At 41.6% G+C, this 144,179-nt stretch overlaps 2 long non-coding RNA genes and 1 pseudogene across 2 annotated transcripts in view; all 3 read left to right on the forward strand.

Moving 5' to 3' along the window:
* Nucleotides 1–38,288: 38,288 nt before the first annotated feature.
* On the forward strand, nucleotides 38,289–102,987 carry LINC03007 (long intergenic non-protein coding RNA 3007). The gene is made up of 3 exons (XR_013415903.1): nucleotides 38,289–38,463; nucleotides 73,065–73,205; nucleotides 100,438–102,987. It is a non-coding gene; the product is annotated as a long intergenic non-protein coding RNA 3007 (long non-coding RNA).
* On the forward strand, nucleotides 72,308–72,694 carry LOC708161 (ubiquitin-ribosomal protein eL40 fusion protein pseudogene; annotated as a pseudogene).
* A 38,153-nt stretch (nucleotides 102,988–141,140) lies between the features above and the next one.
* The window catches only part of LOC106997485 (uncharacterized), a 21,223-nt gene continuing 18,184 nt past the window's right edge, over nucleotides 141,141–144,179 (forward strand). The window contains exon 1 of the long non-coding RNA XR_001443677.3: nucleotides 141,141–141,432. This is a non-coding gene — a long non-coding RNA (uncharacterized LOC106997485). The remainder of the gene's footprint in view (nucleotides 141,433–144,179) is intronic.

Below are 144,179 nucleotides of genomic sequence, written 5' to 3' on the forward strand. Positions count from 1 at the left end.
TCTGTAGTTGGCGTTTAGTTTTACAAGAGCACTTGTTAATCCCACATGCTCAGGACAGTTATAAGGGTTTCATTTCCTCCCTAGACCTTAATGCCTCCCGGGTGTGTGGAATAGAACACTTTATTTGAGCCTGGAATCGTGAATGTACTCGCTATAAGAAGATAACTTCATGATATTGATATCACCAGTAGGGGTTTATTTACCTTGAAGTTAGGAACCATGACCTACACAGCTCTTTGCACAGAGCTTTTTACACAGTGTGTATTCTACAAACATGTATTAAATGAATGAATGATTGCTGTATCTCCAGCACTGGGCACAGTATTTAGCAACATGGAAAGCACTCAATAAATGATTGCCACATAAATAAATAAATAAAAGAATTGTGCAAATCACAGTGTCAGCAGGTATTTCTATCTTCAATACTCTTGCATGTCAGAGATAGGCAGTATTGAGGTCTTTTTGGTGGCTTACTGTTATTATTTGAAAATTTCAGTGTTGAGGCCGGGCGCGGTGGCTCAAGCCTGTAATCCCAGCACTTTGGGAGGCTGAGACGGGCGGATCACGAGGTCAGCAGATCGAGACCATCCGGGCTAACACGGTGAAACCCCGTCTCTACTAAAAATACAAAAAACTAGCCGGGCGAGGTGGTGGGCGCCTGTAGTCCCAGCTACTCGGGAGGCTGAGGCAGGAGAATGGCGTGAACCCGGGAGGCGGAGCTTGCAGTGAGCTGAGATCCGGCCACTGTACTCCAGCCTGGGTGACAGAGCGAGACTCTGTCTCAAAAAAAAAAAATAAAAAAATAAAAAAAATTCAGTGTTGAAAGGTACTGAGATAAGACTGTGGAAGGGGTGGGAGGATGAATGACTAGAGAGAGAGAAAAAAGAGCAAAATTAAATACCAACCTTCCTTCCTTCCTTCCTTCCTTCCTTCCTTCCTTCCTTCCTTCCTTCCTTCCTCTCTCTCTCTCTCTCTCTCTCTTTCTTTCTTTCTTTCTTTCTTTCTTTCTTTCTTTCTTTCTTTCTTTCTTTCTTTCTTTCTTTCTCTCTCTCTCTCTCTTTCCCTTCCCTTCCTTCCCCTCCCCTCTCCTCCCCTCCCCTACCCTCCCCTCCCTTCCCCTTCCATTCCCTCCCTCTGTCTCCTCTCTCCCTCCCTCCCTCCTTCTTTCTTTCCATCCATCCACAAACACATGTGTAAAACTAGCTGTTAAAATTCATTAATTAGGCCAGGTGCAGTGGCTCACACCTATAATCCCAGCACTTTGAGAGGCTGAGGTGGGCGCTGGAAGGCTGAGGCAGGCGGATAACGAGGTCAGGAGTTTCAGACCAGCTTGACCAACATGGTGAAACCCCATCTCTACTAAAAACACAAAAATTAACTGGGTGTGGTGGCACGTGCCTGTAGTCCCAGCTACTCGGGAGGCTGAGGCAAGAGAATCGCTTGAACCCGGGAGGCAGAGGTTGCAGTGAGCTGAGATCACGCCATTGTACTCCAACCTGGAAGACAGAGCGAGACTCCGTCTCAAAAAAAAAAAAAAAAAAAAATTCACTAATTAATGTGGAAAGCTATTAAATCTACCTCCCTATCTGTCTCTATCTTTATCTATGTGTGTCTGGACCCTTCTCCTGAAGCAAGACCCCACAGTTCAAGTACTGTTGGCCATTTCCACTTGTATGTCCACAGACAGCCTAATCTCTGTCATTTGTCTTTGAGAGCTGAGCAGTTGGTTTGTGATTTAAGTTAATGGTTTGTTTCCATCTCAGGATCCACCTTGGACAAGGACTTCTCTATTTCAATGACCCTCCCTGGCCCCTGTTTTATATAAAATTTTTGGTGGGATCCTTCCCAGGCATGTTGTAGAGGTTATCTATGTAAAACTTCTTCCCACCAGTTCTTTTGCTCAAAAACTTTCAATAGCTTCTCATTATTTATAGGTTAAAATTCAAATACTCCAGCCTGGTTTTAAGACCCTGTGTAACCTCCCTTTGGAACTGTCTTTACTCTATTGTCAAGCCCCCTTCCACTAGCTTTGCGCTCGCTCACCCCAGAGGCCGCTGTTCTTTCCGTTTTCCCCCAGAGACACTCACTGAACATCCTGCTACATGCCAAGCTCTGATATAGGATCTTATTTGTTCTTCCCCTGTTTACTAGATGCAGGAATGCCACCCACCTCCTTCTCAGCTAAGCTAAATCTTAATCATCCTTTAAGGCCCATCTCAAATCTTTCCTTCTCTGAGAAGGCTGCCTTGACAATTCTAGTCTATGGTCCTTCCTTCTTTATTTGAGCTTATCTCTTCCAATATTGTATTAACCTATTTTTTAACGTTTCTCTTTTCTCCAAATTGCACTATCTGTTTCCATGGGGGAAGAATTCTGTCACAGCCTTTTAATGCTTTTTTAGTGTTGATTGCTCGGTGAAGTCACTTATTAACTGTGGGCTAATTGATTGTGTAAATACTTTTAACAGTTTGAACCTCATTGTTTGCTAAATTTGTATCATTTAACAATCAGAAAAATGTGCCACCAAGGCACAAATTATCTCTCATACTAAAAATTTAATTATCAGGATCCATGCAGACATTTTTGCACGTGGCCATTTAAAACATACATTCACCCTTTTCACTCTCTTTACTCTTTTATTTCTAGAATGTTGGTAAAAAGACATATCATGAAAATTAGTCTACTTTGGAGGCTTGAAAAAGATTGAAGAAAAGTCTGCCCAGGACTAAATCTTTCTCTTGTCTTTTGTGAAATAGTGGAAGGCTCTTAACGCAAGATCCTGTTTCTCAGGAGGCTAGTCACTTCTCTCCATTGACTAACTGTGCAGGCTTGGATAAATCTCCCAGCTGCTTGTGGTTCGTTGTCCTTTGTTCTCATCTTTAAAAAGGGGACAATACCACTAGCTGGGCCTGAGATCATGTAATGCTCAGGAAAATGTTTTCTAATTTTTTTTTTTTAATTTTTTTATTTTTAGAAAAAGGGTGTTACTCTGTTGCCCACGTTGGTCTTGAACTCCTGGCCTCAAGTGATCCTCCTGCCTCAGCCTCTCAGAGTGCTGGGATTACAGGTGTGAACCACCATGTTGTCTCAGGAAAATGTTCAAAAACTGTAAAGTACAATTTTTATGTTAGGTTTTATTGTGGCCACTGCCAAATTACCATCTCCCTCACCTTACCACCTTTGTCACCATCTGCTTTCAACCCAGTCCTCAAGATGAGAAATGTCCATTGGAGCTGATGACCTTTTATAGGAGCCAACAGTATGGCATTTGCCAAGTGTAAATGGTTCATATGCCATATCTTTTTATTTTGGTAAGTTGCAACTTCTGAGAAATTGAGTGGAGCTGATCATTTCTCTCTCTCTTGCTGTACTGCGATCCCTTCTGGTTTTGTGGCTCCAGCTCCCACTGCTGCAGTGGGCTTTTGGATGATAGAAATGTCTCTTTGGAATGATTAGAGAGTTTTAGTTTAACAATGTGAACAGCTGGTCCTGATGTACCATATTTTGTTGAACCTACAATACCATCAATTGTAAAACACACCATCATTTCGTAAATCACCAGGAAAGGCAAAAGTGCTGCCAACTTTAAAGCATGACACACCACTGATTACAAGATGCATCCCTATTTCAGAGTGATTAAAATGTGAAAAATGAGTGTCTGAGAATTGGTCAAATTACAGCAAGATTATTGTTGCAAGCATCTGCTTTGAGTCCTCTGAGCCTGGTCATGGCAGATCCTGGAGTCTACCTGCCCTTGCCTCAGCCTCCACTGTAGCCATAGCACTGCTGAGCACCCCTATGCTGAGTTGCAACTGACTGGCCTCTTGCTTCTCCCAGGTCTTTTATCCTGTGAGGGCAGTGGTGGAGTTGCTGGTGGAGACTAATCAGAGATGTGCAAAGAATGCAAAGCCCAGGAGATGGTATGCTTTCTATTATGACCTGCAATACCTCCTTCAGTCTCCTTGTTTCTATGGTAAATCAGTATGGTAGGAAGTTGCCCCAGAGGCAGTCGCTTCCAGCTCCAAGGAGGCATGTCGCCTGGCTTATATGTTCTGTTATCCAGAGGTGCTAGAAGGTCAGATGCCCATTTGAATTTTTTCCCAGGCCTGAGGAGTTCTTATATGGTAAGAGTTCATCCTGTAATTACAGATGGGAGGCTGAGAAGCCTCCTTATTTAGTACACCTACGGGTCATTTTAATTTGAGTTTTACTTCAGGCAAAATAAGAGTTCATCTTAGGTTACTTTCAAAGTGACAAATAACCCGATGCCCTGGCCTTGGGCCTAAGAGCAACGTGGTTTTCTTTTTTCTCCGAGATAGAATCAGGGCTGGAGGGGGCCAGAAGGTTCAAAGCTATTTGAAGCAAAAGGCATGATCCCTGCCCTTGTATGTAGGGAGGTGGGATCACCCAGGTTCTCAGGTGTCACCATCAACTGCAGATATTTCAGCACCTCTTTTCCTCCAAATGTCTTGGGTTTCAGACAGGGAGGTAACCAGACCCTTCACATTTGCTACAGTAATGCTGTTTCAGGCCCTGTTCCTTGACCTTAGAAGTCACCTGCTCCTCTTGAGGTATTATCACCCTCTGGGGTGAGACATCTACTATCCAGATTTTGCTCACAATATTGGGAATAATTTCTAGCTCAAACTCGTCATTGTTTTGTGTGGATCTTGCTTTGGGTAGCAAAGCATGTCATTCTATTGTGGCTGTAGTATTATTGACTTAACTCTTTTCATTCACATGATGGATTAGGAGGTCCTGTTGGCATGGTAAGAAGTTGCCCCACAAGCAGACCCTTCCAGCTCCACGGAGGCAAGTTGTTGGGCTTATGTGTCCTCTTATGCTAGAAGATCAGGTGCCCACTTGAAGTCTTTCCCAGCCCTGAGTAGCTCCTATTTGGTAAGGGTTCATCTGTGACATGTGAAGTTAGGAGGCTGAAGATAAGAGGTTTTAATCTCTTCACAGTCTTTCTGTCCACTGTGTGTCTCTGTTCTCTAACCACTTAAGAATGGGGGACTTTCAGAGGCTTTCCAGTCCTATATCAATCAACTGAACTCTTTAGCATAACACTGACAGCTGTACTAGTCAGGACCTTTTTTTAGCTCAAACTAGCTCAAGGCAAAAGGGCATTGAATGACTCATGTAACTGAAAAGTCCAGGGAAAGATCTGAAGCTTCAGGCACAGGTGGATCGAGGGAATCACATAATACTCTCAGGGCTCTCTCTGTCTTTTGCTGTATCTTAGTTCCTGGTTCTTCATTGTCATAGCTTCATTTTACAGACAGTATCTTTCTAGATAATAGGAAAGATGACTGCTAACATCTCAAATTTATATCCTTTCAACCTCAGATAAAAGAGCCATTTCCTTTTTCTGATATCCTTACATTAATCCAGAAAGCCCTGATTGACCCTGCTCGGATCTTGTTTTAACCCCTGAAGCAGTCATTAATGTCTGTTCTAATGATCTTCATCATTAACACCTGTTCTAATGATCTTCATCTGAGCCACGTGCTCACCCCCATGACTGTGGGTGTCTGGACACAGCGATGATATCCTCGCTGGGACCGCACACAGTGAAGGAACAGCTCTCTAGAGACGGTATGGCTGGTAGACAGACAAACAGCAGGTCTATCAAGGTCTTTTACTCCTTGGCTCTTTCTGCTTGCCCAGCTCCTCCCAGGACTTCCCTAGACTCATACCCACCAAATACTCTGGACTACTTCATGCCTCCATCTTAACATCTTTTTTCTTTACTTTGTATGCTGTTTGGATTTTTTTTGTTTTTGTTTTTGTTTTTGTTTTGAGATGGAGTCTCACTTGGTTGCCCAGGCCGGAGTGCAGTGGTGTGATCTCGGCTCACTGCAAGCTCCGCCTTCCGGGTTCACGCCATTCTCCTGCCTCAGCCTCCTGAGTAGCTGGGACTACAGGCGCCCGCCACCACGCCTGGCTAATATTTTGTATTTTTAGTAGAGACGGGGTTTCACCACATTAGCCAGGATGGTCTTGATCTCCTGACCTCGTGATTTGCCCGCCTCAGCCTTCCAAAGTGCTGGGATTACAGGCGTGAGCCACTGCAACAGCCTTGGATTTTTTTTTCTTACCCTTCTATACTTATGCAAATTTTTCTCAGTCTTCGAGGCTTAATCAAAATGCTGCTTCCTTCAAAACTCTTACCTATACTCCAAGTTCTTCCACTTTGCCACCAAAGGATTTGGCTGACAGACCAAAGGATTTGGCTGACAGAACTTTTGGAGAGTTTGTTTAATCTTCCCTCTATTTGGAGTTACTTGTTTACATGTCTACAATGTCAAGATTACTCTAAGCATCTAGCATTCTTCCAGTGTCACATAGGAGACAGGCAATACACATATGTTGGTTGGAGAAGCATTCTTTCAAGGTCTTTTTTTTTTTTTTTTGAGAGGATTCAATGTATTAAATCTACCCAAATGCGTGCGTGCACGTGCACGCGCGCACACACACACACACACACACACACACAGGCTCCATATATATAATACCTGCTTCATGATACATACACAGGATTTTTGAATATTCCCAGCAATACACTGGAAATAACACTGTTAGCTTAGTTACAAGCACATTGTCTTATCTGATGACTTTTTAATCTCTGGGTTAGGGAGGATGACGAGTTGCGAATGGGGTTGTGAGAGAAAATCTGTCAAGTGAAAAACCTGGGTGTGCTGTAGGAACGAATGTAGGACCGACATGCGTCCTCCCTGGAGAAAGAGCGAGAGCTAGGGGAAGGAAGTTGAGCATAAAGGCAAGAATGCAGCCTCCAGGATAGAAGTTGGGTTCTGCTGCTTGTTAGCTATATGATCTTGGGCAAGTTGACTAACATCTCTGTGCCTCAGTCTCTTCTTTGTAAAGCAGTGATACTAAAGCATTTATGTCATAGGACTATTGTGAGAATAAAACAAGATAATGCATGTGGAATACCTGACACATTACCTGGCTTCTAATAGGGGCTCACGTAGGAGTTTGGCTCCCCCAGCCTCAAAGTCTAGGTACAAGTAAGGTACCTGGTTTTTTTTTTTTCAGGGTAGTCAGGTCAGCCTCACTGTCTAATGACCAGAATGATGGATGCACTGAAAGGGTGGAATACGTGGATGGTTAGAGGTCAGTTATCTCTGTTGATAGCAACACTGGCAGCAGCAGTTTTTATTTCCACTGCATCTGAAATGTGCAGTCAACTTGAAGAGAGAAGGGCAGAAGCCCCCTTTGACCACATGACACCCAGTGTGTGGAGGATCCCCTGTCCCTGGTTGAAGGTCTACCTGTTGAGGGGAGGAAACCAAACCATTTTATGAATGAACTCTGTACCTATTTATAATAGCATAACTGTAGACACTACAGGAAAGGAATCCCAGAATAGAGTCCACTGCTAGATGAGACAACTCCAGGAACTCTGCTTTTTATTACTCCTTTTATGATGCCCTGTATTCAAATGCTTTTCATGTTTGTATAGAACAGCTACAATGCTTCACCCAGACCAATGCACATCCCATGGAGAGGAAGACACATATGTGATTCATTTTCTTCAGGGTGAAGTTTAAGGATTTACCTAAGGACCCAAGAATGTCATGAGGTAATTTTTCAAAGTGCAACAGGTGGTGTGGTGATTATCAATTGGCGGGCTCACCTCGTCTTCCACTAATTGGCTATGGGTTTGCATTTCCAACCAGTGACCTACCATGTTAATAATGTGTCGGAATCTTTAAGGAGACAGAGGAAGCAGCACTGCTTCACTAGTAAACAGATGGCCTGAACATGCTTATTACCGGTGCAGCACTTCTGGATACCGGGAGAGTCGTCCTAACGAGCCAAGGCTTCCCTGAATCATAGAATGTGGGCATGGGGTCAGGTTGGGGGGCACTTTAATTGTTATCTAGGCAGGTGAGCCATTTTGCTAGTGAAGAACCAAAGAAGCAACACTGACTGTCCACAATTCCCAAAGCACTTTATTTTTCTTTTCACATTAAGATTTATCACATTGCATTGTGATATCTAGCCCTCTGTATCAGGTCAGAGTCTTTCTGCTGCAAGTGACCGAAAACTCAGCTCGAATTACTTTCATCACAAAAAAAAGGACTTCATTGACTCAGTAACCAAAAAGTTTAGCTGGCTCCAGTCTCTCCATTTCTCAGTCTCACCTTCCTTCACACTGGCTCCATTGTTCTGGCATGCTTTAACTGGTGAGGACAAGTGGCTACCACTAGCCTAGACATAGATCGTCACAGCTCCAAATCCAGAGGGGAAAAAGAGGCCCTTCTCTCTGCCAGACTGGTTCAGATGGGCTCAGAAGCACTCCTGAACCAATCTTGTAGCTCTGATTGGCCAGGCCTAGGCTACCCTATGAAGCTGTGCATGGAGTCTGTCCAATCTAAACTGCAATGACTGAGACTAGGAGGAGGATAGGTCCTCAAATGATACTTGGGGAACCATTATTAGAAGAAGGAAGAATAGATGTTGGGTAATGCAGAAAAAAAATCCCATTGCCCTCCCTGCCTAGAACTTACTATAGAAAGACAATGTCTGAAGCTGGACATGGTGGCTCATGCCTGTAATCCCAGCACTTTGGGAGGCCGAGGTGGGTGGATCACGAGGTCAGGAATTTGAGACAAGCCTGGCCAAGATGGTGAAACCCCGTCTCTACTTAAAATAATAATAAAAAAAATAGCCAGGTGTGGTGGTGCATGCCTGTAATCCCAGCTACTTGGGAGGCTGAGGCAGGAGAATCACTTGAACCTGAAAGGAGCTGGGCACATTCCTCAGCCCCGGGCTCAAAACTCCCTGAGCCTAGTACAAACACATCCCATCCTCCCATCCCACCACATACCACCATATATCTCTCCAACTCCCTGAGCCCAGTACAAACACCACCTGGAAAGTCTCCGATAAAGGGACAGCCGTTCAAGGTTACTGAAAGCGCGGGAGCCAAAAGAATTTCTTTGTTCCCCTGCAACTTTCGGGCTATAAAAAGCAAACGCTCGCATCGTTCGGGGCCCTCTTGTATACTGTGGAATGGAGGGACCAGGTTCGAACTTGTAGTAAAGATCCTTGCCGCTTGGCTTTGACACTGGACTCTGGTGATCTTCTTTGGGAAACAAACGGTCTGGGCATAACAAACCCTGGAGGCAGAGGCTGCAGTGAGCTGAGATCGCGCCACTGCACTCCAGCCTGGGCAATGGAGTGAGACTCTGTCTCCAAAAAAGAAAAACAACAAAAACAAAACAAAACAAACAAACAAACAAAAAACAACTGCCTGGTGCTCATGCCCAGAAATGGATATCCTAACATTAATCCAGAAAGCCCTGACTGACCCTGCTCGGATCTTGTGTTCACCCCCGGACCAGTCGTTAATGTCTTTTCTAATGATCTTCATCATTAACACTTGTTCTAATGATCTTCGTCTGAGCCATGTGCTCACCCCCACTACTGTGGGTGTCTGGACACAGCGATGATATCCTCGCTGGGACTGCACACAGTGAAGGAGCAGCTCTCTAAAGACGGTATGGCTGGTAGACAGACAAACAGCAGGTCTATCAAGGTCTTTTACTCCTTGGCTCTTTCTGCTTGCCCAGCTCGTCCTAGGACTTCCCTAGACTCATACCCACCAAGCACAACGGACTACTTCATGCGATGAAAACCTGCCTTCATCTTAACACCTTATTTTCTTTACTTTTTATGCTGTTTGGATTTTTTTTTTTTTTTTTTTTTGAGAGGAAGTCTCACTCTGTCACCCAGGCTGGAGTGCAGTGGTGCGATCTGGGCTCACTGCAAGCTCTGCCTCCTGGGTTCATGCCGTTCCCCTGCCTCAGCCTCCCAAGTAGCTGGGACTACAGGCACCTGCCACCACGCCCCGTTAATATTTTGTATTTTTAGTAGAGTTGCGGTTTCACCGTGTTAGCCAGGATGGTCTCGATCTCCTGACCTTGTGATCTGTTTGCCTTGGCCTCCCAAAGTGCTGGTATTACAGGCAAGCCCGGCTGGCTCATGATCTTCTCAAGTAGGCCCCTGTGTGTGTTGTTCCCCTCTTTATGTCCTTGTTTTCTCATCATTTAGTTCCCACTTATAAGTGAGAACATGCGGTATTTGGTTTTCTGTTCCTGTGTTAGTTTGTTAAGGATAAGGTGGGCTGAATTCTCAGTCTCTTTCATGCTGTCTCCTATTAATGACGTAGTTGTCCTAGAAAGGTTGGGGATCGTCTATGTTTTTAGCATTTTGTCCCTTCCATTTAAATCATTTATTTAGAGAAAATATTCTAACTTTGCTGTTCAAAGTCAGAAATTTGAAAGTTTTTGGTTTGGACCAGTGGACTTAGGCAAATTGATTGGCACTTTGGTAACTCTTGGGTAACTTATGGATATACCAAATCTGTAGTTATAACAGAGAACTCCTAACCAATTGGCTCACCACGTGTGCATCGTATGCCTCTCATGAGCCTCCTCAGCTTCTCTCAGCTCTGTCCCCAGGCTCTCAGCTCTGTCCCCAGGCTCTCAGCTCCTCACCCCACTCAGCTCCTGCTGTGTTGAAACTCTGTGGGGACCCATGTCTTTCTGCAGCCTGATGCCATTTGGTTAACACACCTGAGCTCCCAGGTTCTCCCACCTTCTCCCAAACTTGATGAAATGACACTCGGCAGGGCATCGGCTCTGTCAGAGGGGCCAGATGCTGCAACTGGAAGTGTAGGGACATAATTCCCTGTGGTATGTGCTTTGATCAGTGGCAAACAGGAGATGGGAGGGAACCTGGAGGACCAATTCCTTCTCCTTCCTTCCTCTGTGGACTCCTGCATCTCTTTAGGCCTATTGTGAAGTAATGGCCAACATATTCACGCATCACTTTGCATTGCTTTTTATCCTTCCCTGCCTTACTTCTCTTTCTTTCACTTTCATTGCTCTGGGATTGCACCTTCCAGAGAAAGCACTGGGATGGAATTCCTGCTTCAGCTCTGTTTTCTAGGAGAACTGGGCTAACATAGGATTATTTGGTTTTCATATGACATTTTCTCTAAAAGTTGCTGAAAAAAATTTTAAGTTCAATCATCTTGGTTTGCTCTGATAAAATGGCATTTCTATTTCTCTGTAAGATGGATAAACTGAGGCACATAGAGGATGCAACTTGTTCAAAATTACAGGCTTAATCATGGATCCACTGAAACACAGAATCCAGGTTTTCTGTCTTCCCATCAGATACTCTACACCCAATCACATTTTAGGTCTGGGTCTGCACACACAAAGTACAGAGAATAATTGGGACAATTATCCTAATCATTTAAGTTAAGCAACCAAACCTAAAATAGCTGCATAATTGAATTCAATGTTTCCATTTCACATTGGACCTCTGAAAACAGCCAAAGACAAGTTACTAGAATCTTGCCATTATATTGTTATAAATGCTACTGGTGTTAGCAGGCATGTATTTTTAAGCAGTTGATTCCATGTCTTGAAATATTTTGTCTTCTGTGCCACATTCCTTTGCTTTTTAACTAATGGAGATGAAAATAAAGTTATAGTAAAGATAATACACTTTTCAGGGGGAAATGCCATAATTATAAATAAAACCTTTTAGATTTGCCCAGAAGTATACTATAAACATGAAGGTAAGGTTAATTAGCAAGTGGACATTTTTGTACCTCGGTGTCATAATGATTTCAAAGTAACTCCTTGCTATTGGTTTGTGTTTGTTTCAAATGAGTTTTTTATTTTTTATTTTTTTAAATTTGAAATGAAATTGAAATTAATTTGAAATTATACCCTAATAGGTATAGAAAACCGGTAATAAAGAGGACTGTAACACAAAACAAATTTTGGTGCTGGGATATGTTCTAAACCAAACCTAAAAGGAAAGCTTTATTTGTTTCTGGTCTTTTCCGTGTGTGGCAGTTGATAGTTACGGTCGGGGTAGAGTAGGGGCTTGCATTCTTCTGTTATATGTAAGATCCTACTCTCAAGTATTTTTAAAGCACCACTGAGGAACTGACACTCAGGTTACAATGGTTTAATCATGTTACTGTTGTCGGATGTCACAAAGTACATTTGTCTAGAAAAGGCAATGCATCAACCTAGCATAGAAGCCGCTTCTGCACATTAGCCACCGGAACTGGAAATGTCAAACCAACATTAACGGCACACTATGTTTTTTGAACTCATTATAAAAGTACACGAGCGGTGAACCGTTACAGAAAAATAGCCAATTAGATAAGCATTTAAAGTAGAAAAATCTCAGTTTTGGTGAAATGTACATCTAAAAGAACTGAAGAAAAAATTTAATTTACTTGATGTTTACAAACATGTCAGAATGGAGAAGCTGGTTTTAGGTTCTTGGTTGGCTCCCATCTTGGATTTTGATTTTCCCTGTGGCCTAAATCATAGAAGAAACAGGAAGAAAGACGAAGGCTTCATGGAAGATCATTCCCAGGAACCCAGCAATAGGCTACGAATACATTTTATCATATGGCAAAACTGAGATGAAATATTATTCATGTTATATGGATGGAAATTGGAGATGACAGTGACTTGGCCACGGTGTCCAAGACTGTTAGGAAGAAAGGAGTGGCATCTTTCAGTGTCATGAGTTTGTGGCTTACACCATTACCACCGCTCACCATTCACAGTGAGAATCCCACATTCACATATTCAACTACCAAGACTAGGAAACGGGTCAGGTATTAATCAATTCTTATGGAAAACTGGGCATTTAAAATATTCTCAAGTTGTGTGGAACAAATGAAAACCAGAATGAGCTAGCTTCTCTCTTAGTTCTTTATCTCCAGAGTCTTTGAAGAAACTTGGATATTTCAAAAAGCATCTTTCCCAGGAAAGATGAGGAGGGTCTGGAAAGGAGTAAGAATTGCAAATTTAGCATCCGTAGATAAGGAAATGAATGCCTGCAGTGCAAGAAAACTGAGGTTTGGACTTTGGAGCAACCTTCCAAAACAAAGCTCTTCTGCCAAAGATTCTTAACGCCCACTCCTGTTAAAGTGATAATAAAAGATACCAGGAAATTCAGTGAAATGCATTCATTTTCAACACACAAACTGCGCCAGACTTTCAGTCCTGATTAAAGGCCTGTTTTCCTAGGACAGCGGAAGTCATTGTGTCGAGTGAGAATTTGCTTTTTCACAAAAGGCTAACCACATTTTAGTATAAATGATGTCAGTTTCTAAATGCATAAAAGGCAATAAAGGTTCAAAGTTAGAAAAAAAGATTATGAAACAGAATTTGTTTGACAATTCGTTCCTTTAGGCTGTGGAGGCAACATACCAATTTCATTTGTGAAAAAGTTAAAACTTTTTCTCATTGCTTTGTTTAAGCATTAATCAGATGTCAACAACTTGAGAAAAGTCATCTGTGGCTGGCTCAGCACTCATTGAGTGCTTCTCTGACCCACCTTTGGGCTTGGTGGCTTTCTCAACCCAGTGGATGAATGGACCTTTCAGAGATGATCCTTATTAACCTGAGGGACAGGCATAACCATCTTTATTTCTCACCTTTTCCTTTGTTCTCTACGTTTTTTCCTTTGATTCCTTCTCCTTCTATATTTAAGAACAACACAAGTATTTGGAGGTTAAAGGGCACAATCTTTTGTAAACCAGCCAGTCATATAAAAGAAACAAGGTACATCATAAATATTTGGATTAGATTTATAAGTCTCCACTGCTATTAAGAGGGCATGGGGTACTCCACAGTCCTAACCAGAGGTAACTTCACCTTTAGCTTGGTTTCTCTTAGCTGAGTTCCTTTTTAAAAAGCCAGTCTTCTCCTGTATAGTGATTATTCTTGTAAAGTCATGATATTATAATCCATGGGATTTAGGAAAGTAAAGTGAAGATTAAAGTGCCTGGGTATCTTTGATCACAAGTCTGAGATCATTGCTGAGGATCAAAGTCTTAACTTGGGAAAATTTAGCCTCATTACTGTTTTGAGGTCTGACAGCTGTCTCTGTGCTTTTAATAGATCAATTCCATTCATCTATTCAAATGAGCTCTTCTAAATGCTTCCTTGATGTGCCAAGAACACACTTCTCATACGTGTCGTTCTGTTATTTATGGATGATATACTGGATTTTTTCAGTCAATCAAATTGGTTATTCTGACACTTTCTGTATACCATGTCCTTCAAAGTTTTTTTTTTTTTTTTTAATCAAGAGATTTCTTCGTGTGGCTAATAGAAAATGGTGGATATTTGTAACAATAATGAAGTTTTATATATCTTTGCACATGGGTATATATGACATTTTAGAAATTCATAACATTCTGGGGAACACGTTGACGCCATCCTCATAGGATTTGTGTCCCTGGGGATGCTGGGTGATCATTCAAGTCCTTACTATCTCATTCTGGAGATGGACTAAAAGTTGTAACATACCAACACCAAGTGGCATGTTACGTATTTATATTAGTGAATTAGAATTTTCCTGAGTTGGGGAGGTGGGGGGAAGACTTTAGGTACGTTCATGACAAGCATGTCTTGCTTGGCCTCATAGTTTGTGTGAATGAAATGAAAAGATGGAAGGGTGGTGCTTATGATGGATTTTATTGCTATAATCAGAACCTGAGTAAGGTTAATTAAGATTAATTAGGAGTAAGCTAATTTACAGTGGGGGGGAATCTGCTCACAGAAATTGTCTAAACTTACGTATAAATACTAAATAGTAGGAACTATTTATTCAGCTAAAATTAAACTATAACGGGTTTGGTTGAAGATTACCCACAACATAACCAGTCAAGGGGAAATACTGTAAGGATAAAAATTCAACTAAGATGCTACACAATGAATACTATACACATCACTGTCTTGAGGGCTCAAAGGACACTTTGATTCTTGCCTAGCACAATGGAAAGAAAAACAGGAAAGGCACGGTACCTAATATAATAGATGTTGGAACACAAGGCCAGAGAGAACTATGTAGAATCTCAGGTGGCATAAACAGCCAGGAATTGCTTGAGAAAGTGGTAAACAAAGACAGTTGTCTTTCTAGCGAAGGCAATTCAATACTCAGATCTTAGACTATTGGGCCTTCAATTGAGAAGCTTTTGAAAACCACTAACTATGGTAAGGCCAGAAGTGTGAGCATCACATCGTACAGGATCTGAAGTCTTTGTGGAAGATACAGAGGGAATGGACGGGGTTACCAGACATTGGATGGTGGCATGGAGCCCCAGGATGGGAATCTGTGCCACCACTCAGCATCCAGGAGCTCCAAAGCATCTGCTCATTTGAGACTACTCCAGGTGGTGTTTTCAAGATAATTCATCCTGAGTGAAATGTTCCCAATAGCCTTTGATCCAGCTACTAATGTCTCTTTTTGGTGATGCCCCAGGAGGTGAGAGTACTTTGGGTATATCCCTGATGGCCTGCCCAATCCCTTAGGTTGGTTTCTTCTCTGTTTCAGTAATGAAAATGTGCAGCAATAACCAAAGGCCTGCAAAGCAATGTGGAAATATTCACTCATTAGTGAACTATCAGTGCCTCCCATGACTGCTGCCATTTCTATCCATGCAGATGGCAAAGGGCTGGCTTCTGAGTGTGTCTTCCTGAGGCTGTAGAGCAGGGAGATGACAATCACATTAACCTCTCTCTCCCTCGCATCATCCTGTCCATTTGCTCCTCTCTGCATATACTCCCAGGGCCAAAAATCTGGTTAATTCTGAATTTCCCCAGGCAGAGTCTTCATTTAGGTAGTGCATATACAAGGCCCAGCATCTGGGTGTCTAAAATCAGTGTAGTACTGTGTAGACAGATTTCAGCCACCCTAGATGGAGTTTATGCTCAGGAAGTGGTGGACCTTAGCAGAGCTTTCAGACTTACGGAAGAAAAAAGATAGACTTTACCACCTTGGCAGCAGGGAAGACAGCTTTATGTACATGTTCTTACAGGGTTTGGCTAAACATTTTGTACGGTTCGGGTGGAACATGGGAAGAACTGTAACAGAAGCAGAAGCGTTGCAACACGATGGCCCGACCGTGGGGGCTTGGCAGCAGCTTGCTCCAGCTCTCAGTTTGGTACAAAGTGCTATCATTACTATTTGGAAGCAGCTCCCTGTAATGTAAAAAGACTTCCAGAGGAACGCCAGGAATCACAAACCCAGCCATCACAGAACGCAGAGACAACTACGTATCTTTGCAGTTGCCACTGGTGGCCCGGATCTGCCTCCCCAAGTCTTAGGCAGAATCCGGAGTGGACAGGAGGGAGTTGAGGGCAGGGAGGGGTAAAGCTATTTTCTCCAGTCCAGCCAGAAAGCTTGGGTAAACGGGCCCTTCCTTTGTAGTCTTGGGTCTTCTGAGTGATCAGCTGAGGCTGAGGAATCTTTGGGACAAACTCAAGGCAGCTGTGTGAGTCTGGCCTTGGGGAAAGCGGGGAGCAAGGCAGAAAAACAGAGCAGTGGGAAGTGGTTGCTTGGTGCTGAGTTTGGCTTAGAGTGTTGAGCTCCGCTTGAGCCTTCAAGCTCCAAGCAAAACTCCAGGGGAATGAAACCCACAGCAACCCAAACAAGGTTAAGGCTGGGCAGGAGGCCGTCTGCGGGGCCACACTGCCGTTCACACGCGGCCTGTGCAGGCCTTTCGGTGGATCGAGACGTTTCGCTGCAAATGGGGTTTCTTTGGACTCATCAGAGCCAGAGTCGTTGAATGTGTTCAGTCACGACTCGGTTTTTCCCAGAAGCAGAACCCCCTTCTCACACCCAAGACCATGTCTTTGGCTGGCAAGTTATTATTTACCTCGTCGCCGAGCCAGGCAAGGAAGTCGGGGGTTGTTTTTGTGGAGAAATTCACACAGGGATTGAGATGTGGGGGTGGGTTGTAAAAGGAAAATATGAACAGAGATTTGGAGCCGAGACTCTGAGACTCTGTTGGGGTGAACTGCCCCCTCCATAAGAGTCCTAGAAAAACAGAGGCGATGTCGTCATAGCAGCTGCTGATGGCCTGACAGACAGTTTCCGCAGCGCTACATGAGGCCCTTTGGTGTCTCTGTCAGGAGATTGGCAGTTGAATGACACCAATGAGGCCGGGCCTGTATTCCCTCTGGGAATGCCGCCCTAATTGACAGACAGAAGGCAAAGAAGAGGATTGTTTTTGAACCTGAAAAGAATCCCCTTTTTTTCTCTGGAAAGCTCATGCCCCCACTCCCCACAGCTCTATTTTCACTCCCCCCCTACACTTTTTTTGGAAGGTGTTTTGTTCCAGGGCAGTTACAGAGCTTAATGGAACTGAATGACTTTTACCCTTCACAATCTGTCAGTCAAAGCCCGACTCCAGCACTGTTAAATAAAGTCCTTTCAGAGGCAGACAGGAGAGGAATGTGTCAGTCAGGCAACAGACCCTGTTGTGTTTTAATCTGTCAGAGGGCTGATGAGGAGAGCAGCGGGCCCCAGGCAGGGCACATTCCCAGCAGCCCGAAGAGGCCTTGACAAACCCAGGTGTGGAGCCAGAAAGTCCCCCGACTCCAGCATTCTTGAGGTGTGGACTCAGAGCCCCCAGGCACTCGGGTGTGCAATCAACTGTGAGATGTTTGGGCAAATTTTCAGCACAGGTTTCATACTAAGCATTTTTCACATAAAACCAACCACTAAGTGCCGGGTGTCCGTACGAGGCATGGCTTTCAAATTAATACACCGCTTAGCTGAAAATACTGCAGACAGTAATGCTCTGGCTGAGGGGCCTTCAGGTAGACTCCAATTCCAAACCAATTTTGTCGAGCCACTTTCATTTTTTTCTAATACTTTCCCTTCACATTATATGACAATCCATTAATCTTGCCCATTAACTTAAAATTGCTGGGCAATTTTTTTTTGCAGAGTTCTCAACAGTTGCTTTTGTTCGCTGTAGATGCAGAGCTTTACATAAAAAATGTCTACCATTAGACATACTAATGACCAATTCCTTATGTTTGGGTGACATTTCCTTTAAGGGGTTTCAAAAAAAAAATTGGAAAAGGATGAGGGTAGAGTGGAAATAGGGCAGAGGGAGTGGGAAACTTGATTTTTAAACAAATGGGGTTTGTTTTTATCAGCGTGCAGGAGAAAAAGCTACGAAATACCAATACAGATATTTTTACCCAGGGCTGAAGGCCTGGGTGCTCAGCCAGGAAAGGCATCCCCTTGCCGCAGACAAGTGGCCGTGGGTCTGGCAGGGAAGGAGGTCTGCAGAGCCTCAGCCCTGAGGGTTGTTTGGGCTCAGGATAAACTTGAGTATGTTATTTATTACTTGCCTGTTTTCTTGCCTCTCCTCAGGAGATTTTGTGTAAAACAAGAGCAATCTTCCCCACTTCCCCCTACTCCTGCAGTTTTCTTTTTTTTGACATGCCTACCTTCTATCTCTCACCACACTTCCCAAATTAGTCAGTTAGCAAAATTTTGTCTCTTTACTTTTTTCTTTTTCATCCCCTGCTCAGGTCTAGGTATTGGGGTGTCCATCTTCCAGCAGCTCCTGGGACCACTCACGTTACTTAGTGTGTGTGCACTGGTCTATTAGGCAATGAAAAATTCCCCGTCCTCTCTCCTTCCATCCCTCTCTAGACAAAAGTGTAGACTTTGTGTTTTTTTCTAACCACGGACATGGGCCCCTAGGGATAAACCTGTTTTAGACAGACTAAACTGAAATTTGAAAGGCCTCTGGCGTAGGCCGATAAACTTTGTCAAGCTGAAGTAGGTCTAAAAATGTTAAAATAAATATGGCACACTCGCTGTTACTGAAGCTAAACAATTTCCAAAGAAATGAATTTTCAGCATTTTACCCCAATCTATGAAATTAGAGAATCAAAACGGACTAAATGGGAAGGGATTAACAACAAAACAAAAGCACGATAACTTATTTCAATATTGAGGTGGAGAAAGAAAGTCTTTTCTCAGATGATAATCAGGTTCTGTGAGCCATCTTAGAGCCGACAGTGCCTCAAGTTGTTTAGAAGGGACTATCGGTTAGACTTTATGTGCATAGAAAACTTCATGGGAACAATATTCTTCTAGACTATTAATGAAGTCTTCAACTTCATTCCAAAAATATGTGCTCTGGGGCTTCCTGAGTCCATCCTTCACTGGTTATTAACGATCTGGCACACTTAAAAAAAAAAGCTGTTTCTCGGTTCACTTTCTGCCTGCCTGCCATTCCTTCTCTCAGCCTAAAACAAACATCCTATTCGGGCACTGCTGGGAAACACTGAAGCCTTCTAAACAAGGGAAACATTTTTTTTCTCTTATCCCTGAGACTTAAAATGGATGCCATGGCTTCTGTTTTTAACATTAATAGCTACACAAACACTTGCAAGCAAAAGCGTGCAGCTGATAGAAATACTTCTTAAAATAGCAGTGTGTTCTCTAGTGGGTGAGAAAACCCTTCAGATAAAGCTCTCATTCCTCCAATTTCTTCACAGGTGACACTCAAAAAATTGCTCTGGTTAAAAAGCAAATGAACATACACACAAACCAAAAGATACAAATAAACCAAAATCCTACGTGTTGCGCTGGCAGCTCCCAAATTCAGTCCATAAAAGCACGGTTAGGAGCAAACAGCTTTTCATTTTCCCTGTGTCCTTTCCTATGGCTGTGGTTGGAGAGACGTAGACAGAGGCCGCTGTGAAGTCACAATCCAGCCACACAGCGTTGATCCTGTCATGGCTGGTGTGGTTGTCCCACATGTGACCTGAACATCCTTCCCACTCAGTACCAAATACAGTTCATTCTGTGGCTTGATGGTGCGTGGACATAACATTCAGATGTTGGCCATAGTAAGTTTCTCAGCCTTCATACTTAAATGATGCCTGTAAAACATGTGTCCTGCTGGGCTTTCATTAGGATGGCTGGAAAATCTTTTGTCTTAGATGGATGCTCTGAGAAACACAATTTCCTTTCTGGAGTTGCACGCAGAAACAACTGAAAATTGCATCTGAAAGTCTGCTTGATAATGCTTAAATTCTTTCTATTTTTTGGACTAAGATTTGAAATTCCTTTTTCAAGTCTAATTTAATATTAAGAAACTTAAGTGTCAGTTACACAACAGCACACTCTTGGAGTTTTGGCTGAAGATCTCCAAACCAGATTACCCAAAGACTTGAGGTGCTGTCTCTACAGGAAGATCCAGGGGAAAACTAAACCCAAGTTTGTAAACTAGCAAATCAGTAACCCAGGGTTGAAAACAAGGTCAGAGCCTCGGCCTGCCCGTCCATTTCCTTCATTATTAGTTCTTGTGTGATTTTTTAGTCAAATTAGATCATCTTTGACATTAATTATTTGTAATAATAATAATTCTGGTAATAAAAATTATTAATGATAATATAATGTATTGATTATATATTATGTTATTTGTATGATAATAATAACATGTGTTATGTGCATTCCTCGTGCATTCCATATATTATTTAAAAGACAAAAGCCCCCTCTTTGAAACAGTTGAAACAATGTTTACGGTGGTTAAGAGCCTGGCCTTGGGTGACAACTGCTCCCTGCCTGTGATGCTTAGCTATCACATTGGGGTAATAATAGCGTGGACTCCACAAGTTGGTTGTGAACTAAATGAGTTAGTATTTGGAAAGCCCAGGGAAGTATTCCTGGTCCACCATAGGTGCCGTATAAGTGTTATTACTATTATTACTGTTTTGTTCTACTGTGTAGCTTACCTGAATAATGTGAGGGTAGCTTCCACCAATTAGGAACAGCGTTCTTCATCAACGGCAATAAGCCCTTTCCTTCCTCTCACTACCAAGCATCCTCCAAATAGTGGTTGTGTTGGCATATAAAAACTTGCAACGGTGAATTTCTGGTGAGTGAATTGTTTAAAAAAAACTTTCCTGGGAAAGTTCCCTTGTGAGCAGCCAACCCTACAGGGAGGCATTTAGCCCAGGGCAACACTGAATTCGTCCTAGTGCAGTTTAGACTTCCATAGATGTGGCCAAGACTTCTAAGGTCCCTGGGGGTGGCATCTCACTCTCTGGGCACCTGTCTGTTCTTGCTGGGCAGTCTCTGAAGGGCTGTGCCCAGCCTTGAAGGCCATATTCGTCTAAGATGTTTGACCTTTGTCTTGTTAAACTTGTTGTGACTCTCCCTTACGTCCATATAGAGCTAATACATGATATTCAAGTGGTCCCTCTGTTAAGAAAATAGCCTAGAAACTAGAGAAGACCTCAGCAGGGTACATAGGCAGGAGGCAGGGCATCCCTGTGCAGTGAGGCTATTCTTGATAACCAGGTCCCCTCCTTTGGCCACCTTTGTGTTTTCCAGACCATCTCACATAGTGGATGCAGTCCTACCCCTTGGGCTTCAACCACAGCCAAATCCTGCCGGGACATTGCACCCGCTGCTTCCTAATTGCTACCAGATTTGTCACTTTTCCTTTGGGAAGATAGCTAAGTCTAGCAGTCATAGCATGCTTTCCTATTTAACTGGAAGGACAAACAACCCTAAATTTAATCCAGTTTAGTGCAATAAATATTTGTTAAACACCTAAAGATGTCTTTAATCACTTGTTTTATTTCTTATCAATAAATTCCTGTATAAATATTGTAAGAATGTAAGAAAATCCACAGACTATTTTAACTACATTTTCTGATAACCTTTGCCCTGCCTAAATTAATTCCCAAATACCTGTAATGTTGTTCTCATTTTAGAAAGGCAGCACAGTGCTCCCTCTGGTTCTCACCTCTTACAGGCTTGCACTGATGCCCACACACACCTTTGTTTGGTTAATATGGTAAAATAAGAGGCACCTAATTCAGAAACCCTTCAGCAGGTCTGACCTGGCCCCAGTATAGTCTGTAGACATGATACAGCTCAGGTGTAGCTCAGAACTAACTGGCTCACAGGGACACCAAATCCATTTGGCTCAGCTAAAGTGTGTACTAATTCCTATAGTGCCTTGGCCCTGACAAGAAGCAAGCGACAGATACATCCTGTGGTTGGGGATGAAAAAGTTGGGGTCATCCAAATTGGAGTAGGTGGTGATTTGGTCTTTCAGTCGCCAACTCTGTGATGCAGACATAGTTCATGAGTCAGCAAATAAATAGTTTTAGAGCTCTCAGGCAGGACAGCAACATGCAGGGATGAATCGACAAGGTGATATTGGCCATCTGTGGTGTTTTCTTTTTATTTGTGCAAATTTATGGGGTACAGGAGAAATTTTGTTACATGTATATAATATGTAGTGATCAACTCAGGGTATTCAGGCTGTCCATCACCTGAGTGCAATATATTTTTGTTAAGTAGCGTCACCCTACTCTGCTATCAAACAATGAATTTATTCCTTCTATCTTACTGTATGTTTGTACCCTTTAATCTCTTTGTCTTCATCTTCCCCCTGCACTCGCCTTTCCTAGTCCTTATCTACTTTTCCACTCTCTATCTCCTTGTGTCCAAAGTTTTAGCCCCCACATATAAGTGAGAACATGAGATATTTGCCTTTTTGTGCAGGGCTTATTTCACTTAAGATAATGACCTCTAGTTCCATCCATGCTGCTGCAAATGACATGATTTCATTGCTTCTTATGGCTGAATAGTATTCCATTGTGTATATATGCCACATTTTCTTTACCTGTTCTCCACTGATGGACACTTAGGTTGATTCCACGTCTTTGCAATTGTGAATAGTGCTGCAATAAACATGCAAGTGCAGGCATTCCTTTGGTATATTGGACATCTGTGGTTTTGCCTGCCATTCCCTCTCTTTCTATCCCTGATGGTTCTGGTGACTTGTTAATTACAGAGCCTCATCCCTGGCCCTGGGTGGTAGGCTCATGGTCTAGGCCTGGCCAACTTCAATCTTGCTCTCCATAAGGATTGGGCCAGGGCATATGGCCCAAGTAGGGTCAGTTATGGCCTTCTATAAAAGCCAGTGTGTGGGCACCGGGACAGATTTGAGATACTTCTGGATGGCAAGCTGTATATAGAGAAAGCCTATGCAAGAGAGAATGAGGTCAACATACAAAAGAAGAGAGAACAGTACAACAGAGAGATGGAGAGAGAAAGATAGAGGGAAGAAGAATTTTCCTATTACTTGAGCACTGTGCTTAAAAAAATTTCCACCCTAAACCCACTTTTCTGCTTACATTTGTTTATATTGGGTTTAGGAACTAATACACAAGATTTCTCTATTCTTTGGGTAACTACTTGGCTTTGGCAATCTCTTAGCTAATCTATGTATCTCTTTCCTCACTTGTAAAGTAGGATTTGTTCTAGCTGCAGTGGCAGACACACAGTACCTCTTAGGGAATGTTTGTGAAATGAATGAAGTAGCTAACAGTATAAGGGTAGTTAGTAAGTATTGGGTTTAACTATGTGAAATCACCACCATTTGACCATTTTTGACTACAGAAGAAGCAATTTCACATGTTTAAACTAATAATATTTTCAGCTACTGAGAAAGTAGCCACACCATCAGTTAACATTTGTTGAGAACCTACTATGTATGGATATTGTGTTAAGTGCTGTGAGAGAGTTTTGGATGGAGAACACAAGGTCCCTCTTCTCAGGGAGGTCACAGTCAAGTGAGGGACCAAGAACTTACTGAGAAACCACTGATGACAGTGTTGGCCTCACTCCCTAAACTAATGAAACGATTAGTATTTTTTTAAAAAAATTTATTTATCAATGAAATGTCATTTGTACAGTTTGAGAAGGATCTTTTTATAGTGTCAAATTTGAAGAAGAGTTCTGTTACTACTTCCTAGAACTCCTTTGCCTGCAACCTCTGTCTTCTTTGAATCCTTTAGAAACTGTTACACTGCAGCCCCGAAAGTCAAGAATCAAGGAAAATACAGAACATAATACAATATGCCTTTTCGTTTGATCTCTGTACTGATTCACCCCACCTGCATGAGAATTTTCTCCTTCCTTCCTTCCTTCCTTCCTTCCTTCCTTCCTTCCTTCTTCTCTCTTTCTCTCTTTCTCTTTCTCCTTCCTTCCCTTCCCTCCCTCCCTCTCTCTCTCTTTCTCTCTTTTCTTTCCTTCTTCCTTTCTTTCCTTTCTTTCCTTTTTCTTTCCTTTCTCTCCTTCCTTTCTCTCCTTCCTTTCCTTCCTTTCCTTCCCTCCCTCCCTCCCACCCTACCTACCTCTTTCTTTCTTTCTTTCTTTCTTTCTTTCTTTCTTTCTTTCTTTCTTTCTTTCTTTCTTTCTTTCCTTCCTTCCTTCCTTCCTTCCTTCCTTCCTTCCTTCCTTCCTTCCTTCCTTCCTTCCTTCCTTCCTTCCTTCCTTCCTTCTTTCTTTCTTTCTTTCTTTCTTTTCTTTCTTTTCTTTCTTTCGATGGAGTTTTGCCCTTGTCCAGGCTGGAGTGCAGTGGCATGATCCTGGCTCACTGCAACCTCCGCCTCCTGGGTTCAAGCGATTCTCCTGTCGCAGCCTCCCAAGTAACTCGGATTACAGGCATGCACCACCATGCCCAACTAATTTTTTTGTATTTAGTAGAAACGGGGTTTCACCATGTTAGTCAGGCTGGTCGTGAACTCCTGACCTCAGGTGATTCACCTGCCTCAGCCCCCAAAGTGCTGGGATTACAGGCTTATGCCACCACGTCCAGCACTGAATTTTCTCCTTTCATCCCTTTTGTCTGGGAAAGAACCAACTCAAAATCTTATCTGTGCTGCATCAAATCTCCAATTCACACAAGCAGAGAGTGAAGAATAATAATGGGGCATAGCAGAAGAATTACAGAAATTTTACTGTGACTTCAGTTTATGCATAACTGGGTTCTCCAACTAGATGGCATTTGAGATGACCTTCTATGCTTCCTCTGTCCATATTTCTTGATTTAGATTTCCAGACATGGTGCAGCAGTGATCAAGCAGTGATGATTTATTCTAAATATCTAATTTCAGGGTGTTTGCCCATGAATTCTCTTCCACATGTGTACCTAAAAACGGAGACGAATTGCCCAAATCAGGCCAGTTTTTATCTCATGTAGAAAAAGAATTCCCCGTAGGGAGAATATATTTATTAACCTTCCTTGAGTGGTCGTTTGCTTAGTCATCCAGTTGAGGACTCATTGGAGCTTACAAACTGCTTCCCAGAAAGGAATACTTCTCAGCTTTAAAGAAATGGGTGGTTTCTTCCTTTCTTGTTTATGTTAAGTGAGGCCTCCATTTACCCTGCTCACCTCTTTCACTTAAAGAGAAAACCACCTTCATGTGGAATAACTTGCTTCTTTGCCAAATCTATCCATCAAAATAAGAAACCTTGGGAACGTTCTAATGGACCTATAGAATAAGTGCTCTAATTTATGAAAAATGGACTTGAAGAGCCAAAAATGCATGTAGTAGAGGCCATGGTCACTTGCACACAACCCTGATGTTCTGCAAGCAAGAGAGATGTTTTTTCTTCTAGGGGGACATAAATACAGTAGTTGAATGCAATCTAAACTGTGATGTCGAGCTGCAGAGCTCCTCCAGTGTTGCCAAATCCTCGTACTTGTGTACACACATTTTATAAGGGGCACTCTTGTTGCTAAAGGAACTCAGGCCACTTTTGTGTGAATGCCCTGTGATTGGCAGGAATGCTGGCTGTTGTAAGTATCATATTGTTTGGTGGTGGAGAATATATTTTATTGCTAGTTCAATAGCATTTCACAGTTATTAAACCAGAGTCATTGTTCCTGGGGGCTCCCAAAGGCTTAGAAACTTTGGGGAACAAAGGAGAAAAATACACAGGCACAAAACCTGTCAGTTATCCTCATTGTTCCAATGCGGCTGTTACACTCTTGGCTTTTAAGTTATTTTGGGAGAAATGTTGAGAAAGTGGCTTTTCAAACATATTTATGGGCAACTTGTTTTCATAAATAAGAATTTATGGGACCGAATTCAGTCATAAAAATTATTTTGAATTTTTTAAAATTGGAAACTTTCATGGAGTGACACACCTATATTATTACAACTGCACATCAAAGCACATTGATTAAAGACATGTTCACGGTATTAGCAGATATGGCCAAATACCCCATAAACTCCAAGATAAATGCCTGCCTGAAATCATTAATAGGGCCCAAGTAAAATGCTCCAAGGAGATGAATGGGTATGATTAGGGGGGGAGCACATATATTTCTCTGCAAGTAAGAGCTCCCCCAGCTCATTTGGCAGATAATGAAAATATCCTGCAAAGTGAGTGGGGTGAATGACCTTATACAGCTGGCTGGTGTTAGTGACAGTTGAGGACTTGCTGGGAGAAAAAAGGCAGCCTAGTGGACATTTTCCCCCTTTGATAAACCTCAGTTTTAGGATGAGGACCAGAGTGCAGGGCGCTAGGCTGTTTCTGCAGGGCTAACAGGGGACCAGCTCGGTGTACTTATATGGGTTGCCTGAAGTAGGAAACACTTCGGGTCTTTTGCAAACACTCAACTTTCTGGGAATTTGACTACTTTTTTTGTTATTTCTCCTGAGAGCACCAAGCCAGGTCCTGATGATTTTGCTCTCCTCAGCTGATTGTGTACTTTGTGTATTGCTTTCTTTTGCTTCTTTCGAGCAGTTTGTCAGGCCCCGAGGACCACACTGACACTTAAGTCAGTGGATGCACCATTAATCTTCTGCTGAAAGAAAAATGTATTCTTACTTCTCTTCAAGTGTGGGTGGCAATCACTGGGCGTGGGCAGGAACTTGTGTGTACCTAAACAGAAACAGAAGATGTACGACCTCTGAGCACTTCTGTGGCTTAGCTCTTCCACCAGGCTAGGGCTGAATTCTGAGATTCTTCTGTTTTTCTAGAAGAATTACAACTTTAGAGGAATATACCCCATGGGTGATATTGTGGCTGATGTGTTGATGGTGGTTGCATTGGTCCTCATGTTTGGTCATAGTTTTCTCCTTCTCTTTCTAAAAGGGGAAATCTACCCCAAATTCTCCTTCTCTTTCTAAAAGGGGAAATCTACCCCAAATTCTTGGATTTTCCTCCATTTATACTTTCTTCTCCGTGCCTGTCTTCTCCACCCCAATTCCTGTCATTTCATTTTCCACCAAGGGAAGTTAAGGTTCCTTAACTGAAGATTTGGAAGGCTGACTTCTCCCTGTGGTAACTGTGAGAAATCATTTTCTCCTGAAGGTGGAATAACTCTTCCCCACATCCATTATACACATGCTATACAATTAATCTATACATTTCTGGTCCATATCTTATCTTTTTTCTCCAAACTCTCCTGCATCATTCAAAAGGAGTTTGCCAGTCTCTGCCTTCTGTTTTAATATTCAAAAATAGAGAAAACTTTAAGGCTACTTCTAGGCTGAATCAATTAAACTACTTTTTAATAAAGAACTTATTTGCTGGGGTTTTCTCATTGGCTATACAATCTCAGTTTTGTCAATGTCTAATCCCCTCTTCCTGTTTGTATATGCTCAAGGAGCATTTTGTGAACATTTTTGATTAAAATGGATTAGTATCTCATCTTAAAACAACAGCAACGGTGGCTCACGCCTGTAATCCCAACACTTTGGGAGGCCGAGGCAGGTGGATCATTTGAGGTCAAGAGTTCGAGACCAGCCTGGCCAACATGGTGAAACTTCGTCTCTACTAAAAATACCAAAAAAAAAAAAAAAAAAAAAAAAACCCCAAACATTAACCAGCAGTAGTGGCTCATGCCTGTAATCCCAGCTACTTGGGAGGCTGAGGCAGGAGAATCATTTGAGCCTGGGAGGCGGAGGTTGCAATGAGCCAAGATCACGCCACTGCACTCTAGTCTGGGCGACAGAGTGAGACCCTGTCTCAAAAAAACAAAACAAAACAAACAAACAAACAAACACAGCAACATCTTCTCATTGAAAAAAATCTGGAAGGATAGGAATCAAAATGGTAGCATGGTTTTTCTTTGGGGAATTTGGGTCATTTCCCCCCTTTTTAATACCTTTCTTTATAGTGCAAATTTGTACTTACACTCGGACAAAAAGAGGTATTTTACTAACACCCCTCTTCACAAGTCATTCAGCGTTATGTTAATTTCTTAAGGAGTTATTTGTAAGGAGATGTGCCTCCAAAGAGGGTCTGAGGGTTGTCTTCTATCTATATCAGTGACTCACTTTGAACAACTCATTGGGTTAAGGCCTCAGATTTTCTTGTGTACAAAATCAGAATAACAGCCTCTTGCAGGAATTATTAGAAGCTAATGAGGATACATGTAAAGTGGATACATGGATACACGCAAAGTGCTACCTCTATAGTAGGAATAGCAATAGTAATCATTTGCTCAGCGGAAATCAGTGAGGCAAACTTAGGCCAAGGAATCTAAGACAATGGAATATCAGAGACACATGATACAGGCATTTTACTTTTGTTAGCATGGACAGAGGAATCCTTTCTTGGAGCCTTCAAGTTTGTGCAAGCATTTTAATATTCTTAATAGCAGTTCTAGCACTGTTTTGTGAATTGTGTGTGTGTGTGTGGGGGGGCGGTGTACATAGTGGCAACCAAAGTACCTCAAATGCAATATACAACAACATCAAATTACATGTAAAAGTAATTGCCATAGCACCCATACAACCTCACCAGCCGACTGGTTCATGGGTTTTAAAACACTGGTTTATGTGATGCCAGGTGTTTGTTACAGAAAGGTAAAATTACTAAAAACAGAAACAGAAAACGGAAATAATAGTCTCTCACAGAACACCCAGTGAACTCACTAGTTAAAACAGCTATTCTGGGAACAGAAGCTGCGGTGGAGTTTTCCCACAACACAGCAGTGGAGATGATGAAGTGGCTGCCTGGAAACAGAAGCAGGTAGAAAAGAGAAGTGAACATGGGAGGAGGGATACAGTCATGTGCTGCATAGCTGTGTTCCGGTCAACCACAGACCACACATATGACGGTGTGCCGATAAAATTATAATGGAGCTGGAAAATTCTATTGCCTAATGATATCAAAGCTGCCATAAGGTCCTAGCACAAAATGCATTACCTTTTCTGTGTTTGGATATGTTTAGATACACAAATCCTTACCACTGTGTTACAATCGCCTACAGTATTCAGTAGAGTACTATGCTATACAGGTTTGTAGCCTAGGAGCACTAGGCTACAGCATATAGGCTGGGTGTGTCGTAGGCTCTACCATCTAGGTCTGTGTAAGTACACTCTACGATGTTCGCACGATGAAAATCACCTAACAATGCATTTCCCAGAAGATGTCCCTGTCATTAAGCCATGCCTCATTGTACCTTGAAAATCTCTGAACACACTGAATGTCCCTGGGTCCTGGTGAAGATGCCCTGTCTGCTTGGACTTAGAACCATTTTCAACTCATCTCAAATGCCAGGAGGAGCTGCTTATCTTGTAGATCTGGGCTGTTCAGCAGTGAAGGGGTTCTGTGTAAGGGTGATCAAAGATTTAAACTGTCATGTTGACAGTAAGCCGGGGACAGGCTGTGCAGGGGCCTTAATAAATCTGCCCTTGACTTATGGCCGAACCTCATTCAGCAGAAAATTATTTCTGCAGCATGTTGAATGCTCTGCCCTGATGGAGACAGAAATAAAAAGAAAGGTGGAAATGGGGAGAAGAGAATGGAAATTCAATCCACATGTGGTGGGGAGGACTCTTCAGTAAATTCTTTCTCAGATGAAATAAGAAACAGAATGTGTAGGACTCTTGGAACAGGGTACATTCCTTTGATTACTAAAATGTCTTAGGGGAAGAAAACGGACAAGCAGTGATTCTCAGAAAAGATCGATCTGGAGGGTGGGAGTGGGGAAGGAGGTGGCAAACCTCTCCCTTAGTGATTTAGACATGATTGCTCATTTATTTGTTCGTTTAGTCAATTAGGCTTTATTGAATGTTTACCTACTGTGGACATTGAGATGAGCAAGACATCTTGAGGAGTTTGCAGCAACTGAGTTAGAGCCACATGTTCACTGAGCATCTAAAATGTCAGGCACCAGCTCAGTGCAATACAGCATAATGGATACATACCTCTGGAACCTTCTCTGAGTCAAATGTGAGACTATGTAGTAGGGTTCCAGGTATCAGAGAAGGATCAGCAACTTTTTCACAAGACCTTTTCCCAATTCAGTATAAGGAATAGGGGCTTCATTAATTGGAAAGGTCAATTTTGGGAAAAAAACCAGTCCCTTTCTCAGACAATGTGGGATTTAAATCTCTTAATGCTTTTCCTTAGGATATTTTAGAAAGAGAAGAAAGGGTTAAGATTGGGGGCTTCTGTATTTTTCAGTCCAGTTTATCAAAGAATGAAGGATCCTTCCAATCCCAGACCAGAGATAATTTGAATTCAAGAGATAATTTAGGAGACAGAACTCCTTCTCTTTCCACCAGTTCTGAAACTATTGGGAAAAGCTTAAGAAAACGCAAGAAAATAATGAAAACGTTTCCTCTTCTAAATAATTTATTCACTGTTTTTTTTTTCTTCCTATACTTTCATTCCCAGAGCTGTAATGAGTTTTAGGAACATAAGGTGTCAGATACTGACTTTTTGTTGTTGTTGAGTTCTCTAAATTCATGACCCCTCTGGGCATTCTAGGCATAGATAATTCAAAAAAGAGATCTGCAGCTTTCATCTTCTCTTTCTTGTAAGTTTTGGAGCTTTTTGTTCAAAGGGTGATCTGTTCTGCTGCAGTACAACCAGCCCTGTTTCCAAAAATTTTGGCAAAGGACATGGTGCCCTGTGGTATGTTAAAGCTTTGGCAGACTCTCCCTGACTGGGCTCCATGCTTCCATGAGCTGGAAGTGTGGATTTGTCCTGTCCTGTCCAAGGTTGGCTCTGCTGTTGATCTGCACCAAAAACAAAGGAAGGAGAGAGAGCAAGACAGAACCAGCTAACTGTCTTAGGGAAAGGGTTGAGGCAAAGGCCCAGGCCATGTGTGCAAATGAAGATTTTCATCTGCAAATGAGTGGTGGTTGGATGAATTGGGGTAAGGAAGTGCAGGGGTTAGACGGGGGAATTTTGCGGAAGATAATCTCTCAACCTTCAAGGAACAAAGAGACAATTAGCCCAGAGATGGCTCCACAAAGGAACAGTTCACAGAGCAGGGCTAACCACTCCAACATGAAGTATTCCAGAAAGGTTTGTCTCTGAGTGGGTGGTGTGTCTGGGTGTCCTTGATGGGTAACCAATTCATAGATGCTTCTGTGACCTTTCTCCAGCTCTATCTCTTGAGATGTTGCTATTGCTCTTTCCGAGAAAGGAAAGTTGAACACTGAACTGCCTGAAGAGGATGGGGGCTGTGGTTATCTCCCCAGGTAAACCTTGGGAGAACCTTGGGGTTTCAGAACTGAAGAGATTGATGAAACTGACTATGGCCAAGAAGACTGACTACCATTAATCAGCTCCTCTCCTCGTGTAAATATTTAATAATGTATTACTGAAATATATTATTCATAAGCTCAATATGCATATATATTTAGTTTTTATTTTTCCTCTCTCCTTCCTTTATATAGTTACTATTTAACTATATAAATAAATTTCATCCTAACAAGGTATTCTGGCAAAGCGTATGGTAATATAGATGCAGAGAACCTTGTGATTACTTATGTCACGCTGGGTAAATTATGTCATCACTCTATTCCTGGCTTTCCCCATTTGTGCAAAAAGAGAACACACCTTTTTTACTTTTCTCAGTGTAAAGACTAAGATGATCTAGTGTGGTAGGAGTTACTAAGAAATTATTTTAGGCAGATAGAGAGGAAAAAAAGGGTCCTTGCAAGATTTTTCGCAGCTTTTGTCTAGCATGAAAGAAGATCCTGACTCTTAGACCCCAGCCGGCAACCTTTGATATGCAAATGAAAACCGTTAGAAACTGGATCCACCCAACATGGCCGGCCTGCAACCTTTAATATGCAAATGCAAGGCGTTAGAAACGGGGTCCACCCAACATGGCGATTCCCACCATTGCCCTCTTACCCTTACCCCCACATGTGCCTAGCAGCATGGCTGCCCCCACATATCCCCAGGTGTGTGGAACATCATGGCGCCCTATATTTGCATATTAAAAGACTAGGGTGGGAGAGCCAATTTTTAACACGGTCTATATGAATGACATGCCTTGTCAAACCAATCCCCTGAGCCCTGTGCAAATCAGACACTGCCTCCTCCAGCCATCCAATATAGCTAGCTAATAGCAGAGTTCCCTCTCAGGTTTGAAGCCCTCCCTCCCTCTGTCTCTGTACAGGGAAGCTGCTTCTTTCTTTCTTCCCCCTTCTTTCTTGCCTATTAAACTCTCTGCTCCTTAAAACTACTCCATGTGTGTCCGTTTCATTTTTTCTAACTCTACTTGAGATGAAGAACCTGGTATTCTCCACTCATCAGAGCCCTACCACTAGCTCCTCACCCCATCCCCACTAAGACTTGAAGTTCTTCGAGAAGCTTGTACGGAAGTAAACATAAGGATGATTTTCTTTCATTTTAAGACCATCAGTTGGCTACTTTCATTTAGAACTGGAAAAAATCTGTAGATACTTGATGGTTTCACGAATAGTTTAAGCATTATGATTTATTTGGATTCCTAACTGAGGAATAAGTTCACCTTGTCTCTCTAGGAGCCCACATAGCTCTTTGTGCCCCATCCTGCCGTCCATGTGCCCAGATGAGTTTTTCAAGGACTTTTCTTGCTGTCCTTGAGAGGTAACTGTTAGGAAGCGTCTGGCCAGCGATCGCTGTAACTGATACCCCTTTCTTTTCCCTTTACCCTGGATGGTCTCCCCTTTCCTTACCTAAGCCAGATTTCCTTTCTTCACGCTTGAATCCAGAGTTCACACTGGAGAAAAGGGTTGGAGAAATCAGAGGAAACCTTTGACAAATGCCTTGGGGTGAGGGGTGAGTAGGAGGAGGGAGAAGCTAAAGAAGAAAACAACAAAAAACCTTAGGCTAAGAATGAGGAGGAGGAGGCAGCGGTGACCTGGAGGAGGCTTTAGATATCAGTTGCTTTTAATGTTGCTGATTTGACCTGAAACAAAGGAGACCTGAAGCATTTAAAAGAAAAGAAAACCATGGAACTGAAACAAAGCTGATCAATTATAAGGGAGGGTGTTATATCAATATTCACCATGTCAGGTTATTCCACCCTGGGAGGTGTAATGAAAGCCCCTGATTGACTCGATTAAAACTCAGAAGAAGATGAAGAGAAAGGAATGTGTCTGAGTACAACTGTTCAAAATGCAAACTTGTTTTTTAGCTTGGTATATCTAAGATTGAAACATCGCCAAATAATTGCTGGGAAAGTATTTGGTTAGGTTTCAAAAGACTGTTTAAAGAAACAGACTAGCTGTAAAAACGGAATATTCGGAATGGCTGTCTGGGAAAAATAAAATTAAGAACTGGCAAGATGTGCTCCGTAGGCATAAGGGAACAAAAAAAATGTAGAGGAGGAGATGGTATTTTGTATTTTTAAGGATGAGAGTGAGGGTGTCTGAGCAAGAGTTAATTTGCCAAGTTTTGAGTTGTGAATTTTTTCTTTGCTGTAGTTTCCAGGAAGGATTAGGACTTTAGTCTTTATGCAAAGTGGCATCTTATTATAGAACAAAAGGTGATAGCATCGAGTTACTGTATCCGAAATCTGGAATTCTGCTTCAGGCATTCATCTCACATCTAGTTAACTGTAGAAATAAAATCAGAGGGAATTTGGCCTTCAGGTTATAGGGCTGGAAAATGCTTTGAGAGGCCTTCTAGTTGGATTACTTCTAAACTCGCCCTGACAGATGAAAATTTATCTTATTTTTAAATGTTCCCCAGAGGAAGAGTGTCCACAGACTTCCTTAGTAACTCATTCTAGTTTTTAATGACCTCCACATTCAGGAAATTCCTTCTTCTGTCTTACCTAAACCACTCGGCTACAGTTTAAGTCCATTTTCTTTTGATCTGCCCCAGTAGAGATGGAAAAAAGTGGGTCACCTTTTTGCACAAACATCCTTTCACATAACTGAAGATTAATTTTTAAAATCCAAAAAGTTCTCTGTCTCCTCTTCTTTATCTCATTGAATCTCCCCACTTCCTTTAGCCTTCTTTCCTTTAGTAGTTCCATCTTCCAACCTCTTATCCACCTTTGCCGTTGCCTCTGACACTTCTTCTGTCATCTGAAGCCCTTGTTGTGGACTGGGAGAGACGGGAGAACGTGGCAATGTACACCTCTCCTTATTTCTTTGGGCTGCCTGCGCTGGAACTCATATAACAGGCTATATATGGCCCTGATAATGTTTAAAGATTTTAGTATTTTTCTTGCCCACATTATAATTGTTTTCAAAGTCAAATTTTGCTCACACAGTTCTGTGGGCATTTACAGAGGCATATATTATATCTTTAGTTTCAGAATGGCAAAACCAAATTATGGCAATACATTAATGTAATATACTAAGAATTACTCAGTGTAGGCTGGGCGCGGTGGCTCATGCCTGTAATCCCAGCACTTTGGGAGGCTGAGGTGGGTGGATCATGAGGTCAAGAGATCGAGACCATCCTGGTCAACATGGCGAAACCCTGTCTCTACTAAAACTACAAAAATTAGCTGGGCATGGTGTCATGTACCTGTAGTCCCAGTTACTCGGGAGGCTGAGGCAGGAGAATCGCTTGAACTCAGGAGGTGGAGGTTGCAGTGAGTTGAGATCATGCTACTGCATTTCAGCTTGGCGACAGAGCAAGATTCTGTCTCACAAAAAAAAAAAAAAAAAAGAAAAGAATTATTCAGTATAATGCAAGAGTAAATTCAATAGTGGTTCCTAGATTAGAAAAGAAACATTTTTGCCCAGGAGGTCTTTTCACTAGGTATGAGCATTTTAGTAAATAACTTCTCAGCATTGCCCAACTGTTATTTGATATTTTCAATGAACTGGTTTCTGGTCCTTGAGTTGAACTCCTGATCCTGCCCTAGTTCTTGGTGATGAGACCCTAGAATCTAATTAGATACCACATTCGCCAGCACTTTACCCAAATGCTTCCAGGGCAGGGCAAAGTCTTGATGTGTTTTCTTGGGAATCAAAGCTGTTGGCTAAACAAAGTAATGGATTTTTTAATAATTTACCTTTGCTTTAAATGAGGTCCTGTTATTATCTGTTTGCACAGTTTCCAACAGGTTAGATATTTGGGGATCAGAGAATCACTGACATGGACATGACTTTACAACTGACATTAAAAAAAATTTCTAAAGAACTCTAAAAAGAATTTGAGACAGTTTCAGATTTCCCCATAGTTTTCAAAACATGGTTGTGAAGGTGTTAAATGGGAATCAGGTGTTTTTAAAAATCAATTGATATTTTGATGAGTCATGTGTTTACTTGTACTTGTGTCTTAGCAAAAAACCATGGAGAAAATAAAAACATAGAGAAAGCAGGCTACTTGTCAATCATTCTGTAGAATGAGTTCATAGCAAACCAGGGGACAGTGCTACATTGGAAGCTGGAGTCCTGGAGGCCACATGTTCCTCTGATCTTATTCATTAGAGGACACCTATCAAAGACTAGACACTAGTCTAAGCACCAAGGATACTGCAGAGAATAAAAAGAGACAAAAGTCTCTGCTCTCAGAGAACTTACATTTAGTTTTGGTTTTATACATTTATCTTCTCCAGGATCTATTAGAATTGGAAATTTTGGTTTTAAAAAAATTTAAAAAAGAACTTTACCTTTAAAAATGCATTTCTTATTTTGCAGCCATTAAAATTATTATTTATGAAAAGTGTATGGTAATGTGGAGAATGCTTGGTGGGTTACCATACTAAATGACAAGAAGGATAAAAGTTGTATATGCAATTTTTCCTAAGTCAAAACTAAAATCAACAATGTATCATCCCCGTGTAAACACACACACACACACACACACGTAAAGGCTACAAAAAATATGCGTGCCAAAAATACAACAAAATTTTAATGGTGCTTGTGTTTCAGTAGCAGAATGATGGACAATTCTTTTGCTTTTTGCTTTTCTGCATTTTTTCATTTTTTGTAGTAATCGTATATTACTTTAATAATAGAATGGCACATGTTCATTGATAGCAAATAATCCCCTTCAATCTTTAAAGTCTTTAAAGTTTTTCAGAGTCTCTCATTAAAATACACCTGGGATGAATCAATCCTTAAGCCATCATCAGTAAAGACTTGAAAGATACACACCTGGGGAAGACAGACAGCTCCAAGAGGGAGGAGCCTGGAAGGAAGCAAAATCAGATTTCAGTCCCATTGCACTTTTCCCTGTCCTGGGCAGCTACCTTGCAGCAATTTCATGTTGTTCTTTCAATTAGGGATAGAATGAAGACATGATCATTTGGTAAATGCATTAGGCATTGTATATTGCATTCCATTTAACAAGTGAGGAAATGGCTCGGTGGCACTATGGAGTTGCTTAAAGAAAGTAAGAAGTATAGTGAGGATTCACAGCCAGGTCTGGAGAGAGGCGATGAACTGTCTTCCCCTAGCTTCCAGAGATGCCTCTTAGACTTCAGGACAGCTTTCTGAAGGTTCTGGGGAGGGTTGAGGTTTGGCAACCATGTGCCTGGAGTGGTCAAAGCAGTCCTGACTTAAAAGAAATGACCCCAAGAAGGGTCAATTGTTAAGTATGTAATCTAATATGACTATAATTTTGATAGCTTTGTCAGAGGATTTTCCATCAATTCATTTATAAATTGGAAAAATACCTTTTCCAGACCACATGCCTCATTTTGATTGAGAAAATTGAGTCACACTGCAGATGATTCTTTTTATTTTTAACTTTTCACAGAGTCAGGATCTCCCTATGTTGCCCAGGCCTGTCTTGAACTCCTGGCCTCAAGCAATCCTCCCACCTCGGTCTCCCAAAGTGCTAGGATTACAGGCGTGAGCCACCATGCCCGGCCAATAGGGTCACATTGGATTGCAAAAGCAGAGAGGAGAATGTGGGGGTCTAAGACATTTTCTCAAGGCAGAAGGCATTATTAATGTGTATGTATATATTTATTTTTTTTTGTGTGTGTGTATATATATATATTTTTTTATTTTTATTTTTTCCAGCTTGAGTTCAAGATTTTTGCTGAAGTCTCTTAGTTCCTGCAACCTTAATATAGTCAGAGTCTCTAGGACTTGCTGGGTTGTGGGTTTAATCAGAATTCTAGGAAACATGAGAAGTATTTTCTAAGGTTTGTCTTAGAAGGACCAGAGGCTATACAGTGACCCAGCTAGCATTTTGTTTACTATTTTCTTTCTTAACCTAGAGGTCTGGGAGGTAACTGGCCACTATATTGGAGATTCTCTTATTTGCTGCTCTACAGGAGGTAAAGTCACAGAAGATTGAATCAATTGGTTCAGCTTTCAAACATCCAGAGGTCACTGCACAGCTTGCGGTGGTCGGTAAACTATATACTTTTTATTTTTGGGACCTAAATAAAATAGCTGTTTAGCACACTTAATGCTGGCCAGTCTGGAAGCCAGGGCTCAAGAACTTTCGAATTCCCAATGTCAGAATATATGAAAGCATCTTAGCACCAAACACATGGATAATAAGAGTTAAAGAGAAAGCAAAAGCTTCATGGGTGAATTTTTCTTCTTTTTTTAAATAAGGGGGACACTCAGTGAAATTTTTGCATGAAAATAGGATAAAGTTTATTGTTCATCTTTTAATGATAGCATGGAATTCTAAGTAAACATGGATGAAATACAGCTTGTCAGCACAAAAATACTGCCTGTCATAGTCATTTGTGTATAAAATATGACCCGCAGGTTTGAACCATATGGTTACATGAGTTCTAATTTACGTGGCATCTTCTTAAGTCAGCAGAATGCGTCCTGGCCTGCCTGGGGGAGGTGGAGTCAGCACCTCACCCAGTGAAGTGAAAAGGGATTCCCTGGGGTGAGGCCAGTTACGGCTGTTGCAGTGGAGATCAGAGAATTGCAAGGCTAAATGGAGCCCTCCCCAAGACAACCAGAGCCCTTGCACGCAGTGGCATGGCTGATCAGGCTGTCCCTACAATCAGCTTTCAGAGCTGGACATGTGAAATTGAAAAATATTAAACATCACAGCTTGTGACTTAGCTGTTCCTTCTGTTCCCACTGTGGGGGAAAAAGTAACACAATCTTCCCTAGACGCGATTGTGAGAGCAGACATTTGGATGCCATTTTAAAGCAATGTTTAATGAAGTGAGAAAATACATTTGTGGTGGTGTGCTCTGTGGCACATGTACGCAAGCCCAGAAGTGCACAATGGACACATTTTGTGATTTAGACATGAACTAGAAAAGCCAAGGAAATGCCATCGAAATAAAGATCAGACTTGAAAGTCTAAGCTGAGCCAGAAACAGATGTACTTTCTGCTACTTAAAAAAGAAATTCTTCTGTCCTCTCCTCTCTTCCCCCCACAAGCTGTGCCCTGTCACTATCTTAAGATGACCTTTCCACCGGGTCTTTCTGAGATGCTTTTAGAGAACGGGTTGGGACATGTGACTCTTGACCTTTCTGCAAATTCTGCGAGGAGCCCCAGGGTTCTCCAGCTGCCCTCTGGGTGGTCCCCACAGACGGGGCTGCAGATGTCTGCTCCTGATAAGTCCAGAGACCAGGGACTGAAGACCCAACAAGGACTCCTCTGGAGGGTGAGGTAGGCAGCAGCCTGGCCTGGAGAGCTAAGGGCTCAGCCCAGAGCAGCTGCTCACGCTGGGAGGCGAGGGCTGCAGGCTTTGGTGTTTTGTTTCTTGGGCAGGTGTGGGGGAGGTTACTCTTGCTTTTTAAGGATTTTTCTACCCTGCTGCCATCAGCTGACAATGAAATCTTCCTAGAGTTGACATCCAGCTAAAGGATACTATCATCACTAAGACCAAAAATAAAGCTCAGATATTCTTTCTAAGTAAGTCTAAAAGTGGGGATTGAAATTGACATTGTTTTGGAAGAATAAACAGGGCAGCCTTCTTAGGTAGGAACATATGTTTGGTAGCGTGCAAGGGGAATGACTGATGAAGCACAAATAGAGAAAATCAGTCTAGAAACTATTGTTTCAGTTGCTAATAAATGAATTATCAATACAGAGAAGAGAAGCGATCTTAAGGCTTATTGAGTACACACTAAGTACCAGGTATTGACCCAGGTACTCTCCACATGTGGACTCATCTAGTCTTTACCACAGCACTGTGAAAGTGGCACTACTGTTTCTGTTTCAAAGATGAAGACACTGACGTTCTCTGAGATTCAAGTATGTGACTTTGTGCATAAAAATAATAAACGGTTGAGCCACATGACTCAGGATCGTCTGAATCAAAATTCTGTGCTCTTTTCTGCATACTATCATTTTAACAGCTGGTCTAAATGAATATCAGGTTGTTGTTTAAAATTAAGACTGTATTTTCTTCATTTCCAGTAACAAGTTGGAATTTTTGTGGTTTGAAACAGGGCCTCCTACATGGGTGAGTTTTCAGTAAAAAGTTTATCCCTTTTGGTCCCATTTGTCCACATAGAGTCATGCTCATGTTGTGTAAAAGTCACAGTTTTAGTAATTTTTTGTTCCAGAATCCATCTAGCCCACCTTTTGATTGTCTGCGCTGCGACTTTTTGCTTTCAGATCTCTTGGTTCTTCAACTTCTCCCTCGGTTTGTGTGGATTCTGTGTCTTGGCTGGTGTTCTGTCACCTCTGGTCCCAACAACCTGATTTGGACTTCCTCTGCTGGCAATGATCGGGTGTCCTCGCAGGCACAGCTCCTGGTGTCTGCTTTTCCTTCTCATGCATGGCCATGATGGGCAAGTGGTGTTTGAGCAGCCTTTCTCCCTTGGTTCCCTTATCGGTGGCAGGCATATGGGCTGCCCCTTCTCTGCATCATAGCTTTAGTGCAATGACTTCTTATTTATATAGGAACAGCCTGACAACGTAATACGTTTCTGCTTTCTCGAGTAGTGATATTTAGCATTATTATAATATGGTAAAGTTGTCAAGCCATTGAGAAGGTCAAGACCAAAAGTTTCTTGTCAGTTCAGCTAGATAAATATATTTTTAACCTCTGTATCTGACCTTTGCAGTTAGTTTTGCTTCTTTCTGCCATTGGTGTAGCTTTTTACATGCAATTGCCTTGGTCAAACCTGAAAGTGCTTCTATGACACCTAAGATATGAAGGATATGGGCTTTTTGATAAGTCTTTGTTTTTTAAGATGTCCTTTGCTTACTTATCTTTCTTCTTCTCTATGTTCTAGATGATTAAAATTGCCTAAAGGGGGTGGTATGTTGCCAATTAAAAGCCCTACTTGAGGAATAGATCAATGATTGTCAACCTTTTTGCCACCAAAACCACTTTCTTATTTTCTTTTCTCAAAGATTCAGATTAGGTCCAAATACTAAATTTCTTTTTCCTATTTTTTTTTTAAATTTCCCAAAGACAAGCAATTATGAAGTGGCAGAGTGAGATTTGAACCCAGGTCTATCAACTAAAACCTGAAATCTTGGCTCCTCTGCTACAGGTCAAATTGAGGCAATATTAGGTTGAACCATATGAAATTGCCGGTGTTTGACTATTTTTGACCTACAAAAATGAAAACTGCTTGTGGCTCTGCCAAATAATATTGTTGACTGAATTAATTTAATTTCAGACAGAATGAATGCTTTATATGTAAATCAGCCTAGGTTAGATTCATCGTGGAAAACATACTAGTTCTGGGAAAACTTTTGTAATAGTAGCAATAACTGTAATACCACATTCCTTGACACTCCCTTCCTTTCTTCCACCTGCCCTGCTCTGGCCAACCCTTACACTTCCACAGGCTCCTTGGGGTTAGGGGCATTTCCTTGGGAACCACAAAATTAGGTGGATAACATGAATTCTGTCTGATATTTATATTTATAATATAAATATATATTATAAATTTAAATAAATTTAAATACAAATATATTTATAATATATAACACATATTTAATATGTATGTTATAAAAATATATATATTCATAATATAAATATATATATCATATTTATATGATATATATATATTTTAAGCTTAGTAGTCACACAAAATTTGTGTTCAGATGGAATTCTGGGATCTTTTCCTTTTACATTGTCTAGGTCTTTGTTCCCAGCATGAAGTGAAGGAAAACCTTTCAAGAAGAAAGAGGGAGCATACAGTTGGAGGAAAACCCTCACAACTTGGGATCATGCAAACTTTGAGTAAAGGCTAACAGTGCTTATCAATCCTAACCATCAGAAGACTTCCTATATGGAAATCATTAATCATCATTGTCGCAATCATTGTTAGCACTATTCTCATCCTCATCCAAATAGCTAACATTTATTTGTCTTATAGCTTACAAACAACTCTTGCATACGTTGGATTCTCCTAACATTCCTGTGAGATAGGTATTATTAATTTCCTAATTTTGCAGATGAGTAAATTAAGTGAAGTTCAAGTTCATGTAGTGAGATCCTTGACTCTGAAGCAGCGTTGTCCAATAGAAGCTTCTGCAATGATAGAAATATTCTATATCTATGCTCATCAATACAGCAGCCAGGTCACATGTGGCAGTTGAGCAATGGAAATGTGGTGATATAAATGGATTCTAAATTTTATTACTTTTTACCAACTTTACTCACTCGAATTTAAGTTGAAATAGCCACATGTAGCTAGGGCTACCATATTAGATAGTAGCTCGAGAACCTGTATTCTTTTCTTTGCCATGTTTTCTGTCTTTGGTGAGGGATTCTGGAGACTGAAAGAAAGGGAATGATCATAAACTCTAGCATCTTATTTTGATGGATACAAACGTTCCCCTCTGCCGCCACCTGAAAGGGATTCCAAGGGGTTACATGAACCTTGCACAATCTGCCTGTAAAGGCTGTTAGACTATGAGATACTCTGATTTTTCTGGCTGTTTAACTACATTGTCCCAAAAAATACCCTCCAAGACAGGCTAAACCAAACTCACCCAGTTTCTTTCTAGCCATATGGTCTTATGACAAACATGACTAATTCCTGCTCTGTTTGGTTTGAATCTTGTTAATCTGCCAGTTGGTTAGCACCCATTACAAAGCAGCTTTTATCTGGAGATTCTCATTAGCATGTGAAATTAGTCTAAGTCTAAACTTCATTTTGCCAAATCCTCCCTCAGTCTGTTCTTGAAATAGAGTCTGTTCACAATAGAGGTTTTGTTCCTTGACTGTCAATAAGGTCAGATAATTAGCTTAAAAATTTTTTAAATCAGATATTTAGCTTTTTTTTTTTTTTTTTTTTTTTTTTTTTTGCTACAGTCTAAGCTTTGGCAAAGCTAGTTTTTTAAAGTTTCACTTCTGCAATACAGAAAAATGTCTGTTGCCCAGTAAACAAATGATTTCTTATTGTATCAATTTGGTTTCATCAAAATAATTTTAAAATATTCTTTTGCTAAATTTCACTTGACCCGCTGCTGCTTCTAATTATTCTCTCACCTCTAACATTTTTCAACATTGCCAAAAAACCTTCTTGACATTGCTTTTCTACATTTTCCCACCAGTAATGGAAGGTAACACAAAGAATCAGAAACGGCTGCATTAAAATTTTTAAAAAAAGAAAATTATACTCAGGAGGACAAGTATGCATATGTGGTTCCCTTAATTATTTATGGTTTATCTGTTTTAAAGTAACTTTTTATTAGTTTTTCAAAAACAAAACATGTTATTCAGAAAACAGAGAAAAATCAGAAGCAATTACCCCAAGACTTTCTAGAATAAGTAAAATTTTAAAAAGAGTCTTTTGAAAAACTGACATTAGGTGACCAACTCCTTATTTGATCAAGTAAGGACAATGAAAAGACAGAGAACGAAAAGGAACAGCTTCTCTCATCATCACTTCTACGGAGAAAGGATATTAGTATACTAAAAAAAAATTTTAGCATAAAGAATAACCAGTTAGACTAAACATATTTAGTTTTATAAAAAGCATGATCATTGCAGTGTCCTCTTTTTCTCAGTTTTGACCCAGACCTGGGGAAAATGTCATGCTGGAAAGCATGTGTGGACAATAGGTATAGAGAAAACATAAAAGTCCCCCTGAGTCCCACTTTGCATGGCTGTTCTATTACTTCATTACACTTTACTGGAATAATGATAACTGTGTCTGTGAAAGAAGGGACTTGCATTTTCCTTGGCATTTCCTGCTATTCTGTGTCTTGTCTACCTCTCTTTGTAGAGTGTTTGCAAAGCCTGCCTGAAGGTAAAATAACTGCAAGTGAAACATGAAGGTCTTTTTCCATCTTGTTGCCTCTCCTTTTAAAATATTTAATAGTGCAACCAAAACAAGATGGGAGATAACCTGAGCAGGAAATGTGTGTCACTCAAAGCCCATCATTTTCTCTGTCCTGGCCATGAATAGTTATTAAGTGGTAGGAGACATTATGGTACACTAGTTAAGAGCTTGGGCTTTGGAACCTGCTGATCTTAGCACAGCTACTCACCAGCTTGGAAAGAATCTGAGTCTCAGCTTTACCATCTGTAAAATGGGGATACCTAAGTCTTCCCACCTATTGACATTCTTGTGAAGAGTAAATGTCAGTTGGTCAGCACAAGATCTGAATCATAGTAAGGGCACATTGAATGGCAGCTATTGTTTGTTTCATCTGTAAGACACCGGGCACTGGGTCGAAGGAAGGTAAAGGAGCTTTTGTGTTTCTCATTGTGTGTGGTGCATTGTCATTGCTCACTAAGTATCAATACTAATCATCATAGAGAGTGGGTGGACGCTCTTTGGAAAGGGCATGAAGGGTCTGTGCAGGGCAAAAGTCAGACGCTTTTGATGTGCTGCTGGGTCATAGCCGGCTTCTTAGAATCTCCAAAGGACTCAAATTCGCCTCCTGCCAAATGTCGATGTTCTCTGAGGCGCAGGATCCAGAAAGGAGAAGCTGAGAGAAAGCTCAAGTGTGGGTGGGACTCCCTGGAGAAAAGCCGCCCGAGGAATGCAGGGACCTGGGTCCCGCATCATCAATCGCCTATTGAGAAGGTGTCCCAGATCTAAGATGCTCTCTGGGAGGGCTTGGCTTTCAGAAAAGACAAGTTCTAGAAAGAGATTTGATTGTTGTTTGAGGGAAGGTAAAGATATTTTAATTTTTTAAAATTTCTATCCCAATTTTGTCTTTGCTGAGGGGCAGAGGTGACAGGGAGCGATGGAGCTGGTCACCGAAGGACTGCAAATCCCAAACTACAAGTGTTCTGGGATGTAGTGCTTCTCGTGTCTCATGTTCTAAATGAGTATCATTTTATTGTTTTTTTCTTTTTGTCCATTAAAACTGGCTTGGTTTCCTGTTGGAAAGTTTTTGGTTAAAAGATCATTTTGCTGCAGATAACACTCTCTTCTCCTTCCTTAGCTAGGAAAGAATAGCTGGCAGCCTGCGGTGCCCCAGATAGTATTGTTTGAATCTGGGAACAAAGATTGATGAAAACATTTGAGCCATAATTTTGACAAATTATTGAACTCCCTTAAGCTTCAGTTTTCCTATCTTTAAAATGGGGATAATAGTAACACCCAGCTTATAAGGGATTTGGGAGGAACAAAGGTGACAGTGCTGGCCAGATGTGGAGTGCAGTGGCTGAGCAGAGACAGCCCGGAGTGGACATTAGTTGATAATAGGACAAGACAAGTAGAACCAGGCTCAATGTCCCACGATTTATGTCGCTGGTTTCTGCTCTTCAGACAGCACCAGGGCATTTCCTTCAGTCACAATTTTCTTCCCTTAGGAACTCTGGGGGGCATATGCTCCCCTCCCAATGCCCGCCTCCCAGTCAGAAACAAAACTGGGGTTTTCAAAGAAACAACTGCTTTCCCTAAGCACAATCTTCAAAAAGTGGTGCCTTCTCAACAAATTTTAGGATATGTTGACTTGAGATTTGTTATATTTACGGTGAGAAGATATTAAAGAAAGCCCTGAGAAATATGTCAATGGAACACAGTCAAGGTAGTCAAAGGATGGAAACTTTCTTTTTCTTTCTTTCTTTTTTTTTCTTTTTTGAGATGAAGTCTCACTCTGTTGCCCAGGCTGGAGTGTAGTGGCACGATCTCAGCTCACTGCAACTTCCATCTCCCGGGTTCAAGCGATTCTCCTGCCTCAGTCTCTGGAGTAGCTGGGATCACAGGCACCTGCCACCACGCCTGGTCAATTTTTGTATTTTTAGTAGAGATGAGATTTCACCATGTTGGCCAGGCTAGTCTCGAACTCCTGACCTCAGGTGATCCACCTGCCTCCACCTCCCAAAGTACTGGGATTACAGGCATGAGCCACTGCCCCCCGCCAGGGTGGAAACTTTCTATGTGTGCATTCCCTTGCCTGTACCTGGTGTGGGCCCTGCCCTCTGGCCGACCTCGCCCTCAGCTCATCCCCATTGCTATTCAAACACTGCCATCCTCCTTGCCTTCTTGTGCTGGGGACTCATTTTCTTTTTAGGGTTGAGTCATGCCTCATTTGGAACCTGGGACTACGTAAGCCCTCTCTCCCATAGTTGTAGGAACTGAAGGCAAAATGAGCAAACATGCTAGAAATAATAAAGTGCAAGAAAATGATGCCTGTTAGTAAGTGGCGTCTTTTTTGAGTTTTCTACGCATGGTGATTGATTGTGTTGCACCTTTCGCGTTTCCACCATTGTGATCAGCACTCATGGAATGGGGGCGTCAGGCTCTGAGATGCATTCTGTGGCTATGCACCAGCATCTGTGTTTTGGTTTGTTTTTACTTTTCTTGTTAAAAGCAAACTATTCCACTATGCAGACAGAGTGTGTAGATCTGGTGAACATTTGATCTGGTGAATATGCTGTTTTCCAAGTGCCTCCCAAATCGGGCTGTGTATTAGAAAAAATCGGAGGCACTGATTTTCAAACAATTCTGGATCTTGTCCTTGAGGATAATTCTGTGGGTCTGGGCTGGGAACTAGGAATGCCTGTTTTTATCACTCATCCTGGGAGATTCTGACAGGGCCAATTCACGGACCAGCCTTTAGGAACTGCTCCATCGGTGACAGCCACACACACACACACACACACACACACACACACACGCACACACACACACACACACACTCACTCCTCTGCAGCAGATAATAAATCCCTCCATGGGATCAGAAGCTCAGGGCCTCCATTTTCCAAAGGAGGCCGCCTGCAAGAAGATTTTGATGAAAAACAAGCCAAGCCTGGTTCAATTCCCAGGCATGGAGTTTAACAGTGACTGATCACTCATCATCTGCTATTTGAGTGTCATAATAAAGACAAATGGGAACTTGGGAAAAGATCTCTCTATAACTCACCTATAGTAGTCAGTGCACTGCACTGTAGACCACAGGGTAGGATGCTGAGCCCAGAGAAGGGCAGTTATTAGTTAATAGGTACGCACTGAGCTTATAAAATGTTTTATTAAACAACAAAATCCTAAACATTATACAGGGTCCTGTTTTGTGGTCCGTATGCTGACTAAAATTCCCAGGTGACTTTAATGAGCAAATGGCAGCCCATTAAAATTACAGTAGTTTTGCAAAGAAAATAGGTCTCCAGGGGAGGACGAGAAAACGCACCAGGCTGCTACTGTGTTGATAGTTGTCCCAGGAGCTCCCTTCTCTTCCCCAAAGGTTGCTGGTGGAGGAAAACCTGCTGTTCTGAAAAATGTTTACCCCCGTCTGGCCTGTCCTCCTGTGTCTGAGGACACCGCTTGCTTTTGCTAATCAGTTCCTAGGCTTGCTGACCTTGAAACAATGAAGAAAACAATACTTGGTGGGTATTTTGCTTCATAAAGCAAACATTTATAGTTAACCCCTGGGAAAGAATGAACTTGTTTTTCCATATTAGTATAGCAACCTCAGCTTTCTTTCCAAGAGACTATATTGTAAAGCAATAACCATGTACCTCTATGAAGTTATCAAATTATAACTTGTAATTTATATTTTCATTATATAAGTTATAAGCCTCTTCTTTATATTAGAGGTCACTAGGAATTTTGCTTTGTTTTGCTCTCAGAAAAGGTACTGTTTCATGCAGACCAGAGGGGCGGTTTCTGATCTTCTTTCCCCGGATATACTATGAACATGGTTCCCACTGTCTTAGAATTTGTTCCCCAGAGATGGCATCTTGAATATTTCTTTCCAATGCACATCACCATGCAAGCATCCTTCATACTGAGGTGTGGGAAGAGTTTTTCACAGCATGTGAGATGATAAACCTTCTATTTCAGCGTTTGTATGTAATTTGCACTAAATATGATGTTCTATAACCCTTACCATTACTGGTCCCTAAGTGGACCTCAGCATTCAATGGATGAATGCTGAGAGGCAGCAAAGCTGCATGGACCAAAAAGGGACCAAGAAGGGCAAGGGTCAAGGAAGACCTAGATTCCTCATTTTTGCCCAGTCTTCATCTGACTGAAAACACACCCCTATGTGCAAGTTTTCTCTTTAAATCACCATAACCCTCTTCCTCTCCTCTTTTGGTACTTTTTTGGTGAAGTCTGTCATTATTTAGTTACCCTTTAAAACATCATCTCCTTCTGAGGCTTTCTCTAGCCAGCTACTATCACTCCTGTTGCCCCTGCCAATCACTCTTGATTTAATCACTGTCTATTGTATCACCTTTTTATATTTCTGCCCTAATACTTGCTACTCGGTGATATGATCATGTTGGTTTATTTCCTTGACTATTGTTTGTCTCTCCCCATCCCTGTCCTTAGAATGTAGGAGCTGGGCCTTACATATCTTGTTCTTCATTGCATCTCTAGCACCTCAAACAGTGCTCAGCACAGGGTGACAGACAACAGCATTTGTGGAGTGAATAATCTGTGGAAATTCTTTTTTTTTTTTTTTTTTTTTTGAGATGGAGTCTTGCTCTGTCACCCAGGCTGGAATTCAGTGGCACGATTTCGGCTCACTGCAACCTTTGCCCCCCGAGTTCAAGCGATTTTCCTGCCTCAGCCTCCTAAGTAGCTGGGATTATATGCACCTGCTACCACGCCCAGCTAATTTTTGTATTTTTAGTAGAGACAGGGTTTCACCATCTTGGCCAGACTGGTCTTGACCTCCTGACCTCGTGATCCACCCACCTCGGCCTCCCAAAATGCTGGGATGACAGGTGTGAGCCACCTCGCCCGGCCAGGAAATTCTTTATACCACCATCACATTTGATCTGACAGTATGCTTCCTTTAACCAGTTATAACAACTTGAGTACAACCAACAATAGAATTCTTTAAATTTGGTGAATGCTTTAGAGTTCTCCATTATTTCATTTATTCCCTAAAAAACCAACGGACAAGAGGCGTATAAGCATTTTTGTAGCTGAGAGCATGGTGGTTGTCACAGGCTGCCTTAGTTGACCCTTGATACCATAGACCTGTGGTCTCTTGTATAGTTAAATTTTGATGATGCTATATTTTGATTGGCAAGGTGTTGATAACTTTCACATTAAGACTTTTCTAAAATCCAATTCAGTAGACTCTCTGGAGAAGGGCACTTACTAAAGACTTGAAAAAAGAAATGGTTTCCTACTCCTCCTGCCTCATCTAAACTGCACACTCCAAAGTGGAGCTAACTCTTAAGTCCTCAAGTTCCTCAATCTCCATCCCAGCCCTCTAAGCCTGCTCCAAAGTTTTATTTTTTGGCATTCCCCTTTCTTATTGTTGATATTCCACTTTTTGAGTTACAGAAATGGCCTCCCATTAAATTTTCTTCTGTAACCCTTGGCGACATATTCTTTTTAGGTGAAGGAACCTCTGCCAGTAGCTTTGAAGTTTTTTTTTTTTTTTTTTTTTTTTTTAGTGAGATGGAGTTTCATTCTTGCCCAGGCTGGAGTGCAATGGTGCGATCTTGGCTCACCACAACCCCCACCTCCTGGCTTCAAGCAGTTCTCCTGCCTCAGCCTCCCGAGTAGCTAAGATTACAGGCATGTACCACCACTCCTGGTTGATTTTGTATTTTTGTTAGAAATGGGGTTTCTCCACATTGGTCAGGCTGCTCGAACTCCCGACCTCAGGCGATCTGCCTGCCTTGGCTTCCTATAGAGCTGGGATTACAGGCACGAGCCACCGTGCCTGGCCACTTTGAAGTATTATTTGTATTTTGTATTTTTGGACTTGGTGCAACCCAGTGGGAAGTCAGATCATTAAGACCGATGGTGATAACATATTTTGGCCAAGTTAAGTAGCAAAACCATGGGATTGGGAGAAAGGTACCTTTTCTTTGATGCCACATCACTGTTCCTTATGAGATTCCCAGGAAGGAAGGCATGGGAGGTGCAGGCTGGGTGTGGTGACTCAGCACTGAGTCCTGCTGAGGGCTTTCGAGGCTCAGTGGGTAAAGTAGGTCAGGGGAGGAATTTGTGGGCTCTAAGTCTGACTCTGCCTCTTAGCTTATACTTTATGTGTAGATAGTGGCATGGAGAATGGAAGCCTGGGATAGAAAGTCCACACTGGTGATTCCTTGGAGGCTGTAAGAGATGATGGCCCTATGGCTGAGAGGGTTTAGTAAGTGGTGAGAAGTGTGCCAGGTGTGCAGAGCCTGGCCATGGTCCCAGATGCAGGTTCTGCCTAAACTGACTTTACTATAAAATGTCTTCAATGGGTCCAGGGTGGACAAGTTCTCAAAATGCTTTCTAAAATAGTGGCAGCCAGAAAATGGCCTACCAATATGCCCGGTAGCTATGCTATTCTAAGCTATGTTTGGCATGTGGCTGCATGAGCAATTAATTCTGCAAGCCATAAATGACACCGGTCTTGTTACTAGATGGTCATTTCTTACTGAGGACACAATTATTATTTCCTTTGTGTCTTGGAGATGGTTATGGTGATTTAAAGGGAAAGCTTATACATACAGGTCTGTTTTCAGTCAGATGAAGGCTGCGCAAAAACAAGGAAGCTTCCTTGATTCTTGCCCATCCTGGTCCTTTCTTTGGTTCATGCATAATGACCTTTAGGAGCATATAAGTATAAGAAACCTTCCGTCCGAGGAATGCCTTCATGCTCTTGATGCCCATGTGTTCTTTGCTCCTGAGGCCATCACCTCTACCCACCATGATTCTAGGTGACCGTAGATCATGAGACAGATTTGGGAGAATGACATCAGGAACTAAAATCTTGCCTTCTTATTTGATGAGTGAAATTAACTTTCTGAAGAATGAGTAGAGGAGAATGATTTTTTTTTCCTCTTAGATAACCTGACCTTGAAGGTTGCCTCCACCTCTTATGCTTTAAGCCTCAGTTTCCTTCTCTGTAAAATGAGAATAATGTCTATCTGGACTTTTGTACAAATTAAATGAGATAATATAAAGGTGGGGTGTGAGAGCCAGGATAAATTCAGTTCCCAGCCATTTACGAGGAGCTATCTGTCATGTGCAGGACACAGCAGACATGCTAGGAGCCCATTGATAAGTAGAGTATTGTAAGTAACTAAGTCACATGTCTGTATAAAGTTCTTTTAGAGGAAGGGCATCTGACTTAACTTGGGAAGTATTTGGGAGTGAGTGAGCCTGGCCTGGGGATAATGTCAGGCAAGGGGAGGTGGGAATGCAGATGTAAGTCTTTAAAAAGAAGGAGAGGAAGACACAAGTAGGGGGAGAGCGACTCTAAGCAAGGAGTACAGTACCTCAAGGTGAGTGAGCTCAGAGTGGTTCTAAGTGACTGGGCTGGAAAGCACAAAGTTGGGGTGGATGAAGAAGAAGGTGATGTTATCAGAATGGCCAGACTTGCTGAAGAAACAAACATAGCAGCAAGGTGGGAGGTCTCAAACTGGTTGGAGATCTGCAAAACAATTCTGCTGGTAACTAGCTCACTGATAGAGGTTGAAAACAAGATGTATGTCACATATATCAAGCTCTTTCAGACATGTGTTGGGGGAACTGAGAGACTTAAGAGAGTCAAGCCCAAGCAATATTATTAATATTCTCCATCATCAAATGTTGGAGCCAGGCCAGAGAGGGTTTTCTGTAATAAATTTTTTTCCTTGGATATTATCCTGTGAGATACATAAAGTTTAAGGCTGTCAGTGGAGAAGCATTCTATAAACCAGGAACAACTGACATTTTGGTCTTTAGAAGCTAAGTAGATATGGCTCCAATCTGAGAGGGGTGGAAATTATTTTTATTCAGCAAAGTGTCTTTGTTGGAGAAATCATAGAGCATGCTACAATCATTAAGTCGTTGAGCCTTCCTCTTTGCATAAAACATTTGCTCAATTGGCCCATGTATAAATCTATTTTTTTTTTGTTCAAAATGGCAGAAAAGCATTGATATGGGAATTGAGCTTAATAGGTTTGGAAAGAAGCATCAGTCATGCACCAGACACTAAAAGACTGGCCTGCAAAGAACTGTCCTCTTTAACACACCAGGGGTTATCCAGCCTGCAGTAGTCATTCAGTAATTCAGCAAGTATTTAGAAAGGGCCATGATGTCCTAGGCTCAGCACCATACTATAGATCACAGTGGTCAATAAGATGGACAAGGCCCTGATCTCATGAAGCTCAAGGTCTGGTTGGGGGACTTGATAGCAATCAAATCATAGACAAGAGACTGTTAGATGGTGCATCATGCTGTGAAGGCACTCTAACAGGATCCGGAGACAGAATGGGGAGTGGTTAGGGAAGGTCTCTGAGGAAGTGACCCTGGGCAGAGACTTGAATAAGGAGCCAGCTGTGCAAAGGTCCAGGGGAGAGAAGAGCAAAGGCCTTGAGGAAGGAATGGGATTGGCAATTTCACCAAGTGCTGTGGGGTGACTCAGGCTGAGAACTCTGAAATCAGGCTGTCCTGGTTTGATCTCAGTGCTGCCACATAATAACTGTACTAATTTGGGCACATTACTTAACCTCTCTAAATCCTACTTAGGTTTTCTATGAAAAGGGAGCTATTACAGAACTGCCGTAGGATGCTTTTATGAGATAAAGCAAGTAGAATGTCTGAGTAAGAGTAAGCATTCAGTAAGTGTAGGTCTTCTTCATCAATAATGAAGTCCACAAATGTTTACTGGGCATTTTCTACATTCCAGACATTAAGCCGCAAATGTATTACCAGGGATATTGTCTGCTGCTGTTATCTAGTCCTACGGTTTGGGGAAAGATTTTCCTCTTTAGACTATGACCTCAGGGTACACATAGGACATACACACAGGGGAGAAGCTATTTATTAAATATGACAGATGGTACTTTGTGAGCTAAATGCTGGATTATTGTACTTGAAAACATTGGTTTCCCCAATAAATATTTGTTGTGTGCCTGCTGTTAGTTAAGCAATATTTTAGGTAATGGGGATAAATTATGAATAAGATAAAGTTCCTGAGCTCATACAGTTTACAGTTGAAAACTCTTAGCAAAGACTTATCAATGTCTACTTTGATTATAAGTTTCAACAAATAACTCTGAAAAGGCATGAGATGCATCTGATGTAACCTTTCTCTGGGTATAACTAAAACTATGTGTGTGGAAAAAGGATTCTATTTGGCCACCAAAGTTTTCACCACTCTTAATATGGAACCAATTTTTCAGTATTCAAGAGGTAGTAATACAGGGAATTGGAATGGCAGTCTAAGCCATTGGCTCCTTTTTTCCATCAAGAAGAAATCCAGGGGAAGTGTGTTATATGTATTGAAAGAGAATGTGTTCTGAAGTCAGACAGACCTGACTTTGAAGGCTGCCTCCACCTCTTAAGCCTCAAACCTCAGCTTTTTTTCTCTGTAATGTGGGGATAATATCTACCTGGAGTTTTGTGCAAACTGAATGAGTTAATATAAAGTTTCCATCCCAGTCACTGATATCGGCATGCAATGAATATTAGTTTCTAGTCTCCTTTTTCCCTACGCCCCTCCTCTTCCCACTTACATTCAAAACTGGGGTTTCCTCTGAACTATCAGCAAAATCTAAGCTGTAATTATCTCATGGTTATCTCAATGATAGAAACGTTGCTGGGGCTAGAGATTTGAGGCATCATTTTGGAAATGGTTATCTCCAGTACCCTTCACCTCCTGGGCTGAGATGCAGTTTTCTGAACAAGATGAGATGAACAAGGTGACACTATTGACAGCAATCACATGGGCTGGTTGTGAGAATTAAGTGAGATAATATGTATAAAAAGGGCTTAGCATAGTGCCTGGCACAAAGGAAAAAAAAGTAACAGCTGCTATGCATATGCAGATATTTTAGGCTCTCAGACCAATTTTTCACTGCTGGATGGTCTTGGGAAACAGCCACACTTTTAGAGAATCCTTTTGTTCTAAATTTGAAACTGAGAGCAGGCAGTAGGCAGTGTAGGCTGTGACCTCATTTGCTCTTGGACTATGGCAGTGTAGTAGTTCTTGAGACAAATGTGAATAAAATATTACTTTGGACTTTTGACAACACTTTGCATAAGTATGATCAAACAAGAGACTCATGGGGTGAGTCTTCCTCTAGGACACAAATGGATAGAAAGTAGAAGAGAATGAGACTTTTTAAGAGAAAATCCACATTTTAGTTTTGCTAAACAGAGAATCTTGAAAATTTAAGTAGTATGAGTCTTGACAATCCTAGTACAACAAGTTTTAAATATATTCATTCAACAAGTATTTATTAACACCCACTATATTCGGGCCAATACTTTCTGGCTTTCTATTCTAGGAGCCTAGGCCTCAATTTCATGGTGTATCTTGTGTACTAATCCCTAGCTTATTTTGAAAGTGCAGCTAACATTCACCCAACTTCTAAACAAGTCAGCATATTAATAGGGAAAAAGTATACTTTCTTTTGATTAAACTTTGAAATTTAATTAGTTAGTCCCAGGAGAGTGCAGACATTATTGTCAATATTATATAGTAGCTGATCCAAAAGGACCTTGGCTAATAGTGTTCTAATTGTGGAAAGCAGGGAGAGGAAGGCCACAGGCTTTGCCAGAGCCAGCTAACCCAAGCTCCATTTGTTCTTCAGGGAAGGACAGAATTTGGTTTTAAGACCAATTGTGTGCGTGTCAATGTTTTGAATTCATGTTTCTTTTTACATTGTTAAATTTATATATTTCAGCTTCACTTTGTTTCATCCGATGCCTTGATTTTTATCTTATTCAATCTCTAAAGTGATAGGCAGTCTTTAGACGTATTTCCCCACCATCTCCTCTTCTATTTTTATACTCTACCCTTACTAGTACCAAAACTAGAGACAATACAAGAAAAGAAAACCACAGACTAATACCTCTCATGAGTATAGATGCAAAATCCTCTGTAAAATATTAGCAAATTGTTTCCAATAATATAGAAAAAGGTTAATATATCAGGACCAAGCAAGGTTCATTCCAGGAATGAACCTGGACCATTCAGGCTGGCTGGCTGAACATTCACAATCAATGGGTATAGTTCACCATATTAACAGATCAGAGAGGCAAAGCCATGTGATCGTCTCAATAGATGCAGAAAAAGCATCTAACAAATTCAACATTCATTCAAGATAAATCTCTCTGCATATCAGGAATAGAAAGGAAATTCTTAACCTGATAAGGTCTTCTATGAAGAAGGTTATCTATGAAAAATATACAGCTAATATTATACTTAATGGTGACAGACTGGAAGCTTGCTCTCAAAAATTGGGAATGAGGCAAGGATCTCCTCTCTCATCACTGTTTAATGAGCTTGAGAAGTGAAAAAAACAAAGTCCATGCATACTGGGAAATAAGAAACAAAACTGTCTCTATTTACAGACAACATGATTGTCTGAAAAAAGTTACAGATAAATAAGGGAGTAATGCCAGAATAAACTCTGTGGTGCTGGATTGCAGTCAGAGATGTTGTATGAAGTCATGTTTATTTTAGTACATATACAGCTAAGCAGATAAAGAAGTAAATATACATGGATTAGTATACATACACACATAACCTAATGTTGTTCACTGAGAGCCAGGATCACTCACATCCTTGAGCAATGAACACACTTAGCTCCAGATTTTGGTTTCTAAACATTATTCTCTAATTAAAGGAACCCAGTGTTCTTGGGAAAATGGCTAATTCTAGGACTGGGGCAGTAAAAACATAACATAAGCCTGGAGCATCTCATGGTGCCAGAATTTAAAGAAGTGGTTAAGAAAAAAACGGAAAGGATAGGACATATCCAAAGGACACAGGATCCAACCTGAAAGAGTTTCTAATGGCCAAAGCTAGAAAATTTGAGAAGCAAAATCAACAATGACAGTATTAGATTATAACCCCCAAATTAAACAAATATCTATAAATCCATATGATATAAACACATGATTAAGTAAATAAACACATGGGGAGAAGGAACAAGTCTTACATATATTAAGTAATGTTAATAGATGAAGGAATGAGGGAAATTGAAAATTGCCATAAGAACCTCACGATAATGATTACTGCAGGCAATATCCACCAAGAAATGCTAAGAATAGTGGGTGAAACTTTAAAGAGAAGTGCGATAGCTATCTGACCTCAAAGTGTCTTCCTCACAATGTTTGTTTATTACTGTAGTGGTTTTAACATGTGTCTGCAAATTCTTTGATATCTCTCTCTCTAGGACTTGGAGTTTAATTCATCTCCTCTTGAATGTGAGCTGGATTTCATGACATACTTCTAATGAAAAGGAGAAATTAGTAACTTTTCCTTGAAGAAATCTCGTAGATACTACCTTAATCCAGTGATCAAGGTTAAGTTCACCAATAATAAGACATATTGATACAATATCCCTGAAATGTTGCAAAGGGCATGTCACTTCTGTGGCGTTCCTTCCAAAAATCTATAACTGTATCTAATCCCGAGAAAACATCAGACAAATCCAAATTGATGGACATTCTACAGAATATTTGACCAGCTGTTTTGAAATATGTCAGGGTCACAAAACACCAGGAAAGACGGAGGAACTGTCATAGACCAGAGAAGATGACGAGTAAGTGCAATATGGTGTCCTGGATGGAATCCTGGAACAGAAGAGACAGCACTGGAAAGATCAGAGAAATCTCAACAAAAGTTTTACTTTAGTTATCAGAATTATACCATGCTAACGTCTGAGTTTCGATAATTGTAGCATGGTTATGGAAGATGTTGATACTGGAGAAAGCTGGGTGAAGGGTAATTGGAGACTTATGGTCTTTGCAACTTCTTTCAAAAAGTCTAAAATTAATTCAAAATAATTTTAATTAATTATTTTTTATTTTTTATTTTTTTACCTTTTATTTTAAATTTATTTTTGTTTTTATTTTTGAGATGAAGTCTCACTCTGTCACCGAGGCTGGAGCGCAGTGGTGTGATCACAGTTCATGGCAACCTCGAACTCCTGGGGCTCAAGCACTCTTCCCATCTCAGCCTCTCACATAGCTGGAACCACAGGCATGCACCACCATGCCCAGCTAATTTATTTATTTATTTATTATTTTTTGTAGAGACAGGGTCTCGCCATGTTGCCCAAGCTCACCTCAAACTCCTGGGCTCACGTGATCCTCCCGCCTTGACTTCCCAAAGTACTGGGATTATAGGCATGAGCCAGCATGCCCAGCCTGAAAAATAATTTAAAAGTTGGTGAAAGGGAACTAAATTCTTACCCATCATGGTATGAAGTCAGTAGTCATTGTATAAAATTAATAAATCAAGAAATAGTATTTTAAGCACAATATTTAGCAATACGTGAGTAACTATTTGAAGAAACAGCTGAAAGAGATAAAAGTGATTGCATACGGGGAATAGGACTGGGGTGGAGAAACAGTGACCCTTGGGTTGCTGCTTCTCGTTGTAGGCTTTTCTGCATCAGTGCCTTGTAACAAAACTTTTTATTCTGAAATAATTTCAGACTTACAAAAAAGTTGCAAAAACGGTACAGAGATTTCTCCAAATGTTGACATCTTACATAACCATGCTACAATGATCTAAAACCAGGAAATTAACACCGATAGAGCATTGCTAACAATTTGCAGGTTGATGGTTAACTACCATTAATTAAACCATGGGTGTCTTCGTTGTGCCATTATGTTCTTGATCTGGTCCAGGATCCAGCCTGTGATCTCACATTGCGTGTAATTATTGTCTTTCCTTACCTTCTTCCAATCCGTGACAGTTCCTTCGTCTCTGTTTTTTACAATTTTGAGGAGTACTGGCTGCTTATTTTGTAGCATATTTCTGAATTTTTTTTTTGTTTTGAATTTGGATTTGTCTGATGTTTTATGCTTTTCTAAACAAGTATTCCTTGCTCTTGATTTAAATAAACTAATTACATAACCCAATTGCATTTTACCTGGGTGATCTTTTCTGATGTTCAATGTACTTGGCCAGGAATTTATTTTCACTGTGTATGTTAAGCGTTTTCTAAGTTTCTCAATGTGGGCTTTGTTTCTTTTGGTTCCATCATTGGTGGAGTGAAGAACAATCTTAATTTCTAGCCCCCTCCTAAGGATTTAAGCTGACAGCAAAGAACAGGTCTAATTTCCTCTGGTCGTGGGAGGAGACCAACCACAGAGGCAGGGCCTGGCCTCGGCCCATGCAGAGGTGCCTGGGGGTTGTTGAAATGAGGGCAAGCTTCCTTAACCAAAGGTTCTGGCAACCCCCCCAAGGCACCCCTTCTCTTCCCTGTGACTGAGCACTTGGGTGCTGACCTTTTCAGGTCTTTGCCTGTCAAAAGCTTGCCTTTGGCCCAATCATAGCTTCTCACTCCCTTTAAACAAAGAGAGTAGAGACCATTGGCGTCTCCAAACGTGCTCTCTGCCTTTTGAAGCTTTGAGAGACCGCACTGGCATAAATCAAAGGAGAGAGAGAGAGAGCTCATTCATTTAGCTGATCAAAAAAAATCCCACTGTCATCATGTCACATACAGGAGTTTATTCTTTTAATAGCTTAATTCTTTGCCTGTTAAGAAAGGAATTGTTCCAGGGCACTCATTCCATACTGTATATTAGCCATTTCATTTTTCACAGATGGAAAAAAGTACCTTTCCACACATGATTAATTTTGCAGTTGAATACCAGAAGAGCCGACCATGTGCTGGCTTTGGGCCATCCATCAGCAATCTAACATCTGTAATCTAGCCACAACGAGTCACTGTTAACATCACGAACAAATCATGGCTGGTTCATGGTCTGAGCAGTTTATGGGCCTTGTGTGGACAGAGCTTGCATTCTCCCCAGGGATTCGAAAATAAGGATGATCTGAAGTAAGGAAAGCTGCGTATGAAAAGAGGGCTCACAGAAGTTTGTCTTTAAAACATTCCTATTCCATTCTTACCAAGGAGAGTTCAGAGCTCTGCCCTCTTCCTCCTTAAAGGAGAATATCAGGGAGAGAACAGTGGGGCTTACACTTTAGAAAAGAGGGGGAAAGCATGATTAGAACAGTTTGAATTAACTAGAATCAGAACAATGGCATAAACACTTTTTTTTTTTTTTTTTACTTATTTTCTCCCATGGATCTGAATTGTGCAAAAGAATTATCACTCACTGCAAGTGCCAGTGTGAACACTCCATCAGATGCTCCAACAGCACAATGTGTCATGGAGCCAGGCGGACTGGGTTCGAGTCCCAGTTCCCCAGCATAACAGTTGTCTTTGGATGCGTCACTTAGCCTCTCTCACCTCCTGTTTTCTCCGGGAGCATAATATCCAACTCACACAGTTGTTGTGAGGTTTCACAGGGCAGTGCTACCATATGTGCGAGGCATCTGACACTTAGTAGGTGTTGCTGGAACTTATGTTTCTGTTGTTTCCTTCTCTTTCCTCAGAGAACAAGGTGTCTCTGCCAGGATTAACAGATCAAGACAACCTTTCTGGAAGTTTAGCTGAAGGGCAGATCCTTTAGAGGAACATGAATAGCTTTATAAATTGCCTTCAAAAGTAGCATCAAATCCTTCAGTCAGTTTTAAAGGAACTGTTTACCGCTGCATATGGCAGTCATTATTTGGAATAATAAACCCTCTGAGAATCTGAACATTCATGGGCCAACAGATGGGTCAACCTGCTTCGCAATTTAACAAAGTAATTTATTTCAATCACCGGGACAGGGCATGTGAAGATTACTAATTCAGTTCACAAGCAAAAGCAGCAAACACCACTTGGTTGCTGAATTGTGCAGCCATTATGGTAATGCACACCTGTTCAGTTGGTTTTGGGACAGTCTTCATTTCGATTAGTGTTTCGTTTTCTTCAAAGGTATGTATTAAATTGCTGTAGATTCTTCTGCCGAAATGCGTGTGCTAATTGGTGTCAGGATGAGATAAAGATCTCAGTGAAAATTTATCCTGTAGTGTAGATAAAATTAAGGTCATCAAAGTTGACTTTGAGAAGTAGAACAGGTGTATCAGAAGTATATTCTTATAATAATTGGGCAATGTGGTGTTCTTTCTTTTTGAAGCATTCTGCCCAGGGTTTATTGGGGAAGAAAAAAAGCCGGGATTATTTTTCTCTCGTCTTCAAATCTGCTTAAATCTCCCAAATCTTGACTTTATCTGTCTTAATCCATGCTCACTCTGGAGCCAAAGGAAGAGAGAAATAGAAACGATGGTCAGAGAGCTTCTCTGGGAAAGTTTCTATGAGCTCAAAAGTGGAATCCAAGATGCTAAAAAGAACTGGGTGGTATTCCCCTTGATAGTTCTCATCTCCTCTCCCCCAACCCCAACACTGAGTTGGACAGAACTTCTCTGATAATGTCAGGAAGCTTCACACAAACGATGGCGCCTGGTTTGCATTTGAGAGCTGCCATATGTTAATTACAATTACGAATCCCACAAGATTGTTTTGTTGCCCTTTTTGAAAGGAAGATACTTGTTTTCTTCTATAAAATTGTTCTCCACTTTGATGTCTGTACTTATTTTACTTCAATATAGACAAGTTTCCTTTCTTACTATCCCTCCCACGTTATTCAATTTTTGGTTACCTTCTTTCTGCCAGAGGTTAGATTAGCTACTGGAATTTCAACTAAGCAGAACACAATTCTATCCCTCATGCAGGGCAGGAAGACGGACAGGGAGGCAGCAGTTATAACTCAGTGAAAATATTTCTACAATTGGAGGTAAATGCAGATTATAAGAGGATCCCTTGTCAGTGTTCTTAGAAGGCACTTCTATAGTATTTTCACATTTCCATGTATATTAGAGCAGTATATTAATATATCAATAGGGCTGCAAAATTGCGATATTTTTAAAAGTTTGTATTTATCAAACTTCAACACCCACACGAATTCAAGGACTGTACACATTAACTCATCATCTCAGGCCATTTGTGCTGCTATTATACAACAAAATACTCAAGACTGGGTAATTTACAAAGAACAGAAATTTAGTCCTCATAGTTTTGTGGGCTACAAGGTTCAAAATCAAAGTGCCAGCAGGTTTTGTGTCTGGTGAAACCCTGTCTCTGCTTCCAAGATGGCGCCTTGTTGCTGCGTCCTCCAGAGGGATGAACTCTGTGTCTTCACTTGGCAGAAGAACAGAAGAGCAAAAAGACCCTAAGCTAGTTCCCTCCAGCTCTTTTATCAGGCACTAATCCATTCATGAGGGCATGATTTAATCATTTCCCAAAAAGCCCCATCTTTTAATATCACCCCCATGGGGACTAACCTATGAATTTCAGGAACCATTCAGATCACGGCACTCATTAAAGGCAATGTCAAAAGTCTCAGTTTGAGAAATTCACGAATATGAGGCCTGGGCCAAATGGCCCTCCTTCTCCCCCATCCCCACCCCTACCTAACAGCTCTGCATTGCAGCTCCCTCTTGGTTTCATTTGGACGTCTCATCTGCCTAACTCCCTAACTCCTGCCCTGCCCCTCCCAAGGCTCAAAATATCTTAAACCCAGTTTTCACCTTGCCCTGAATCACCAAATCAGTTCTTCCTCGTAAAGTCTCTCCTTCTATAAATGGCCACACTGTATTGTCATCCACTTTGCACTCCTGCTTCATCATCGTTCCTTAAAATTTGAAAAACTGTTGGCTCTCCCTCTGCCCTATGCCCTGAACTCTTCCTGTCCTGTCCCTCCTCACTGTCATTTTCCTTATTTATGACCCTACCATTCACTTGGGTGGTTATCATGCCTTCCACGAGGTCTCTCCTCTTCCTGCCTCGCACCAACATATTCCACCCCTACCCACTTGGTAAATTGATCCTTTTGGTACCGAGATATCTTCTGGCTTCCCATTGCCCACAGAATTAAACAGACACTTACCAGCCTGAGAGCTAAAACTCTCTCTGGAATAGCCCAACTCTTATCCCTCCCTCCACATACTCTAGGCACAAGATAAACAAGAATACTGACTATTCCACAAACACATCTTTGTCTCTCCACCTCTGAGCATTTACATATGCCACTGCTCTGCCTGCAATGCCATCCGGGAGATTCTGCTTGCTGAAACTCTATCCTTCCTTTAAAGTCCACTTCAAATGTTTCAGGAAACCTTCCCTCCTCCCCAACCCCCTGTATAGTGCTCCCTCTTTAGAACACTAGTAGCTCTTTGATTCTTTTAATATCTTATGGCTCTTACTTTTTCTAATGTACCTATTCCACAAATACCTAGCAAGCATCTGTTAGGAGCTAGAGAATCTGGCAGGTGCTGGGGTTAAATGAGATAGCAAGGATCCCTTTCCTCACAGAATTCATAGTCTAATGAAAGAGGCTGACAAGGAAACAGACAATTCTCATAGGGTGACGAAGCAGGAGAGTGTTTGATGGTAGCAGAGAAAAGGGCTGCTCCATAAACTGGGGCACAAGGGCAGAAGAATTCACAAATATCCCCCTCAGTTATCTCTATTTTCATTTATACCTTCTAGGTGGACCTGTTCTTGAGGGAAACTGGCTCATATCACTGCATGTCCTTGAAGTCTAAGTATTGTGCCTACTCATCAGCACTTACAACTTTGGAAAGATGTTTTTGCACAAAGCACCTGAGTCTGAAATTTGCGAAGCTCCCTTTGAGAGGTGAAGCAGGCTAGGCTTCTGGGTCGGGTGAAGGCTTGGAGAACTTTTCTGTCTAGCTAAAGGATTGTAAATGCACCAATCAGTGCTCTGTATCTAGCTAAAGTTTTGTAAACACACCAATCAGTGCTCTGTGTCTAGCTAATTGGGTGGGGACCTGGAGAACTTTTCTGTCTAGCTAAAGGGTTGTAAATGCACCAATCAGCACTCTGTAAAAACGGACCAATCAGCCCTCTGTAAAATGGACCAATCAGCACTCCATAAAATGGACCAATCAGCAGGATGTGGGTGGGGCCAAATGAGGGAATAAAAATAGGCCACCCGGGACTGCAGCTGCAACAAGTGTGGGTCGGCATTTTCCCCGGGAGGTTTGTTTGCTGCTGTTCACTGTCTGGGTCACTATGTCCTTTATGAGCTGTAACACTCACTGCAAGGGTCTGTGGTTTTGTCAGCAAACCACAAACCCACTGGAAGGAAAAAATTCCGGTCGCATCTGAACATCTGAAGGAAACATCTCCAGACACGCCATCTTAAATAATTGTTAACACTAATTGCGAGGGTGTGCAGCTTCATTCTTGAAGTCAGCGAGACCAAGAACCCATCGGAAGGAATAGATTCCGGACACACCTTGTGGGGAATGAAAGTCCCAGGGGAAAAAAGTAAAATAGAGTAAAATGCCAAAAGGGTTTTTTCCTTTTTTTTTTAAGTAGGAGTCTCGCTGTCGCCCAGGCTGGAGTGCAGTGGTGCGATCTCGGCTCACTGCAAGCCTCGCTTCCCCGGTTCACGCCATTCTCCTGCCCCAGACTGCCGAGTAGGTGGGACTACAGGCGACCACCACCACGCCTGGCTGATTTTTTGTGTTTTTAGGAGAGACAGGGTTTCACCGTGTTAGGGTGGTCTCGATCTCCTGACCTCGTGATCCGCCCGTTTCCGCCTCACAAAGTGCTGGGACTACAGGCGTGAGCCACCGCGCCTGGCCGCCAAAAGGATTTTTGACTCCAAAGCTTGAGCTCTTTCCGAGAGCTTTAATTAGTTAACTTGCTGTCTCCATAATTAGTTCCATTTTACAACTTTCACAAAAAAGACCACAGGCTTAGGAGCTGATACCACAAAACAGTGTCTGAAGTCAAGGGCTTTGCTGCACCTGTTAGTCACCTCAGAAACACCCCAGTACCCATAGCAGAGTGCTTGACAGAGAGTCCACAGTCAGGGTTGGATAAGCCAGTACTAAGCACTGTCCATGTTGGAATGAGGAGAAAGAGTTTAATCTTGTAAGGTGCTGGCTGGGATCTAAGGACTGGCAGCTGTTCGCCAAACCCTTTCTTTTCCCTCCTGGGACAACTAGTCTGCAGTTCCCACTTCCCTTCAGCTCAGTCACATGATCGAGTTCTAGCCAATGGAATGTCCCTGTCCTAACGGGCCACTTCTAGGCCGCACACTCTTTCTCCTTGTTGCAAAGCTCCCTGTAGAAGATGGCAGAGACAGAGGTGGCACTGTCAGTGTCTCTGCACCTCTATGCTTGCCTATGTGGCACACCACGTTGAACTGTTAAGTGAGCAAGAAAAAAAGCTCCCTCTGTGCTAAGCCGCTGGAACTTGGAGTTTATTTGTTGAACACCTGGCATAACACTAACTGATACAATCCACGTTATGTTGTGTTCAGAAAATGAGGACAAAAAGGCAAAACATCTCTAATTGGCTGTGAAGCCAGACTTGCCTTCAGGTGGGCTGGTTGCCTTGTGTCTCTGAGTGCCTTCAGTGGTCCTTTGGAAACTTACTTTTTTGGAGTAAAGTAGGGTAGGTTCAATAGTGTATTTGAAGTTTTCATGTGTTAAATTAAAAAGAAATTTGTAATTTGTGGATGCAAATTCTTCATAGCTTTCACAACTGAAGAAAAATTTCCAGATGTTTCACAAAGCACTAAAATACTGTACATTGTTTTCTTTTTCGATGGGAAATTATTCACAGGGCAATAAAAGGTTGTTTTTTCAGTAAACAGATTATGTTTCAGTCTGCGGTGTGAACACTTAAATGGAACGATGCAATATGCCACTTTTTAAAAGAGGGTTTTAAACATGTCAGTACAAACTTTTCAATCCTCTGTCCCATAAATTCAACTTTTTAAAATGAAATCAACCTGAGCCCTGTGAAAGCTCATACTGCTATATCAAAACCAGTGAAATTTGCCTGTTTATTGCCACCTATGGAATGTGGCAAAGAAACATTCTTTTCACATGGGACAATTTCTTCAACTTTACACCAAGTGAAATTTAATTGCTTTTCACTTCCTGGAATCATTAGGCATTAGTTCTCCTGGAGGCGGAGCGAAAGGAGAAGCTGAAAAATAAGTCTGTGTTTAATACATTTCACCTTGGAATTTTATCCTTCTCCCCTCTACTACTGGTTATGCGGCAAGTTACAGGCTGGGAAGCCACTTCGGAAACATTTAGGAGTTCTCATCAACACAGGTACATTGACACTCAAAGCAATTCCTCATGTCTCAACCAATATTGTCAGTGAAACAATTGGAATGTCAGGTTCTTCCGAGTTAGCGTTTTGAGATGTTTTTGTCTTAACAAAAGAGTAGTAAGTGCAGTAGCAAGTAAGCCAACAGAAGCCTGAGCAAAGCCTTCTCCAGGGTATGGTTGTATCACAACACAGGAAAAGCAGAATTGTACAGAACAAGTATAGTTTAGTAATTTAATTCACATCACAACAGACTGTTTCACTCCTCAAAGGTATTCACTGGTCTTTTTATATTTAATATTCTTTTTATATTTAATTGTAAATCATTAAATATTAAAGTTTCTCATAAAGTATTTGAATGCAGTTTATGGTAATTACCTAACAAAGAGGATGAGAAGGGATAAAATTAAAGACCCTCAGAAATGCGGATGAACAATCTGCAAAGACACGGAAGACGAAGGGAGAGCGGGAGTCAGTGGGAAGGAACACAGTGCGTCACGTCACATCCATGTTGTAATGCGAGGTATCCTCATGCTACATTGTGAATGTCTTTCTTCAGTTTTTGGGATCCTCACCCCATGATAATGTGCAAAATGCTCGTGGTCATTACAAGACAGGACATTGCTATTAGTTGGTTGAGACCTGAAGACTCTCACCTAATATCACGCTTTGGGAGGCACCAAAGATGAATACTGGAAAATGTAGGATGGAAATTGAAAACTGCACAAAGGAGGAACATAGCATGACTTTTTCTTGGGGTAGATATGGAAGAAGAGAGATGCTTAAGTGAGAGCAGCACTTTCTTTATGGGCAAGAATTCCCAGGTGTACACATACTGGTTTTGCAGTTCAGTAGAACTGGATTCTGAGCATCCTATAAATCTTAGTTGTTTTTTTTTTTTTTTTCAAAACAGTGGCAACCATTCTTTCTTAATGGATAACTACATACTCTGTGTGTGTGTGTGCGTGTGTGCACATGATGAAGAAAATAGTTATCCCCCACTCAAGAGTTTTAAAATGTGGATAATTTTGGTGCTGAAAACCCGACTTGATTAACGTCTCTATATTTTATTATGTTTAATTATCTAGACCTTTAATTTATTTGAAGCCATATTTTCAAGATCGGACTAGAGGACATATTTTATTTAACTTTTGTTAGCTCAATCCAAAGATTATAAATATTTAGACCAGTGGTTTTGGGACCCCAACTGTTGTGTGGGAGTCATACAACTGTTGGGGAGCCCTGGCCCTCCTAAGTCTGCAACCAACCAAAATCCCTTGGCCTCTTCACTTTCTCTACCTTACAACCAATAGACTGTAAAGATTTTTCCCCTCTGAAACAGTTTGATCTGTACTAAATTTCATCTGAATGTAAAGTTTAGTCAGGAGGGGTTTTGCCTTGTTAAAAACTCTCTTGCATAGTGAAGGAATGTTTTTTGAGGACCTATATATAGTTCTATTCTGGGCTTTGGGGAGGTTACAGTAGTCAAACAGACCTAATCTTTGCATTTTTGACTAAGTGGGAGATGGACATTGAACAGCAGGGTACTTCAATAGCTTGTTAGCTATTTACTGTTGTGGTCAGTGTGACAAAGGATGCCTGTGGAGTCTGAGTGTGTATGAGGTAGAGCTGGGCAAAACATCCTCAAGAAAGTGAATCTTATGCTGAGACTTCAAGGTTAAGTAGCATTTGGCCAGAAAAAAACAGTCACAGGAAGCATCTTGGGCAGAGTCTTTGTTCAGGGTGGCTAGAGATGGGCAGTGTGGCGGAAGAGTAGGCTGAAGCAGGTGATTAAGTGGGTGGGGAGGGGCTGGTCCTGCAGAAGGTGGAGTGCAGTGGCAGGAAGTTGGTGCCCATTAGTAGGGCAAGAAGTTTGAAATGGGCTTTGCCTAAATAAATGTTGCTTGCAAAGATTTTAGCCTGTCCATCCTTGCTGGGGTGGGTTTGGGGTTGGAGGAGATGGTCCAGCGTTTTCACCTGGGCCTGACTTTTTCTTTTTTAATTTTAATTTTAATTTTTTTTAGAGACAGGGTTTTGCTCTGTCACCTAGGCTAGAGTGCAGTGACATGATCATAGCTCTGTGCAGCCTTGAACTCCTGGGCTTAAGCAATCCTCCCGCCTCAGCCTCTCAAGTAACTGGGATTACAGGTGAGAATGACCATGTCCAGCTAATGTTTTTTTCTTTGCAGAGATAGGGTCTCGCTATGTTGCCCAGGCTGGTCTCAAACTCCTGGCCTGAAGCAATCCTTATCTTCCTGTCTTGGCCTCCCAAAGTATTGAGATTGTAGGCATGAACCACATTTGTCCTCTGACCTATTCTTCATGGGGTTGCAAGCAGAGCCCTGTGGGCCATGGCAGGAATTTGTATAATATCCTAAGATCAATGAGAAGCTACTAGACAGTTTTAATGAGAAGTGTGAGGTATTTATCAAGTGCTGTCAAGTTCTAATATTGAGGACTTGGATGAGGTTTGGCAAAGAGCATCGAAATATCTGAGTGTGTTTTTAACAAGTCATGACAATTAACTTTTCAAAAACTGTGTAAAGGAGGAAGGGCCTGGTTAAACATGATGACATTTGATCTGCCCCATTCTTGTTCAACCTAACAGCATATAACTGTGTTAAAGAGAATATAACTCAGTATTAGTATCTGTAATAGTAGTAGACGGTGGCTGTTTTGAACCAACTAATTTTTGCAGTTATCTCACTCCTAAAAATACATGTTCTTGGTCAAGTACAGAGGTTCATGCCTGAAATCCCAGCATTTTGGAGGCTGAGGCAGAAGGATCACTTGAAGCCAGAAGTTTGAGAACAACCTGGGCAACAAAGTGAGACCTTGTCTCTATAAAAAATTAAAAATTACCTGGATATGGTGGCATGCATCTGTAATCCTAGTGAGTTGGGAGGCTGAGGCAGGAGGATCCCTTGAGCCCAGGAGTTTGAGGCTACAGTGAGCTGTGATCATACCACTACACTCCAGCTTAGGTGACAGAGCAAGACCTTGTCTCTAAAAAAAAAGAAAAAACATGTTCTCAAAAGAAGCTCATGGTGGGAGGAGCAGAAACCAATGCTGACATATCAGTCTTTGATATGGAGGTACAGTTGGCAGACATGAATTTTCCTAGATTAAAAACAAATGTGTAATGTGTAATGAAAGTTGAAATATAAAGAATTTCTCCATTTATCTTCTTGACTAAAGAGGGAAAAAGATCGTACACATTGTAGATCATTTGAGTTTTAGGTTGATGATTTGAAACATTTTTATAATAATTCAGTGTCTCTTTTTGAATATCCAGATGTTAATAATGGTTCCCTGCTATGTGATTAGAAATGAATCTGCCAAGGAAAAATGAAGCCCTTTTCTCTTGGGGGAAGTTGAGTAACTTCTGTTATTTTCCCAGGCTTCCTGGGGAAGTCTATCAACATATGAATAAATGATGGGAACCGGAGTCTGGCTGGTCACCATGGAATTATCAGCCTTGTTTTCTGAGTTTGACCTTAGTTATTTACACACTCAGCTTGAAATACGGCAAATGTAGTCACTTTTCAGCCATTTCATTCCTTGAAATCTAATAGACCTTTAAGTGTTTAAGATGGAAAAGGCTGTGCTATTTTCATAAAGGTTTCTGCTGTCATTGGTTGTGAAGGCCGTGACTTTTGCCCAAATAAAGAAATAAGATGAGAACTGGGGATTCCCTCTTCTCTATTAAATTTTTCTTGGGAGAGAGAAAAAAAAATCATCCTCTTGAAAAAGAAGCAACATTTAAAAGCTACAAATCTCTCTTAGAGATAGAAACCCAGTAACTAACTTGGATGGATGATTTTTGTTTTATTGTTGCATTTCGGATATGCTATCTGTTTTAATTTTTTCTTTAACGCTGAAGATTCCATGCTAGGGTTGTCTTAGGTCTAGGTATTTCCAAATCATTACATTCAAGCATTGAAACACTCCCCTTGGCCTTTAGAAACATCGTGATAGTCTTCCTTTACACTGAGGGGCTAAAGCACTTCTGGTATAATGCCTAAACATAAAGATACATCTGCAATGACCTCTTCCCACATGGGACTCTTATTCAGTCCACCAACATTTATTGACAGGATTTTTAGGGATTTGTTGTCAAATGAGATCTTGTTTTGGCAAAATAAAAACTTATCATCTGAGAAATGAGGAGATCATTGCTTTTTAAGCAGCATTTATAGGACATTTAATATGTATAGCATTTTGCAAAGGAGCAGAAGGTAATAACATTAATAACAATAGGTGGCATTGGGAGCTACCATTTGTTGCATACAATGAGCCAGGCACTGAGGTAAGTGCATTACATAGTTTGGCTTATTTTTTCCTCCAGCACTCTTTTGGGGTAGGTACTATTATCTCTATTAATGGATGAGGAAACTGAGGCTCACTAAAGTTTAGTAATTTGCCTAACACCATATGGCTAATGACAAAGGCAGGACACAGTCCTAGGAAATATGTTTCAAGAGTCAAGAACCTTCTAGATCAGAGGCTTCCAACTGTGGTTCATGGACTGTTTTCTGGGAACCCATGAGATCAAAGTATTTTCATATTAACAGTAAGAGGTTACTTGCCTTTCTGTGCTGACATTTGCGCTAAGGGTGCAGAAGCAATGGCAGGCAAACTGCTGCTTCTTAGCACGAATCGAAGTTTTAAAATCAAGTTGTGCTAGTGGTCCTTGTGTTCTTCACTGCCATGTGCTTGTGGGGAGATAAAAAAGACAATTTCTCTTAACAACATCCTTGATGAAGGAGTAAGAAATTATTAATTTTTCTAAACCTTGACCCTTATGAAAAAATTTTAAAACATACTCTGTGTGACAAAATGAGACATGAGCACAGGGCCCTTGTGCACTGAAGTACAATGCTATCACTGTTTGACAGTTTGAACGGTGAGCTGTCTAGTCCTTTCTTTCATGGGGCCCCATTTTCACTTGAAAGAATAAGACAAACGATGGATATTTAGACATGGCAGATCTTTTTAGTGGGGCATTTTTACGAAAATAAGCAAAATGTGCTTACTGTGTCAAGAAACTCACCGTATTTATGGCTAGTAATAAAATTTGAGCTTTCAAGAGAAAATTAGAATCTTGGAGATCTTGTATTCACCACCATGAGCTTGATAGCTTCAGAATACTTAAGACTTTTCTGAGCTCAGAAGTGAAATTAACACATGCAATTTTTTGATATAAAGTAAGATATCGCAACATCTGGAAAATTGCATAACTAACATAGTCAACCAATATTTCCCCAATGACCAATGCTTGATGTTACAAAATCATGCATGGGTAAAAGATTCATTCAATGTAGGAGGTAAACAGTGGATAGTAATGTTAGAGAATATAGCAACAGTTAATTTGTATAGTTTCAGATTCCACATTATAACCAACCTTTAAGAAGCTACCACTTGTTAAGTTTTGGTGTGATACCAAAGAATATCTGCAATGATCTAATGAAGCTATCAAAATGCTCTTCCTTTTTTAAGTACATAATCGCAGTTAGAAAAAAATATCTGTGATGCTGGATAATCTTCATAAACTTCAATCAAAACAATATATTGTAACAGATTGAATGTAGGAGCAGATATAAGAATCCAGCTGTGTTCTATTAAACTAGACATTTATGAGATGCATAAAACTGTAAAACTATGCCAGTCTTTTTACTAAACTTTTAAAATTAAAAAAAAATTGTGGTAAAATATGCATGAACATAAAATTTACCGTCTTAATCATTTTTGAGTGTTCAGTTCATAGTGTTAAGTACATTAACATTGTTGTGCAACTAATCTCTAGAACTTTTTCATCTTGCAAAACTAAAATTTTGCACCCACTGACCCATAACTCCTGATTACGCCCTCTGCCCCTCAGCCCCTGGCAACCATCATTCTACTTGCTGTCTCTGAATTTAACAACTCTGGGTGCTTCATATAAGTGAAATCATATAGTATTTGTCTTTTTGTGACTGGTTTATTTCACTTTGTAACTTTCTTTTTTTTTTTTGAAATATAGTCATTTTCATAACAATGTTATTTATGTTAACATGCAATGGATTTCTTATTGTTATTTCAATGAACAATAAACACTTCAAAATTCTCAGTTTTAAATTCTAATAGAATAAATGTCAATAGATATAGCCACTATACATATCTCTATTGTATCACTAGCTGCAGTACTGTAATTATTAAATTTAATGTCTGTTTTTTTACTATATGGTGACTGTTGTGACAAAGACTGTGGAGTATTTATTTTATATCTATAGGGCAGATGTTAACTAAGTATTTGGTAAGTGATGAATGCTGAAACCCAAATTACAGTCAACACACTTTGAAAGTTACGGATCAACTTGTTGTGTGAGTGTATAATGCATAATTTTAAGGGATGATGGAATAAACATTTTAAATCGCTATTATATAGCTTAATGTGTTTGGGAAGAACTGTAACTTACATATTGAACTTCCCATTTCACCAATTTCATTGTTTAGTATGAACGTAAAGTAAGATGCCAGGTAAATAATGTTGTATGTTGGAAGGGCAGAAAGTTGTGAAATTGGGACCCCAGTGCTGGAGTTGGGAAAGCAATCATAGTCGTGAGCTGCATTTCTTCTGATGAATGAGTTTTCCTGCCATCTTCCTTATGGGCATTTGCTGATAAGGAGAAACTCATTGGTAGAGAGTCCTTGAAATTTCCATAATATGTGCCAACACGAATTAATAAAAAATACAACAATTATGCAATATGGGAATTGAAAGCCAGTATTGTACTATATCCACTATGATGATTAATATTGAGTGTCAATTTGATTGGATTGAAGGATGCCAAGTATTGTCCCTGGGTGTGTCTGTGAGGGTGTTGCCAAAGGAGATTAACATTTGAGTCAACGGACTGGGAGAGGCAGACTCACCCTCAATTGGGTGGGCAACATCTAATCAGCTGCCAGCATAAAAGCAGGCATGGAAAGAAAAGACTTGCTGAGTCTTCCAGCCTCCATCTTTCTCCTGTGCTGGATACTTCCTGCCCTTGAACATCAGACTCTAAGCTCTTCAGCTTTTGAACCCTTGGATCTATACCAGTGAATTTCCAGGGACTCTTGGGCCTTCGGCCACAGACTGAAGGCTGCGCTGTCAGCTTCCCTACTTTTGAGGTTTTGGGGCTGAGATTGGCTTCCTGGCTCCTCAGCTTGCAGACAGTGTATTATGCAACTTCACCTTGTGATTGTGTGAGTCAATTCACCTAATAAACTCCCCTTTATATATACATCTATCCTATTAGTTCTGTCCCTTTAGAGAACCCTGAGTAATATACTCACCAAACAATATGGGACTTGAAAGCCAGTAATAGTACTGGCTTTAATTTCAAGGCTTTCAAGACCTAATAATTATGTCTTAAACCCTCATCTTTTCAAGAGAATGACTGTATTTCTCATTTGTTAAAAACCTGCCCTAATGTCTTTCTCCTGATGAATGTTCTTAGTTACTCTAGAGCCATGGGATCATTGAGGAAATTTTTTGAATTTGATTAAAAATAGTCTGTGTTAAAAATAAAAACTGACAGAATGACATATTAAGCCCTTACCTTCTCTGTATTTTATTAGTAATACATATGGTGAATAAATACAGTTGCTGCCATATAAAGCAATTTTTCGTGCTGTTAACATTGTTTTCTGATTTACTATGATTTGAGTATTTATTGATCTGGGGCTGTCACTGGCCTGAAATAACTGGTGTTTAGGGTCTAAGTTAGGCAGGATCTCACAAGATCTTAAATTCCATAGAGAAGAGTGTCTGAGAAATGTGCCTTTTGCTGGTCGCAGTGGAATAAAGCTTTGGGTCTTCTGCATACTTGGATCTGGTTTCCTGCAAAGCCATGTTGCCCACATTGGTGCCAATGGCTAAAGCTGAATTTTTTAATGACAGCACCGACTTAAATTCTTGTTGCATTCAGACCAGTTGCAGTCTTGTCTCTGCCCCCTTCCCATATGAAGAGTTTGGGGAAGAAACACCATGAAAAGGTATAGTCCTCCTGAGTGCCTGATCCAGAGCTCAGACATTTTTGGAAGTGACTTGGCCTGATCTTTTATCTGACTGTCTAATTTAGAAAACCACAGATTGTCTGAGCTTAAAGGGAATCAAAGACAAAACAAGACTGAAGTGGCCAAGCTACAAACGCAGAGATGCAGATCTTTGTGAAGACCCTCACAGGCAAGACCATCACCCTCGAGGTCGAGCCCAGTGACACCACTGAGAATGTCAAGGCCAAAATTCAAGCCAAGGAGGGCATCCCACTTGACCAGCAGCGTCTGATATTTGCGGGCAAACAGCTGGAGGATGGCCGCACTCTCTCAGACTGCAACATCCAGAAAGAGTCCATCCTGCACCTGGGGCTGCACCTGCAAGGTGGCATTATTGAGCCTTCCCTCTGCCAGCTTGCCCAGAAATACAACTGCGACAAGATGATCTGCCGCAAGTGCTGTGCTCGCCTGCACCCCTGTGCTGTCAACTACCACAAGAAGTGCAGCCACACCAGCAACCTGCACCCCAAGAAGAAGGTCAAATAAGCCTCTTCCTTCCCCCGAGGGCAGCCTCCTGCCCAGGCCCCATGGCCCTGGGGCCTCAATAAAGTGTCCCTTTCATTGACTGGAAAAAAAAAAGAAGACAAAACAATTCAACACACCTTTTTTTTTGCAGTTGACGAAGCAGAACTAGAGAGGCCAAGTGGCTCGCCCCAGTCAATACTGAATTGGTGACAGAACAAGGGCTAAGCCCAGGGCTCTCATCAGTGGTTTATTTTCTTTCAGCTGCCTGCTGATGGGGAACATTTGTGGGACTTCTTTGAATGCAATCTTGGGAAAATATAGTGAAGTGGGATCAACCCCACCCCAACTCTCTCTCTTTCTGTTTATGTCTCTCCCTGTCTCGCTTGCACAGACACACAGAATATTCCAGTCGCAGTTCCAACAGCTCTGTGACTTTGCTTGGGTCACTTAAGCGAGCTAAGGCTCAGGAGTGTACTCTGCTGCAGGGAGATGGTGACACCTGTGCTGGCTGTTGCACGTCTTCCATGAGATGGTATGTATGGAAGCCCTTCCTGAGATGGAAAACCCTATAACTAGTGTAACAGGGTGGTAGTAACAGAAGATTTTAAAGCGAAGCTCCGAAATGCTTGTTCGCGTAGTTTTTTGTATAGGACAAGAAATCTCATGAGGTTGTGAATCCTGCGGTTTCATTTGCATAATTCATAACTCCGTAATATGATATTGTCTTAACCAAATAGTTAGCCTTCTCCCCTTCTTTTCTTCATCCCTTGCAGCCTTTTAGGCCAAATTCTCAATTTCAGACCTTGCTGGAAGTCCCCTTGGACCTTCGGTTTGTTATTTCAAAGCTAGGATAAAAAGAGTTTGAGGTACGGACATGTCTAAGAAAAATATACTTCTTGCTTTGGGCCTTTTCTTTCATTCTGTGTTATTTGGCAAGCTTGTTCTATTTGCTTGAGCTGTGGGCTGGGGGTTAGGAGACTGACTGGGTTTTGATCCCTGCTCTGCTCTGTGTCGCTTTGGACCTGGTACTTAACCACTGTAGAAAATAAAAAGGCTGGTTCAGAGGACAGCCTGTTTTGGTCAGTTCAGGCTGCCATAACAAAGTGCCATACGTGGACTGGGAGTTTAAACAACAGAAATGTACTTTTTCACAGTTCTGGTGGCTGGAAAGTGTGAGATGAGGGTGCCACCATGGTTAGGTTGTGCTAAGGGCTCCCTTTCTTGCTTGCGGATGGCCATCTCCTCACTGCGTATTCACACGGCAGAGACAGACAGACAGTTAGCAAAATCTCTAGCGTCTCCTTCTCTGTCTCTTTCTGTTTTTTTTGGTTTGTTTGTTTGTTTTTGAGATAAGATCTCACTCTGCTACCCAGGCTGGAGTGCAGTGGTACAACCTCAGCTCACTGCAGCCTCGAGCTCCCAGGCTCAAGAGATCCTCCCACCTCAGCCTTTCTGGTAGTTGGGAACACAGGCGCACACCATCATTCCTGGCTAATTTTTTGTATTTTTTGTAGAGACGGGGATTCGTCATGTTGCCCAGGCTGGTCTTGAACTCCTTGACTCAAGTGATCTGCCTGCCTTGGCCTCCCAAAGTGCTAAGATTTGAGACATGAGCCACCACACCCAGCTGGTATCTCTTCTTAAAAGGACAGCAGTCCCATCATGAGGATCTCACCCTCATGATCTCATCTAAACCTAATTATTTCCCCAAGGTCTAATATCCAAATACCATCACATTGGGGGTTGGGGCTCCAAAATATTAATTTTTTGAGGGGAAACACAATTTAGCCCATAGCAGGCCCCTTGCAGTCTAAACGCTGCAAGTCTATATTACATGTGAGGTGTGATGTAAGTACTGTGAGATATCAGAAAAAGTGTAGTACAGAAAATCCAAAATACATCTCACTCCTCAGGAGCACAGCCTGTTTGGAAAGCAACCATAACACAAAGCAATGTGAGAAGAATCACACGAAAGGAGCAGAGACAACAAGGGGCTGCTGCATTTCGAGAGAGAGAGAGAGAGAGATTGATTCCCACTGGAAGAATCAGGAAGGTCTTCCTGGAAGAGGTGGCATTGAGTTGGAATTTGAAAGATGGCAAGATATCCACAAATGATTATGGGTATGGGGTGAGTGACAGGCAACAAGAGCGAAGTTGGAAACATGCTTTTTGGAGAACAGATAAGCCTGAAGTTTTAGCAGGGGATAGTCCTGGAAATACTGGTTCAGTCCACCCAGTTCTAAAAGCAAATCTAAGAACAATGGAACATGTGTGATGACTGGAGAACCTCTTCAGCAAATTAATAAACAAAGTGGGCTTTGGGGGAAATTAACTCAACTACAGGGAGGAGAGTTGCTTAGGGCAGAGAGGAGATGAACAGAGAGGCCAGTTTGGAATCTAGAGATGTGGCTTGTAGATTTCTCTTAAACATCTGGAATGTATATTCAAACAACAACAACAAAAATCAAGCTGTGGATTTATTCACTGCTGGAAAACCACCATCACCCTTCTGGTTTTGGCTTCTGCTTTGGGTGATCAGATTTATTTCCTCTTGTCAGGAGTTATATTCCCTTTGCGTAATAGAGGCTCTGGGTGCGTCCGGGGAGGTGTCTGTAGTCAAGACAAGCTGCCGTTTCCAAGGGCAAGAGCTGGCATTTCACTGGTCGCTGCATACCTCATTTCTGGGACGGGCAGGAGTGAACTTGGTGGGGCAGTAGAGCCTGAAGCAGACTGTGTTCTACATTTTGGGAGCTGTCATCCTCAGGGATGAAAGACTGTCGATTCAGTTTTCAGTACCCTTGACGTCTGCAAGTTGCTTTTGTAGCCTGAATTCCTCAGGCCTCTTCTGCCTGGCGTAGGAAGGTTGCCACCTTGACATGAGCCATCAGACTTGGCTGCCTCACTGCGTCTGTCTGTGTGACAGTAGTGGCTCTGCCCTGATTTTATTTATGGTTGTGTTTCACATGGGCTCAGGACAGTTCTCATAGGTTCTTTTCTGAGGGTTCATTGTTAGTGTCCCTTCCTGCAAAGCCACTTACGAATGCTGTTTCCTGGGGACTTTCATGCCCTCTCCCTTGTGGCTGCCCTGAACACCGATTGTCAGAGTTTCCAGTGGTGCCAGAAGATCCCGGGCCCCATTCCAGGCTCACTGTGCTGGAGCCACTCTGTCGTCTCTCCTGGGGCATTGGTGCCTCTGCTCAGGGCCCTGAAGCATGAACCTTCCTCCCTCCAGGTCACACTCCTCATGCCAATGAACACCCAACCCCTTTGATTCAGAAGTTCTCCAGACATGGCCAGACTCTGAATCCCAGTTTAAGCCAAGCCTGAGGACTCCCACTCCCACACCAGCCCCTACAAGGCATGTGGCTATTGCACTTTGTTTCTTGTCCAGGTGGCAGGACGGGGAAGCAGGTGCTAGAGGCACCAGCAGCACCACTCCCAAGGTGTCAGGGGTGAAAGTGTGGCAGAAAGTTGCATAGTTGCATGTCGATGTAAAGTATCCTCCAGGGAAATTTCATTTTCAAAAATGCCAGGACTGACTGTATTTTCGTAGAACCAAGACAGAGCTTCCGTTCTCAGAGGGTGGGCTTTGTAAACAAGACGGCCCACTGCTGAGTCCAGGAGTTGTCTCTTTGGGGCATTCAGGGAGCTCAGGGGGACGCTGTTGCTGGTCGGTTGCCCTGAGCAGGAACTTCTCAGGCAGGATCAGGGGACTGGGAGCCCTGGGATTTAGGAAAGCGGGCTGCGGGAAATGCCCTCAGCTGCAGGTCAACCTGCGTCCTGGTGTTGGGTGTAACATGGTATGTAAAGAGTATGAATTGGTGGAGCAGCTACCCTGTTTTTCCATCATGGCATGGGGCATCTTTTCAGTTCCAAGCCTGAGAGTAAATTCTGGAAGGGTGGGGCAGGGTGGACCTTTGGGTAAGAAGACAACTTCGTTGCCATTAGGCCGGCACAGTCCCCAAAGGGCTGACATCCCTGGGTCCTGCTGGGCAGTGGGGGCTGGTGGTTTGGGTACAGAGGGCACAGGGGGGCACCAGCTTTGAAGTGGCTCTTCAGCTGATGGTCAGTTATTAGACATCTCAACTGAATGACTGTTGTGGGGAAACAAAGATGAACAGATCCCTCTCCAGGGAATTCACATTCCGTTTGGGGAGACAAACAAATAAATGCAATGGAAAAAAAATGCTATGACTGAGATGTCCTGTCGCAAAGAGTGTGCCTCAGCAGCAGCAGCGGGAGACAGAAGGTGGTAAACATCCCGGGGGATGGGGATTAGGATTGCCTGTGACCTCCAGGTGGATGGGTGGGGCTTGAGGACATGGAGACAGAAGCAAGCATGGGTGAGGAAGGCCATGGGGCACCCCAATGCTGGGGGTGCACAGAGCGCAACTGAGGGTGCTCATGGATGCAGAAATCTGAGGAATCGATTTTTTCCTCAAGGTGACAACAGTCAAGGCAGAAAGAGGGCACTGGTGTCCCAAAATGCGGACCTGGGAAGTGAGTCCCAAAGACCCCTGGACAGAGTCACCCCAGTTCTCTCTGTGGGGATCTAGTTTTAGGACTTGTGTTCCAGAACGAGCTCCTTCTATTTGATGGGCTTCAAAAGTGGTAGGGCCTTGTAGAAATGACTAGTTTACTAGTGTGCATTGTGCACTCCCTCAGATCTCTGGTTTGGAAACATGCCCTTCTAGAAACCTTCCCTTTAAATTTAATTATTTGAATTAGTAATAGAGGCAACTGGTGCAAAAGATACAAAAGGAAGGTAGATAATGAACAGTAAATCTCCCTTCTAGCCCAGGGACCCAGCCATCCTCTCACCCTCCCTAGAGGAGGCACTGTGTTCAGTTTCTTGTGTCCTCTTCCAGAGATATTTTATGCACAACATGGCTCTTTCTCTACACACACACCCACAGCACCTATTTAAACATAAACAGCAACACACCATAAGGTCTTTCTGCACCTTGTTTGTTTCTCCTAGAAATATATCTGGCTCTGGTTCCATATGAGCTCATATAGAGCTTCCTCAGTTATTATAGCTTCTGCTTATTCAGAATATATGTGTCAATAAACATGTGCCTATTGACACATATGCCCCATGATCGGACAGTTAGGTGCTTTTGATCTCTTGCCATTACAGCAGTAGCACTGCAGATATACCTAACATCCATCATTTCACAAGAGTAAAGTACTTGCAAAGGGCAATATGTTTCCAGAAGAAGAGTTGTTCGATCAACTTGTATATGCATTTAAACTTCAGGTAAGCATCACCAGGTTGCTTTCTGTAATGGTCATATCTCTTTCCACGCCCACCAGAAATGTCTGAGAGTGCCTGTTGCTCCACACTCTTACCAACGGATTCTGTTGTTGAGCCTCTTGGTCTTTGCCACGCTGATTGGTGAAAAAATGTTTTTTCATGGTAGTTACCATTTGTGTTTCCTAGTAGTTTGACAGAAATTGAGCATCTTAAGAGACTACTTTTAAAACTCCCGTACAAGTTCAGTCCTTTTTGAAGTAGGCAGAGGACAGAAGGGAACAATATTCAGAAAACAGAGGTCCCAATCAGCTGAGAGATAATTGTAATAAGTTCCTTGAGGACAAGCACGTATCCTTTTCCTTTTTATCTTTGTTGGCACACAAAATTCACTATAAATGTGTGTCAGATTGAATTTATGTCACTTTGGTGTAAGAGGGGAAACTTTTTTCGTATCTGCCCTTCAGACTTTGATGTTTCCCTTTCAAGAGTTTGAAAGTGGTTTCCTGGAAAAATTCTGTTCAAAGAGTGCGAGTTTCATTTCTCGTTACAATGTTACTGCCTGAAGGCCCCATTCATCTGTTATCTCCATGGCTTTCTCGTTGTCTTTCCTAAATCATCATGTATCTGTGAGGAAGGTGTCAGAACTGCATTAATCTCAGAATATGAGGAGAAAACATTTTGTGAATGACCTGGACTCCAAATCTTGAAGGAGTGTTTCTCTATAGCCTGTATTTGCTGCCCATTTTTTCATACTGCATTAGCCAGTATTAAATCTCAGTGAGTTACAGCTCTTTGGTGCATTCACCTTAACTCTAGGACATTTACCAAAGGAGTTCTGATCACGGGATCCCATGGGAAACATTAGTATTATAATCTACATTACAGCCAGTATTGAAAATTTTATTAGAATGCAGTATGATATATCGAGATCTCTACAAAAATGAATCCTTTTTGCAATTTGACTTTGCAACCATTAAAACTTTCCATAAACATAGATCTATGCATCCAATAAAGAGCATACAACATGAAACTTTTTGTACACTCAAATATTTCAAATTTTAGGATAAAAAGCTTAGTGGCAATAAATTGGATATCTATGTGCCTTGCCCTGACCCCTTAGGAATGAAAAAATATCTGTTTTTAGTCACCAAGTTTTATGCTGGAAGTCATGTTAAAAAAACGATTATGGACAATCTTATTTCCTTTCTTCTTTCCTCCCTTTCTTTTTTCTTCCTCCTTCTTTGGTCACATATTAGGCAACTACCATACACTGGCCACAGGGATAGTCAGAAGGTAGGTAATTGTGCTTATAAATATGACTGTTTTCACAATCGTTGTAAGGGAAACTTATTTTCTTTTTCTGTAAACCTTTTTGTTGGCAACAAACACAAAGGAAGGAGCTGATTCCACAGCCTAAGACTGGTGGTTAAAACACCACTTTCTTGTACAAAAATCTCACATTCACAGAGGTGCCAGAGTGCTTGAAATTCTGCCACTAGAGTTTTTATCCATTTGGTTTAAAGTATTAGCCCAGAAAGTCCCTGTTCAAGTGCAAGTCTATAACTTGGGATAAATAACGTACACTGATGTGTACTGAGGTATTTGAGATTTTAAAAATTATACAATTAACTATCATCTAGGAGAGGACTGACTCCTAAGGAAAGGGAAACACCAGGTGGGTGGCGCCTGATGGTGGAAGGGATGAACCAGAACATGGGATATTGCTGGGGATTTGTGAGAGTGCACAAGACAAGGGCCCTGTAACCTAGATGTATAGACATTGCTCCATTGTCTCTGGATAGTAGAAAACCAGGTCATTGTGGTGTCACCTCGTTCCTTCTCTGGGTATCTGTCTGTCTCCCTTGGATGGTGACTGGAATTTGCTGGGTAAACTCCCTGCCACTAATCAAGACTAACCTCCCTAGGTGGTCTACACCTGATTTCCAACTCAAACTCTCACACAGGTGTCCTCTCCTCTGTAGACCCTAAGCCACGGGGAATTATTTGCTGTTTCCCCCCAAAACCAGCCCAATGCACTTCTTTCCATTGCTTCTGCTCACACTCATTTGTGCTGAGGATGGTCTGCCTGTCTCATACTTCAAGTCTCAGTTTGAGAATCACCACTCCTTGAAGACTTTCATGACTTTGCCATCTTCACACCTGCTCCAAGTAGAGTAGACCACTCCCTTCTTTGGGCACTCAGTGAATTCTAGAATACTTCTAGCACAGCATCTACAACTTTTTATAGCACTTACTGGTATACCTTTCTGTTTCTTTACTAGAATCTAATCACCTTGAGGGCAAGGACTATGTCAAATATATCTCCGGATCCCTAGCTTCTTTTAACACTTAGTAGGTAATGTATGCCTAATGCTTTTTGGCTGAACAAATAACAAATGACTGAATATCTTAGAGAGGGGACTTAGTGATATATAGGATAATTCATAGATTATGGACATGGGGGTCTTGCTTCTTGAAAACTCCATTTGATTAGGTATTTCTTGAGCACTTAATACTTGTGTCTCTGTGACTTAGTCACAGCTCCCACTTGCTGTCAGCCTTATACACTATCTAATGTAATCTTCAGCACAACCTAAGAGATACGTATTATTATCCCTGTTTTTTTTTTTTTTTTTTTTTTTTTTGGTTGAGGAAATTGAGACTTGGCAAGATTAAGTAATTTTCTCAGATTTACACAGCTATTCAAAATTGGACTCCATCCGAGTCCAATGCACTTGCTTCTTAACTGCTGCATGAAGCTAGGTACTACAGAGGTTGTAGAGGTGCTGCAAGTACTTCACAGTCCAATGGCAGAGGACAAGCATATGCCATGAACTCTTCTAATTCCAGGCACTGGATAACTGCTACAATAAGGGTATAAAAGGCTGATAACCACGTTTGTATATTTATGGAGTTGCCTAGTTTTACCGTCGTGATATATAATTAACCTTTATTCATGTATCTCATAAATAGAGATGAAGAAAAATTCATCACAACTGGAAGCACACACATTGGGTTGCTACATTAGCATGCTTTGGTATTGTGCAGATAACCAAATCCTAGCCAACGATCATTGGTCCAGGTCTCGCCCAGTTCAGGGGGTGTCTGTGGGTGACATAGCCTGAGTTGTGCCTTTGCTTGAATTACTAGCCTTGGCACCAAGGATTTAAACATAGAATAGAGTGGCAGGACCGTGGTAGTAGATTAGAATATCTTTGTTAACTTAGAAGTTGGGTGAGGTTGAATTGGAACCAAATCACGCTGAGGCCCTTCAGAATAGATGGTGTGTATATACTAATGAACAAATTGGATGGTTCTTGTGGGAAAGGCACCAACAGTGAATGGGAACACAGCCAAGTGAGCACATGAAGACCAAAAATTTGGAAAACTCAGGGAATGGCTATTTGGGGCAGAGTGGGAAAACATATGGCCACTTAGACTAGACCACCCAGTTGGATCTGCTGATGTGCAAATCACTGTGGTGTGGAGACTTGCCCAACCCAGCCCCATCTCACCATCTCCTCAAGAAAGGTCTTGAGTGACAGAGGGTCTGGATACAGAGGGCTGATGGTCATCAGGAGAGGAATTCCAGTGGGGTCATCCTGAGGCTAACTTGTTCCCAGTCAAGATGACTTTCTGAGAGGTTGTTCTAGAAAATAGTCTGTGCTTTCAATTTGATTTTGAGAGGTCTGAGGGGTTAGCTGAAGAGAGGAACCAAAGCAGTTAGGATGAGACTCTGTTGAGGTAGCAGAAACCCCACCATAATAGTGGCTTAATCCTGTGTTAGTTTGCTAACGATAAAAAATAAAAATGAAAAAGTAAAAAGCTAGTGGCTTAAATAATAAAGTCTATTTCTCTTTCTCATAAAAGAAGCCCAGATGTGTCAGCCTAGAACACGATTTTACTCTGCGGTGTCAGGAACCCAGTTGCCTTCTATCCTGCTCAGCGTCTGGCTTCCCCTCCGTGACCCAAAATGGCTGCAGAAGTTCTTGTAACCACATCCTTATTCCAGCAGTAACAAGGAGAAAAAGACAAAGAAGCACATACTCCCTCCCTTTAAACATAGTTCCTAGATGTTGTACCCAGCACCTCCCATAGTTGCACACCTAGGTGCACGGGAGGCTGAGAACTATAGTTTTACTCAGAGTGAGCACATGTCCAGCCAGAAATCAGAGATTCTTTTATTAAAGAAGAAAGAAAGAAAAGATTTTGTAGGACAACCATCAGTCTTTGCTACATTGAAGCAGACAGGAGGAACCTCCTGGAGTTCTTTGGGTGGTAGTACATCGAGTCGGGGCTGGGATCCCGGGGCTGGTAATTCTAGATCTGTATCTTAGGCCTCAACGGAATTGCTGTGTGCTTGAGTCGAAGAGAAGGCAAGGAGGACGGAAAGGGAGTTTGTTTCCTGAAGCATGGCACATAACAAGCCCTTGGCTCCTGGGTAGACCCTCCGTGTGGATCAGCAACATATCCTGAGACATGATCCTCAGAGCAGCAGTTCTGCAAAATGGTAGAAGGTATGAATCAAAAGGCAAGGGCCGTGGTGAAACAAGTTGGTGCAACACCAATTTATAGGCAGTTAAGCAGGCCACTTAACAGTGAGAGGAAGCCTTAGGACCTTCGATGTGGACTAATGAGCACTACAGAATTCCAACCAAGAGTGGAATGCGGCACACAGCTTCTCCCCCTCCTCAAGGCACATCTCTAGTGTCCTGTGGAATGTGCCCCATGGATTCTCAGAAATTGGCAGGACAAGAAACTATACAGTTGCGTCGCCTGATGTCACCTCTGACAATGTGTGTGACGGCAGGTTGGTGCTACAGAGGGAGGTTTCGTGGGGCAGCAAAGAGCAGAAGATGCTGAGGCTCACTTTGAAAAAGGAGGGAAAACCAGGCCTTATGAAGTTCTCTACAGGCAAAACAAGAAGGCAAAGACGTGAGGATTAAAGTAGAAACTCTTGAATAAAATCAGTGTGGAAAGAACCATGACAGATACTTCTCCCAGAACGGCAGAGAGAGGGGGCCTGATTGACCCCACCGAGGCAGTGACCAGCCACGTGCTAAGCCCTGAAGGAGCGGCGGGCTCCTTCCATCTGCAAACTCTGGGGCAACCACAAGAGGAGAGCTGCTAAGGAGTGGGGATCCTCCCCCAAGCTGCAGCCGCCCAGGGGGAACTGCAAGCTAAGACATTTAACCGCAAGCTGCTAAGACATTTAGTCCTCTTAAAATCCACAGTGATTGTCTTTCCCTCAGATTTAAAACTTTTCCCTCAGACAAAACTTGCCCTATCCCCTAAAAGGTGTAGAGAAAGAAACTTTGGTAGTAGTGATTGACAGTGGTGGTGGTGATGCTCAAATACGGTGGAAAGATGGGTCCAGCCTCCTGGTCTTCCCCTTTTCTCTCCATGGGCTTCTCCTCATTACCTGTGTGATGGGAGCTGGTCTATATCTTTGCTAATTCCCCTTTGGCAGGGTGCAGAACAGTGCAGGAGGGACAAAAGAAAAGGTTATGAGAGAATATCATTTTTCTCTTGCAACACATACTCCTACCCCTTCATCATACATTCTCCTACTTCTGACTCTATCTTTCCACTATTACAGAAATCTGCTTATTTGACGCAATCTTCTGAATGCCGCCTTTCCCTCCCAATTTTTGGGGTTCCTATTGTGTACTTTGTCTTTAGCGGTTGTTCAGAGCTTGCCTCTTGGCTTCTCTAAATGTTGAGAGGACACAGTTATGGCTTTGTGAAACTGGGTCCCCCAGTGGAGCCACAGTGGTGGCCCAAGCTAGAGGGGGGGCTGGTTCTGGGCTGCGACTGAGGAACTGGTACTAGAAGAGGCCTGAAATTCCTATGCGTAGAAACTTGCCCCAGTTGCCTTAAGCCTCCTGAAAGCTGCCCATGTTGATTATTTTAACCTGATTTCACTAGAGCTTGCTAGATTTTACTTGCTGATTTTACTGGATATGGTCAAGGTGAGAGTTAGGAGTAAAGACAGAGAGACACAAATCCCCTTTCCTGGTGCCCCTCACACCAACCTGGGAGCTACGCAGCTCTGCAGCGTGGAGCAGAAAATTCCTTAGCCTTGATTGTTTCTATGTTCATTGGAATTATAAAATGGAGAGCGATTGTAAGTTCTGAGACAGGCTCTAGATTCTGCATCTGAAGATTGGTACTACTGCTTGTATTTCTAGATTGACTTGATATGACCTCATAACTTTACCAGAGTTTCCCTAGGGACACTATTCCCTGCCAAGTGTGTCTCACTAGGTATGATAATTTGCCCCAAAGCTGTGGAAAACTAGAAAAGGACAGATAAAGAATTCACCAATGTGTAAGTCAAGCCTAGACTGATATTTATTGGATTCATAAGGCTGAATTACTGATAAAAAGAGGGGAAATAAGCAGAATTGTCAGTGCCGTTAATACTGTGTGCCAAAGGGCAGAGGCACTTCTACAGCTGGAGAGGACAATAAAAAACATAAGCGCTTAAGGACTGAAGAGACTCAGTCACCTCTGGCCAGTGTGGCTCAAATAAATCTATACGGGACCCCAAACTTGAGACCTGATAAATGTGCCACTTCATTTCTCTGAGCTGTGGAGTCCATATGGGGCCAAACATGTCAACATTTCAGACCACATCATTTCTGATTTTAGAAGTTTTCCAAACAGAGTGGGTATTAAAACCCCAAATCTTACATGCAAGAAGAACACTTCTGTGGATTACCAAGCAAAATGTTCAGCTGCCTGTGACTGCAGAGCGAGGGACAATACAGGCATTTATAGGCTGGGCCTCCTGGAATCCTCGTTGAGAAGTGTTGGATGGAGGAGCCTCCATAGACGGCTGCCCACCTCCCATCCCCAGTCCCAGACCCCACTCTTCTTTCAAATATCACACGTCAACAGAAGCCGAAGGCTGCTTGCTTTCTCTGAATGAGAAAAATAGCCTCAGATTTTGCGATTTGTATGGAGCAGGGAATTTAAAAATTTTAAGTTTAATTTCTTATTATTTACCCTCATGAAGTATTTTGGAATCAATCCACATTCAGCTCCCCTCCTATTCCTTACCCCTTCCTGAGTGGTGCATAATGTTTAGGTCTGGAACAGTTTCAAAACACATGAAGAACTTACTTCTACCAAGCCACTTGGTTTTCAATCTTAAATGTCAACATACTTAATATACGTAGCACTGTCTCGCATAACACAATTAGAATGTGTAAATACAAGGTCTCTCAGTTAAATCAACTGCGTGAACAAATATACTATTGAATGTTTTACATATGTGCATCTTTAAAAATCATAAACATGCACATCTGTTTAAGTTTTGTGTCTACAAAGTTCACACACAAGTAAAAGTTGGTGATATTATTTTCTCTACCCAAAATGTTTAAAAAGTATGTGTGTTTATATATGTAGAAAATTCAGTCTAAAAGCCATATATGTTTCCATCCATATATATGTAAAGTTAAATTACCCATCTTACTTGGCATTTACATCACCTCCTTTGTGAACAATATCCTTAAAGGTTGGTTTTTATCGTTTATACTATGCCTGCTGAGATCTGCTAAATATAATTGTGATTTTGAGGGATTAAGGTAAAACCAGATCTCTGATGCAAGCTTAGACCACACCCTCCTCTGAGCCAACTCTGTGAAGCAGGCTGGGAAGCAGCAGTCACATGAGGTGAGTGGGGACTCAGTGACAGCAAAGGCTGCCTCTTCCGGTAAATATTAGTACATCCTGGACACACTGCTGAGAGCTGCCAGTCACACTGCCATTTCCATGGCAGCTGTGGGGCCTGCAGAGGCCAACTTTCTGTCAGGCAGCTCAGCACACAAGCTTGGAAGCTGGGTGTGGAAGGGAAGATGTTTTAATTCTCACATCTATTTCATTAAAGTCAACACATTTTGTGGGTGCCAGTTTCTAGCATGCTGCAAAGTAATCAGCACTTTAAAAAATGTTTGAAGAAGTTGGGATTTGGTAACCATTCTAAACAAACCAGGACCACACCACAAACACATTGGTATTGGGGCCCTTATATGCAAAGTGACCTCATGTGCAAGAGGGAAGCGATCTCATGGATCCTGATCCACTGCTGCAAATACCCAGAAACCCTCAGGGCTTACATTCATGAGCCTGAGGCCCAAGAACCCTCCATCTCTCATTCATTCTTCAATGAAAAGAGTAAATTAAACAAATATACATTATTCCAGCAATAGGATGTCCTATGGCCATGGGTCATGCACTAATCTCTTGGTCCATAAGCCCCAGAGAGGCTGTGATTTGCTCCAAGTCAGAGAAGGGTATAGAATCAGGGTCCAGTAACCTTTTAAAATTTTAATTAACATTTGTTTTGAGCAGTTTTCAGTTTACAGAAAAAATTGAACCCAAAGTACATAGAGTTCTCATATATCCCCTCTTCCACCCACCCCAAATTCCCCTGTTTTTACTATCTGGCATTAGTGTGGTACATTTGTTACAATTGATGAGCCAATATTGACATATTATTAACTAAAGTTCATAGTTTACATCAGGGTTCGTTCTCTGTGTTTCATCCTATGGGTTTGACAAATATATAATGACCCATATCTGCCATTATAGTGTGGGGCGGAATAGTTCCACTGCCCTAAAAATCCTCTGCCTCTTCATCCTACTCTTCCTGTAACTGCTGACAACCATGGGTCTTTTTACAGTCTCCACAGTTTTGCTATTTCCCAAATGTCATATAGTTGAAGTCACACAGTATGTAGCTTCTTTCTTTCTTAGTTCTTCTAAGATGAACTTCTTTCACTTAGCAGTATGCATTTAAGTTTCCTCCAGTCTCTCGGTGGCTTGATAGCTCGTTTCATCACTGAATAATATTCCATCATATGGTTGTACTGGTTTGATTTATTTACATATCGAAGGACATCTTGGTTGCTTGCAAGTGTTGGCAGTCATGAATAAAGCTGCTATTACCATAGCGCATTCCTTCCACATGGACTCAACGTCAAATGTCAAGACTTTGCAAAATTGATTCCTAACAATGGTTGCATTTGGCAATGTTTGGGCCTCATCAAACCTTTCCAGTATTATCTGCCCTGTGTAAACTCTGCTTCCAAGAGACTCCTCTATTCCATCTCTGAACCATCCCTAATGTAACACACCCATTCCAGAGTTGTTCTTTTATTCATATCCCTTTATCCTACTTAGAATGTTTTTTTTTCTTTAGTTTTCCAATCTGTATCCTACTCATCCACGCATGTTCATCTCCTGCCTCTGCTGTGGCAGTCTTCCCTGGATTCCCACAATTTTAAGGCAAAAACTCTAGAAAGAAAATGGGAGGAAAGGGAAGTGAGTAATTTACTTTCTCAATGACAAAATCCCCTCAACATGGAGAAGAGCAGTCAGACAGATGTGCTTCGAATCCTTGCTCCACTACCTTACTGGCTCTGTGCCCTTAGGCAAGTTACTTAACGTCTTGAAGTTCGGTTTTTCCATCTATAAAATGGGTTGAACACTATCAACATTTTGAGTTACCGTGAAGATATATGTAAAGTGCTCAGAGTACTTTCTGACACCAATAAATGATGATGCTCTCCTCTTGTCCCACTTACTCCTTCTTATCACTATCATCTCCAAATCCAGAAATGATCTCTCCCTCTTCTGCATCCTCACAGCCTTCTATGTGTGTCCTTTTCATGTCTCCAAACTGGAATGTATGCATGTGGGGCTGCTTAACCCCTTTGGCATGGACAGTGCCAGGGGCAGGCTTTTTGTGTGTATTCCTTTTCATTTTAAATAGGTGAGGTTACACAGCACTAACCCCTGTGTTTGTAGAACCCTGTTCCAGCTACCCTCTTTCTGTCTGTGTGGGTAACATCCCTAAATACCCTTTTTTTCTGGGACAGGAGAATGCTCCTGTTGGATGTTCAAACTGTTTCTGAAATAGGGAGAGGACTGTCAGTTTCGGCGGGGAGTGGGGAGATGTCTGAGAATTTGTGGCTAGGGTGCCCCTATGTTTTTCTTTCAATTACTCATGGCTGAGGATCCAGTTGGAAGATAAATCAGACCCTTCTGCCTTCTCTCTCTGGTTTTGTATCCTCATTTCAGGCTAATGCTGGGGAAGGAAATTGAGAGGAAAGCCCAGCTTTGAAACCACATGATGAGTTTTATTGGGGCAAGAAAGTTATAACTGTGGTAAGATTACAAAACAAATAACTTATGTGTAAGTGACCTCCCACCAATCTGGTGATATCTGAGAGTAGCAAATGTAGAAAGAGTGCGGTGTTATTTACACACCTTTCCTAATCACCGTGGGACCTGGGATCTCCGGGAATCATTGAGTCTGTCTTTTGTGCAGGGCACATAATTGGTTTTGGGTTTTATAGTACAGGCCAGCAAACATTTTTTTGTCATGGGTCAGATAGTAAATATTTAGGCTTTGGGGGCCATATACTCTCTGTCAAGATTAATCTGCTGCTATATTACAAAAGTAACAATGGCCTATATGTAAACAAGTGGGTGTGGATGGATCCCAGTAAAATTTTATTTATGGACACTAAATTTAAATTTCACATAATTTTCTTGGGTCACAAATAATATTCATTTTGTTTTCCTCTCAACCATTTAAAAATGTAACAAGCAGTCATAGCTTGTTGGCTGTACAAAAGTAGGTGGCAGATGCATTAAGCTGTAGGTTGCTGATCCCCACCTTACAATATCATAGGGAAAACTGGCTTAGGCAGAATTGGGGTGAATCAGGTATAATTTTTTGGTGGGGTGAAGGGAAAATGATGTAAGAGGAATTTGATACCCCTTTGTCTCATTGCTTTCATTCTGAACATTAACCCATAGATTGATCATGTCACCTCAAACTAAATTGATCGTTAGTGCAGTATTTCTCAGCATTGGCATTGTTGACATTTTGAGAAAGATAATTCTTTGCCGAGGTGGGGGGTGGCGGTGGGGATGGGGTTCTTTGCATTGTAGGTTTAGTAGCATCCCTGACCTCCACTTACTAGATGCCAGTAGCCCCTCTCCTCTCTGTAGTTTGACGACCAAACACAGCTCCAGACATTGCCATGCACCCAGCTGAGAACCACTAAGCTAGTGAAACAGTCTCAGAATGACAGGAAATTCAGCGAACCCTTAGCAACCAACTAACTGGGATGGAGGAGAAGCATGCATGTATGTGTGTGCACTTGTGCATGTGCACGGGTATCTCCAGACAGGGCAGTCTTCTCTGGCTTCCCACAATTTTCAGGCAAATCTGGAAAGAATACGGGAGGAAAGAGAAGGGAGTAATTTACCTTCTCAATGACAAATAATGCATTCCCTGAAGGGAGCACTCCCTCAGGGAAGACTCCAGTCCAGTCATTAGCAGGGTGTTTCTAATTATCAAATAATCAAGTCAGGCTCCACAGTGAGTAAACAGGGCTCCAGGCTTTTAATAAGGCCTTTATTGTGTGATTACCCTTTGAATGCCAATTAAAAGTTCTTTTGTTTTTAGTAGGGGACAAATATTTCATTCTTTCTATGAAAAAGAAACCTCAGTAGGAGTTGAATCATTTCACTTCCTTAGCGGTACAGAAAAAAAAGATAAAGGAGAAAAAACATGTCTTTTTTTTAAAGGAGGCAATGGAATGCTTGAATTCAAAGAAAAAGCTGCATGTACTGCTTTAACCTGGGTTTTCAGTTTGTTTGTTTGTTTGTTTGAGATGGAGTCTTGCTCTGTCGCCCAGGCTGGAGTGCACAATCTCAGCTCACTGCAACCTCCATCTCCTGGGCTCAAGTGATTCTCCTGCCTCAGCCTCCTGAGTAGCTGGGATTATAAGCACATGCCACCACTCCCAGCTAATTTTTGTATTTTTAGTAGAGATGGAGTTTCACCATGTTACCCAGGCTGGTCTTGAACTCCTGACCTCAGGTGATCCACCCACCTCGGCCTCCCTGGGTTTTCAGTTATTAATAGAAAATGTTGAACCGAGAACTGCGGTAGTGAAGAGACTGGAGATTTTTCACAGCCTGGCCTTCAGGGTATTACGAAATGCTATCTATGATAGATATTGTATTGAGAACTTATTTGAACACACAGGAAAGCATGGACTGACTGAGACAGTTGGCATGGCTTTTTACCATTCTGTACTGGTTCTTAGTAATTGCAGATGAAACTGACATAGAGATGAGTAAGTAGCAGTTTAGCCATAGAGACAAGTAAATGCCATTTGATTTTCATACTGCGGCAGATATCTAGGAACAAAAGTCAAGGTTCCTCTATTTGCCAAGAGTCTCCCCACTCAGAGCCACCCCTTGGAAAACCAAAATTTAAAACTGAACTAAAATACTCAAAACACCCTGTGATCCTGTGAAGGAAATTAATCGGAATCACCCAAGTGGGTGACTGTTCCTTCTTCACTCATTTGCCACAAATCAGCTTGTTTTTATTTGCCTCAGAACTCCCATTAAATAAAATTTGTCTTGTAGCCCACAGATCATTTCCCATGACCAAAACGCAGATCTGTCTTCTTTTCCTACTAAAGAATCTGAGCTATGTTTCTTTTCAACAAATCCCTATTCCCTGACCCATATTCTACATTTCCCCATGTTTTGTCTACTTGTCTTCTGATTCCAGCTGTGTCATTTTAGTTATCACGCCTTTGTGTCTCAGGACAAACATCGTAGAGTGGGAGCGAGTCAAGGATGCCGACGACATGACATTAACCCAAACTGGGCAGCTACATGCCGGCATCCTAACCAATGACCTCCACCCACGCACTGTTGACAGGAGCATTTTTTTCTCCGAATGCATATTTTAGTCTTGATTGACCATCAACCATATGACAGGGTTGTCCTGTGGGCAAGTTTATTATTAACAGCTCACAGCTGGAGTTACAATAACTACACATGGCTGTGACATTGCACTAATTGACCAAGACACGTCTGAGAACAAGACACAGAAAGTGGCCATTTCAAATTACTTCAAGCACAAATGGAGGGTTGACTGGGAAACACCGGTTTCAGATTAGAGGTTTCTGTATGTTGAGACCAAATCGGTGTGGGTAGAGGGGCTGGCTAGAGAAGGGGAAAGCGAGGTTGATAAGTCATGCAAAGGCTTATTTTGAGCCTCCATTAGGTTCCTATTTCTATAAATTATTTTAAAGAGATTCCTGTTGATGAGAAAGAAACAACTGCAGTTAAGTGGAATTAATCCTGAATTTTTAAGTACTCAGACAATTAAATCACTAAATTCATTGGGTGCTTTCCGTTCATATTTCCCTGTCTAATCCTGCTGTCACAGGCGAGGCTGGGTGAGGTCTAAGAACAGTGTGTGCTCTGATGGCTACATCACTTAGCATGAGGGTCAAAGAAGCCTAGTTTGGAGGGAGCCTGGGTTTGTCTGTACCGGTGAGTGGAGTGATGGGGGTAGGGACACTAGCTAGGGATTATGCATGAGTTAACTGGCTACCGCTGGCTCCTCTAGGGGAAGGCTCCTGAAACGTTATGAAATGTGAATAGGCTGTCTGTGCATCTCTCAGTAAATTTCTTTCTCAGATGTTTCCAGCTAGGGCGACTCGATTGAGAAATGACTGGGAGAGAACAGAGGATAAAGCCAATGAGCTCAGTGTCTTATAAATCAGCCGCACCGAGCTGAACTGGAACTGTCAAACTGTGGCAAAACCTGCTGCTGTGCAAGCTTGTGAGGCTTTTCAAAAACAAACCTAACCCTCGCCTGGCTCTCTAGATGGGAGAGGGCTTAATTAAAGTTCGCAGAGGAGTGAGGAATGGAAAAAGAAATATGATTTGCTCAGAAAATAAAAGAGAACAAACTCAAGGGAGCCCATATGTGACGTGTCCCAATTCTGACTTGGCTCAGGCACAGGATTACAAGTGGGGCCATGCAAAATAGCTAAGTGCTGTCATTAGTAAATCCTGCCTAGAGGTCCAGTATTACTCTGTGCTCCAAAGCAAAACTAACCAAATAACCCTGAATTCTCCCAATAATGTTACCCCTGTTTTATGGATGAGGAGACTGAGGCACAGCGAAGGTGAGTCCTTTGCCCAAGGTCATATAGCTCCATATATGGAAGAGCTAAATAGGATTTGAACTTGTGAAGTCTGGCACTGGAATCTATGCTCCCAGCCACCATGCCATCAGTCTCTCTTTGGGGACATCACAGACCCCAAGTTAATAACCCCTGCTTTAGGCAATAGAGCAGTATGCAGGTCTGATCCTGACACTTGGTTTTCTGAGAGTCCTGCTCAGACGTTCTGTGTCTCAAGTGTATCCAGCATCTAGAAAGTGTATCCAGCGTCTAGAAAGTGTATCCAGCGTCTAGATCTGTGCCTATGATATTTAACTACCTATACTCGTCTGGGGTTATGTTAGTGCCTTCCACTGCCCGAGTCTTTATACCAAATGCTGAAAATCAGCTTTGAATTTGGAAGCATAGGATTTGCGAGGAAGAACTCACTGAGGTTTCCCATGGCAATTGTAAGTCTGCCAGATTGCATTGTCTCCATCCATGTGAAGGTGTGAAGTTCACCCCCTTGTGCACCAGAAAACAAGGCCTGTGTATCAGGCCTGAAGTTGCGTTACTGTTGCTAGGGAGACCATAATTAAATTTCCTGAATTACACACAGTGCGATATAATGTTGAATAGCCATATTTATTTGCCTTCTAGGCCCTATGGCATCTGTTGTTTAGTTCACAAAGCTCCTATTGACTGAAGGAGAGGTTTGTTGATCCAGAAAGCTGTGATGGGCCCATGAGGCAGTGGGAGCTGGAGGACTCCTGGGTAGGGCCGAGAATTCTCATCTAGTTCAGCAATCACCAGCCAAATGGCCTGGCACAGGAAAATCCGTGGGGACAGCCTGAGACTCTGGCATGAAGTTGATCCCTCTCTTTCCTGATGTTCTCACTTCTTGATTCAGGGGAAGAAAGAGATGGTGTGGGAAAGTGGTGGTATGGAAAAGGAGGGATAGCAGGAAGGAGGCAAAGGGGGTTGGTTAGAGACAAGTGGTGGAAGAGGGTTGGAGGGCTATGGACAGAGCTCATGTGTCCTGTTCAAAGGCACAGGGGTGAACATGAGGCAATGTCCAGGGATGGGCATGACTTGGGGCATGGATACACAAGTGAATGAGACACAGTCCAGCCCTTGAGGAGTTCACCACTGGTTGGTTCCCTAGATACTTAAATGTTATAAGAACTTCACAAGCAGAGAACTGTTGGAAGGAGAGGAAGGGTCCTTTAGCTTTGATGGACAGGTTGGGAAAAGATCTGTGGATTTGGTGATGGTGAAGGTGAGCTCTTAAAAGATGAATAGGAATTCAGTGGGTGATTGGCTTATTGAGCTCAGGAAATGGTGTAGTTAAAAACACAAGCATAGAGGGGGCAAAAACCTCAGATGCTGGGTATTCTCTGAACCTGCCATCTCCAGTGACCCTGGTGTACCCTGAAACCCCAGAAGTTTTCAGGCATATGCAACCCAGATGACTGTGAACCAAAAAGTCAGTCAGTCCCAGGCCCTCGCCTGCGGTTCCCTGCCTGGCCAACCTGTCCTCCCTTCACCCACGGAGCTGCAGAGGGCAGCATGGTGGCCTTCCCCTTGTCGAAGCAGGTAGGCCAGGGAGCCCAAGGGGGCAACGATGGTCCTGGATGGGAACCACATGACCAGGTATGAAGGAAAGAGAGTTGATGGCTTGGAAGTGAAGAGTCCATTCCGTAGTAGTTTGAATTTCATTAAAAAAAATTTTTTTTCCCTAAAACTTCTCAAAATATTTGCTGGCATTGCCACTCCTAAGTTAGCAAACGAATGGGTGACTTCTCTGGAGCAGAGGAACAAAGGAAGAGAGCAAAGGAAGGAGAAGGGTAAGGGACTGGGCTTCATACAGGAGCTCACTGAGGCACAGAACCCTATCTTATGGAACAGAGCCACAGAGCCGCGACAGAAGCGGGTTTTGCTGCCTGAAGTTCATGAGTGTTTCCATTAGAAGTCAGTTCTATGGCGTAAACCCGGGAGGCGGAGCTTGCAGTGAGCTGAGATCTGGCCACTGCACCCCAGCCTGGGCGACAGAGCGAGACTCCGTCTCAAAAAAAAAAAAAAAAAAAGAAGTCAGTTCTAATTGAGGCATTGGAGCTCTCTAACCCATCAGAGTGTGGAGTGATTTCTCGTCTGGCTTCAATTTGGTTGTTTCAATTACTGAGGTAATAATGTAGTCACACTTCCATTACTCCAAGGTGTGCTTCTTCTTAATTTATCTTTGTATTCACCATTGGACTTTCCAGATAATCTGTTTTTAGTGTTGTTCAGTCTACCCTGCTGAAGAAGATGTTTAGAAATATTTTCTTCCAAAATAATAAGATGAAGAAGAAATGACTTCTTCCCTTTATTTTATTTATTTATTTATTTATTTATTTATTTATTTATTTGTTTGTTTGTTTGTTTTGAGATGGTGTCTCACTCTTGTCCCCCAGACTGGAGTGCAGTGGTGCAATCTCGGCTCACTGCAATCTCCACCTCTCGGCTTCAAGCAATTCTCCTGCCTCAGCCTCCCAAGTAGCTGGGACTACAGGTGCCCACCACCATGCCCGGCTAGTTTTTGTATTATTAGTAGAGACAGGGTTTCACCATATTGGCCAGACTAGTCTCGAACTCCTGACCTCAGGGGATCCACCCTCCTGGGCCTCCTGAAGTGCTGGGATTATAGGTGTGAGCCACCATGCCTGGCCTCTTCTCCCTATTTTTAAGCTTTTTGTTAGAGAAATTTCAAGAATGCATCCACAGTGGAGAGCATGGCACCGAGAACCCACATGTGCCCGTCATCCGGCCTTCACGGCAGCTCAAGGCTGATCTGATTTCCTCTCTCCCCAAGCCCTCTCCCTCATTCTTCCATGGCCTACTACCCTCATCCACTGGATTGTTTTGAAGCAAATACCAGAAATCATGTCATTTTATTTATAAATCCCTCAGTATGTATCTTGATAAGGACTTTAAAAAATGTGTAATTACCATGCTGTCATCACACCTAAAAAATAGGATTGCATTTCCAGTCAGTTTTAAAATTTCCGCAGTTAATGAGTCAATGTCCATTTACTAATAAGCAGGACAAACCTATACACTGGATTTGGTTGTCGTGTCTCTTAAATATATTTTAATCTATAGCTTCCCTTTCCTGCTGGCTTTTTTCCTTGCAATTTATTTGTTTAAAAAACTAAGTTGTTTGCTCTGTAGAGTTTGCCACATTCTGAATTTATTAATTTCTAGTAAAATGATACATCTAGGGGACCATATTTAATAGCTGCGAAACCATTAGGTGAAAGGCCAACAGGAAATATATTGGATAAGGCTGATGATACCGGAGCCCTCTGGTCAATCCTAACATCCCCGAACAATCTGATGTGTACATTACCTCCTAGAGTGAATTCTTACCCAAAAATTTAACTTGAAACTGATTGAGCCTATAGTTCTCAAAACCACTTTATAGAAAATACAAGGACAGAAAAGAAAATCACATGATAGGCTTTCCCCACTTATTTTAACGTAGCAAGCATTTATTTCAAATTTCCTTGGTTACTCTGTTATTAACAGGCACTATATTGTGATGTTTTCCCCAAAGGTTACTGAGGACTAAGGTGTATCTATTCCTCACTAAATTGACTCAGACTGCTGTAATTTTGTGGTCCTTTTGCCTGGTTTTTGTAGATTTTCATCTACTTCTAATGAGGACTGACTGTACTGTAACAATTTTCACATGCCTCAGTGACCTTCCTCCTTGGTCTTCCTCCTCCACCTTAGCCCCTGCCCACAGGTTTTTTCCATTTTGCTGTGGATGGAGAAACGGAACATCTATCTTTGTAAAACTTGTAAAGGTTAAATAGCTCTCAGTGAAAGCTAAATAATGGCTTCTGTTAGTAAACACATGAATATTAGTGACAAGACTTTAGCGAGAATGCATTGTGATTTTTTGCTTTTTTCCTAATTCTTGATTGCAGTCTGAACAGCAGAAGTATCTGGATAGATGAGATATAACCCTGGTGTTGCTAAACTGATCACGTTGGATAGGAAGTTCGGTCATAACATGCAACATAAGCCGTAGCTATGCATAGGAAAGGTGGAAAAATTCTGAGTTAACAAAACCCAGGAGTGCACACAATCCTGAAAATCCCACAGGAATATAACCTAGATGAGATCATTAAGGATAAACAAATGCCACACTTCACTTCCTGACACATCACATTCTATGGGTCCTGCTTGGCCATTCTGTGCATCACTATTGGCATCACCTTCTTCTTAAAACATCCTCTTCCTATGGATTCCATGACCTGACATTCTGATTTTCTCCCACCTCTTGGGACTCTCCCCAGTCTCCTTCCTGGCTCGTGCTCCTCTTGCTTACCATTAAATACTGGACAATTTCAAGGCTTGATACACTGCCCTCTTCTCCTTCACATTCTACACCCTCCCTCCATGACCTCGTCCGTACTCATGGTTTTAATTATTATCTATATGCTGGTGACTCTTAAATTTATATCTCTAGCTTAGGCTCTCCTCCGAGCTCCCAATCATAAATCCCATGGCCTATTCCACATCTCGACTTGGCCATCTCACAGCACTTCAAACTCTGCATGTCCAAACACTGAACTCATGCCTTCTTCCTCAAACCTGTTCCTCCCCCAGCATTCCACCTCAGTAAACAGCAGCGCCATCCAAGATGAGCAAATCAGACACTTGGCAGCACCCTGGACACCTCCCTCCCGCTCACTGCCATATTCAGTGAATCAGTAAAATGCTGTTAATTCTCATTTCCAAATCTAGCCACGTCTCTTCATCTTCACAAATGCCACCGTAGTCCGAGCTCTCACAGTCCCATTCCTAGGTTACCTGGAGAGCTTCCTACTCTCCCCACATCCTCTCTGTGTCCAACCTATTCTGCAGCCAGGAGCCTTTACAAAATATATAAATCTGCTTATAACTTCGTCATCTTCACAGTGCTTTGAAAAACAAAAGACCAAAATCCTGGCTTACATGGCCCTATGTTATCTACCTCTTTCACCAGCCTCATTTCACAACCCTCTTCTTGTTCTCTGGGATCTACTCATCCTGGTCCTCAGGTCAGGCCTCAGGACCTTTGCACATGCAGTTGCCTCTGGTAGGATTGCTTTCTTCTCTTGACCTGGTTAATTTCTATGTGTCTTTCTGAACCTACTTCTTTTAGGAAGTAAAAGAAGTACTTTTACCTTTTACAGACGATCAGCTGCTGGTAGGTCTTCCTAATGTCATGTTCACAGACCTCATTCTTTATGATTGAACCAGCTTTACAGGTGCGGAAACAGAAATGTTAAGTAACTTGCTTGGGGGTCCAGGTAGCGGCTTTGTGAAAACACACACTGGATCATTTTCACTTTAATAGCAGCTACATCTCTTGTCAACTATTAGAGTTCTGTGTCAAGTTTTGGTTTCTAAATGATGTGTAGATGCTGGAATGAGCTGAGAGAAAAGAAACATGCTAATTAAAAGGTAGATGAGTAGGACCTTTGAAGGAAGAGCAAAGGAGGTGGGGATTGTTTAATATGGTGTGGGGACATGGGAAGAAACCCGGATTTAGAGTTTTCAAGTTTGGGGAGGTTATTGCAGCAGAGATGGCAATAAAAATACTTTTTGACTGGCCACGGGGTACAAAAGATGATATTTCTCATCTCTATAAAGATGAGAAATTGTAGCTGGAGGGGGTTTGGTTTCACAAAAGAAAGGGTGATTAAAGATTTGAACAAGACACAGAGTTAGTTTCTAGAATGTCTTTTTGCAGATGTGGTTAAAAGCAGGATCAATAACCTTCTAATTCATCTGGTGGCTCAGGCATTGACCTATTTCAGGCAGGGAGCTGGGCCTGCTGACCTCCTGAGGTTGTTTGAATGACTGACTGACTGACTGAATGAATGAATGAACGAATGAATGAGAAAGTGAACCTTGCCATCTGTCACAGGCTAGATTGTGCTTCTGCCCTGCCTGGCGTGATAAAAGAAATACTGAGTGGCACGCGTCCCTAAGGTTTCCTCAGCAGATCACACTCAGGTGGCCTTATCTGCCGCCCAGGTGTTTCCATTTATCGCTGATAAACTGTCTGCCGAGAGTCAGCGTTGGGGTAAGAGGTGGGGGAATAAGTGGAGGGGAGGGTAATACCCCAGATGTTTTCCAAGAAGACAGGAGAAAGTTATTCCTCAGTACTAATACATTTCGTCATCCTATCTGCCTGCAGATGTTAAATTTGGGAACGCTTCCAGGTTCTCTTTTTGCTCTTAAAATAAAATAAGTTGTGTATTTAAAAACATCCAGGACCCAGTCTTCCCTGGAGATGTGTCTCTTTTGCATATGGATGAAGCTTTGGGGACTTAAGAGGATCCTAAATTTTACTGGCTGTGTTTCTTCCAGTCTCACCAGTCCTGTTGGGTTTCTCTGTTGGAAACCAGGAAAAATGAAGATAATCAGAAGTGCCAATTACTGAATACCTACTGTGTGTCATACAAAATTAAATCACCATGGCAATACTGCAAGGGCCATATTAACACCCATTTTACACTTGGGGAGTTCACCCAAAGATTGTCATTTCTCCAAGTTCACAAAAGCGCTAAGTAGCCAAACCTGGTTCAAACCCAAGTCTGTGTAACTTCAAATAATAACAGCAACATTTTGAGAGCTTTCTAGTGTCCCAGTCACTCATTAAATCCTACGGAGGAGGCATTATTAGGTCCCTTTGAAGGTAAGGAAGCTGAGGCATAGGTCATCTAGCTAGTAAACACAGAGTAGAGAGTCAAAGCCCCAGCAACCTGGCTTCAGAACTTATGACCCTGTACTGATTTCCATCCCCTTTCAACACTGCATAGAGAGCTTGGGTTGCCTGGATGCAAGCTTTAGTTAAACGATCTCAGCTTCAGTATCTCGAGGAAGAACCCTTTCTTCCCTGTGTTGTCTTGTCTTTCCATTGATCTTCTGTTGTGGGAGTAGCTGCAGGCTCCCCACCCTGTGACAGCTTTCACGTGCCAAGTCCTTGGCTACAGGTGGTGAGGTTGTGGCTCCAGCTCAAGTCTCTCCCCTGGAGTTGGATGTTCCAGAAAGGACACTCAGTTCTTCAGGGCTGACTCTGTGATCCAGGCTTTGATCTGGGAAAGGTTGCGCCTCATTGCAGAGTTGAAGCTATCTCCCTGCTTTGTTTACATGAACGCCCTTCCAGGACTCTGTCTGCTTTTGGGGTGGAAGTGCCCTGCCAAAAACTCCAGCTCTCCATGCTGGCTGTGTGGCCAGCATACCTCCTGCCTTTTCAACGATTCTTCTGCCCTGGATAGAGAGCGGTGTCTCATAACAGTTTGGAAACTACAAAAGTTTCCCTGGCAGGATGAATGATGGACTCGGTAACATGTTTTTGCCTTTTGGAGTTGCCCTCCAATTTTTCCAGGCTTGATTCTGTAAATCATTTCATCTTGTAAAAATACTGGGCTGTGAGCACAGATGATCTCAAAGGTGAGGATTATTTGAAACTCCATTTGAAAATCTATCCTCCTTTCAACAGATTATTCTTGTGAATAAAAATTTTCTTGTGAGCATGCCAGTACACAGGTAGTTCTAGGGCCTTTGAGAGGAAGTAGAATATGCTTCTGCTCCAAGAGGCTTTGGAAAAAGCAACTTGTCTATATATTGACAACTAATTTATCATCGAAAACGTTAGGCCTGCTCTCTGCAAGTGCTCCTAGGGAGGTGTTGGGGGATGAAGTGGGGAAAACTCTGAAATGTCTTGAAAGATATGTCAAACCCATAAACCTGAAAATGTCATTTAGAATATTCTGTTGCTTTCTGCCATCCCAAGGAGATGGAAATCTACTGTGGTTTTCAAGATAGGTTAAGGTTATGTAACTCACAGAGTTGGAAGAACATTTAGGGCAATGATTTGAAGTATTGCATGTTGTAGTTTTTGCTCATTTTTCCCTTTTTCCAACAATGAGAGAGAATCAGCTGGAGGCAGGCTGTGACAGAGAAGGTCCAACAACCTAAGTTGATGGATGATATCAGAGAGGAAGCTTCTTTGACATCTGTGCTCTTCTTTAACTCGCTGACCGAAGAGTAGCCCACATGCAATTACCACATGCTTTTGAAATGAACATTCGTGAATGTTAGAAATTATCTTGCTGGTTTTTGGAGTGAAGGCAAATGTGCCTACTTTTTAGCCATATTTAGGAGACCTAACTCATTTTTTAGACTATCTGCAATGTAGTGGGATCCAATGAATTTTTAAAAAGTACCCAATATTCTATTTAAAATTTTGTTTAGATATGAAATTCTTTCATCACGTTATACCCTAGAAAGGTAATTTTATAAAGTATATTAGTAATGTTGTAATGATTAAAACTGATCACAAAGTGGTATAAATGATTAGCTTGGGGAGAGAAAAGAAGACCTGAAAATCTTCTATATGTTTGTGAAGCATTAAAAACAATGACATTTCATTTAACTCTCACAAAATTTTTTCTTTTTTGCAGATGAGGAAACAGAAGCTTGGAGATGTGAGTGAACATTTCCAAGCTCCTGCAGCTAATCAGTGGCTGAGCTTGTGAAGAAACCCATAGCTTTCAAACTCTGAAACTGATGCTCCTTAGATTCACCAGGCTACCTCACTTACCGCCTAAGTGAAATCATCATGGAGGGCTCCTTGTCCACCTCTTTGCAATGACCCCAAGGATCTGAGATATAGCTACCTCTCAACAAAGGCAATAACATCACATCTAGGAGGGGCAGTAGATTGATTCTTGAATTAGGCTGCTTGAGCTAGTACTCGCGCTCTGCTGTTCACATGCTATGTGGCTTGGGGGCAAATTACTGAAACGCTTTGTACTTCAGTTCCCTAATCTGGGGGAAAAAAAGGTGTGGATAATACATATACCTAACTCACAGGTTTTGTGAGAATTAAATGAAATGGCAAGTGGTTTGCCTAAGGCCTGGAAAAAATAATTATTCAATATGTCTATACATTTTCTCATTTTATTTGGAGCTTGCATCATGTTTAGTTATTCATTTCTTTAGTAGAAAGCCACCCAGAGAAAAGCATGCAGGTTTCTTATGAGAGGAAAAAATAAATGCTTGTGAGCACAATTAGATATACCAAGGAAGACGTGGGTAACCCAGTGGGAGAGCATTGTTAAGGTGGCTGATCATGCTTCCTTGTTTTTGTTTTTTCCCAAACAAATTAGAGATTCCAAATTAAGGAGCAAGACTAGAACAAAGGTGAAAATTATGAAAAATTTCTGTGAAGCCCAATGCTCTATAGTAACCAGTTAGCAAAAAGCTGTTGAGGAGAAAGGAACCAGACTAACGCAATGTCTTTTTGCTATAGTTAATTCCATCACTGTGATTACCACCAGCATATTTTCAAAAAAGAGAATATTTAAGAGACTCAATTCTGATAAAAGTTGGGTGCTATATAGTCTCAAAAGTGAGCTATGAAACCCTGTCCCAAGCTAGAAAAAACAAGTTTGCTGTCTTGTGAGAGTATTCTAAAAAAAAATTTTTTTTAAAAAACCTGTTTCTTACTAATTATTTGATTTACATTGAACATTTTGAATTTTCCATTATGTGAAGGGTCTAAAGTCTTTTGCCAAGAGCAATGAAAATGGTGGGAAGGAAAAAAAAAAAAACACACACACACAAAACACCCTTTGTATAAATTTCACCAATTTCTGCACAGTTAGAATACATATTAGTTTTTCTTGCATCAATAGAAAACATGTTTTCTTGTATCAATAGAAAACATGCTGATGGAGGGAATCCATTCTGGATATGTCAAAATAGGACCCTTCCCAAAAAACTCAGACCATTTAAAATTGCTCCTTAAAATAGAAGCTTATTTTTCCCTTTTAGATTTTGCTCTTCAGGGATTGGAGCTCATGACGATGCTCCCTCTGTGACATTGTATTTCAGGGACATTTTATTAAGCATTTCACCTTCAGTGGTGATAGCATCCCTTGCTGTTTGGGAGGTGGGGTGGGATTGATGAAAATAAAGGTTAGCCCTTCCTGATCTCCCCGGGGGCCATGTTGTCTCAGTTTTGATCATTTCCCCCAAATTAAGATTTCTGCATAAACCCCCGTGTCTGTGTTTGGCTGGCAGTTTTATGGCTGACCAAATTGTGCACTGGCCACTGTTCTGGTTGGCTGAATGTTTATACAGGCTGTTAATCAGATCGGGGAGGGGGCTGTGGATATGGGGACTGTCTGTGAGCCGGAGCGGTCCTGTTTGCTGTCGTGTGCAAGGGCCTGCACTTTGTTACTACAAATTACATAATGACATGTTACATTTCAAAGTGTATTTTTACTTCAGGGAAAATTAAACCAATAAACAAACAACCCTGGTGGAAAAAAAAAAAAAAAGGAAAAAAAGAAAAAATAAGATCCCTGGTTTCCAGATCTTCCTCTTCGAAAAGGTTCTTAATTAAATTGTAGCTATAAACAAATCTTTGTTTTATTGCAAAGAGAGCAATTGTGTATAGAAGCTATTTTTAAAAATTAGGATGTGAACATTTGCCGGACAAGGGTCTGGTCCGTGTTACGTATTTTATGATCTGTACAAAATGAAAAGGCAAGCTTGTGTGGTGATGGTAGATTTTCAATTTTTGATTGCTAATCCCTCTCAAACGTTACTCCTGCCTTGCTTGAATAGAGCCTGTAAACACAGGAATTACCTTAATTTTTCCAGGTACTGATTCAAACTGCTTAGCATAAGCATGAAATTGCCGACCCTGAATTTTTAGTCATGTAGAAAATCAGTTCTTTTCTTCATACTATCTGCATTTTAGGAACTTTGAAATTGTTAAAAAACAAAACTAAACCAACCTTCTAACTCAACTTCCAAACTTTTCACTGCACACTTATGCATGCAACATTGATTCTTTTCTGTAAGCTGTTCAAATTAAGTATATGTTCAGGATCCAAGTTTATAATGATACCCCTCTGTGTAGTAGTTACACTCATATGTTATTGAAATATGCGTGTATGTACTTGTACAAAATTTTTTTGGAATAAACTACATTATCAAAAGAGAATGTGTTTTCACTCTCTTCTCTCTAGTTGAGTGGAGTCCTGAGAATAAGGACACCTATTAAGCTGCATTTTGTATGAGTTATTTGATCAAATCAGTTCTACCCAAGATCTGCTGTTATCAGAACCATTTGGCCTGGAATTCCTGGGTTTGTTCAGGTGTTTGGCTGCTACTAGGAAAAGCAGCAGCCCAGGAAATGGTTGGGTGAAAGAGGGCCCCTATTATATTTTAAAAACACCCGCTGATGCTCACGTTTCTTAGGCAAAATTACGATGTGACTTATAATAATTTATCAGTACAATCCACAAAATGAGAAATCACAAGTTCAATTGAAATAGACAGTCTAAGTCTTCCTGTTCAGTTTATTTATTTTTAAATTCAGGATGTTTAAAAAGAAACCTTTTCCCCTTAAATCTTAGAAATAAATAAAGAGGTTTTGAACCTTCAGTTAAAATGTCAGATTTCAGCAATGAATGGAAAAAAGAAAGGGTAGCAAAGTAAAGGACAGATACATAGTGGAGATTTTTGTGACTAAAAAGGGATCATTTGAGGCAATGCTATTTGCTGGCAAAGAATGCTTTCCCTATCTCATCTTGGATTCTTGACAGTTCTGTTTGAATAATTAGTTTAGATTACTTTATTGCTTATGATGGTATTCAACCCTGTCCCAAATTGACCATCCACTTTTCAAGTGGTTGTGTTTTTGACTTGTCTGGGACATTCTGATGGGGCTTGACCTTGACTTTAGAGTGAGCAGAAAAGACCACCAGATTTTTTCACTGCTGCTTGAACTTTCCTTTTCATTCTCTTGGATTGAATGCTCTCAATTTCCCCAGGCTGACAACTTCTTTCCTCTGCCTATTTTGCCATCCATGTCATGGTTTGTGTCAAGGCTCTAGGAGAAGTCTACCATCAGCACCACAGCTCCTGTGCACAAATCCAGAATGCCAGACTGAAGGCAGAAGGAAGGGTAAAAGTTCAAATCTCAGATGGCAATTCAGATTTAGAAAACAGAATGAGAAAGAGCAGTGGCGTCCATCTCTCCTCAATGATGAATTCATGTCTTAAATTGTATCTGCATCTATTTCTTTCTGTCTACCATCCATCCATCCATCTTTCCTTCTTTCTTCTTTCTCTTTCTCTTTCTTTCTCTCCCTCCTTCCTTCTCTTCTTTCTTCCTTCTTTTTCGTAAACAAAACTAGTACTAATGCAGAAGTCTGATATTAGACTTTAAAAATGAGTACTACTCTTTTTTTTTTTTTTTTTTGAGAGAGAGCTGGTGATTTTCTTCCTTGCTCGGCATTAACTGTCTTACTGTCTTATGATACTTATCTTTAATGTGGCATATCAGAGAATCTCTTTGAAAATGTTACAGCTTAATGCAGCTCAGGGAAATAAAAGCCCACTTAAAAAAAAAGGCAAAATAAAGCTTTCTGATATGGACTTCACAGATAATTTTTGAGAAGGTCCACTTTCGTATGCATGCAAATCTGTTTAGAAATGTTTTAAATTTTAAAGCATGCACACACATATAAAACTCATTTATGTGTTTTTAAATGCTGTTTAAAATTTTAAAGCATATATAGAGAGCAAGAGAGCAAGAGAGGGTGCTCAATATGCATCATAATAGCATGAGAACTGAAAAATGAAAGTTTACTTGCCAATTTAACTGGCTTTGCAATGCAACAGACTAAACAAGTCACATTTTATACAATGTATATGTTTATAACAGAAGTGCAGCATGCCAGTGTGCTATTTAGATCATTTTCCTGGTTGAATGAACAAGCTCACAGGTTCACCATTTAATATTTGTTCTCTTAAAAACATGAAACTCGTTTTGAAAATACTGGCTTAAATGGGCATTATTAAGTCTTTATCAGTTCTAAGTATTTCAGCCTTTTGCATCCAGAAATTTCTCAATCTGACAGAATAAGAAATGCATTTACATGGCCTAAGCTCTTAAATTGTCCCTTTCAATTAATGCCCCATCATGGAGCAATCTGGAAACCATTACTCAGTAACTCTTCATTATAATTGCTTGCAGCTGAGTATCCAGCCCTTGGTAATATAAGAATAAAAGAAAACTCAGTTAGTAACAAGTGCAATTGATTCCATTCAGAATTCCCTTGGTGCTTTGCCATGTTTGGCCTGCATAAGAGGAAACACGAGGGTTTTTTTTTTTTTTTCTTCTGGGGCCAGGAAATGAATTGGCAGACATAAGATGGTTTGTGTGGTGTGTGCCTTCATTTTTCAGCTGGTCCTTGTTAAAAATGAGACGGTGGGACTCCTGCTTTCTTCCCCACTGGCTACATTTTTTTTGGAGGGCTTTTCTGGTAATAGATAAAACCACAAAATTTCAATTTGCTGCAAACTAACAGCATCCAGAAACTGTCACCTTCTGTAGTCATGGCCCATCCTGGGACTTACTACTGCTAAGGAGTGGGCTTTAGAATTTTATCCACTTCTACCTTGGTCCTGACTTTATGAGAGCAGAGTCCCTGGTGCATTCTGTACAGGTGGAGAGTGTTTATGTGTTTGGAGGCTATCAATCACCAACTCCAGAAATGTAAAGATCTAAATTATGATAGATGAAAATGTGAAAATGTGATGTGGTAAACTAACCACTCCGCCAACCATGTTCCCCTCCCTGCCCATGAAAATCAAGGACCTGGCTTTAAAAAATGGTGAAGGGAAATGTTCTTATCACCCATTTCTGTCAGAGATGATGCAGCTCATTGCTGATGCTGAGATCCAATGTCCAGTGCCAGAGTTCCCCTGGATTCTGAGCACTAGGGGCTGGACTGTGGGGACCATCAGTTCATAACATCCTGTCCCCGCTCCCTGCTATAGATGACTGAGGCCAGGTGACAAGGACACTTAACTTCATAAATTAAAAATGTGTAAATTATAAAATGAATTTTCAATTATAGAATGAATTGATGTTCAGCAAAGAAATTTGAATGTAATAAAACTCTCATTTAATTATTTCCATTATTTGCTTTCATCATCAAAGGGAAAAAAACATCTCTCTGAAGTTAAATGGCATTTCATTTTGATTTATTGTAGAAAGAAGATTGGAAAATCTCCCACGACCAAGGAAAATAATGAAAAATATTTCTGATATTTTGTCTATGTATTTTATTTTTGAGGGTGTTTTTTAGATTAGTGTGACTATTTTGTATTTCCCGCCCTGCTGTAAACTTTTTAAAACTTGCTCTTACAGTTATCATTAAGCACATAAGTTAAAATCCCTAATCAGGATTCTTAAACAAGAGAGAAGCAATCTCATACCGCTAGAACAAGAAGAACAAAAGAAGGAGGAAAAATCTTGACCTCTGGAAGATCCACGATGGCACGTGCGAGGCACTGACACAGCATCCGCCGGCATCACCGACTCTCCTGGACCCCAGAAGCCCCACTTCCCAGGCTCGGAAACCCTGCAGCAATGAAAAGGAACCACAGACAAGCCATAAGGAAGAGAATTTTTCTATTAAAAAATAAATACAAATGCATCCTTAGAGGCAGGTTTCATGAGGACAGGGAGAATCGGGTTTTGTGTGTGCCTGATTTCGTTTTTCTGTCTAAAAGATACAAAACAATAAACTGAGTTAACTTGAACTTACAAAGATTAAAAATAATCAATTCCTGTTACTATTTTCAATTTTTTCCCAGTTTTACTTCTTTAGGTATGAAGAAATATAGCCTATTAAAACCTGGATTAATAAAAAACCTTTCATTAACTTTTAGAAGGTATGTGATAATGAAATCAGTGTATGTCCAATAACCTTGTTCAGTGACTATGAATTCAGGTCAATTAATCAGTGATTCTCAACTTCAGGATGAGTTTGGGGGTGGGAGTGGGAGGGAGGTGAAGCCTGCACTTAGTGAAGAAGATGTATCTAGTAGCGTAGATGTCTATGTTTGAAGTAGTCAAACCCCAAACTCTGGGGGACTCTGGTCCAGGCCTTTGGCCAAAGGTGCGTACAGCCACAGGCATGTCCTCCAGTCTTCCTTATGAAGGCCTCCTTGCTCCTCTAAGGGAACCCTTCATGAATGGGTCATATTCCTTCATAAATCAGGCAGGCCTGTCTGCCCAGTTATCTAGGCTGTTTACAGGACCTTTTCTTTGTTTCAGATTTTCAACACTTTTATTGAAATGCTTTCTTCTTGTCCTCCTGAGGACAAGCAATTCTCCCTTTTCCAATCAATCAAAAGGTATTTCTTGAGGTCTGATTAAGAGGAATTTTCCACAATTGTTCAATGCTGCTGTTTAGTAATGTCTGTGGCCAGTCTTCCTAAGACCAAATTCTTGGATCTGAATGACTTCAAAAATCTTCTTTCAATGAACATTGCATCTAATAATGTTGAGTAATTTAAACTGCTGAGAAAAGACCATAGTTTTATAAGGAGATGAGGTAGATTATTACTTTTCACCATAGATTGAATTTATTTTATCTGTATTCCTCGTTATATGTTCTTATTTTTACTTTTATCTACTTATATTCTTATAGACAGAGTCTCACTCTGTTGTCCAGTAGGTAAAGTGGTACTCACAGGAGGCCATAGCTCACTGGCTTCAAGTGATCCTCCTGCCTCAGCCTCCCAAAATGTTGCGATTATAGGCATGAGCCACTGCTCCTGGTCTTTAGTGATATGTTCTTAATAAGGATTATTTCGTTTTACTACAACACACGGAAGTCCTATGACCAGGAAATGTACAAGTGGACAAGAAGAGCATATTAATAATAGCTGGCCCTCAATTATTTGTAGAGGGGTAGACTTACAGAGGTTCCAAAGTGAAGTCCCCATGGACATACACCATTCAATGTGTCTGAGTCAGCCAGCAAAGTATTTTTGAAAGCATGAATTAATTTTCATCATTAGAGAATGGGATAATTCATATAGGAACATTTCCCCCTGCTTCTCTAGAAAATCAATGGGTCTAGCAACAGTGGTCCGCTGTTTGGCCTGGCAGCCATGAATAGATGTTGGGGAGTGGTGGCCCCTTCCAGTGGGCCAAGCGCTCTTCAATTTGCCCCCAATCTCCTCCCAGCCAGTTTCACTCTTCATTACCTGTTGACCCTTGTCTGCTTTTGAGTGTGAGAACTCTACTGTGTTTTAGAGCTACTTGAAATTCCCCAATTGTCCTCCTTTTCATCACTGATGACAAAACTCTTCTTTTTAATGCTGCTGTATAGACGCTTGGGTGTTGACTGTGAACTATGACCTCCGTGATCAACTTGGAATCAAATGTCTCTCAGGAGAGGATATAAAGGAATATCTGGAGGGGGCCCCTCCTCATTCACTGAAGGAAGGAGACATTCATTTATTTCCTCTTCCTGCTCACTGACTGTGAAGATAATGATCGCTTAAAGAAATATGATATAGGGAGGCCAGAGAGAAAAACAAAGAAGCAAAGCAAGAAGTGTGACAAATCCTCAAATGCATTTTGAGCAGTTGAATTGCATAGGGCACTGTAATAATGTTGCAGGACACTTTTACAAAGATTTGAACACCAGGCATTCTAATCCTAAGCACTACACAAAATGGCCCTGCTGATTTGCCCCCATGGGGGGTTACAGGCCTCTAGTGAGGTCTCTCACCCAAGTAATGAAACATTTCTGTGGTAGGCTGAAGACTGTGGGCCCCCAGATCCATGAAAGAGCAAGCTCAGCAGGTACCCAGTCTCTTCTGGGATCCAGTTTGTTCTATATCAGGGATCAAGAGGAAACCCACATAGGGTGACTCTTCTCAGGATGGTAGAGCCTAAAGGGGAATATCCAGCCCTTTCTTTGACCTCTTTCTATTCCTTCGGCCTTAGCAATGAGGGCTGGGAAGAAGAGGTGACTATGCATTTGTGCATCTCCCTGCTTCCAGATCCCTTCTCTCCACGGAGGCCGAAAATCCCATTTAGATTGGCAAATCTGGCTGAACGATGTCCAGATTAAATCTGAGAACTTTCTCAGTGTTAAAGATTTCCAGCCTTTAGCATCCATAAAAGCAAACAAGATAAAGTTACACTCAAAATAGGAACGGTAGGGAAAAAGGTCTCCCAGGGTTTACCATAAAAATCAAATTACTCCCAGGACCTTGGTGACAGTTAACTCTCTGGCTCTCTTATACCACGCAGAATTATTGCTCTGAAAGAGTCTTTCTCACAGTTCTCCAGACATTTGTTGTATGCTCTCTGTGTATCTGGGCATGCACATACCACCTGGGTCCACACCATGCATGGTGCTGACATCTCACAGTTGCTAACAAATGAGATGACACCAGAAAATTGCTTTGTCCAGCTCAGCAAAATCAAACTCCCTAGTTGAACTTCCTTCTGATGCTGGAGACCAGGGAAACAATGACTAAAGGGCAGGTGACTTGGCAGATCTGTAGCAGAAGGCCAGCCCCAGCTGTGTACTAAGGAGGGGCTGAAATTGTGTGGGGACCTACCAGTTAATTCTTGGAGCTTCTCACTGTGCACACTTAGCTTCCTATCGTGTCTGCTTAATTGTTTGAAATGTATGCACACATGTCCCTGACAACCAAGGAGCTATAATTTCTTGGTAATTCATTTTGCCAGTTTTTCTTTCCCCTCTTCTCTTAGAAGGTGCTCCCCATGGGCAGGCCCAGGAGTCCCCTTACCTAGAAATCAGAAGACCAGGAAGGAGAAGTCTGCACACGGCAAGCCAGCTGTGTTTCAGTCCTATGGCCCTCTTCCATCAGTGACGATGTCCAAAAGGATGCAAAAGCCCTTGTGACAGAGGCTGCTGGGGAATTAACAAACCTGCTTCCTCTTCCTGCTGGGCTCACACAGCCCATTGCATTTTCCAACCTCCATTGCAATTAAGTGACTGTGTGACTGGCTTTGAGCCTGGGAAACATGGGCAGCAGTGATTACACCACTTCCAGGCCTATCCTATTCAAACTCCCTTGTGAGGCTCTCCATGCTCCTTGTCCCTTCAGCTGGTTCCTATGGAAATGACTTCCAGGGCAACTTTGGGAGTTCCCTGATGAAGATGCTGAGCCACAAGATGGGAAGAGTCTGGGTCCCTGATTCATCATATGGAGGAGAGCTTCCCAATCAGGAATAATCTCACTGGACTGTGACATGAGCGACAAAGAAACTTTCCTTTTGCTAAACCACTGAGATTTCTGGGTTCTGCTGATACAACAGGTAGCATTGCTTCGAAAAATACAACATGAATCTAGGACTTTCTGAAAGAACAAGATGATAGGTAAATAAAGCCTAGGAACAACCTGTAGGAACTGGAGAATGGCGCTTATTATGGATGGAGAAGGAAAAAGAACTACAGGTCCTCCACAATCTTCAATGTAGATTACATCTGCAGTAAAAGAATATCTAGTGTAGATCAAGAATAATATCTAGTGTGAATCATACATTCCCCAAACATGAGATGCTTGTAGCTTGGAGAGATCAATATTTCTTCAGACAATCAGGCACTAACAGTACTTGTGGATATTCACTGTATCTGGAGTCAGAGCTCCAGATGGTAAAGTTCTTTGAAAAGCTTGCAATTGGCACAGAATGGAACATGGGACTTTGTAATTAGGTCTATCCCAGAATTACAACCTTTGCCCATACTAAGTTGGAAACAATAGAAAGTATTTAAATGTTGGACATTTTAATTACAGAGTAGGAGAGAAAAAACACGGTGAATAAAGATGTTGTGGTATATTGGCTATAATATTCTTAGCAAAGTAGGAAGTTATGATTTCACAAAAACTCTCAACAGGTTTGTCACTTTGATGGGGGAAGACTGCAGGTATGGAAGCAGTAGAGACGTGAATTACTCTGACATTATGGCAGAACATTCCTCAAGTCTTTTCTGAATAATTGGACCCCCTTACAGGTCCATCACTTTGCCACCATGAGATAATATTGAGTTTGCAAGAATGCTTTTGCAGAGGCCGCTGTGCTCCTGGAAGACAGTATTTACAAAAATAGTCACTTCGTGGGGTGGTATCTGTTTGGGATAGCGTGAGCCCCTCACGACTCTCAGCTTTAGATACGGAAAACTCGAAGACAGACACAAAGGAAAATACTTCTATTTTCAATTATTGAGAAAATAATCCTTTGTTTAAAAACCACTACCTATTGATTAAATTTAATAATATTAGAGATATATAACGCATGAGTATACATATTATTTTTCAAAAATTCAAACAGCTTAACACAAAGCTGTGTTCTCAACCAACATTTCTTAGATGTTTGCAGACAAAAGATGAAAATCGACTGAACTGTTTCTTAGGTTCGGGAGTTCTAGACTCCAGGAAAGAGGCTCTCTGGTCCTGATGAGGCCATAGGTTAAATACGTTTGTTTAGTTATTTTCTCTTTCTGCATTGTAAATTGCCTTTCATTAGCTCACTTAATTGCCTGGGAGAGAACCTTTTCTGAGTTACCTTCTGAAACCAGGAAATTAGATGTGAGATGGATATCTAGCTTTCTCTTTTTTGTTACTATAAACTATATATCTCTATTTTTCTCACTAGCCATAAAACACATTCAATCGAGTACATCACAGGCAGTTTAAGCGATGCCAACAGTGTACTCTTAGCATGAATATGATACTGAAGACCTACCTGTGAAGGATTGAAGTATTTTAGCATTATTTGCCTCTGAAATAAACACACACACACACACACACACACTCACACACACGACTGCGTATCTCTCTGCATATGTGCTCTGAATCCTATAATAATCTGGTGAATAGTTACTGTGACTTATTGAAAACATGCTGACTCTCATCTTGAGTTGAACGCACTGTGCCATGTGTGTTATTTACTTCTCTGTGGCCTTTGTGAGGGTAGGTTTTGACCTATAATGGCCAATAAAATGTGTGAATGTGAGAATGCCTGAATTAGTTCAAAGGAACAAAAAAAGAGTATTGCCCTACGTATTAAAGTGTTGGTGTTCTGGCAAATCTAGGTGCTGCTGGTGGGGTGGTAGAGAACACGGAAGACCAATATTGGCAGGGAACTGAAGACTGATGAAATTTTTTAGATGTTAGGAAGGGCATCGTACATTCATCTGCAACCGGGAAAAAAAGCCAATAATAGAATGAAGCAAAGCTGGTAGAAACTATAGCTAGAGACAGATGATTACTTCAAGATTGAAGAAAATGGAAATATGGGTACAGATGTATGAGTAAGGCAGCATGGAAGTGCAGGAAAGTGGTTAGTATAGAAAATTCTTCCCATCAGTCCACACAACCCCCCAAATCAGTGGTTTGCAGAGTTGGCCCCAGCCTCACTGGGAATGTAAATTCTTAGGCCCACCCCAGACCTACTGAATCAGAAACCATGGGGGTAGGACTCTTGATCTGTTCTTTAACCAGCCTCCAGTGGTTCTGATGAGGGCTGAAGGTTGAGGACCACTGGGCGAAGGTGTACATGAAGTGGGAAGCATAACTTTGCTGTTCTTGCAGATGACTTCAGTCTTCCTGGCCCTTCACAGCATCAGCCTCTTTTAATGCTGTGTGCTGTTCTACTGTTTATAGGCATACAGTTTTCAGGCCAATTAGTCCCTAGATAGAAGCTCAAGGGTAGGCATAGTCCTATTTCAATGCTAGAGAAAATCTAGCAGGGCTGACTTTAGCGAGAGGCAGTGTGTCCATCATCGATTGGCACTATCCTACGGGATTTTCAAGGATAATTTTGACCATAGTCCATATTCACCATATTGTGATCACTTTGAACCCCAGACAGATTCTACTCCACTAGCCCACTGCACCCACACCCATCTCACTGTTCTGGTTTACAATAAAGAAACCTCTGCCTTGGCAGCCCAATGCACACTTAGCCTCTTCCCATTTTGCTTGTTAGAGACTTTGCTATACAATGAAGATTTACTGCCATATTCAGCTAAAATGCCAGCTAGAGAACCTACAACACAGAATACTTTTGAAGGGTTCAAATGAATGGGTTTGCTATTTTTCAGAGTGCTTTAAAACACAATTGAGTCTCTCCCTGCTGTTCCCTTACACTTGGGATGATTATCTTGCATCATAGTTTGGTATTACTAAAAGGCTTTTTGTCTGATTATGAGCCTAGAAGTCCCAGAAGACAGGGAGATCTAAGAATCCTTTTCAAGTCCAAAGAGAATGTAGAGGAAGCATTTTTCTGTGCCCCGTAGAAATAAATGCTCAAATTGCTGCTCGGGGAAAATGCAAGAGAATCCTGCTATTTTGCTGATATGGAAGATAAGGAGGATTTGCACTAAGCATCGCTTTTCATGTGAGCCCCCGACACGTGGCCGTGCAGTCTGCTTTGTTGGGTTTCACCATATTCCACTGATAGGAATGAGAGGACTGAAAACTGATGAAGGAGGCAGTGAGAGAGCTTCAGCTGATAGCGTGTTGAGTGTTACATCCTGTCTGGTACCTGATGTCACACACAGATATTACACTTTGTAACTGCCATTGGATGTCAGAGGTTTCCTAGATGATAGTTCCATGGGGATTCAGAGGAGGCTACCTGCACAAAGGTCTCTGGCTGGCTCCTTCTTTATGTCTGCTACCCAACAAGCAACCAATAGTAGGAAAAGATTTATAAGTTGGTGAACAAAAGATAAATGATTTCAGTCTCTGGATGCTTTAAGAGCAAATTTTTGTACATCAAATGGTTAACATTGATCTCTCCATTGACTTTTGTATGGGACAGGCCCAAGTGAATGATGTTAGGTAATCAATGAGAAAAGGCTGTGCATGAAGAATTAAAAACCACAATAATGGATTGCTATGGAAAGGCTCCTTAAAGCAAGAAATAAGTGAGGACTACTCACAGTCAAAGAAGGCTAGACCAAGAGCCATTTCCCCTGGCTCTGACATGCTGATTAGACTCTATCACAGACTGGTCTGAGACGCATGATCATGAAGTGAACCCTCTGACAGTTAGTATTTCTTTTCATGGAGATTCTGATTTGGCTATCTGTGCTGGCGTTTCCTGCCTTTGTAACCTTCCTTTTATTTCTAAGAAATAGCTCCCAGGGTGCTGTTGTTTGTTATAATAAGCTGTGACTATAAGCTTTTCTGGTTTAAGCCAGTGTGAGAGGACCAGGCCTTGTTGTAACCCACTGGGAGGGACTGAGCATTGCTGAGCACAGTCTTTCCCAAGCTCCTAACATGTGTACTAGCCTCCCTAGGCAACTGCTGAACATCCCAGGGCTTCTGGATCCACCAGGCCAACCCCGCCATCCCACCCCTAACTTCCCAGCAAACATGTGGAGAATAATGCCAGGGCATTAAATTAGACCTCATTACCTAGCCATTTGGGCTGCCCAACTCTCCTGCACATAATAATGAGGTCTGATTTACTGTGATCATTATTCAGGCATTACAGGTCACTAAATAACATGCTTTGCTCACACATGTATTCTGAGCTAATACATATCCTGAGAGGAAACATTCTTGAGGGCGTGAATCTCAGGTTCAGATTGGTAACTTCAAGCTCACTAATTGCATGAAGGCACTTTGCCTACTGCTCACGAAATCTTGGGATCGGAAAAGTCTAATTAACAACCTCAGGGGATGTGAGTGAGAGACAGGGAAGGGACTGCTGGATTCTTTGGCCTACGGGACACAAGCCAAGGTGAGCCACTGGTGGAGGCTGACCCCAGGTGAGTCGACCATAGTGCCAATTCCATAGCACCTCATGTAGGGCCTTTTGGGAGCAGGACTGGGGGCTCCTCCCTCACCTCCTTGCACTGTGTATTTCTGACATATCACTTAGGAGTTCCCTGTCACGTCTCTGTCTTTCACCACTGGGCCTTTGCACGTGCTGTCCAAAATGCTGCACTCCATTCCCACCTTCCTTTGCATGTGTTGTCATCATGTTTGGAAACTCAGCTTAGATGTCTCCTCCCCCAGAAAGAATTCCATGATCCTTTCGTACCAAGTGTCTACTCTTACACAGTATATGATGCCATATGGTTTTCATTGACCTGCTTGTATTCTCCATTAGACTGTAAGACTCTAAATGGCCCAATCTGGATCTTACTGATTGCTGTACTCCTAATGCCTGGCATAGCACCTGGGACATGGCAGGTCCCATGTTATTTGCCTGGAGAATGAAAAAAAAATTGTCTATGTGGAAGGAAAGGAGGATATTGAGAACAATGTCATGAATGTGGTGGTGGTAGCAGAGGGTGGTGACTTTTTTAGCCCTGGTAATATCTAGTAATGAAGAAGAGGTCCCTAGCCACCCTGGACATTACTTTCCCAAGCCTTTCATTATCCAGACATACATCCAACTGGAAACTTCTAGAAGGAAGAAAATCTTGTATCCTTGAATGCCTGGCCTGGGTCTTGGCATAGAGTAGGTGTTCATTCAATGTTGGATTAAGCTGTTGGCTCTAGTAGCCAGTCTTGCCCACTCACCAGATGCTGGGGTCACTTTCCTTGAACATGAGGGAAGAATGTGGTTTGTGGCTGAGGAGACTGAGGCTTCTTTCTGGCCCTACCCTCAAGTAGAGCTCTGCTGGTAGGCAGGGGAGAAAGGGGCTCTGGCAGGGTTAACTGCTGTCTATAACGCCAGCTGCAGCAGGTTGACGTTGTAACAATGCCTGGCTATAGGCTTTTCCTTGCATAATTTGAAATCATAGCATATTGAGGTTTCAGCTTTGGACGTAATGCAACTGTAAGAAAATGACAGCATCAATGGATTGTCACAAGTTCTAGTTTGATAACATCCATATATATATTTTAAAATGGCCATATATATTTTTAAAGGTCTATTTGTCTCAAGGAAGACACTGGGGATTGGTAAAATAGGATTAAAAATAATTATTATTTTTTCTAACTCATAATGCAAAATATGTAACTGGTAAATACTAAGTAAATCTGACCATATATCTACATTATTTATGGGAATAATTCAGTATTATTTACTTTATAGAAAATTTGTTAGAATGCTTTAAAAATTACTGGAATTAAATAAAATCAGGCTCCTTGAATTATCCATGAGAGCAACCTCACATAATCAATACTTTAGCCATTCTGAGATGACATTGCATCTCAAGACTATTTTCTAACTTAATAAGATTAGAAATAATAAACCGATATTATTTCTTTGTGAATTGGGGCCTCTGACCTGGTAATTTAATGCCTTCATTATTGCACTGGAAGAGCTCTTAGAGACCCACTGAGCCTCTCGTCCTACTCACAACCACATTCTGTCCAAGTGATAGCCTGAGTCCTTGTTTTCTTTGGATATGGGGGGTTATGTGCAATTGAGGAATGTTCTTAACTTATTTTTAAAATGCTCTGAGCATTATTTTCAGGACAGTAGTGTATATATTTAAAATGGGAGACTTTTATTGATTCAATAACAGAACCAGTAGGAAATAAGATGGCTTATTCCTGAATTACATTGTTCTGGATATTTTCATGCTGGCCAAGAGGTGAATTCTGCAATGGGAACATGAGAGAGTTTGTTTTTGCCCAGCCTGGGCTTAATTCAACTGTGATGGTTTGTACTGCTTTTTCCTGCTATCTGGGAGAGAGTGAAGGCAAGGGTGTTAATATCTGAATGTGCTGTGGGTCTGAGGGCTGAATTCTTATCCCATTTTCTCATGAATTCTGTTCCTGCCTCTTCCGAGTCGAGGAGTCTCTTGAGCCTGCCTGCGTGAAAGCACTTTCTCACGAACCTTTGCCTGTGCGGCTTGAAGAGAATTTCCTCCTCTGCTTAAAATATGTTAGGCCCACGCCTCTGCCCAGGAGGTTTTTCAGAGGCCCTTCCGGGAGGCCTGTTCCCAGAGTCACCTGCGGTGAGAAGCCAGTGGAGGACTTGATTCCCAAGGTTATAAGCTGGACTCCAAAAGGGAAAATGAATGTGGAGGAGAACAACCCACGTAAAGATTCTCCTGACTGGGAAGGGCTGGGCTAAAGAGGACGAAACATGTTCTATTTAGGGAGCACCATTTAAAACGCTGAACATGAAGGGCAGGAGGCAGTTACGAATTCTTTAATTGACCAATAGGAAATTGAAGTCTCTCTGCGAGAATTAAAATTATTTGAGAATTAAAATTATCCACCGGGTCTGTTGGCTGTTGGTGACTTGCAGAAACAGCTTTGTCGTCGGGAAGCACTGCTGAAAGTCATGTGACAGAGCTGACTTGGGCCAGGCGAGTTTTGGGCCATGTGACAGTAATAACAGTGGCACCCACTGTGCTCCTGGTGCTGTTGAGAGTGCTCTGCCTCCATCATCTCATCTGCTCCTTACATAAACTACAATTGCATGAAGTGGGCCACATTTAAACACTTGGTGAGACCGTGACTTGCCCAAGGTCACCCAGTGGGAAAGGGTGGAGCTGGGACTCAAAGCCAGCTTGCCTGTCTTGAAAGTCTTGTGCTCATAACACCTAACTGTATCATTTGGCCATGCCAGAAAGATGCAAGAAAGAACCGTGCATCTACAACGCTGCCTCAGAATCAGTGGCTTTCCAGGACAAATAGTTTATTTTGTTTTATCACTTTCTCACATAATTGACTCCAGTTTTATAGACTATGGCACAGTGTTTTCAAAATATTGCAAATAGGAAGCTAGTTATTTCTCAAGAGCAGTGCATGCTTCTGGGCACTTCTATTGAGCCTCTAAATGTCCTTTGAAATGCTGGTGCTGGGTAAAGCTGCCTGGTGAGCACAAAGCAGCCCATAAGATCTGAGATGGGATGCATTTTCCTGAGGCCCCGGCACACCTTTACCTATGGGAATTGTAATACAACAGGAAAAGTGCCTGATTAGTGACTTGTTCCATTGCAATGTCTTCTCCAAGGTAATACACTGGAAGGACAATGAAGAAAGGACAATGAAGGACAATGAAGAAACAGCCTCTGAATCAATAACCAGAGACTTGGGATACTACATGGCTATGAGAACAGTGGAAGATTCATAAATTATTCTTTTATAATGAGGGCAAAATTGAAGATTAAAATATTAATGATGACTGTGAATGACATTTCTTGGGTGCTTACTATGAGTCAGACACTCTCCTAAGCCCTTTACATGTGATGTTATCTCATACTTCACAAGGTTCTTATAGCAACTTTGTGAAGCAAATTTTTTTGTGTAATTTATTTCTGCTAATGTTGTATTGGCTGAAATGCGTCATGTGGCACAACTGGCTGCAGAGGAGGCTGGGGCTGAGTGATCAGTGCCCAGATAAAACTCTTGGCATCATGTTATTAAATATATAGGAAGAAGAAAGCCAGGGGGACAATGAACACCTCTGTCTACCCCCCAACGTATTGAGCAGTGAACTTATCCTTGGAGTGGTCTGAGAAAAGAGGTGTTTCTTGTTTTCTCCTTCATCTATGTTTTTGGAAGATGACTGTAGAAAAACCTGATTTTACAGAGGTTGCTAATGTCACTCAGGTGCTGGGTACTCCAAATAGACAAAAGACAAGAAAGGATGAGTGAAAGAGATAAAGAAATTTGAGCATTGCCTCTTCTGTAAACCTCCCATCTTTGGACAGAACTAATACTTTTGTCCATGAGGCTTTTGCAGCTTTTTGCCTGATTTTAGAAATTATGGAAGTTGTTCATTTATTTTTTCGACTAGCATTGATTGGAAGCCCAGGATGCATCAGACCCTGGGTCTACAAAGACACAGAAGATAGACAAGGTCCTTGCTGTTAAGGAGTTTACAGTCTATTTGGAGAAGACAATCATCAACAAGTAAGTGGACAGGGAACTTCAGAAGTTGATAAGATACTACAAAGAAAGAACATAAATAAAACCACCCAAAATTTAGTAGCTTGTAATAACAAACATTTATTCTTGCTTACCAGCCACATAATTTGGGGGCCCGGAGCAAAGTGAAAATGTAGGGTCCCTTGTTAAAAATATTAAAACAAATAAAACAGTAACAGAAGAACATTAAACCAAGCATGGGGCTCCTCCAAGCAAGGAGTCCTGTACAACTACACAGGTTAAGCACCTATTTGCAGGTGTATGGGTTGGTGGGGCTTTGCTCCAGAATTTGGGTTCAGCTCAAATTTGCTCCACATGTCTCCACATTTTCTTTGGCACAGGAAGTACCAGGGCTTAACATCTCATGGCAGGTCAGAGAAGCACAAGGGGCATGCCAGTCTCCACAAGCACATGTTGAGCCTCTGCTTTGGTGATGTCTGCTAACATCCTATTGGTCAAAGGAGTCATATGGCCAATTTCTAGGTCAAGAGGTGGAGAAGTACATGATTCCTACCAAGAAGCCATAGCAAGGGTATGGATGCAAAATTCTGTTAAGGGATGAAGAGAAGAACTGAGCTCAGTCATCCTCATTGGCCTGGTAAGAGTGTGATGAGGAGCAATTATTTTAAGAACGGAAGTAACATGCTCTTTTTACGTTGTCAAAAGATCGTTTAGGCTTTTATGGGGAGAATCAATTGTAAAGGGCAAGAGTGAAAGCTGGAAGACTGATGAGTCAAAGAGGAAGATGCTGGTTTGGATTATAGTGGTAGAAATGGCAACGAAAGTGAAGGATATTATGATTTAGAGGTAGACTCAGTGAGACCTGTTGCTGGGTTGGATGAGGGGGATGAGTAAGAGAGATCAATGAAGAAAGAATCCTATTTTTTTTTTTTTTTGAGCAGCAGAATGGAGAGGGAGGCAGGAGAGGATTAATTAGTGGGTCTGTGTCCTCAGCCAGACTACAAAGTTCACAAGGAAGAGACTACATCATCTTATTCATCTTGAAATTTCTAGAGACCTGTATAGTGATTGGCTTACAAATCCACCAAGGGGGGAAAAAAAGCAGATGCTTAGTATTAGTGAGTGACATCCTTGGAGCTCCTGGAGTAACTTGGGTGAAATATCATTAAATAATTCATTCAATTAATTCAACAACCATATATTGATCATAACCCCAATAGTTATTTATTCCATTAACATTTATTGACCATCTTATCATGTGCAAGACCATGTACTAGAATGCTGGTAAATAGAAATGATTACAGTGCCTCACCTAAAGGAGCTGATGGTCTAGTGGAAGAATCAGGTAAGGAAATCCATGATTATAATACAAGATGAGAAGAGTGTGCATGAGGAGCTATGGAAGCAGAAAGGAAAGTCCTAAACACAGCCTCCCGGGGAGAGTTTTAGGAAATTTTTCCTGAGGGAGTGATGCTTAAATCGAGTCTTCAAGGAAAGTAGGAGTCAGCCCACAGAAGAGGCTGGAAATAGTGTTGCAGGCACTGTAACAGCACATGAGAAGGCTCAGAGGCTTGACTGTATATGACATATGTCTAGTGACATGCAAGCAGCTGAAGCCTGAGGAATGCAAGGGGAGTATGGAGAAGCAGGCCAAGGCCAGATCACAAAGCGCTTTGCATCTTATGCCCTGTGCTTGGTGCAATACTTTGCTGATAGGATTTTAAGTAAATGAGTGACATGATTTATGTTTTGGGAAGATGCTTCTTGGAGCAAGGTGGTGGATGGATAGGGGTTGGAAGGGACTGGAAACAGAGACTATTAGGAGCTCTTGGAGTAACTTGAATGAAAGAAAACCTAGACCAAGGCAATGGCGGTGGGAATGGGGAGAGGTGAGTGATGTGAGTGACATCTAGAACAGTGAATCAACAGCATGACTGGCTAGAGCGGACAAGGGAGAATGAGGCATTGACAATGATTTCCAGGTTTCTGACTTGGGTGACTGCATGGAGGGGGATGCAGCCATTCACAGCAGTGGAGACTGTACTGGGGAGAGAGTTTGGCCTGCAGAAGCTCATTGAGCCAGCACCCACATTTGGTAGGATTGCAAACATTATCAGGGAGAATTCAGCAAAGCAGCTATTCTAGGTACATGGTGTGGGATTGGTGTTGTTTTCATGGGGTTCCCTGATTCTGGTACTTGAAAACCTGAAGTTAGCCCTAGAGAGACATTTCCCTTTAAACTCAGTGAATCTGGAGTTATTACCTTCTTTTTTCTGTGCAACAGTGGAAAGCCTGCTCAAGGGTATTTCTGTTCTAAGGGTGATCACACAGCAGTCAGGGATGTGCACTGCAGCAGTAGCTACATTCAAAACACACAACCTTGACACTATAAACATTTTGGGCTGTATAATTATTTGCTGTTGGAACTTTCCCATGCATTATAGGATGTTTAGCAGCATTCTTAGCCTCTACTCACTAGATATGGGTAGCAAACCCCAGCTATGACATCCCAAAGTGACCCCAGACATTGCTGATGTCCTTTGGGGAGCAAGTGTCCAAGAACAACCCTTACCCTTCCTTGGCCTGTCTCAGCTACTATAACAATAACATTAATGAGTATAGCTAAACACATATTGCATATTTCCCAGGTATTCTGCTAACAGCATTACTGGAATTATTTCATTCCAGAATAGAATTCTATTTGGAGAATTCTATTTGTTTACCATTGTACAGCAGAGGAAACCGAGGGACACAGCTACATTGCTCCAGTGCTGAGGATGTCAAGTGGTTTTCTTGCCACTATATTCTAAGTTAACTTCAACCCCACCATCAAGAGAGCTCAAAGTTCAGTAATGACCCCTATATCCCATGGAAAAATTAACAGTGGGTCTTTGAATATTTGTTATATGTTGCAAACACTCACTGCATACCAGGTGCTGATACAAGCACTCTCCATGTGTTAACTCATTTGATTCTTATCATGACCAGTGGAGTAGGTCCTATTATCACCTCCATTCTATGGATGAGAAAATGGAAGCATAGAGAGGTTGAGTAACTTGCCTGAGGTCACATGACCAATAAGCAGCAGAGCCAGGTTCAAACCCACCGTCTGCCTCCAGAGTCCAGGTCTCACCCAGTATGCTATCCCTCGTACCTGGTAGCAGCTGAGGCCTACTGGGCTGTTGGGTTTGGGAGAACACCAGCAGCCATGAGCAAGCAAGGAAGAGAGGTGGTGGATGGGTCTTTGGAACACAATCATGATGTAGAATGTGTACAGGTGCATTAGAATTCATCACAAGGGCATTTGAATCCTTCTCCAGCTGCCCACCCCCTCCCCAGTCCCCTATGGCTCAGAAAGGCCCCAGAGAGTTGAATCGTGGTTTTGAGAGCTTGCATAGTCAGAGCAGGCCATAGTTCTCATTCCTTCCCTCAGATCTTTAGCCCAAAGGTAAGGCTACCCCTCATTGCCGCTTCCCCAGGAAGCTCTTTGTGACTCGGGAGGCAATATTTTATCCATTGTCACCTCTATACGGGGAGAAAAGAAAAGCCCAGAAAGTCCTGCTGGGCACCATTCTCAGAATGTGCAGAGGAGCTAAACCTGCTGTGAGCACAGAGATAAGCCAGGAAGTGGAAAAGTGACCAGGCAGGTACTGGCTTTGCAGACTGGACAGAAAGACTGATGTGGTGGGCAGTAGACCAGGGAGGGCCACTGACCACAGGGCTCAACTAGCATCAGGAGAAGCAAAACATTCACAGCACAGCCTCCAAAGAAACAGGACAGAGTGATGACAAGGAGACTGGCAATGACTAAATCAAAGCAGACCCAAAGGGTCCCCTTACCAGCTTGGGGTGACCTGGGAGGGGCACTTCAACATCGACCTGATCTATGACCCAAACCTAAGCCAAATTTCCAGCCAGCTGGAAAGAAGGCATTTCTCAGATCTTCATGGCAGTTCCTTCCAGATTTTTATGCCCTGCCCAGGCCTGTAAGTATTCAACTGTCTTTGATAAAACTCAGAGGAAGCATCTGTGATCCTGCTGGAGCTAGTGCTACAGAAAGCAGGAAGGAGTCAACAAGCCATGAGGCCGCTTCTCTCTGGAGATTCTCGCTGTGGTTTGCAGACTGAAAAGGTCTGAGTGGTCTAAGGAAGTAGCAAACGCTCACTGTGTTCCCTGCAGCCTCCCAGGAACAACACATAACATGGATCTGGCTCTCCATGATGCCCAAGCAATTTGTTAAAATGTTTACAAAAATCATTTCCCCAACAAATGTGTACCAAGAAAGGCTCTGTTTAAGACAGTCAACTGAAAGTGGAGGGGAAGCTAGTAGATAAGGAATATAGGAATGCAAAACTATGATCCTACTTGAAGGGGTGCAATGATCTGAACCCCAACTCTTATGTGAGTACATGGTTTCTTGCTGTTAGCTATGTGCTAAAAGCCAATAACCAATGACATGTAATTTCTTTGAAAATAGAATTATTTACTCCATTTCCCCATGAGACAGTTGGTTACCCTCAACAAGGGAATATTCCTTTGGGCATCTTCTTGAGCCCAGGAGAGAAGATAAGGGAGCAGAGCAGCATGTCCCTACTGAGAAGTCTGGCCATTGTCTACACAGTGCCTTGCTGCCTCATCATGCTTTCACTTGTGTAGACAGTCTCACTGGAGCATTACAACAACCTGTGCTGAGGAAGAGCAGAGCCTGTGGCATTATCGATAAGGATGGTGATGATACTAAGAAATTAGACCATCTATTGAATACTTACAATGCGTGGGGCCCTGGCCCTGTATTCTACGCACAATTGCTTGTTTAATCCTCACTGCAGCCCTATAAGGAAAGTACCTCTTTTTGGCCATTTTGTTGATAAGGAAAATGAGTCTCAGAGTGACTTACTCAGGGTCACACAGCTAGTTAGTGCCAGAGCTAGATTTGAACCCAAATCTGGCTGACTGTAAGTCTTTGCTCACAAGCACTGAACTCAGTCCACAAGGCATTCATAACTTGCCAACAGGGACACAGCAGGCGATACAGGACTCTGAGTTCCTGCCTCCTGCTTCGGGATCCTTTCCCCTGCCCATACTTAGCTCAGCTGAGTCCCTTGGAGTGGGTGATTTCCAACTGTTCTCGTCCCACCCACCTGCTCTTCCACCCCCTCTGCCCAGACGTGGACAGCTTCCTTTCTGTGTGCACTAATGAGCTCTCTAAGCCCAGGCCGTGCCCTGGGGTGCCAGACGTTAGGGTCACAGTGGGAGTTAGCCAGGAACATAGGCCTCTCCTGTTTGTTTTGGGAAGGCACCAATTCTGGACCACCCAAACTGCTCCTTAGCCAGAGCTCGCTTGGGAACTCTGACATGGAGTTGGCAGCTTTCCTGGTCCTCCTGATAACTCCCCTGGGCCAAAGGCTCAAGTACCATAAGCCTCTCAAAGCCCCAAACCAGCGTACTGCTGGTGCTCAATGCATAGCCCTTGGCTGAGGATGTCCAGTTTCCTCCATTCAGACAAGAGACAGCTGCCAACCCCTGCTCCGGAAGCCCTGACTCGAAACAGTGGTGCCTGTTTCTTCCTTCCTGATCCACCTGGCTTCAGCCTCAGCCTGTACTGGTTTTCACCTGAACTGCCCACCTCCACAGCAAGGCCAGGAAGAGCTCCCAGCCTGAAGCGTCTCCACTCATTGTTACTGTTGGTGTTATTGATGTGCACAGATTGGATGGAGAATGGGAGGCTCATTGTGTGACTTTAGAATCAGAGAGTTCTGGCTCCGAATCCCAAACGTGCCACTTAGGAGCTGCAGGACCTTGGGAAAAGTCACATTTTCTCAGCATGTTGCAGTGTCTTTATCTGTGCAGTGGGGCTCATGCTACCTACCTCTCAGGGCCGGTGTGTGGATTAAAGGTGATGTTTCATGAGAGGTGTCTAGGACCAGGCTTGGCACATCAGGCCCTCCATGGATGTGACTCTCTCCTCTCCACTTATCCACACGAACAATCACTCCTCTTCTTATGGACATGTGTCCTATGGTTGAGTGGCTTCTAAAAATAAGCGGAGACCTCTGCACGCTTTCCCTGGAAGAGATAAGGGAGTGCTGGTGGCTTGGTTTCAGTGGGTTTAGTGTTGGGTGGTTGGCGGAAATGATCCAGTTACTTCTGATCCCTTCCCTGCACGGAGGCCTCCGTGGTGTGCAGGACCATTCCTCAGTCCCCAGCATGCAATGTCCACGTTCGGAGAGGTGAAAGGGAATGTTTATAACTATGCCGCCTGGTAGCTTGGGGGAGAGAGGACACCAGGACAACTTCTCTGCACAGAAAGGATAACGACCAATGCCTCCCTGTGCCTTGGAGACGCTTCCTTTGCAGGCTCACCAGAGATTTCTCCCAATTGTAGTTTCCACTACCTCCACACCCTTGCATTCTGTACTCTCTATTCTCTTTGTTTAGAACATCTTCCCTTCCAATCTTAATTTTTTTTTTTTAATTTTAGAGTTCAAGTGGTTTTTGGTTACATAGATTAATTGTATAGTGGTAAAGTCTGAGATTTTAGTGCACCCATTACCCGAGTGGTGTACATTGTACCCAATGTGTAGTTTTTAAAAATCCGCCTGTAGTCCCAGCTACTCGGGAGGCTGAGGCAGGAGAATGGTGTGAACCCGGGAGGCGGAGCTTGCAGTGAGCCGAGATCCGGCCACTGCACTCCAGCCTGGGCGACAGAGCGAGACTCCGTCTCAAAAAAAAAAAAAAAAAAAAAATTCCCTCATGGCATTTCCTGCCTTCCCTTTTCAGAGTCTCCAAAATCCATTATACCAGTCTGTCTGCCTTTGGATACCCACAGCTTAGCTCCCACTTATAAGTGAGAACATGTGGTATTTGGTTTTCCATTCCTGAGTTACTTCACTTAGAATAATTGCCTCTAGCTTTATCCAAGTTGCTGCAAAAGATATTATTTCATTCTTCTTTTTTATGGCTTAGTAGTATTCCACAGTGTATATTCCAGTCTTTATCTAAAATGTAGCCCATTAAATTACCTTCCTATCAAAGACCTTTTAAAAAGCTTATTTCCAGAGGCTAGGGTTATAAATAAGTAATGAAAAGCACTGCCTTTGAACGCCTGTCTATAAGGAATTAATCTTCCTTCCATCTCTCCTGGAGGTCACTGACAAAGAGACATGATAGAAGACAGGTGCCGGGTGCCTTGTAGGATAGTTATTTGTTTTCTTCTTTCTGTAAGATGGGAAACTCCATGAAGGCAGTGACTATATATTACCTATGTATCAACTCTTTCTGTAAGATGGTAAACTCTGTAAGATGGCAAACTCCATGAAGGCAGTGACTATATTTTACCTATGTATCAACTCCATCCGAACAAGACATTGTCCAGGCCAGGTTTTCTCAACCTCTGCACCATTGACATTTGGGGCCAATTCCTTGCTGTGGGTCGGTCCTGTGCATAGCAGGATGTATAGCAGCATCCCTGGCCTCTACTCACTAGATGCTGATACCACCCTGCCCCCTTAATTGTAGTAGCCAGAAATCACCCCTGGTTGAGAACCACTGCTTTAGGTTCTCAATACACTAAAAAATATTTTTTAATATAAAAATGTTAAATATAGATGAAAGTAGGAAAAAAAGATGATGAATTGTAGGTATCTACCACTCCTCTTTAATACGTATTAATATTTTGCCCCTCTTGTTTAATCTACCTACTATTATTTATTTCATCTACCTACATTACCTCCATCACCTATTATTTTAAAGCAAATCTCAGGCACCATATCATTTCACTCATGAATACTTAAGTATATATCTCTAAAGGATAAGGACTTTTAAAATTGCTATGATGCCATCACATCTGACAAGACTAATAATAATTCCTTAATATTATCTAATACCCAGCCCATGATCAGTGTCTCACATATCATGGATGTTTTAATAATTGGTTTGCTCAAAGGCTCAAATAAGGATGTGAAATACAATTAAATTTCTTTTAATCTATCTTTTTCATGGCACTAATTTTAATGAATAATTAATAAATATTTTTAATTACTGAACGTGAGGGGTGCCAACCAAATTTTGAGGCAAAAAAGAGGGTTTCTGAAAGTTGGCATGGAAGTTCCTTCCCTGAAGGCTGAAAAGAGACTCTCTTGTGTTGATTAGCATTTGTTTAGTTCTCTCCGAGTCACCATTGACATACCTGCCTAAAATATCATTTATTTATGAGTGAATATCTTCATTTAATTTTTACGTGTATTTTCAATGCTCAAAAATTAAATTCAACTCACTCCATAGAGAGAACAGTGCTAGGTATAACTTGGAGAAGAAGCATAATTTTTCACAGTTGTTTTCTCTACTTGGTTTTCTAATCCACAGTCAAGTAGAAATGGAAAGGCATCTCCTATTGATACTGTTTACATCGCTAATGATCAGGAAGTTCAGATAGTTAAAGCAATTGTTTGGCCAATAGTCCTTTTAATCAGTACTGTACTCATATCTAAGCATATGTTTTTAGACTTTAGATAGTGACTTTCTTTTTGTGTTTACAAAATTATTTCTATGGCAAAATCAGAGTACAATTTATTTTCCCTGCAAGAGTAACCTTGAGATGATAGCAAAAATTATATATCTATCATGTTGCATTGTTGTCTGCTTGTAGAAGCTGCAATTTGTTTTCCTCTATTGAAATGTTTGCTTTCCTTATGACATAGAGAATATTTGGAGATATATTATGTATGCATTTGCTCTATGCATATATTCTTGCCCTTGGGTAGAAATCTAGTGTCCATGGAAGAATGTGGCATTTGATTGAAAGCTGGTGAGCCTGGTAGTTTTCCAACAGTTACAGTTCACGGTTCTGCTTGAAGCAAATGCCTCCAACTGTGGACAATGTGCCTTCCTTGAGAACTTGAGACAAGTTGCTGGTTAATGTCTCTGAAACAGCCTGTTAAGACTGTTACTACAAATTAGAGTCTGGATCATTCCGAAACCCAAATAGACTTCTTTCATCTTCCAGATGGCCGTCTGATTGGGAGCTGGGCAGGATCACATTTCAGGTTGTGACTTAATGATTCAGGACAATATTTATGGTTATTACTTGACAGAGGGCAGTAAGGAAAATTAAAGCACAGCCCCATGCTTCATTTATGACAAAAACCAAATACATGGCAGGGTTGTAGATTAGAGATGGCATCTCCAAGCTCCAGGCAGAGTCCAGGCACAATTCTGAGATGACCCACTTGAACAGGTACAGCTACGTTGGCAAGTCCAGACTTCAAAACTTCGGTCAATGCATTACTTTTGAAAACAGCCAAATAATTCTCTAATAGGAGATATTGGGAAAGGTATAGCTTTGAGTGAGAGATTTCAGAGGAGACAAATAATCCAATTATGTTCTTTTCTGGTATGATGACTACGTGCAGCCGAAATATTATGCTTTGGGGCACATTTTTGACTTTATTACTACAGTTGGTAATATCAACAGGAGAAAAAATAATTGCGTCTGCCAGTTGTGGGCATTTTGTTTATGTAGTGTGTAATTTCTGCATTAACTTCTCCTTCTAAAACACGCTCTATATGATATAACATTCATCTCTTACATTACCTGGAATTTTAGGAATTCTGTAATTGGGTGCTTTGGGAAAGAAAATGGCAAACTGGGGAAGATGAGACATAGAAAGGGATAAATAAAGCTTGAGTCAGTTAATGAAAGTGTAGATTGTCTAGAAGAAAAGCCAGCAGAAAGTTTATCTTGCTCCATTAATCCTCTACTCACTCTGTGAAATGAGAATGCACATATTGTTCTGGGGCAGGAAAAAAAAAGAAAAAACTAAACCATATGCCATTAATACATTTGACCAGCTGTGACATTTTTTAAATAAGGTTTTAACTGGTTTTATTACACCAACTGTGTAATTTCAAAACGACTTCGTCATCTCTTATATCTATTACAAACAAGTACTTTGTTTAACCAAGCCAATAATAACCTTCATATGGAAGGTTGAGACTTGAGGGAACCAAATTCTCTGATTGTTTAGATAAGGGAAAAGAGATTCTTTGGCTAGAAATAGAAAAAAGAACATTATCTTGAAAAGAAATTTTAATTTATCACATGATTCCCATAATTTGGTATTTCTTTCTATTGTTTGTGGATAGTGCCATCTTGGTTCCAGCACTCACGCTCTGCTCCTGGGCTCCCAGCTTCCAAGGGGACTGCAGAGTGGAACTGTGTCAATACCACTTGGGGTGTCCTGCCCCCAGTGGGGAGCCTGCTGGGGAAAATACGGTCAAGCTGACTTCAAGAGGAGTCACTACCTCTTCTTTTTATTTTTTCTTTGACACATAATGATTGTACATGTGTATGGGGGTAGAATGTGATGTTTGACTTATGTATACATTGCGTAACGATCATGTCAGGGTAATTAGTATCTCCATCACCTCAAACATTTATCATTTCTTTGTACGACCTTTTCTTTAGGCATTGACCTTGTCAGCCCAAACTGCAAGTGGCTGCTTTTGCCAGGTGGACTGGAGAGAAGGAATGGGGAGAAATCTCCCTGCCTCCTTACATTCTGTAGTGTACAACCAACAGCCTCCTGGGTTCAAAGACAAGACTCTAGCTCCCCAAATAGTTTTCAGTTGGCGGTCTTTCTTCCTCTCAATATAGTCTTTTAAATTGTTGCTATGCAAACCCATTTTATTTCTTTCCAGACATTTGTTTGTTCCTGCCTTCTGGAGATGCTCAGGCCCTTTCATTTTGTAGGAGGGTAGATTGGATGCTCATGCATCTATTGTTTTTTTCAGTGGGTGGTGCTCAAGGTGAATGACACTGACAGCTAATGTTCATCGCCTGTCTCCTTTAGTGTAGTAAACTGGTGTAACTTGGACTGACTCCTTGGGGAACACAGAGGGCTGGTCTGCACCAGACAAGAGCATGGGCTTTAGAATGAACAGAGTTAAGTTTACATCCTGGTTCTGTTCTCTACATGATCAGAGGAAATTAAGTCTCTCAGTCTCCAGCTTTATCTGGAAAGTGGGAATAATAATTCCAGCTTCATAGGATTGTGTTAAGGATGACATGAAATTGCATGCCTGAGACAGGAAAAACAGTCCATATTTGAAAGGTTTACCCCTAATCTCTGCAAAAGGAAATCCATTTTATCAGGAATATTGCACTGTCTGTGCCTCATACTACGTAGTTGTAGCAGGAACCATAAACCCAAGGCTACAGGACCAGTGTTCCCAGATTGCCCATGCTCTGTGCTGTTACCCTCCTCCCAGTGCCTGTGTGCTCTATGCCTGCCAGTAACCCATGGCTTCCCTTTCTCTTGAATCAACAGCACATTTCTATCTTCATCACATTCCTTATGTTGTTCTTTGTTGATGGAGTCACAGAATATTGTCAAGCTGAATTTTATCTAATTTACCTTCTGGGCCAAGGCTTCCACTTTACTGCTGAAGTCCTTGAAGCCCAAGAGGTTGTGTGACTTACTAAGGGCATTAAAGCTAGCTAGTGGCAAAGCCAGGTCTTTTGATGCACTGGCCAATAGTGTTTTCATCACCTGAGACTGTTATTTAACTTCCGTGTGTGGACATGTTTCCTATTCATGCCTCCACCCCTAACACACACAGACACACACACACAGACACACACACACACACCGCCCTCAGATTTAAAATTCCTGGAAGGTATATCGACTCCCAGGCTGTCCAGCATTTTAAAGAGGTAATTGATAAATACTTGCTGAACTGACTCAGTGGTAAGGAGAAATTTCTGGACATGTCAGCAAACAAACATTTCATCAAGTAGCCTCCCTTTCAATTTTACGGATCTATTGATCTGAAAAGCAATACAGATAACATTTTCACGTGGGAAGAAGAGTTTTATCCTGAGCCAATGGCCGCTGCCTTCCGTCCCCAGGGGGCTCAGTTGTCCTTGTGAAGGTGGGAGTTGGGACATCTCGATCACTTCACAATGGGGCAAGGTTCCTTAGAATAGGAAGACCAGGAGACATTCAGTGCCTTCTCTGCACTTTGTGAGGAATAGGATCTATTTATGACAGACTAACTGTGCCCCCAACCTCAACCAGGCAGCGGCTCCTAGCCCGGTTAACTTTCAGATGTGCTAGTGAGGGACAAAGGCACAAAACCAAATGGAAAGTTTTGCACACATTCAGTGAGAGAGGTGGATGCAGTCAGCCAATTAGGGGAGACGTGAAACAGATGACTCCTGACACGGCTGGAGAAGGCGGAGGGTTTTCTAATACATATTGGATTCCGTTTTCACCAAAGGTCAGCTTTAATCAAGTTCCCAATGTAAATATAACCAATATAAACCAAGTAATGGAGGTTAAACGGCTGCTCTCGAGGTCAGCGACTCTTGGTCAAGCTGGAACATTTCACATGAAATGGACCAGTTGGAATTTACCTGGAGGGCCTCAGTGCCTGGCCATGAAACTCGAGCCCGCCCTAACCCTCTTAGCTGTTGGATGGAGTGCAGACCGACGCGGAGCATGGCAGGGTAGCTCTGCTTTCCAGCTCCGTGGCTGAAAAACAGATGCGTTGGGCCCTGGGGTTTTCTTAAACACACAGAGCTGCAGTTTCTCTGTGGCTGAGGTTATAGCGTGGGGGTGGGGGCACATGAATGTATGATGCACAGGCAGATACATCCTGCTTACTGGCTTCTCTGCGGAGGAACACCTGGTGGTCCTGGGAGGACTCCCCTCTCCTCCTAGGAGGATTCCCCTCTCCTCCTAGGTTCTGGAGGCTGAGGTCCCTGACGAGCCCTCAGGCAACCTTTCACAAGAGGTGCTATAAGATCTTGTTATAGAGATAGGGCCACTTTATCAAATGCCACACCAGCCTGGCCTGCCACACATGATCCTCATTGTATTGGCATTTTTTACTATGCCCTTTCCTTACTGCCCTTTTGCTCTCGTTTTGCCACGTGGCATCACATGTCTACATCATCATTTGTCTCTGTCTCTTCTTGTGCCTGCCACTCGGTGCTTAAAATCATTGTCCTCATCTCTCACTTTCTGCTGGCTTTAACCATAGCCTGAACTTCTCTGCTGCTTTCTATTAAACAAACTATATATATATAATATATATAAACAAACTATATATATAATATATAAACTATATAATATATAATTTGTTATAGTTATATATAGTTTGTTATATATAATATATATTATATATTATATATTTTATATATTAACGTTTTATATATTAATGTTATATATGTTATATATGTTAATGTTATATATGTTATATATAATATATATTTTATATATAATATAATATGTTATATATAATATATTATACATATTTTATAAATATATATTATATATAACAAACTATATATAAATATATAATATATAACAACCTATATATATATTTCTTATATTAACTTTTCCTTCCAAAACATGCTGTATGATATACTATACATAAAACAACAACCTATATATATGTATGTATGTCAGATAACTTTTGTTATTATATAAAAAAGAAAATTATTGCAAAAATTTCTTTTGACCTTCCAATATGCCAATTACTATGCTAACTGACTTACATACCTCATAGTATTTACTTTTCATAGCAATCCCATGAAGCAGATACTCTTTTATTATTCCTAATTTACAGATGAAGAAACTGAGGCAGAGAGAGGATAAGTAACTTGCCCAAATTCACGTGGTGGTAGAGACCGGGCTTGAACTCACATCTGACATTAGTCTGCACTCTTAACCACAACTTATATTGCTTATAGCATCACGAAGCTGGTATCTTTTCTGCATGGGTGGTTTTGAGTTCTCATAAATACACAGTTTCCCATCTACATATCTTAGCTCCTTCTTTCAAAAATGGGCTTTTAATCAGAGATGTAGAAAGAGTTTCACATATGTGCATAACAAACATATTGCCTAGCGGCGGTGTGTTAAGATAACCTTTAAGGGTATTCATTGGCTCTTCCACCCAGCCAACGCTCAGTAGGGTCTGGGAGCTTCATGACTGCCTGGCTTCATGCCTTGTTCATCAGTGAACCACACATCCAGGAGGAAAGTATGGACCCATCCCATAGCAATTGCTTTGGTGCCTCGTCTACAACACAAAGCAGCCTGGGGAGAGAAAGGCTGCTGTCTGCGAAATGCACCTCCTGTCATCTTTATGGGCATGCCAGACCATAAAACCTGGAGAGATATGACCTGAATAACCACGTTATCTCTTTCAAAGCAAAAAGGAGAGGAGGATGGAACATGGAGATTGATGTATAAAAGCGAGAGTCTAAATAATCTACATAAATTTGCGTTTGTATAGGAGCATTGTTATAAAATGTGGTCTTCATTAAAGAGAGAAGCTGGTGATATACCTTAGGAGGGCCTGACATGTGTGATTTCTGATCATCTGGCTCTCTCATCTCTTTAAAGTCAAACCCTACGGAATATTTGCCTTGTCTAAATAATGCAACAAAATCACCTGAAATGAGAGCTTCTGAGATCTATTCATGACAATATTATACGTGTGGTGTAATTTACAGGGATAAAGATGTGCGTTCACATGTGTAATTTCCAGGGGTCTTAGATGCAAAAGTTTCCTGGTGATAGGTTTTGGAAAAATCATTTAAAAGGGCATTCTGGTTTAGAACGAAATATTCTTTAATCCCAAAGGAAAATGAAACAAATAATAATTAAGAGTGACCAAAAATAATTTCCTTTATAGAAGGGGGAACAGTTGCTCTTTTTCTTTCTCAACTCATGACCAAATAAATAAAAAAGGAAAATAGTTTTTAACAACAGCATGAGGGATTTAGGTTAGAAAAATGACAAGCCTTCTTTTAAGAAGATTGTTTTGTACAGGCTGTCATCTGTTCTGGTGTAAAGTGGAGGGAAGAAAACAAAGTAGGATGGCTTGAGATCCTTCCCGAAGAAGAAACAGGAGGAAAATAGTCCCCAGCCTTGCTGAAGACATTAGAAAGCAGAGCCATACTATGGAACAGTCACTGGAGTTAAAATTAAAAGACTGAAATTCCAGACTCTGGTTTTCAATTACTAGCTGTGTGACCTTGGGTGAGTTATTTCACTGCTCTGGACTTCATTTTCCTCAACTGTAAAACTGGAGCATTGAGCTAGAAAATATCTAAGGTTATCTTTAGTTCTAATAATTTTTTGGTTCAAGGTTCCTTATGGCAAGGGATGAATATGTTATGGTTTGCCTGGGATGGTTCTGATTTGTGCCTATTGTCCTGGCATAATTATTAATAGTACACAATGTCATTCTTAAAATGTCTTGGTTTAGACCACAAATTATATAGTCATCCTACCTAGATTAGTTAATATAACAATTTTCACTTGAGATCAGCTTACATTGTTTTTCACAATACTGATATTACCCAGAAAAAACCCAGAAATATTTAGCCGAACAACTAAGCTCTTCTTCCAAGAAACAAATATTAATAATGGTAATAATGATAGCTCTTGTTTATTGAGTTGGAGTGATTTCCAAGCATTAGCTAATGTAATTCTCATTACAACCCTAGAAGTCAGATGCTACTCATTTCTCTTTTACATTTGGGAGCATTGAGCCTCAAGAGGATAAGGTAACTTGCCCAAGCCAGGATTTGAACCTAGGTCTCTCTAACTCCTGGGAACAAACATTTAAGCTTTCTACCATGCTGCTTGCAATATAGTGTATTTTACTAATACCCCTTGCACCCTCAACCCACCAAGTGCCTTAGCTGCTTTTAGCAGCCAAACTTCCTGGCTGAGAAAGCAAAGCCTTTGCAAGTTCCAAGCCGTTCTATATGACATGAAGACTTACAGATGAAAATCTTCCAAAATCACTATGACTTCATATGAGCAACGTTTTTTGCTTTCCAACAAAGATACTCAGACCCCTGGGTCATTGTGAAAGTCTTTGGAACTCTAAACTTTTTGATATTTACTGAGCGAGACCTGCCTAGAGATTATTGAGAAATTGTGATGTTAATTAAACCATGATGTTCCTGTTACCCAGCAAGCAAACGGTTGAGTGATAAAAGCGGTTCAGTGTCCTAAAGTCATTTTCAAAGCAAAAGAGGGTCTGAACAAAATAAATGATTTGAATGCAAGACATAAACAACCAAACAGGCCTGCAAACGAGACCAGTAATGAGGCATCTGGGACCTTAGTTCTGCTTCTGATGCCTTTCAGGGCGAGCCTTGATGCTTTTCAGACTTTCAAAGAAAAACAAACTGGTGACAAAAGAATAGCAGCTGTGGGCACAATAAGGAAATTAGTTGGAGCAGATTTGTAATTAAGCACTGAAAATGGATCAGTATGATCCCTCCCTGTGTACAAGTACCTTTTGCTTTTTGCCTCTTCTCAAAACCCCATTTTTAACAAAATTAACACACACTTCATCTTTAGTCAAGCATGTCCTGACCTGGGACATTAGCTAAAGACATTATTTCTTTTTCTGGAAAAAAACAAGACATTAGCTCACAAGAAGCACAGAACCCCATGAAATAAAATAACATTGACTTTGGGTTGATTTTTGTCATTTTTTAACTTTGGAAAGACAGAGCTTTCTCTACTCAAAAGATGGTATGTTTATGTTTAATGAAGGGAGAGTGAAGGATCCTGGGGCATTGTGAGGATAATTAATTTTTATTTCCTAATATAAGATGAAGATGAAAATTTTATGATCTTTATAATTGTCCTGATGTCATTCAACAATTGCATCACAGCCAAATAAAGCTTAGGCTATAAGGATATTATTATATGTTGAAAATGTTTTAGAAAATAGCAGTATTTTTGCATGGAATGAACTTTGGTGTTAAATATATTGATTATGCCTTCTAGGCTAGAGAAGCCCTCTCACCCCCAGCAAGACGAACCCTTGCAGTTTAATGTGGCATTTCATGACAGATGCCCCAGCAGGTCTTAGAGGGAGACAGACCTAGACCCTTCTTGAACTGGAAATTAGTGTGTCTCTCAGAGAAGCTGATTCCTACTTCCTGGTCCACCCTGGAGAGTAGGCCTTTCCTCTTGCTTCCTGGTTCCTATCCCCTCTTCCTGTTCTTCTGGTAAATCACTTTGAGCTTAGAGAAATGGAGGAGTGGGTAGACCCAGGTGTCCTGAATCATTAGGCACACTGGCTCCTCTGGGGGCCAACCAGACTCTGAGCTTTGACAGCAGTGAAAGGTGACAAGAAAGTAAATATCCTAGTGCCCCACTTAACCAGAGGTCAGATGTCCCCCAACCTCCGCCTTCTGGAATTCAGCTTGAGAAAGAGGAAGGAAGCAAAACAGGCTCGAAGCAGCGGAAACACCAGTCACAAATCAATGCACTTTAACTATGTCTGATTGACTTGTAATTAACACATACTCCTAACAAGCCAATATATGTAGTCTCTCAGCCCATAATGAATTAAAAGCAGAAAACTGGAGGGGGCCAAAGAAGGAGGTAAGAGAGATTGGTAGGGATAACACTGAAGGCAGTAAGAAATTATGGCCAACAGCCTGACATCAAAGGAAGAATCAGAAACAAGCCCCGAGAAAGTGGTCCCAGAATTAGCAAAATCAGCTCTCCACAGCCATATATATCGGGTCACACACATCTGGAAAGCCCTGAGGGCTCGTTGTGGTACTGAACACCATAGTTCCTGCTCTAAAAGTTGAGATAACGTGTGAGAGGGAGCCAGCTCATGCGGAGACCTCGGCCTCTTCCAACCCCCACGGTTCTCCAATCGGAGAATGTTTGAGAATCACCCAGGGAGCTTGCTGAAAATAACAAACTGGGAGATTCTGACCAAAAACATCTGTATCCTCAGCCCAGGACCTGCATTTTCACATGGCTCCACCCACTGCAGTGCTAACTCACATTCCCATTTTCGAAATCACTGCTAACTCCTTCACCAAACTGCGAAACCGCTTAGGCAGTCACTTAGTACTCGGGGCCCTGATTCTTTTATAAAACAAAAGGTCAGTCGTCTCTAAATTCCCTGACAGCCAGACCTGCTTAGAGCGTATTCTAATTTTCCAACAAACGCCCATGCAGCTGCTGAGTGATTGAGGAAGTGTTCATGAGGATAACTGACCCCTTTTCTTAAAAAGAAGGCCTAGAAAAGAGTATGTTCAGTCAGTGTCGCTAACCTTTGAGAACGGCACATCCCATCAGTAAAAATTTGGGGGTGCTCACTCTCAATAGATGTGTGTTTACTTATTTAAAATTTATGCATGTGCTATTAAATGAATATATTGTGTATATAATAAAACATACCCCAAAATAAGATAAAGATTAAATTAGATGTTCTAATCTTTTCTTCACATACACCACTTTTAAGATGACTGGAATAAATTTTAGGACAGACTCTATTCAACATCTGTTAGAATATAAACAATTTTAAGGGGACTTTTTGCTTAATTCGTCGTGGTAGTCTCAAGGCCCAGCTCACGGTCCAGGAATGTTTTTGAATGAATAAATGTCTTGGGATTTGAAGTGGCTAAACTTCAGTGATCCAGAATACTCATTTATATGGAATATCTCTTTCTTCTGTGGTAGTCAACAAATACATTGTGACTAAATATAGAAAATAAAGGGTGAGGTTGGGAAGTAGTACTCGTATTTGAGGAAACCACCTGTTAGAATTTAGGGAGTATGATCAATATTTATGAAGCTCAGATAACACTCTCTAGGGCAGGGGGATGACTCATAGTTCATGAAAAGGTAAAAGCATCAGTTGTTCTGTAACAGGTATGTATTAACTACCATATGTGTCTATGAAGGGTTTCGTGTGTGTGTTGAAGACATTCTTTAGGAGGTAGTAGGGATTTCCTTCTCCAAGGATATGCTCTGTCAGATGCAATTTATTCAACTAATTTCTTCTTTTTTTTTTTTTTTTTTGGTTTGGGAAAACCAGGTTTTTAAAAATGCACTTTAAAAATTAATATATACCACATCCTTCTTTATGCAAAAGAAGTTTAAAATTTAAAACAGTTTAAAATTCTGTTGATTATACTCAGGGTAGTTTGCAGCTTATGTCATGTGATGCGTGACTTTGCAAAGTCCTATAGCTGTACATTTTTAGTATTCTGTTTGCCAAAGTGACCAAGGCTCCATTATAGTTATCTGCCCACTAGTCATTGGCATGGCAGTCTCCGTAGTGAGTTGTAAGGATCACACTAGTCATTGCTGGGACTGTGAGAAGGAATTATCTGGGAAATAAGAGGGTAGACCTGTCTTTGAAGAAATGAAAACGGTAATGGATACCTGCTTCACTTAGTCCAGTACTTCTGAAATGTTCTGTTTTTAGGACCTCTTTACATTCTTAAAGTTGTTGATGACTTCAGAGAGCTTATGCTTATCTGGGCTATATCTATAAATATTAACTATATTAGATATTAAAAGTGAAAAATTTTCGGCCGGGCGCGGTGGCTCAAGCCTGTAATCCCAGCACTTTGGGAGGCGGAGACGGGCGGATCACGAGGTCAGGAGATAGAGACCATCCTGGCTAACACGGTGAAACCCCGTCTCTACTAAAAAATACAAAAAACTAGCCGGGCGAGGTGGCGGGCGCCTGTAGTCCCAGCTACGCGGGAGGCTGAGGCAGAATGGCGTGAACCCGGGAGGCGGAGCTTGCAGTGAGCTGAGATCCGGCCGCTGCACTCCAGCCTGGGCGACAGAGCGAGACTCCGTCTCAAAAAAAAAAAAAAGAAAAGAAAAGAAAAATTTTCGAAATATAAGCATACCCATTCCACTAGCCATCAGAACAATGAAATCTTTGTCATGTAGCCTCTAGAAAACTACAGTGAAAATTCATGAGAGAAGAGTGAAAAGAACAAATAACAGTTTGGTTTATTACGAAAATAGTTTTAACTGCATAAACCCACAGGAAGGGTCTCAGGAACCCCCAGGTGTTCCTAGACTACACTTCAGGAACCACTGACTTAGTCCATTCCAGAGGCAAAAACCTGACCCATGTCCATGCCTGGCAGAGAGTGTCAACCAAGCTGTAAAAGTGACACCTGGCTAGTGGAGGTTGAAGAACTTCATTTGGATGATGTCTGCCTTGGTGACAGCTGGTGGCCCATCAAATTATGATAAAGCACATACCACAATGTGCTGAAAGTGGAGGACACGGTATTTGTAAGAGTGACTTTTCACCTCTGGAATTTTTGGAACCTGTGACCTTCCCTTCTTGACATGACTTTTGACACAATGACCAATGTTCCTATGAATTCTTTGCTGTGGCCACCTCTGGAAATCATTAGCTTCTGGGCGTAGGTAAAGGATTCTGAAGGGTAGATGATCCAGAGCTCAGTCCTCAAGTTTCAACAGCAGGATTCTTTTAAACTGAGATCTTGACATTTCAGCAAGAACTTTCTGCTGTTGTCAGAAACAGGGTAAAATCGGTACCAGTTCCGTTGAGCAAATGTTTAACATTATATTATTTACATTTAGAGTCAATACATACACAAATACTTGTTGAATGAATAAGTGAAATATGAAGCATGTCGTCAATTGAATGTGATTAACTGTGGTCTTGGAAGGACAAATTATTTCTCAGGGCAGAATGGAGAGCCTTCTCCCCTTCTTCCAGTAAGAGGAGATGGTAGGGAGGACTCATTCCTCATAGAGACACATTAGTTATGGTGGACATGAGTCAGAGGACTGGGGGCAGAGCCGGTTATGGTGTAAAATAAAAGTATGGGGCACCTTGTTTAAAAAGCATTAAAGAAGTGCGTTAAAGGTACCAGAATAGAAAACTTTGTTTCTTTCTTCCATATTTCTTTCTCTACTCTTGTCATGATGTTATTTATTTGCTATCTGATGTCATTTTTTAGTAAAGAAAAATTACAGTTTTAAATTATTGGCACAAATTTTCCCATTTATCTTTATATTGTATAATGTCAGTTTTAAATGAAAATGTAAGAGCATGTGTGCAGAATCACTGAAAATATACAATTCGGTTTTCATAGCTTGTATGTGCATAGGTATTTGATTCTGGCCAGAACAGTGGAAACATTGCATAAAACTCCACTGTTTTTATTTCACTTCTTGAAACATGTGTATTCTACCACACTCTGGAAGCAGGTAGCTTCCATAATATGCTCACCTTGTATTCACTTGGAGTCTCACTGAACTCTCATGCCAGGTGGGCCCGCTAGAATTGCTGTGCTCATGAGGCATCACCAACAATTCATATGAATGGGACAGCAAGAAACAGTGGACACATGTACTGTGCATATCTTCTCTGCTCACATATACGTTCTGTTGTCCCATCAGACTTCGCCTACAAAGCACAAGTTCAAAGATAGAATTATTAAGAATTTCAAGACGGCAACATCTGAGAATTCACCAAGCATGGCACCCTCTCAAGCATGAGGCCCTATGGCACTGTGTGGATCACATGTCCATGAAGCTGACTCTCACCTGGGATCATGCTACTGTGTTGAGAATGGAGGCTCATCCAGACTGGTGACGCCATGCTTGGGTTATGGTGTATGCAACTCTCCCAAGAAGATGGGATATCCAGGATCCCACAGGAGAACACTTCTCCTGCAGGGCCAGGGAGGCTGGAGAGCAGAAGAGGCTAGACAGCCCTAGATGGAGCTGCATGAATATAATGATTATATTCCTTTTTCTATTGACTTTCTTACCTCATTCTTTTAAAACTTCTGTGTAGTATGCGTGTGTTTTCAGAATGCACAGAGCATATTAACAAAGCACTATAGGCATAAAATTTATAAATATATAAATATATATTGGTGACTGTGCTCAAAAATGTTTAATGAAAGGAGTACCTGAAAGACTAATTGGAGGGCCCCATCCTAGAAGACAGCATGAGGAATGGGTCAAGGAGGAAAGTAAAGGAATGAGGCGAGAAGGAGGCCCCTTTTGTTTTACTTAGTAATGGCTTCCTGAGAGTTATATGCCATTGAACTCTTCTTACAGCACTGGGAGGCAGTCTAATTATTCCCATTTTACAGATGACAGAACAGAGACCCAGAGAGTTACATAAGTTGCTGAGGGTCACAGAGCTGATTACGGCCAGGTATGCCTGCTGTCCTGATCACCTATAGATTGCAGCCGGCTGGACACATAAAGAGAATCTGAGCACAAGTGTCCCCATCAGGCAGAAACTAATGTCTTCCCTGTTTTACAGATGAGGAAACGAAGGCTCAGAAGAAGGCAGTAGTGGCTGGAGCTTCTTGGGGCAGAGGCTGGGCATGTGGTGCACTGCAAAGTCTGGAGGGCAAGTGCCATGGCTGAGATGGTCACCAGCGTCCTGTGTAGGGTAGATCTAGTTTCTAAAGGGTTGGAGAGACCCTTCAAAGGGGGATCACTGGCCTTAGAAATGGGTAGACAGAATCTTTAGCCACTGAACAGGAAATTACAGGCTCAATTTATTTTACACAGCAAGCTCAAGGGCATGAAGAATCAGTTTATAATGATCTCTGTGGTATTTGCAATATCCCTAAAAGGTAACAAAGCAGCTTCATCTCATATTTATATCTACATGGAGCTAAGGAGCTGGGACAAGGCCTTCCCGCTTATGACTGAGAGAGATGCTGTTCCACTCCAAATCCCTGCGCTGGCTCTGACACAGGCTGCAAATAAGGCAGCTTCTCATTGTCTTTCCATTTCTTATTTTACCTCATTTGGTTAAGCTCAGCACGAGGAACTTCCGTTTTCTTATCTTGAACATCATGTACTGTTCCAGCCCACAGCCAGCCACCCAGGAAGGAAGCATTTTGTTCCTTTTAGACAGAGGGTCTGGCCAGCCATATGGCCACGTTGTTGAAAGGCTCTGTAAGTAACATTATCTCTATTGCACTAAAAAAAAAGATCTATTAGAGCTTAAGAGTGCACAGCGTATTAGAGTTTAATATTCATCTCTGATCTGTTTACTTCACAACAAACACTGCAAAAAAAGAAAAACTGCAGAGGCAAGAGAGAGGGAGGGTAAGGAGAGGGAGAGAGAGAGAGAGAGTGAGAGAAGGGAGGGAGAGAGGGAGGGAGGGAGGGAAGAAACCAAGCATGGGCCTCTTTTCCTGTCTATTTTGAGTGTTCCTAAATCCTATTGCAACTTAATAATGTCAATATGTCAGACCTCAATCTGCCTGATACTGCTGAGAATCTAAACTATGTTAAATCTTTACAGTAGTCAACTCATTATTCAAATGAATATTGAATGCTTGAATGTTTGCCATTTTTAATATTACATGAAAGATGTTTTTATTCTTTCTCTTTTCTTTTTTGACTTTTATAACTTGGTTGAATATTTTGATGTCTACATAAAACATGCAGACCTAAGAAAGAAGTTCCAGCAAATGCATTGTTTCAGTGAGAATACATAAAAAGAAATTTGCATGGCAAATTATCTATCCTGTATTTTTATTTTCCTGAGGCAACTGGCTTCTTGGAAACTGTGCTTTAAGCTACCTATTGCCTATGATTTACACTGCAGAGAATTTTGAAAAGTGCTAAATGAAATGGATCAAAAATATTTTAAGTGATTCAAAATGTGAAGAAATGTAACATGGAAAAAAAATGCCTGAATCTGTTCTACTTAAAAAGCTATGTCAAATAGAGATTTTTGCATTGTCAGTCAAAATGGCCTAGTTAATGAAGTATAGTAGGCAGAAGGAATTAAGCTGTGAATTGGATGGAAAAAATTACACACTTTTCTTTTTAGTGTAGGAAGCTAGCAAATATACATCTAATTCTAGACTATTAGGAGTCATGGTGGGAGTGGAAGGCCCATGGGTGATCTAAAAGAGCACTCGTGCCTATCATCTTTGGCATGTGTATTTGCACACATACGGGGCATTAGTAGGACTGATGAGAAAATACATTATGTTTCAAATAAGAGTTTTACTTTAGAAACTTGATTCTATGTGACTGGCAAACTGTCTAGTGAGCTCTTCCTCAACCTGTCCATCTCTCATCCTCTCCCTAGCCTAGAGGTGGATTTATTTTTCATACTGACGTAAGACACATGCTTAATTGAATTACTCTATCTCCCTCTCCCTTGCCATCTACCTTGCTCTACTGTCTTTGCATCTTATTGGTCTTCCCTGGAAAGTCTCTGAGAATGAGGAGAAATGTTCCAGTAATAACAGCTGGTTCTTCCTGAGGGTTTACCCTGAGTTTTTCTATTTACCTTTTCCTGAGCTCTTATACATATTATAGCCCTTCATCTTCCCCATGATCTCATGAGTTTCTATTAATATTCCAATTTAACACCAGGCACAGTGGCTCACACCTGTAATCCCAGCACTTTGGGAGGCTGAGGCGGGCAGATCACGAGGTCAGGAGATCGAGACCACCCTGGCTAACATGGTGAAACCCCCGTCTCTACTAAAAAGACAAAAAATTAGCCGGTCGCGGTGGCGGGTGCCTGTAGTCCCAGCTACTCGGGAGGCTGAGGCAGGAGAATGGCATGAACCCAGGAGGCGGAGCTTGCAGTGAGCCAAGATCACGCCACTGCACTCCAGCCTGGGTGACAGAGAGAGACTCTGTTCCCCCACTCCCCCCAAAAAAATTCCAATTTAGAGATGAGAAAACTGAAGCACAGAGAAATTAAGCCACCTGCCCAAGGACACAAAGTTTATAAAAGGGATTTCAACCCAGATAATCTCTTCCAAAGCATGTGCTTATAACCAAATTTATTACTGCCACCAACAAAAGGAAAGGCATATATTGGCTGGGAATGAAGACAGGAGTATAATGAAGAGGGTAAAAAGGAGGGGGCTTCTGGGTTCAAATGATCTGTTTCTTGATCTGGGTGTTGATTCACATGCACCTTGTGGAAAATTCATGAGACTGAATACTTAGGCACTTTTATTTATGTGTATTATATTTCAATTATCTTAAAATAGGAAAAGGTAAATGAACAAAAATAATTAAGGTATATGTATATGATCAATGATAAGTTGAATGCCCGTTGGGTATTCAGTAATAATCTTCTTGCTGCAAGAAGAGTGATGGAACTGGGCTCACACAGAGGTGGCCTCTCAAGGAAGTTGAAAACATGCACCTGGAGTCCAGAATGGGTGTAAGCCTAGGCCCTGCCACTAGCTAATTTTGAAGAAAATAAGTTGATCTCTGTCCGTGTCTCAGTTTACTCACCTGTATAACTGGTGATAGTTTAGCCCTACTTTACATAAAGATTTAGAAGTGAAGTGAAGACAGTCTCTTCTTGTTCGATGCCAGGGGAGCCTTGGTAATTAGAGTGTAGCAGCTGGTGCAGGGAAGGGAACATTGGGCTAGTAACTGTGGTCGTTTTTCCTTAATAAATAAAGTGTAGGTATTTAAAAGCCATTTTGTTGGCAGGATCAAGGTGTGTTTTTTTTCCTCCAGGTAAAAGCTTTTTCTTTCAAAACAAATTGTATGACCAGATGCAAGGTTAGCCAGCTGACACTAATAAATCCACTGCGTTCGCAAGTTCAGAAGGAGCAGACATTAGAAAGAGTACATTTCCTCCTACTCTTCCTTGTAAATCTTGTATTCCATAAGTAAAATGCAGAAGCAACAATGAATAAGCCTTTGCAATT

The sequence above is a fragment of the Macaca mulatta genome, chromosome 3 (assembly GCF_049350105.2).
Source record: "Macaca mulatta isolate MMU2019108-1 chromosome 3, T2T-MMU8v2.0, whole genome shotgun sequence".
Classification (NCBI taxonomy): Eukaryota; Metazoa; Chordata; class Mammalia; order Primates; family Cercopithecidae; genus Macaca; species Macaca mulatta.